The sequence below is a fragment of the Macrotis lagotis genome, chromosome 3 (assembly GCF_037893015.1).
Source record: "Macrotis lagotis isolate mMagLag1 chromosome 3, bilby.v1.9.chrom.fasta, whole genome shotgun sequence".
In the NCBI taxonomy this organism is placed as follows: domain Eukaryota; kingdom Metazoa; phylum Chordata; class Mammalia; order Peramelemorphia; family Peramelidae; genus Macrotis; species Macrotis lagotis.
This window is the reverse complement of record NC_133660.1, coordinates 258,891,422-259,029,709: the sequence shown is the minus strand read 5'-3', so window position 1 is coordinate 259,029,709 and position 138,288 is coordinate 258,891,422. Positions and strand designations below refer to the sequence as shown.

General features: G+C 40.0%; 1 protein-coding gene across 5 annotated transcripts; it reads right to left on the bottom strand.

The window, feature by feature from the left end:
• Positions 1-25,983: 25,983 nt before the first annotated feature.
• On the bottom strand, positions 25,984-87,442 carry EHF (ETS homologous factor). Of its 5 annotated transcripts, XM_074230463.1 has the most exons (11): positions 87,271-87,441; positions 85,576-85,738; positions 52,496-52,630; positions 46,405-46,524; positions 44,645-44,890; positions 40,833-40,895; positions 38,254-38,322; positions 38,088-38,156; positions 29,027-29,086; positions 27,098-27,293; positions 25,984-26,554 (listed from the first exon to the last, which is right to left on the bottom strand). In XM_074230463.1, exons 3-11 carry the CDS (start codon positions 52,590-52,592, stop codon positions 26,455-26,457), a joined length of 1,020 nt encoding a protein of 339 aa, XP_074086564.1. In that variant the 5' UTR covers positions 52,593-52,630; positions 85,576-85,738; positions 87,271-87,441; the 3' UTR covers positions 25,984-26,454. The 5 variants fall into 5 exon arrangements, with proteins under 5 accessions (XP_074086564.1, XP_074086565.1, XP_074086563.1 ...); XM_074230464.1 differs by lacking the exon at positions 85,576-85,738 and having other exon boundaries at positions 52,496-52,595; positions 87,271-87,442; XM_074230462.1 differs by lacking the exon at positions 85,576-85,738 and having other exon boundaries at positions 52,496-52,633.
• Between the last annotated feature and the right edge of the window lie 50,846 nt (positions 87,443-138,288).

Here is a 138,288-nt window from a genome sequence, read left to right as displayed (position 1 = left end):
ACAGATAGAGGTGAAGTGCCTTGCCCAAAGTTATACAACTAGTGTTAGAGGCAGTGTTGAACTTAACACTTCCTTAATCAAAGCCTAGCACTAACAATGCTCTTGATAGCCTCCAACTCAATGGTCTTATGATTTACAGGGCACTCTAAATATCTAAACTCATTAAACTTAGAGGAGATCCATAATTAGAAGGCTGGAATTATCAGGTAAAAATTATGGCCACCTTAGTGATGTGCATACTAAGGCATGGAAAGGTTGCAATCTGCCCACCCTGGATCTTCAAGGGTTTGAAATAACCCTTGAGATAGATAACTATCACAGATCTTCATTTCCCATAACATGTGTAGACACAGTCTTATCCGCAGTGGTTTCTAGGGTTTGGACATAACCCAGTTTCCAGCTCTTCTACCATGCCAACTGAACCAAGAGGCCCTCTCTTTTTCACCTTATTCCCCTGGGGACAGACCCAATAGACATCCTCCCATCCTTTATCTACCAGAGAAGCCCTGCCCAGATAGACAATTATGTCTGAAACTAACCACACCAGCAACTTTGCATGAAACTGTGAATCATCTCTATTGGTATGGATAACTGAGAGCCCCAAGAATACCTCTTGGGATCAGCCTCCACAGTCCTCCACCCATCAATTCTCCCCTACTTCTGAGAGAGTTGAGCCTTGTCAACTGAAGTCTGGGTACATGGACAATCAAAGAAATCAAATCAAAGATTTTGAGAGTTCTGTAAGAATAACATACCCCAATTTAATGATATTGAACTTCATGTATTCCTGCATGGGAAGAAGACACTGATAATTCAGATGAAATTTCTCATTTATAAGAAGCAGCACATATAGACAAGACACAGGAGAGAAAGGGAAAGGAGACATAGAATGGGCCAAGATATTTCACATAAAAGAGTCAAAAAAAACTTTTTGGAATGGAGTGGAAGCAGGAAAGGTGAGGGGAAATGAATAAGCCTTCATTCTCATTGGAAATGGCTCAGAGATACATATTCATAGGGTATAGAAATCTATCTTGCCCTTGAGGAAAAATGGGAGGAAAAGCATGGGGAGAAAGGGGACTGGAGTAGGGGGTGGTGTAGGTGATAGAAGAGAGAGGAGATAGTGGAGATACAACACACTTCTGAGGAGGGACAGTGTGATAGGATAGAGAGAAAAGAATAAATGGGAGTGGGGAGAAATAGAATGGAGGGAAATATAATTAACAATAGCAACTGTGGGGAAAAAACTATTGAAGCAACTTCTCTGAGGAACTTAGGATAAAGAATGCAACCCATCCCAGAGATAGAGTAGATGATATGTGAACAGAGTTTGAAGTACATTGTTTTTTTTTCTCTCATCTAATTTTTCATGAGGTTTCTCTATCTTTTGGGGGGAGAGGGCTTTGTATTTACTTTCACAAGATTATTGTATCAATATGAAAATAAACAAATAAATTATTTTTAAAAAAGGATAACATACCCCCAATCCATGGGATCCTTGGTTCTCCCCTATACCCTTCAGTAGAATGGAGAAGAAACCATGGAATCTTATCAGGAAAAATTGCAAGACTTTTGCTTATACTACTTTACCCTGGTGGGATCATAAGATTAGAGAATTAGTGCAAATTAAAGCTTCTCTGAGGTACTACCTCACACTTCTCAGACTGGCCAATATCACCAGAAAGGATAATGATCATTGTTGGAAGGGCTGTGGGAAATCTGGGACACTATTACATTGTTCCTGGAGCTATGAACTCATCCAACCTTTCTGGAGAGAAATTTGGAACTATGCCCAAAGGGCAACAAAAATGTGCATGCCCTTTGATCCAGCAATACCACTACTGGGTCTTTACCCTGAAGAGATGATGAAAAAGGGTAAAAGCATCACCTGTACAAAAATGTTCATAGCAGCTCTGTTTGTGGTGGCAAAGAAATGGAAACTGAGGGAATGTCCTTCATTTGGGGAATGGCTTAGCAAACTGTGGTATATGTATGTCATGAAACACTATTGTTCTATTAGAAACCAAGAGGGTCGGGAATTCAGGGAAGCCTGGAAGGATTTGCATGAACTGATGCTGAGTGAGAGGAACAGAACCAGAAAAACACTGTACACCCTAACAGAAGCATGGGGGTGATGATCAACTTTGATGGACTCACTCATTCCATCAGTGCAACAATCAGGGAAAATTTGGGGCTGTCTGTAATGGAGAATACCATCTAGATCCAGAGAAAGAATTGTGGAGTTTGAACAAAGACTAAGGACTATTACCTTTAATTTAGAAAAAAAAACTGATATCTTATTGTCTGATCTTATTATCTCTTATACTTTATGTTTCTTTCTTAAGGATATGATTTCTCATCACATTCAATTTGGATCAATGTACAACATGGAAACAATGTAAAGACTGACAAATTGCCATCTGTGGGGGGCAGGAAGTAAGATCGGGGGGAAAAATTGTAAAACTCAAAAATAAATAAAATCTTTATAAAAAAAAAATAGATTAGGGATTTAGGGTCGAAAGAGACTTTAAAGGGTCTTCCAGTCTAACCCTCTCATTTTACAGATGAGGGAATTATGGGAGTGTGCAGGATCCCCCTGGTACTGACTCTAGAGGGCCATTGGTTAAATGTTCAGTGTGAGTGTTTTCACCTTGGACACCAGCAAATGAGCCAGGCGGAACTTCAATCTTTTGTTTTGTCTGTTGTCTGGAAAGTCATGGAGAAAAAGTTTAAAATGCAGCTTAATGCAGACCAAAACTTCCTATCTTCAATTTTTAAAAGTTGTCTTCTATATTATATGTTTCTCTCTCTCTCTCTCTCTCTCTCTCTCTCTCTCTCTCTCTCTCTCTCTCTCTCGCTAATGTTTTCCTATTTTTATTTGATCCTTCTCTCAAAACATAACTAACATGGATCTATGTTTAGCATGTTTATACATGTACAGACTGTGTTAGATTACTTTCTTCTGGGGGGGAAAGGGAAGGAAGAGAGGTAGAAAAATTAAAACTCAAAACTAAAAATAATTGTTCCATGTAATGGGAAAATAAAAATAAAATAATTTAATTTAATTTTTTAAAATTGCAGATTAAATTAGAAGATGCACCATGCATTTTCAGTTTTATTTGTTAAACATGTTCCGGTACACTCTGCTTCTAGCTCCAAACCCATAGTCCTGTGATCATCTGATTTTCCCCCTACATGAACCAAAGGTCCTTCTCTAGCCTCCATGATGAATGATTCTTCCATCTCTAGAGAGTACCAGATCATGGGAAGAACTCTAAACAGAAATTGATTTCTCGACATCGTTGTGTAGGAGAAACTGGGAAATCAGGAGGGTCTGGGGAGAAGCTCCCCTCCAACATGGATTCCTGGTGTGCCTTTGGGTAAATCACTTCACCTCAGGGTCCTCCTCCAAAAAGAGAATAGTCATATCAGCAGGATTGAGCTCTAATTCCTTATCTCTAAAATGGGAGTGATAATGGAACCCACCTCCCAGGATTAGGGTAAGGACTGAAAGAGAAAATGTTTGTAAAGCTCTTAACAGAGCTATTAGCACAGAGTGGATGCTTAAAAATCAATGATGACTTATTTCTTTCCCCTCTCCCTTCTTTACTTTCTTTTTTTCCTTCCTTTCATCCTTCCTTCCTCCCTCCCTCCCCTTTTTATTACCTTCTCTTCTTTCCTTCATTTGCTTTCCTTCCTTCCTTCTTCCTTCCTTCCTTCCTTCCTTCCTTCCTTCCTTCCTTCCTTCCTTCCCTCCTTCCTTCCCTCCCTTCTTCTTTCCTAAGGGTTTTCTTGTAGGAGGATCAAATACCATAAAACTCCCCATAAACTTTAAATGACATATAAATCCCAGCTATTACAGGTGATCTCTCACGTCCTCTACAACTTCAGATCTATAATCCTTGAAGTTATTAGGGATTCAATGTTGGGGGAGTCACTTGAACTTCCTGAGCTCCAGTGTTCTCCTCTGTAAAATGAGGGGAGTTGGATTAGACTAAGAATTCCTACCCGTTTGTGTGTTCCAGCCACCCTCGGCAAATGGTCTGGTGAAGTCTATTACCCTCTTCCCTGAATAATGCTTTAAATGAATAAAATAAAATATCTAGGATTACAAAAGAAACCTATTAAACTGAAATACAGGAATTAAAAATTGGGTTTTATTCTTTTAAGTTTACAGGTCCAAGTTAAGAACCACTGGCCTAAATAGTCTCTAAGATTCCTTCAAGGGGTAAAAGCTGTGAGCTTGTACTAGGAAACCCCAAGACCAAGCCATCATCTACACCACAAGGCTCTTCCCCAACTGAGCTGGGTCTTTCTTAGGGAAAGGGTGAACTCCCTGATGATGCAGCAGGAGGTATGCCGCTGATTAGGCAATGTACTACAGAGCTAATAGCTAACACTTCTATAATGTTTATTATTCACCAAAAATTGGGCTAAGGGCTTTGCAACTGTTAATTCATCTGATCCTCACAACAACCCTAGGAGGTAGGTGCCATTTAAAAATTTTTTTTATTCATTTTGAACTTCAATACAAAATGACACATCCATGCAAAAGCATTTCCATGGACACAGCACAAAGTAAAAAAAAAAGGGATTAAATCATGAATTTCCATTTCACAGTTTACAGTTTTGGAAAACTATGTAATAAATACTACAAATCACTTTCAAAGCTACCCTTCTTTTCTGTGCTTCCTTCTGAGTTTTCTTTTGTTCTCTGCTGTACACTTTTTTCTCCCTCCTTCCCCATCTTGTCCTAGAGAAGGCTACCATTAGAAGATAAACCATTATGTTATATAAATAATATACATACATGGATGTGTATGTATGTTTTCATGTAAGTGCATATATATACATGCATGTGTGTATAAAACCATTATATATATATATTTCTATTTATCAGTTCCTTCTCTAATGTGGATAGCATCTTTCTTCATATGCCCTTTGTAGTTGGTTTAATATTTATGATTCTCAAAATAATGTCATTCAAAACTATTCTTAAAACAATATTTCTATTACTGTATATAATGTTCTCTTGGTTCTGTTCTTCACTGTCCTTTCATGCAAGTCTTTCCATATTTTTTGAAAATCAACCAGTTCGTGGAGGCGGAGCCAAGATGGCAACAAGAACGGATCTTGTCTTAGGCTCTCTCTCATAAAACTCATAAGCTAAGGACTCTAACTAAATTTTTGAGAGACAGAACCCACAAAGGGACCCATTGAGGCAGTTCTCCTACTCAAGGTAACCTGGAAAAGAGTAGAAAGGCTCTGCTCCCCCGGGGTTGGAGGGGCAGCCCACCAGAGGGGTGGCCCAACAGAGCAAAAGAACTTCAGCCTCCCGGAGGCAGCCCCAGGGCACTGGGAAGCCTGGGCTCACAGCAGGGGGGGAGTCTCCTGAGCTGCACCCCGGGGAACACCAACCACAAATTGGAGGAACAGCTGGGGACCTCTGCCAGAGCCAGCACGTGAAGCCCAGACCTCAGGGCACACAGTGAACCAAGATCCAGGAAACAGAAGCAGGGGGAGCTGCTAAGCAGGAGCCCCCAGGGCATGAGCCCATTGAGCTGAGGGAGGGGAGTGAAGAGAGAGAGAGACTGCCGAGCTCTGTCCTCTGCCTCTGGAATAGGACTCTGGGGCTCTGACCACATTCAGATCCCGATCGCAGTCTAGGCCCCCCCATAGAACAGCAGGGACCCCCACCTCAGCCCTGTGGCAGAGGGGGGTGCTTATGGTCATTCACAGACCAGGAGAGAGGACAGAACCACACACACTGAGACCCTTGTGGGAGTGCCCCAAAAGCTCAGGAAGCACCCCAAAACCAGGCTCAGGCTAGGGAAAATGAGCAAGCAGAGAAAAAAGAGGAACACCATTGAGAAATATTTTGCATATGAGCCCAAGAAGGATCAAAATACTCAGTCTGAAGATGAGGAAGCACAAGCTCCTGCATCTAAAGACTCCAAGAAAAACAGAAATTGGGTTCAGGCTATGAGAGAGCTCAAAAAAGACTCTGAAAATCAAATGAGGGAGTTAGAAGAAAAACTGGGAAAAGAAATGAGAGAGATGCAGGAAAAACATGAAAATGAAGTCAGCAGCTTAGTCAAGGAAATCCAAAAAAAATGCTGAAGAAAATAGTATGCTAAAAACCAGCTTAGGTCAAATGGACAAAACAGTTCAAAAAGTTATTGAGGAGAAGAATACTTTAAAAAGCAAAATTGGCCAGATGGAAAAAGAGATAAGAAAACTCTCTGAGGAGAACAAATCCTTCAGACAAAGAATAGAATTCAGGGAGATTGATGAATTTACCAGAAATCAGGAATCAATACTTTAAAACCAAAAAAGTGAAAAATTAGAAGAAAATGTGAAACATCTCATTGAAAAAACAACTGATATGGAAAACAAACTTAGGAAAGACAATTTAAAAATTATTGGAATACCTGAAAGTCATGATCAGGAAAAGAGCCTTGACATCATTTTCAAAGAATTACTACAGGAAAATTGCCCTGATATTCTAGAAGCAGAGGGCAAAATAGAAATGGAGAGAATCCACCGATCCCCCCCAAGAAAGAGATACCAAAAAACCAACCCCTAGGAATATTATAGCCAAGTTCCAGAACTCTCAAGTCAAATATTACAAGCAGCCAGAAGGACACAGTTCAAATATCGTGGAGCCGCAGTCAGGATCACACAGGGCTTAGCAGCAACCACATTGGAAACTCGTAGGGCTTGGAATATTATATACCGGAAGGCAAAAGAACTTAGAATGCAGCCAAGAATCAACTACCCAGCAAGGCTGAATGTCCTCTTCCATGGAAAAAGATGGACTTTCAATGAACCAGGGGAATTTCAAATGTTCCTGTTAGAATGGCCAGAGCTGAACAGAAGGTTTGATCTTCAGATACAGGACTCAGGTGAATCATGGAGACTGGAGGAGAGGGGGGGAAATATGAGGGACTTGATGATGAACTGCATGTATTCCTGCATAGAAAAATGACACTAATAATACTCATATGAACCTTCTCCTTTAATAGAGCAGGTAGAAGGAGCTTTTATAGTTGAAGCACAGAAGAAAGCTGAATTTGAAGATAAAATATGGTGTAAAAATGGAATCAATAGGAAAAAAGGAAATGTAATGGGAGAAAGAAAAAGGAGAGGGGGGAATAGGCCAAGATATTCATATAATAAGATTTTTCTTTATTACAATGAACTATTGCAATGATATGAAAGGGGGAAGGCAAGGGGGAATGAGGGAATCTTTGTTCTCATCAGAGGTGGTTAGGAGAGGAAACAGCAAATATACTCAATGGGGTATAGGCAGTTGGAGTAAGAAGAAAAGGGGGGGACAGGGGGAAGGGGAGGATGTGAGTGATGGAGGAGAGATGGACCATGGGGGGAGAGTGGTCAGATATAACACATTTTCTTTTTTCCTTCTTGCAAGAGGCTGGGATTGGATGGCCTGTCCTGTCCGGGACCATAGGGCCAGGTGGATGCTGGGCCTAAGGAGTGGTATGGGGGCTCGGGGCTTCTTGGCCCCAGGACCAGGGATCTGTCTGCTGCGCCACTCAGCAACCCTACAGCAGAGTCAGAGTGAAAGGAGAGAGAAAATATAGTACATGGTAGTGGAGAAATAAGAAAGGAGGGAGTTGTGATCAGCAATGGCAACAGTGGAAAAATATGGAAGTAACTTTTGTGATGGACTTATCATAAAGACTGTGATCCACCCACGACAGAATTGTTGGTGTTGGAACAAAGACTCAAACACATTTTTTTATTATTATTATTTGGGGGGGGGGTGCAGGGCAAATGGGGCTGGGTGGCCTGCCTTGGGCCGCATAGCAGGGTGTCTGAGGCCGGATTTGGACCCAGGTGCTCTTGACTCAAGGGCCAATGCTCTGTCTGCCACCCAGCCACCCCTACTGTTATTACTATTTTATTTTATTTTGGGTCCTTCTTCTTTTTGGGGGTTTTTTGCAGGGCAGTGGGGTTCGGGGGGCTTGCATGCCACACAGCTGGGTGATTGTTGGGTTTACGGGCCCAATGTGGGCTCCGGTGCTCATGGCTCCAGGGCTGGTGCTTAGTCCATTGCACTACCTGGCCATGCCTACAATTATTACTATTATATTTTTTATTTTAATTTTTTTCTCTCCCCTTTATCACTCAAGCAAGTCTATATTTATGGGGGGTAGGGGGTATTTCATTTACTCTTAAACAAGAATATTTTATTAATGTAAAAAAACATTATTTGTACAAAACAAGAATAAATATTAAATAAAGAAAGTGCCTTGGCAAACATGAAAAAAAAAAAGAAAATCAACCAATTCATTGTTTCTTATACCATAATCATATACCACAATTGTTTAGCTACACCCCAAATGACATGTATCTCCTTATACTTGTTTGCCATCACAGAGAATTGCTGTAAATATTTTAGAATATATAAGTCCTTTTTCTTTTGCCCAAATCACCTTGAGAAACAGACCTAATAGTGGGATTGCTGATCAAAGGGCATATACACAGTTTTTATAACTCTCTAGGCTTAATTCCAGATTGCTCTTTAAAATGGTAGGATTTATGGTTTTATGGTTTATGGTTCACAGTGAATCAGTGTCCTAATTTTTTCACATCCTTTCCTACATTTAGTGCTTTCTTCTTCTATTATTTTTAGCTAATCTGATAAGTTTAAAATGATTTCTCAAAGTTGTTTTAATTTGTAATTCACTAATCAATAGTGATTTGGAGAATTTTTTTCCCTATATATTTCCTATATATGTAATTTTGATTTCTTCATCAAAAAAAACTGTCTATTCATGTCAGAATTATCAATTGGGGAATGACTGATATTTTAAAATTTTGATAAAATGCTTTATATATTTGAGGTATGAGACCTTTATCTGGGAACCTGTCTGTAAAATTTCTCCTAGTTCTCTGTTTTTCTTCTAAACTTGGCTACATTGGTTTTAATTGTACAAAACCTTTTACATTTAACATAATCAAAATTATTCATTTTATACCTTACAATACACTCTATCTTTTATTTATTCATTAAGTATTCTGTCCTTAAACCTGATAGGTATTATATTTCATATTCTAATTTTCTTCTGTCTCCCTTTATATCAAGTTATGTATTGATTTTGGTCTTATCTTCATAAATAATGTAAAATATGGGTCTATGCCAAATTTCTGCCAGACTGCTTTTCAGTTTTTCCAACATTTTTACCCCCCCAAATGAATTCTTATCTCCAAATCTTTACATCTGTTAAACACAAGGTATTGTATATCTACTCTGTCCACTGATCTACATTTCTATTTCTAAGTTTTGATAATTACTGCCTTGTAGTGTCATCTAAGATCTGGTTCTGAGATAAGTGCTATTATTATTATTATTATCTTCATTTTACAAATGAAGAAACAAAGGCAAACAGTGATAAGTGACTTGCCTCTATTTTATGACACTCAAGGCAAAGTCCTGGAAGATTTGATGGCTAAAAGATTGACATATAAAAAGGGAACTCCTGATTGTGGGAAGGAAGCCTAGACTTAGTTTTATGCAAAATTGAGAATTCCAATCTTTTCCTCCTCCCTTCCTTCCCTCCTTCCTTCCCTTCTCCCACCTTTCTTTCTTTCCTTCCACCCATCCCTACTATGAATTCATGAGAGTCAGGACTGAGTGAGGCAACCCTTGAAGGAGATCGTTTACCTTAGGAAACCAAGACCACTGCAAATAACTGGCAGGCGAGTCACAAGGCTGAGTTTCTAGGTTTGTTGAAGGGAGATCACAGCCAGCCTTGCATCTAAGCTCCAGAATTTGGAGCTCTGAAGCATCTCTTTGAATCACCCAAATAGGGATTATCTCAGTTGCAAAAACCTCAACTTCCTGTTTCTAAGAAATTGGGCCCCGGGAAAGGAAGACATTTCAAGAAGTTTGCTCTGACCATAGGAAGTTGGGGGGGAGAGAAGGGGTGGACTTCCTACTCTGCAGTTCTGGAAGTCACTCAGAAAGAAATGGACATATGGGAGGTAGATTTGCATTAGGACCCTACACAAAGTGGGGTACCTTCCCCAAAGCAGGTCATAGTATTTCTATTGGTCTGGATCTCAGGAGGTTTCCTGCCCTGCAGTAGTGTTGCAGAGAGGATACTTGACCTGGAGGTAAGAGAAGTGACTCAAGTTTTAATCCTGACTCTGATGCTTATTTGTGGTATGACCTTGGATAAGTCTCTTACCCGCCATTTATTCATCTGTCAAATGGGAATCACATGCCAACCCTATTGCCCTAGGTTATCTCCTCCCTACAACCACTTCGCTTTGCCTCCCTTGCCCCTCTAAAGACCATTTCTGAACTTAAGCCCTATGGAACCTAGCCTCCTAGAAAAAAGGCCTCCTAGAAAAACAGAACATTCAAAATTGGAGAAAATGGAGACATGGTGACCAATTAGAAATCTATTGCAGTAGTAGGAAGAAAAGAAACAAGCATTTATAAATTGCCTACTGTACACAGGCTCTCTGGAGAAGCAATTTAAAAGTATTATTTCATTTGATCCTCTGAGATAGATATTATCATGATCTCCATTTCAACCCAAATGTTGAAGGAACTGAGGCAGGCCATGTTATGTGACTTGTCCAGGGTCACACAGATTGTATCTGTGGTTAGGTTTGAACTCAGGTTTTCTTGACTACAGTCCTAGTGTTCTGCCCACTGATAATGTTTGTCCTTCATTTTCTTTTTCTTTTTTTTTTTTTTGGTTTTTGCAAGGCAAATGGGGTTAAGTGGCTTGCCCAAGGCCACACAGCTAGGTAATTATTAAGTGTCTGAGACTGGATTTGAACCCAGGTACTCCTGACTCCAAGGCCAGTGCTTTATCCACTACGCCACCTAGCCGCCCCTGTCCTTCATTTTCAAAGAAGACCAAGACATCAGGGAGATGAGGCCATGACAAGCACATGAATTGGATTTGGGGGGATTGTGCTGTGCTAAGTCACCAGCCTCAATTTCTCCTCTAGAACCATCTAAGTCCAGTGGCCAGATATGGATCAGGACAACTGGAGATGCCACTGGATGAGAGGTAACCAGGGTTAAGGCAAGATCACACAGCTAGTAAGAGTCAAGTATCTGAGGTCCGATCTGAACTCCTGTCCTGACTCCAAGGCCGGTGCTCTATCCACTGTGCCACCTCGTTTCATAAATTCAAATATGGGATATAAATGTCAGCAATTAGTATGATTTAACCACCGTGTTTAAAGTTGGATCTAAAGTTTGACAGGAGCTCATAGGTCAGTTGTCTAGTCTAGTTTGCTGTTGCTGTTCAGTCGTGTCTGACTCTTTGTGAGCCCATTTGGGGTTTTCTTGGCAAAGACACTGGAGTGATTTGCCTTTGCTTCTTCAACTCATTTTAACAGATGAGGAAACTGAGGGAAATAGGATTAAGGGACTTGGCTAAGGTCATTCAGTTAGTGTCTGTGGCCAGATTTGTACTCTAGTCTTCCTGACTTCAGCCTTGGAACTCTATCACCAAATCACCTACCTGGCCATGTCTAATTTATTGTTGTCCAACTCAATAGAAACAGATTTCTGGGGCTGCATATCATCTTAGGAAACCACAAACTAACATTATCTATGTTGGATTTTATTTTTATTTAGTTTATGAACTATTTCCTGATACCATTCAACTATTCAACCTTTTAAATCTATTTTAACTATTTCAATCATTTTACAAATGAGGAAACTGAGGATCAGGGAAGTATACTTATCTGAGTCTCAGTTCCTTTATTTTAGAGCAGAGGAAAGGAAGACTTGAAAAAGTGAAGGAATTTACCAGAGTATACCCATTGACAGTGGCACAGCTGGGATTAGAATGGAGGTTTCCTGCCCTTCACTAGCATTGTAGAGAGGATGCTTGACCGGGAGGTAGGAGGAAAGACCCAAGTTTTAATCCTGACTCTGATGCTTATTTGTGGTATGACCTTGGCTAAGTCTCCTTCCCTCCATTCATTCATCTGTCAAATGGGAATCACATGTCAACCCTATTATTACCCCAGAAAAATGTTGTGCAAACCCTAAAATACTCTATGTGATGGCTTGCCTGAAGGAAAATGTGAAAATTGGTAAGTACTGGATAAAGACCTTGTCATGAGGGTATTTCACCTGATGAGTTTAAAGATGAACTACCTGAACAACAACCTTGTTTCACTGAGTAGAGCTATCAGCACAATGATGAAAGCGTTTTCTCTAGTCCCATTGGGTGTAAGAGGAGATATGCTAGGAGTAAGAGTGAGGGCAAGCAATTAAACTGAGATATTTGAAATAAGAATACTGAAGACTGAACAAAAGAATGAGAGAAACTTGGATTTGTCCACTAAAATGAACATTCTCTTAGGTATTTCTCTACCGGTCAAGGTTGGATCCAGACATAGATATTTATCAAAGCCTAAAAGCTCATTGTTAATTACAATTTTATTTCCTGCAGTAAATAAAAAATCTTCAATTATACAAAGTTTGAAAAAAGGAGGAAATTCTTCTTATAGTAATGAAAAATTTTCAGATGTTTCCTCATAAGTATATTTGTTTAGCAAAAAACTTCTGCAGGGTATTTTTGCACTCATGACTAATTTCTATAACTTCTGGTTCAGAATGTGTTGCTATTTTCAGACACCATTGGTTTTTTTTTTTGTTTGTTTTGCAAGGCAATGGGGTTAAGTGGCTTGCCCAAGGCCACACAGTTAGGTAATTATTAAACATCTGAATCTGGATTTGAACTCAGGTCCTCCTGACTCCAGGGATGGTGCTCTATCCACTGTGCCACCTAGCCACCCCTTTTTTCAGACACCATTGGAAAGTGGATATTTTGCTCAGGATGAGCAATGGTTGTCTCCTTTTGCAAATACTGTTTATAGACATTGTGTTATTTGTCAGATATGTAAAACACATTTAAAGGGTTGGATGACCCAGATCTGAGCCTCTAAATAATGACTTTAGAGCATCATGGATTCTAAATTCATTTTTCATTAATTCTGGAAGCTATTTAGCTTACTTCCTTTTTCTTCTGTAACCTTCAAGATCATAATGATCAAATAATATTAAGTCCTATGAAGTTATAAACTTGACTATTTATTGAGCCATATGAAAATTAGTCATTTTAAACCTGCCTTTGATTTGTTTGATTTAAAATTAATCTTGAGAGTTTTATAGACTTGATGAAATTAATACTTTTATACTTTTATAAAGAGTCCAGATAAAATGTTTTGTAGTATCTAATTCTATATCTAATATTTACAATGAAACAAACTTAATTTCTGTTAAAAAAAACAGTACTCTACTGAGCAATATGAATTTCTTACTGACAAATAAGAAATTATTCCTGTTTCTTTTTTCCCACATAAATATCACTTCAGAGGATGGTCCAAGTTGGCTCTGAGCTTTCTTCCTTCCCCAGTCAGTTAGGGGTGGGGTTGAGTCAAAGTAGACCCAAAATTTTCATCAAGTTCATGACTTTTGAATGGGATCAATACACTCTCCCTAGTATGAATACATTGTTTATTTTCCTTTCTTTTCTGTCTTTAATATTTACAGTCGGAAAGACTTTGCTTACTGAGCGACTTAACCAAATAGTAAAGGAGAGAATAGTTGTGTGTTATTTAACTTCCCTGTAAATGTTACCTGTCTTTTCCATCATAGGTGATTCCAAAGGTGACGTGGGGGGCTGGTAGGGCCCCCCACAACCCCCAGGCCTTTCTTTGGCTCTCTGTTCTTCTATAGCCTACAAATGCATAGATTTTTTTTAATTGTAGGGCAAAGGAAAGGTGAGGAGGGAGGCAAGGGAAAAGGGGAAAAAGCAGGAGGATCAGACCAGAAAAGAAAAGGAGAGAAGCAGGAATGGAGATTGAGAAAGAGAAGCAAATACTAGCTGCATTTGAGACACTGTGCTACTCATCATTTTCATTCATGTCCAACTCTTCAGGACCCTATTTGGGGTTTTCTTGGCAAAGATACTATAATGGTTTGTCATTTCCTTCTCTAATTCATTATACAGATGAGGAAACTGAGGCAAATAGGGCTAAGTGACCTGCCTAGGGTCACACAGGTAGTCAACATCTGGGGCCAGATTTCTAAGGACCAGGATATAAAGATGAAAATCTGACTTTGTCCTCAAAGTTCTCACATTTTACTGAATCAGGGGTAGAGTATAATATGAAGCTAACCATGAGTTTGAGAAAGAAGAGAGTCCTATCAACTAAGGGCACCAAGAAAGGTTTTCCAAAAGTGGTATATGAGCTGAGAAAGAAAGAGACAGAGATGACTAGGGGGGAAATGGAGGGAGGATAGGGAATGCTACTTTTGGGGAACAACAGTTAGGCCAGTAGCCTAGAATCAGATGTGAAGAGTTTTAATTGCTCAACTGAGATCATTTGCTTTTGTGCTGAAAGGCAATGGAGAAAAGGTGATTATAGTAGGTTCAATAGTCCCTCAGATGCTCACTAGATGGGTGACCCAGGGGTAGTTCACTTAACCTTGGTTTCTCCATCTGTAAGATAAGTGGGTTGAATTAAAGGCCTGTAGGATCCCTTCCATCACTAAAGCTATGATCCTATGATCTCTATGATTCTTTTCAGCTCCACATCTAGGAATCTTTGCTCCAATAGGAAATGACAAGGGGAAGTTCTGAAACAGGGAAATGTCTTGTACATTTGGAAGATCGTTTTGGCAACTGTGTGGAGAAGGAATGAAAGATGAGTTAGATGGAGGATATTGTCATCATCTAGATAAGAAATAAAGAGGACCTGATATAGAGTAGACTCTAGAGACTATGTACATAGAGATAGATTTGAGAGATGCTATGATGGGACAATGTGGGAGCATATGGAAGAGAAAGAGAGAAGAGGCAAAAAAGAGGCTAAGGATGTTAATTTGGGTGACCAGAAAGATGGTGGTATCCTCCATCAAAAATGAGGAAGTTGGAGGAGAGGACTTGAGCTCCTCTAAGGGCATGGGAAGACAATAAACAATGAATTTGTGGGTTTTATTATAGATTCTGGCCTATTATCTATACCTCACACAGAGACAGGAAGGGGAAGTATTGCCTGCTACCCTCATTTGACATATGGATGGGTCTGCTATGCCAACTGATCCCCTTCATTTCCCAAACAGCAATCTGAGCTTCCCATCTGACCTTGCTCTAATTTCTCAGTAGTGCTGATGTCCGTGGTAGTGTTTCTTTCTAGATATCACTGGGACTAGAGTAGAACAGACTGTTATTGAGCATCTTGGGAATTAATATTCTGTTGAACACATCATACAATCTCCAACATGGTACCCATTCGATTGCAAGAACCTAGATTATCTATAGTTCTGCTAGGTTGTGCTGTGAATGGAGCCTGGAGGCAGGAAGATCTGAGTTTGAATTTCACTTGTTGAGTACATTGAGGCCAGAATTCCTGCTTCAACAAGAAGCTGGAAATTTTTATGATTTTGAACTCTTTGGGACTCTTGGGTTTCTTCATGGGTAAAATGAAAGATTCACATTAAAGATTCACTTTAAAACTCTCAAATGGTTCATCAATTTGTTCCACAGAAGCTCAGAGAATGAGGTTCTAGTTCTAAATTGTTCTAAGTCCAGAGGACTGGTTTGGGAAGGTTTAATAGAAGAGAGACCTTTAAAGATGTGTCAGATCAAGATTAGCAGAGGGCTAAGAAGAAGAGAGTAAATACCTATCAAGTTCCTATACTATAGGCACATACAGATTTTACCTTACATGATTCCCACAAGAACCCTGAGAGGTAAATGCTATTATGATCTTTATTTAACAGTTGAGGAAACTGAGGCAGCAGAGGTTAAGTGACTTGCCATAACTAATAATTATCTGAGACTGAATTTGAATTCAGATCTTCCTGACTCCAAATTGGGTGCTCTATCCACTTGATCACCTAAGGCACAAAGGAAGAATTGACAATAGAAAATTCACGGGATGAGGAAGACTTCTGTCTAGGGAGAGTACCTGATCAGGCAGGCATGGGAGATAAAACTAGACATGGGTGACAAGATCAAAAAATTGTTGTTTTGTCAATTAGTTATATCTGACTCTTTGTAAACCCATCTGAAGCTTTCTTGGTCAAGACACTGGAGAAGTTTGCCATTTCTTTTTCAAGCTCTTTTTATAGATGAGGAAGCTGAAGCAACCTAGGTTAAATGACTTGCTCAGGGTCACATAGCTAGGATGTGCCAAGGTCAGATTTGAACTCAAGTTTTCTTGACTCCAGGTCTGACACACTATCCACTATACCAGAATATGCTCAACTAGCCTAGACCAGATTATGATACCAGGTCAAGGTGTTTTGATAGACGTAGGAAACAGAGAGTCCTTAGCTGGGGAATGGCTGACTTGAGAACAGGCTTAAGAAAGACTAGTCTGATGATGATCTGTGAAGCACAAATTAGAATAGGAAGTATGGAACCATAGCCATCTAGAGCTCAGGACTCATCTGATCCAAAACAAGAACAATCCCTAGATCCCTTTAGTATCTCTTGCTTGACAATAGCAAATTCCTGGGATAAGAAAGAGTTCCATCTGGGAAGACATGGCAAGGCAGGCAGGGATGGGGAGATAAAGCTAAACATGGGTGACAAGACCAGAATATCATTGTTTTGTTCATTAGTTGCCTTGAAGACTTCTAGAGAAGAAGAGAGCCCACCACCTCTTTAGGCAATTCTTTTCACCTTTGAATAGTTTATTCTTAGAAAGTTTTACCTTTTATCAAGTCTAAATTTGTTTGTTTTTGTAACTTCTATTCATAGTTCTGCCCTTTATGATCAAATGGCGCGATTCTACTCCCTGTTCCCCTTGATAGTCAATGGCAGATATTTAAAGACAGCCATCATGTCATGTCCCCCTTCATTCTCCTCCTCCAGCCTTTTCCTTTTCAGATTAAATATTCCTAGTTTTGACATCTGATCATATTATGACAAAGATCTAAGGCTCTTCACCATCCTGGCTGCCCTCCTTTAGTTGTCCTGTGAGCTATTAATGTCCCTACTAGTCTCTCTTTTTGACAGATGACTCTATGGTCTCACATACCAGAGATGGGACCTTAGGTATAAGTGTCTGGCTGGTAAGAATGAAAAGGGAGATTTAACTATCCAAGATGTTTTTCAAAGATTGGATATTCCCCTGACTGGATATCAGGGAAGAAGGGAGAGAGAATTAAAGATATTTCTCTGGTTTTAAGCCTGAGGGTTTAGGCGAGTAATGGTACCATTGATAGGGAAACTTGGGAAGGAAAGTCAGTTCTGAGGAGAAGATGAATCAGATGGTATGTTAAATGCCACTCAGTGAACATTTAATAAATGAACCCCTGGGTTCAAGTCACTGTGTTATTATATTAGGGTTACTGAATTTGAAATCATGGTGGGGGCAGCCAGGTGTCGAGGTGATTAGAGCATTGGTCCTGGAATCAGGAAGACCTGAGTTCAAATGCAGCCTCAGAAACTTTAAAATTACCTAGCTATGTGAGCTTAGGCAAGTCACTTAATCCCACTGCCTTGCAAAAAAAAAAAAAAAACCAACAAACTAAAAGAGAACATGGCAAATTAGTCAAGTGAAAATATTCAGTAGAGAGTTGGAGATAAGGAACTACTGGTGCTTAGCACAGAAATAAGACCTGAAATTTTTCTGAGAACAAAGGTCATATGATCAGACTTCTGAAAACCATTAAAACTGAGAAGATAGATAAGCTCTGAAAGGAAGGGACTGAAGACTGAGTCTTGGGGAAGTCTCCCAGTTAAGGAGGAGGAAAAGGAAAAAAGAGTCAACAAAAGAAACAAAAAAAAAAACCTCTGAGAGAAGGGAAATGAAAAATGTTATAAAAGCTAAAGGGGGAAAGGATGTGAAGATAGAAGAGGCAGTCAGCAGTGTCAAACACAGGGAGGAGGCTAAGGAGAGGGAAGATGGTGGAAAGATCATTAGATTTGGTCACAAGAAGAACTTTTGTGATTTTTCAAAGGATATTTCCAGTAAATTGTTGGGAATGGAAGTCAGATAGGACAAGACTATTTCATGATTTTTGAATGGTTTGGATTAAAGACACAGATAGCCTTCAAATTTACAGGTTCCACAAAGCTTGAAGGAATCACTAACATAATGAATGAAGAATCACAAAGACTGGGACAGTATAGTTCAAGGAGTGAAGAGTGAAGACATGGGCTAGACCAGTAGTTTTGTTGCTAGGGAGAACTCCTGGGTGAGGAAATTCCTTGCATTAATTTAAGTCAGCTACCTCTCTGCAATGTGTAGTCTTAGAAAGTAGCCTAGAACCCTGAGAGATTCAGTAATTTATAATGAAGCTACATAGTCTGTATGGGTCAGGGTGAAGACTGGAACCCAAGTTTTCCTAGATCCTATAGATCGCTTCTATTCTGCTGTCACATTGGACCTTGAATCAACTGAGTATGAAATTTAATAGAGATAGAGGGAAAGGCTTAAATTGGGATTTTAGAAAATCAAGTGCGAAAGCACAGGGCAAAGGAACATATGACTACAGAGAGGCCTTTAAGATCTATCCAGGAGTTGTGTAGATGGCAAGATCAAATTGGATCAATATGGCAGCCAAAAAGCCAATGAGGTCTTGGGCTACTCAGATATTAGAACCAAGTTGGTATCCAGCCAAGAAGGTGAGAGTCCCAAGATATTCTACTTTGATCAAATTTCATCTGGGACATTGTATTAAATTCCAGGCACTACGTTTTAGGTAGAACATTGGTAAGAAGAGGATAATCGTCATGATGAAGCGGGGGCCCATTTCATGATCTGTAAGAATTAGTACAGGAATCAGAGATGCTTAGCCTGGGAGAAGAGAGGCCTCAGGGAGGGCATGATAGGTGTTTTCAAGAATTAAGGGAACATTACAATGAAGATATATTAGACTTGGTCTGCTTGACCCCCAAAGAGACCTAGAAGCAAATGAGTTCGTAAATGTCAAAAAAGAGGCAAATTTAGTCTTGATGTAAAAAGGAAAAAACCTAACTGAGATGGACTGATTTGAGAACAAGGTCTTTAAGCAAATAGATGACTACTTGTTGGGTGTGTAGCAAAGGGGATTTTGAGTCTGGCATGGTTAGATAAGACCCTTCCCTCTGATTTTGTGGGTAAAGGAATATATGGTCAATAAAGAAATGTAGGCAACAAGGGTTGTTCCTTTGTGGGAATGTTAAAAAGAACTAAGACAATAGTCAGGGGGTGGAGATCAGGGTCAGATGCTCAGTAGACAAATGGCCAGGGAAGAGAGTGGGACTGGCTGTACTCAGTCAAGGGAACTTTCCTGGAAAAAAATTTACAGTCATGCCCAAGTCCATTTCCTTATCTGTCAAAAGAAACAGTTGAAATGGATGACTGCTAAAAATCCCTTCCAATTTTCTATCCAGGATCTTAAGAATCCTAAATTCAAGGCATCCGGTTTTATGGTAGACAATGGAGCAAACTAAAGGACTCAAGTCAGATTCATTTCCCTTTTGGGGAAAAAAAATGGCCACATCTTCTCACCTTTCTGGCCTCATTGATTTCTGTCATTGAGATCTAGAGGAAGGCATTTGTGCTTGCTGCAGAAGGTCAGAAAACTGTGCCAAGCTGTGAGTTGTGCTTATTAAGTAAGGTAGGTAGGGTGAGGCTAGAATGTGGAGTGCCTTAACTGTAACACAAACAATTTGATTTCCTCAGATCAATACCCTTATGTCAAAGAGTGGAATTCTCAATTATGTTAGATAAACGCTTTTAATTTCTTTAGCTCTGCAACTCATCCCTCCTGTGTTCAAAGATAGCTTTCCTGCCTACCCTCCCAGTCTCTGGCTCCATCTCAAACTAGATAGCCTTAGACTTTGGACATGGAACTAAAAGTAACCCATTTGATAGCCTCCCATCACAGATTCAGATTTGTGTTTGCAGGTTCTGTCACTATTCCAAGAAACACAGATAAATTTCCTTTGAATCCTAAAGGTCAAAGGGGTGTTGATCTTTTGTCATTTTTCTTCCAAGGTCACCTTTGATATCAATGTCTTGAGGATCTTTCTTTCATTATCAATTGTTGGAATTTTTTCTCATTTCATTTCATTTCTACATTTCTGTCAACTCCTGTCTCTCCCTCTACACACACACACACACACACACACACACACACACACACACACACCCCCTTCAAAGCAGGTGTTAGAGAATCAAGATTCAGAAACACATTAAAAGGAGGAGGTCTGCATAAGTTGGTAAAATGCTAGCTTTGGAGTCCGAGAACATGGGTTTGAATCCTACCTTTGCCACTGACTACTTTGTAACCTTTGACTATATAAAAGGGAGATGAGATGAAGAGAATGAAGGGGTATGGGGGGATGGCTGGGATGGTTGAGTATTAAAGATAAGGGAGCCATGAGTAGGTCACAGGGAATCAACCAGTGGATAGAAAGGTTGAAGATAAAAAAGGGAAGGGGGAAAGACTGGGGCAGTGGTCTGCTGTAGTAGATGGGAAAATATAGGAACAAAGGTTCATTCAGAGTGTGGTGGGGACCTCAGGACACAAAACAGCAGAGATGGAAAGAACCTGAAGAAATTCATAATTAAGACTAGAAGGGACTGGAAAGATCACCTAAATAAATCAAATCTCAATATCCCTTTCAGAAACATTGGAACCAAGTCGCCTGAGATGTAGGAACAGGACAACTTGTGTCAGTCCGGTTAGAGTGGCAGACCTTGGCCTTTTAGATGTGGGTCCTTTCCAAAATGCAAGGTCCTATACCACCTTGCTTCTTAAGTAGAAGGATATATTAAGTCTCAGGGCCAAAAGGGACTTTGGAGACCATCTAGTCCAATCTCCTATTTTTACAGAAACGGAGACCCAGAAAAGTGGCCAAATTTGCCAAGATCAAACCATAAATTGGCAAAATTAAGGCTAAAATGTGATTCCTTGGGAACACTAATATGGTACAGAATTGTTCAATTGAAATGCTTCATTTCTAGACCACCGGTCTTTTGATTATACTACAAATTACATTCCAATAGAATATAAACTTCTCAAGGGCCAGATACTATCTAATTTTTATCTTTGGACCCCCAGAATCTAGCACTGGACCTGATTCATGTAGATAATTCATAAACGTTTGCTTGGTTGACTGATTACTAATAATGATATTGATCTTTTGGCTGTGGGACTTGAAGGAGAGGTTCCAGAACTTATTTGAAGTTAGTTGATCCCATGATTTTGACTTTGACCTTAGCAATAGTTCGGCTAACCAGGCCTGGGAGCAAGGATATGAAGGGAGGACAGTGATGACTAGAATCTAATTGTTGCCCTGAAACAATTTTTTTCAACTAGATATTCACTTACTGAGACAGTGTGGCATAGTAGGGACCTAGTCTTTAGGTTATGTAGAATCTGGGTTCAAGACCTACCTCAAACTCATACCAACTGTAATACCTTGGGGATGTCACTCTCTCAGTCCCCCAAGGAAATTCTTTTGGACTGCATTTTGTAAAGATACTAATCTTCATTGGTAAATGAAATTCTTCACCAGGAGCTGCCTACCTCATGAAATCACAGATCTCATAAAAATAAAAAAAGATTTACTATTCAATAGAGGGAGAGGTCTCTCCCATCCGCCTTTGCCTGGCCCTCCCAGATAATGGATACCCAGCAATGACAGCACCTGGCTCCATTTCAATTTATTGAGTAAACTTCCTTTCTCTCTGCCTCTGCAAAGGTTCAAGCAAATTTCAAATCACCAGTCCAAGAGTTACACACATTTCTTGATTATTTCCCAGGTTTGTTTGCTTATTTTTTTAATTAAGGCATTTATGGCAACTGTAAAAATAAGACACTGTGCTGAGAAATACAACTCTTTGGAGGTAGCAGATTTTTTTTTTTACAATTTTAACAGATTCTATTTAAAGAGCAAGATCCCTGATGAAACAGTGGCCATGGGGCTCTTCCCCCACCCCACATTGGCAGAAACCAGAGAGGAAGGCAAGGATTGTCCAATTTCCCAAAGAAAGATATAAAAGCTTGAACATTTCATCACCCAATGGGGAGGGGGACCATATTAAGGGGTTGATTTTGATTTATCTGCTCTAGTCCATGTCAAAGAAAATGTTTCTGATAAAAGCAAGTCACTTCCAACATTGTCCATTCAGCAAGTATTTATTCAATGCCTACTATATGCATAGGACAGGATTCACTAGATAAGAGTCTATACGTTATGCATATAGTAAGTGCTGGATAAACCCTTATTCAGTTTCTTAAGGATAATAGAACAACAGTATTCATCACTTAGCATTTTACATGTATTATACATTTGAAAGACCACACTCTTGCAAAACCAGTCTACACATCCATGCTAAAAGTTCCATTGCTAACCCTAAAAAAATTTATTCAACATTAAAAAAAATACTAAGAGCTTAGAAATGCTTTACATTTAAATAGCAATTTACATCATATAAACACATTCATCTCTTCATTGGTTAAAACTGGTCAAAGGTTCATTGCTGCTTTGCCTACCAGGTTAAGAATCACAGTTTTAAATAAGGTAGTAAAATTTGTGTTCAACATGCATCTTCCTCGTTGACAAGGTGTCTGCTTTCCTGTAAGACCACGTAAGAATTTAAATGCTGAAATCCCACAATGGCACACTCACAAGTTGGTGTATTTTTTTTGGAAAAAAAAAATCATCCCACTCGGCCTCTGTCCCAAAGGTGAAACAATTTACATTGGATGCTTCCTAAATTGGAGCCCTTCCAACTCAGCCCCCAAAGGCAGTATCTTTCAAGAGATGAGTCTATGCTCAAGGGATATCCGCCATGATGCTACCTGCTTAGGCTACTCTTACAAGAAATCAGAGGTTCCCTATATCAGAGAGAGCCCTTTGTATGCTTGTTTGGGTTTAGGTACTTTCAGATTCAACCAGTAATGTCTTAGAAAATCTGAACTGGCCAAGAGTATTCACTGATTCAGGAGGAAAAAAAGACAAGAGCAAGTATTTGAAATGGCATTTCTCTTTCAGCTTTTGTGAGGGCATCCAGGGCATCAACAGGAAGCTTCAGAGGATTAGGAGTGACTGAAGAAGACAAGAAACATGCAGGGATGAACCATTCTCAGCCCCATTCAGTTCAAAGACCTTTCAAGAGTGCAGGCTTGGGGCGGCTAGGTGGTGCAGTGGAGAGAGCACCGGCCCTGGAGTCAGGAGTCCCCGAGTTCAAATCTGGCATCAGACAGTTAATAATTACCTAGATGTGTGGCCTTGGGCAAGCCACTTAACCTCATTGCCTGGTGAAAACCTAAAGAGTGCTGGCTCTGTTGGTGGAGGTGCTGGGTTTAAATCCCACCTGTGTGACCAATCATTCTTCTCTGACTTCAATGTCCTCATGTGTAAAACAAGGAGGCTGGTCCTCTGGGATCCTTCCTACTTCTAAATCTAGAGGTTTAGGAAGCTGTAAGTCAGAAGCCAATTCTTCAAGGAGAACAGAGATCTGATACAACCCTAGGACATTCCCCCTCCCTCTCCCCTTTTGGCACTGAGGCTCATTCTCAGCACTCAAATTGGCATGGCTGCCTACCTTGGGTTTTCCAGGTCATGAACAGGCAGCCCAGATAAAATGTACAAAATCCGAATGGAGTCAATTGAGAAACTGAGAACTTAAACTCCCAACCTATTCAAATAGGAACTCAATGCCAAGTAAGAGAGTGCTACCAACGAGTAGCAATCTTTTTACTTTGGGATGGGTTGGCATACTTCAACTCCACTTAACACCTGTAGAGTGAATGTTGTTGCTCAGAGCAATTAGCTGAGGCAATAGGGGCCCACCTCAGAAAAAGTCAGAAAGTCTCAAGTATGAGGAAATCAGAGCTAGGTACTCAAGTAAGAGGATGATAAGGAAGAAGTCCAAAGAAAGGTCAAAGAGGAGCATTGGGCCAGTCTTCCATGGAAGATATTGAATTCATTAAGCATTTATTAAGCACCTGATATATATACCAAGTCCTGTGCTAGGTCTTGGGAATACAAAGAACAGTCCCTGCCCTCAAGGAGCTTCTAGTCTACATATTTTCAACACCTTCCCCTATACACATTATGCCCATTTTTGGTATCCAGAAAAAAAAAGTGATATGTACTTTCTGTTAAGACTTAGAGAACGGAAGACAGGCTCCCTCAGAGCTCTTTCCCTTGCTTAGAATGCAAGATATGCCTTTATATGTCAAAGAGAAGGAAATGAATTATAGTGTGGAGGATAAGAGTTCTGACCCTGGAGTCAGGGGAGCTGAATTCTAGTCCTGACTCAGCTAAATCCTCCACTGGACCCATTGGCAAGTCCCTACATCTCTCCCAAGCGCCAGCCATAAAATGAGGTTAATAATAAAAGTTGCATAACTCCCAACTCACCAGGCAATTGTGAGGATCAAATAATAAAATGTAGGCAAAGACCTTTGTTAAGTCTTAAAGAGCTATTTAATGTCAGCTATTATCTTTATGGATGTCCTCAGTAGAGCCACACCGACTTTGTTATTTTCTTGCCTCTTTCTTCAGTCACCTAGTAATCATCAACGGAAAAACGACAGACCACAAAGCTACAGGATCAAGGCCAGACTGTGGGTGCCATCAGACAAAAATAAAATTCAGCTGGTCCAGGTTCCAGCTCCAAGGTCACCACTCTTCCTCTCAAGGCACCCTCTTCGCAAATATGCATCAATTATTACTTACTAAGTGCCTACTGCATGTCGGGGAATTTAAGAGAATTAAGGTCCTTATAATTTTGGTAGCAGCACATCCCTGGTCCTCTTGCAGATCAGGAAAATGGGACAGAAAAGCTAGGGAAAGATCAAGTGCATGGGGCAAGTCAAAAACCAGAACAGAAAGACTTGGGATAGCCTGGCTCCACCTTCAGAGTTCTTATCACTGAATTGTTTTCCCCGGCCTCCAAACTAATGCTTAGCCTTCTAGTTTACAACTAGGGGTGACCTTGGCAGCATGTCACAATAAAAAACAAAGTCACAGGATCACAAAATGAGACCTGCCACAAATGTTAGAGAACATCTAGGCTAAATCTCTCATTTTACAGATGAGGCAACTGAAGCCCAGACAGGGAAGCGACTGACCCAGGGTCTCTCTTGACTCTAGCATTAGCATCCTTTCCACTATGTCATATTGTCCATTCTGTTAGTGTTATTTCCTGAATCAAAGTCATCTAAGCTAGAACAAGGAGAAATGAACCCAGAAGAGCTTAGCCAAGAGGGAAAGAACAAGGAGAAATTTTCATTTTCAAAAATTATTCTCATTACCTCATATCCTCACACCCTCAACTCTCACACACACTTATTCCCTCCAATAATTGTGACTCCTTTGAAACTCCACTGCTCTTCTGCCCACATGACTTTGTTTCTCTTACACATTTTTATCTGAGGTTTTGAAAGTTGGTCTTTTTTTCATTCTCCCTAAGAGACAATTTTTGGAGCCCCCTCCCTCATTTTGGTTGAGCTAAAAGGGCACCTCTCAGCTCTACTTCCCAAGTTAGGGTGCAAACAAACCCATCAATTACTCCCTCAACATAGTGTTCACTCCCCCTCTGGCTGCTCCCTATAAAAACTAGAATAAGCACAATAAAGGACGGACCTGAGAAAAAAAGATAAGACACAGGATTCTCACCTATCAGCCAGGAAAAAGGAAAGTCTCTGCAGTAAGTGATCCAGGTCAGAATCCCTGATTCAATTGTTCTCTTAACCTTTCTCTCCTCATTACACTCTATCAGCTACAGTTGTGAGGGGACCACAGTGGAGCTGGCATCATCTCCAGCCTCTAATTACCGATCACCTAGAGACCAAATCCAATCTCCCTACATCCTTCAGGCTCATCATTGTTGATCCAGTGGGTTCCCAGCATATCAGAGCTATGTCATTGGAGTACAGTCAAGCTGTTGTATCCATCTCTCCTAAGAAGGACACTTGGGAGTCCTCATGCACAGAGAACACATCACCTCTTTCTAAATTATCTCATATTTTAATAAACAACATTTAATGCCCTCTGATTTCTTTTTTGTTTGGTTTTTTTTCCTCATCCTCTAGGCAGGTAGCAAAAGGTTGAGAATCATATTATTCTTGCAACAGAAATGAACTTCACGACAAGAGGCAAATATTGATCATAACCACATTCAGCATCATATTTCACAGAAAACTGTGTACGTTTTTTCCCCATACAGGACATACTTCAAAGTAACAAAATAATTTTAACAACTGTAGTGTTCCTTCTTCCCATCAGACGTAGATTGTTTCTTCCCTTATGGTATATAAATAGGAGAAAAGTAGTCTTTGAAATATTTACGCCCAGAGGTTCTTGGCTTGTTGTTGTTGTGTGTGTGTGTGTTTGTGTGTGTGTGCACTTGTATGTATCTGTGAGTGGTTTTGTGTGTGTGTGTGTGTGTGTGTGTGCTTTGATCTGTCTTCCGACAGCCCTAATTTTCATTTTCTCTCCATCCTCGGGCATTCTTCCCAAATTTATATACCAGTCTCCGTCCATCCACACGTTCTAGGATTTCTCGTTTGTAATAGTATCTGTAGAGGAAAATATATGACACTGGTTAGTTCTGACTTGTTGGAACATTTGAAGATGGAAGACAGAAATATAAATAAGGTGTCAGTGCTCTCTCTCAAAGCACCAAAATTAGAAGGAGCTGAAATTACTTTCAAGCAAATAATAGAATGTAGCACCTTAGTTGGGGAGAATCATTCTTCCACCCCTCCCTCCAAGCACTACATAGGAGAGGGTTTCCCAAGGTTGGTCTCTCTCTCTCTCTCTCTCTCTCTCTCTCTCTCTCTCTAGGCCCCTCCCCCAGCTGAGAGGGTTCTTGTCAACATTACAGGATCACCAATTTAGGACTTTCAGGGACCTTAGGGTCATCTAGCCCAACTGCCTCATTTAACATAAAAAAACTAAAGGAAGGGGATGGGGCTTTCAGAAGCTTAGATCAGTGAGAATGTCCCTCCAGGATGGGTAGGGATTTCAATCAACTCTCTTCCCTCTCCCCTGACTGGTTATGGCTCATAACCAGTGGTCATTCAGTTTTGAGGGTATTTTAGACTTCTGGAATAGTTTACCTCATAGCTCGGCTGAGCTTTTCGTAGGTCATGCTGCTATTATTCTTTTTCTTGCCCCAGAGCTGAGCCACTGCCTCCGATTTCAAGAACCTGAAGATGCCCTCAGACCGGTCTTCCCACTTTATTAACCCTGGGTTCTTATCCGGATTCAGCAGAATATCTCGGATAAACTCCCACAAGTGAGTCCCTCGAGGGTCTAACCAAGAAAACAAAGACAATACATGACCAGGGAATGAGGAAAGATTGACATGAGTTCCAGTCACTCAGTGGTTACTCCTATAGAATGTAAGTACCGTGAGGGCAGGGACTATGACTCTATTGTTATTGATATTTTATTTTTAGACTATCTGGCACATTGTAGGTATTTAATCATTGCTTGTAGAATTGAAGTGAATTGGACTCTCAGTTGGCACCAATCTAACGCCTTCCTTTGGGTCTCCCCTTCTGTTGGTTCCCTTTCAGGTTTTCTGTTACCTTATTAGAATTTAAGCTCCTTGAAGGTAAGCACCTTCTTTCTGCTTCTATTTGAACCCAAAGTGTCTGGCATCCATTAAATGCCTAATAAATGTTTGTTGAATGATTTTTATTCAGCTAAAGATTAAACTTGATGACATCTGAGGTGCCTTTCAGCTCTGAAATTAGTTGAGTCAATTCAATAAGCCATCATTAAGCTCCTACGATGTGCGTGACTGTTTATGTTTGTAGAGGACTGAAGGGGGAAATGGAACCCTTCTGCTAAATTCATCAAGTCATTTCTACATTCCAGTTTGTGCTTCTATTGACACTCCCCTCATCTGCTGGTCCCCAGCTCCACGTCCATGACCTCATCCATCTGTCAACACATCAGACAATCTGAGGAGCACCTGCTCCATCTTGTATCTTGGAAAACAAGCAGCTCTTTCCTGGAGGTACAAGGGTTTTCAGGGAAGGGGGGGTGGGGAAGGAGAGAGTCAGAGAGAAAGACAGAGACAGAAGAAAGAAAGAAAGAAAGAAAGAAAGAAAGAAAGAAAGAAAGAAAGAAAGAAAGAAAGGAAGGAAGGAAGGAAGGAAGGAAGGAAGAAAAGAAAGAAAGAAAGAAAAAGAAAGGAAGAAAGAAAGAAAGAAAGAAAGAAAGAAAGAAAGAAAGAAAGAAAGAAAGAAAGAAAGAAAGAAAGGAGGGAGCTGGAGGGAGGGAAGGAAGGAGGGGAAAAGGGAGGAAAGGAATGAAAGAGTGAAGGAAGGAAGCAAAGAGGAGGGAAGGAGGGAGAGAGAGAGAGAGAGAGAGAGAGAGAGAGAGAGAGAGAGAGAGATACTATTTATCCCCAAATCTCTCTTCAAACCCTCCTCTTGTATTTTCCAGGAAAGAACCCAAGTTCTTCAAAATGTAAATTCCTTTATGGAAGGGACAATTTTGACATTTCTTTGCACCCCCCAGTACCTAGCCCTGTGCCTTAGCTCTGTGCTTAATCAATGTTTGTTAATTGACAGTAAATATTTAATAAATGACTTGTTGACTGGGTGTTGAGAAAGTCTCACTTGCTGAACAACTCCTTTAAACACTATATGGCCAGGAGTCAGTATTGAGTAGCTAAGGGAAATGACCAGAAAGAGAAGAAGCAGTTGGCCCCAAAATGGCATCTTACAAAAGGTGGGAAACTTTCACCTTTCCTGATATGGGATTTGGTTTTGTGATTTTTTATTTTTAAGTGAGGGTAGCCAGAACAACTAGGTGGTGCGCAAACCCTGGAGAAAGGAGGACCTGAGTTCAAATATGACCTCAGACACTACCTAGTCTACTAAGGGAATAGAATATGAGCCAGTTGGATAAGGACATGTTACACATCAATCTATAAAGAGAGAAAGGACTAGAGAGGTCAGTCTGTAGAGGGTCTTAAATACTAGTCACGGGTACCTGTCCTTGGCTCCATGGTCACAAGGGGTAACACTTACTGTGTTTTTTGGTGTGAGATTTGGTCGGGTGCTCCTGCTCCTTTTTCAGATCGGGTGAATCTGCTCAGGACAAACAGAGAAGACATTCAGGTTACGTACTCTCCACTGTTCTATTTCATTTTAATAATACAAAAATGCAAATGCCTGTTATAAAGAGAGACACCTTTCAAACTGGGACCGACCCTTTTTTTTTCTTGTGCATGCAAAGTTATATTTTAATCAGTCTGACAAAGAAACCATTGATGGAGTTTGGGTGACTACAGAAACATAGAGATTAGTTTAACAAAGGAATGACTCACTGTGGGCCTTGTGCCTGTCACCAACGGGGAAAAAACGACGGAGGCACAGCTGAAATAAAGTTAAAACTGTAAAATTGAGAAGCCAAATTGGAGGTATCGTATAATATAGACTGTGGGACTTATGGGGATATTGAGGGAGACTGTACAAAGAACGAGTATAATAACTACCTCAATGCTGGGCTCCACCCCCTCCCAACCCATTTTCGTAGAGCATTGCCTCAAATAAAAAATAATCCCCAAGCCGGCCATATCAAGAAAAGTGGCACAGAGGAATGACTTGTCGAGAACTGGAGGCAGAGCAGCTGGGACTGCATTTTGAGTTTGCCATTTAAGAGCTGTATGACCTTGGCCAAGTCTCTAGAACTCAGTTAAATGAGGGGCTTTAGAGATCTCTTCTCCTTTAAAATGGTTATTGTTTGATGCTTGAGCATCAAGACTTGAGCAACAAGATTCCCTTTTCTTCTAGAGTCTCTCAAAGGACAGGTCAATGATGATCAGTGGCTACTTGTCAGAATTTATTTCCCTGAAACCAAGGGTCCATCTTTATCCCCAATAAGGGACTGTTGGGTGATGGGCTTCAGACACAAAACAAACACTCTAAGCTACCGCTCAGAGTTGGACCACTCTACCTGACTGGGCTTTTTTCTAGTTCCTACAAGGGCCCTGTGCAAACGACCTCAGTCAGATGGAAAGGAGTGAACATTTGTCAAGATAGGAGATTTATTGCTCCTATTTACATACCTCGTTAGCTATATCATCTCATTTGCTCCTCACATCAACCATGAGAGGACAACACTATTACTGATCCTATTTTTAACAGGTACAGAAACTGAGGTTCATTAAGATTTATTATTCTCCTAGCTAATAAAAGTCTAACGAGTCCAAATTGTACTGTTCCTGTTCTGCCTTTCTGCGGAACCCTCCACTTCCAGAAGTCTCTTCAAAGCCTTGAGATGATGTGGACTCTGTGAAGGTTGTGCCAGTCTGAAGGAGCACAAACTCAAATTCAAGTGGGTCCTGATGCAATGCGTCCATCATCAAGGACCAGTCAAATTAAGATTGAGAGAGTCAGCCAGCTGCAAAATAACTTTTTGAATCATAGCCATTTAAAAGAGCCATGATCTGGGCCACTAAGGCAGTGATGGGGCCTCCATGGGGCCTCACAAGACACCCCATCTCCAGACTCTGGACATTTTCACTGGCTGTTCCCCATGCTTGGAATGCTCTCCCCACTCCTCTTAGCCTCTTGATTTCCTTGGCTTTATAATAGTCCGGGTAAAAAAATTCCACCTTCTACCAGAAACCTTTTTCCACTCCCCTCCCTTAATGTTAAGATCTTCCCTGTCTGCTGTTTAATTCAGTCTTTTCGGTATGTATCTTGTTTGCACATAGTTGTCTTCTCCCATTAGACTGTAAGTTCCTTAAAGTTTATTTGATTTGATTTTTTTACTCAACTGTTTTGTATCTCTATTACAATCTAATTCTATAATCTATTACAAAAATCTCATTCTTTTGAAATATAAGCAAAAGTTCAACAGATTTAGAGCTTTTAGATCCTCAGAGACCATCTATTTACTCCAATTCTCTCATATTAAGGGAGATGGAATAAATACTTGGTCATGGGGGAAAAAAATCTTTAATTTATACATTTTTGCACATTTTTGCCCTGGAGTCAGGAGGACCTGAGTTCAAATCCAGCCTTAGATACTTAATAATTGCCTAGCTTTATGACCTTGGACAAGTCACTTAACCCCACTGCCTTAAATAAATAAAAAAAATTAAAATTAAATTTAAATACACACATTCTTGTAGATGAGCAATAGAGAATTTTGTCTTTTCATTGAAAAAAGTAATAATTTTTTAAAACGCCTAATTTTTATAAATGGGCAACATGAAAATTCACCTTCCTTGATAATCTAACTTTATTATAGGTATTTTATTTTCTTTTCCAAGGGGTAGAGAGAGAAAAAATAAGTATTTGATAAATGAAAAAAGTAAAATGTAATAAAGCTAGGTGGTTCAATGGTTAGAGCACTGGCCCTGGAGTCAGGAAGATCCGAATTCAAATTGTGTGATCCTCAGCAAGTCACTTAACCCTTATTTGCCTCAGTTCCTCATCTGTAAAATAGGAACACACCGGAGAAAGAAATAACAAACTACACCAGTATTTTTTCCAAGAAAACCCCATGAACAAAAAACTCATGGAGTCATGCAGAGTGAACATGATTGAACAACAACCAAATGGGATCATAAAACCACCAACTCCCAGGTGAAATGAGATAACATATGGAAAGTAGGGTTTAAACCTATGTCCTCTGACTGTAAACTCTCTCTTCCTCACCATACTGGTAATAACACCATCTATTTACTATGACAGGACCAACCCAATGAGCTCCACAACTGCCTCCTCCCCTTCCCCCCATGATCACTTCTCTTAAGGATGCAGGGAGTCCTTCCATCTCCCTCTCTGCTGGGCGAGGGAGATTGCGACATCTCCCGCAGCAGGATGTGACAGTGTCGCAACTGCCCTGGCACTGCCCCATTGACACAGTCATACATCATGGTGACAGGTCAATGCTGCTCCCAGACAAAGAGACGTGGTTACCCAGAGCAGTGTGTGGCAACAGGCACTCTCTAATGGCACCCCAGAGAGATGCACAGAAGGTGATTCAAAGTTTGGGTTCCTGGTTTCTACATAAAGGCTATAAGGTTTAGGGGTTTGCCAGAGTCAGGAAGAGCTGGGTTCAAATCCAGTCTCTGATGCTTCCTCACAGGTACCAGTCCTCTTTAAAATTCAGTTCTTTCATCGGTAAAAGGAGGGGAAATGATCAATAGTATCTGCCAATAGTATCTGAGAACATCGAAATAAATTGCTTAAAAAGCATTATATACATGCCAGTTATTGCTTAAGTAATGGGCAAAGCTTCTTCTGGCTATATCAACCCTTGCTAATTTTTTACTAAGGCTTAATTTTCACAGGACCCATGTTCAAATCCCTACTCTGATGCTTAGTACATGGATAAGTGACTTGTGCCTCAGTTTCCTCATCTGTCAAAAGAAAAGACTGACAGACCAAAGAAAGAGGAACAGGATTCCTAGGTACAAAATGACAGCTCTTTTTGAGGTATCAAAGAACGAAGAGGGAAGGGATGTTGCTCATCAGTTGAGGAATGTCTGAACAAATTATAATATATAAAGGTGATAGAACACTATTATCCTGTAAGAAATGATGAAAGAGATCATTTCAGAGAAAGCAACAGATGTGTATGAACAGATGCAGAGTGGAGCAGAACTACAGCACAATTTATATAATAATAACAATATGCTAAAGATTAACAACTTTGAAAGATAAGAACTCTAATCAACACAGCGACCAACCCAAATGCCAGTGGGACCATGATGAAGCATACTACCCACCTCCGGACAGAGAGGATGGACTCAGTGTATAAGAAATGACTTTTTTCCCCCTTTGACACTGCCCCTGTATAAATGTTACAAAGCTTTTATTTTTCTTCCCCTTTCTGACAATTTTGTCTTGGAGGGGATGGAAAGAAATGGATTTTTGTTCATTAAAAAAAAAAATTTATTTTTAAAATTAATTTTTTAAAAAACAAAACAAACCGAGGAGTTGAACCAGATGGCATGCCAGATTCCTTCCGGTTCTAGATGGCTGATCCCGTGGCCACCGTACCTCTGATTTTGTCCCCCCATCTCCCTAACACAGGGGCCCCCTCAGTACCTAGAGGCCCTACAACCCTGGCGAGGTTTTACAATGCAAGTGTTAGAACATGACTTCAACCCTACTGCCTTGCTCACAGCAGAGATTAGGGGTATTTGCATATGATTCAACTGTGAGCAATTTCTTTACGGGATATACAAATTTCAGTGTTATAAGAGGCTGCAACGCCCTAGCTTTAGGCCCAACAAGCCAGTGGATAAACACATCAAGCCAGAGTTGGCATGACAGGGCTCCAGGACTATCAAGCTCATCAAGAATACTGGCAAGGCTTTTATGAAAATGGGCAGATGTCAGAGAAATAAAAACAAACTCAACTTCCCCCACCTCCATTATCAGAGAGGGCATCAGTTTAAGCCAGGCTCCACCTCAGCTGGTTAATTGTCCTCAAACATAGAAAGATACTCAATCATAGGACTTTTTATGAAGTCTTGAGATTCAATAATGGAACCCACCAATAATGGCAGATTGGTGGGACGGCTCTGGTCCAGTCTCGCTGTGCTTAGAGTCCGCTCCCATCTGAGCCCCCATTGGTCCTTTGGGGAAGGGGGCAACCTGACTACTGCCCCTTGGAGTCAAGTAAACAGACCCTGGTTAAAATCCTACCTCACTTATTTTTTTTTTAGATTTTTTTTTTCAAGGCAAAGGGGTTAAGTGGCTTGCCCAAGGCCACACGGCTAGGTAATTATTAAGTGTCTGAGGTTGGATTTGAACCCAGGTACTCCTGACTCCAAGGCCAGTGCTCTATTCACTGTGCCACCTAGCCGCCCCCCCACCTCACATATTAGCTCAACAAGACTGATTTTTTCATCTATAAAATGAATGGGTTGGTTTTGTTAACTTCTGAGGGCTCTTCTAACTCTTAAATTCCAAATTAAATAAGACCATCCAGACTCATCACCTCTACTATTTGCTTCTTACTTATCTTAAATATAGATTGTCACAAGTGAACATGTACAGGAGGGGGATGAGAAGGGAGGGTGGTAGAAAAATGTGTAACTAATAAATATGCAAGTGGTGGAATATTGAAAATTTTTTCAGAACAGAATTGGAAAAATAAAAGAAAATATCAATTAAAAAAAAAATATAGCTTGTTTGTTAGAGCGTGAGCTCCTTGAGGGCAAGGACTATTAGCTTTCTTTGCATTCCCAGAGGTGAATAGAGTGCTTGGCACAAAGATATTTCCTATTTGTGGACTGACTGACTGATCTTTAGCTGTACTGAACAGATGTAGACTGGAATTGCTAACAAGTTTCTTCCCCTAGACACCTCCACTAAGACCACTAGTTGATAGTATCTGTATAAAGTTTTAGGGTTTGTAAAGATAAGATTTTAAAATATCATCCCACTTGATCCTCACAACAACCCTGGGAGGAAGGTTCTATTATTATAATACTCATTTTAGAGATGAGGAAACCGAGGCAGTCAGAAGTGAAATGACTTGCCCAGAATCACACAGCTAGGAGGTGTGTGAACCCAGGTGTGTTTGAGTTCTATCTATTCCCTTCACCCAAAGCAGGCAGGGAGAGTCAAGATTTCCTATCCCTGTTTTTTGGCTTGAGTAAAACCCAGACTAAGCTAAGACGAGTTCCCCAAGCGTAGGGTATCAGGCCTGAGCCCTCAGCTCCAACCAAGCCAAATCATCTCTAATGCCTAGATCCAGTCTAGGGGTGATGGACCAGAACCAACATCTTAGTTCCAGAGCACTGTTCTTTTACTTCATCCATCCTGGTCAGTAAATTCCAGGCTCTTTAAGTCTCTATTCATTCACTTGGGAACCACTGACTGACTGATCACCCCAACAAGGTACCAGTGGGCTAAACAGATGATTAAATCATGGAGCCTGCCCTCAATTCCAGAAATATTAACTTGGTTCCCATTCCTGATTCATGTTTATGCCACGCTAACCCCCTTCCCACATTCTACAAGCCTTCCTGCTGCTCTTCACATACAACACGCTACTCTCTATACCTTTTTCATTTCTTCCGATCCCAGAATTCCAGTTGCCTTCGAAACTCTACTCAAACTGTGTTTGTCCTTCATCTTCAAAGAAGAGCATGATGTCAGGGAGGCGATACCATGCGTGTCAAGCACATGAATTGGATTTGAGTGAGGGGGTAACTATGCTAAGTCATCAGCCTCACTTTCTCCTCTGGAGCCATCTGAATCCAGTGACCAGATGACTGGAGACGACCCTGGATGGGAGGCAGTCAGGGTTAAGTGACTTGCCCAAGGTCACACAGCTAGCAAGCGGCAAGTGTCTGAAGCCAGTGTGCTATCCACTGAGCCACCTAAGCTCTATCTTCTGCACTACGCCTTTTCTTGGTTCTGAGCTCCAGCGTCTCCTCCCCCACAAAATTACCTTGTATTTATTTTGTAAATATTTATGCACACGTTATCTTCCCTGATTAAAAAAAATCAGTTCCTTGGGGGCAGGGATTGCTTCACTTTTGTCTTGGTAGCCCTCCACAATCTGATCTCAACCCCCCATCAAGGCTGATTTTATTGTGCATCTTCTTCCCATAGCCTACTATTGGGTCAGACCGTACCCTGGTCTTCGTATTGACTGACCCCGTGTCTGAAATATCCTCTTTCCTGACCTCCGCCTCATGGAATCTCCAGCTTCCTTGACTAAGAATAACAATAATTATATCAACAGCAACAGTAAGCATTTTAAAACTTACAAAGTCCTTAACCTAGATTGTCTCAGTTGATCCTCTCAACAAACCTGTGAGGTAGGTGCTGGTATGGTGAGGAAACTGAGGCCGAGGACAACTGACTACAACGTCACGATGTTTGTCCTTCATTCTCGAAGACCCCAGCATCAGGGAGGTGATATCAAGACAAGCGCATGAATTGGATTTGAGTGGGGGGGGACGGTGCAGCCTCACTTCTCCTGCAGAGTCCTCATCCAGTGGCCACAGGATGACTGGTTATGGCCCCGGATGGGAGGCAGTCAAGGTTGTGACTTGCTCAAGGTCACACAGCTAGCAAGTGGCAAGTGTCTGAGTCTGGATTCGAACCCCCAGCCTCCTGAACCCAAGGCCAGTGCTCTATCTACTGCACTACCTAGCTGCCCCAACTACAGCATCACACAGTAAGCAAATATCGGAAGGAAAATTTGATCCCAACTCTTCCAGTGTCAAATCCCACTGCCTCCCAAGGCTTAGCTTCTATAGGAAAGGAGACCCTTTCTGGTCCCCCATGTTGCTAAGTCCCTTCTATTCTTAAGGTTATCCTCTATCTATTCTATATGTATATAGAGGAGAAGAAGGAGGCTGGTAACTTAGCATAGCCCCACTCATTCAAATCTAATGCACGTGCTTGTCATGGCATCACCTCTCTGATGTCATGGTCATTCTAAACATCATCATTCTAAAACATTTTTTTTTTTTGGCTTTTGCAAGGCAATGGAGTTATAAGTGACTTGCCCAAGGCCACACAGCTAGGTAATTATTAAATGTCTGAGGCTGGATTTAAACTCTGGTACTCCTGACTCCACTGCATTGGGTCTGTAAAGTCTGTTCTCATTCCTTAACCTGAGCGAACCTTGGGCCTCTGAGAGCAAACAGACAAGTTAGAGCACGGATTAAAGGACTAAGATCAGGTCATCTGTTTATCTCTCTAATTTGCCTGGACAAAGACCTATAAATACTGCAGCAGTATTGGATGGCATCCCCAGGAGGGCAAGGAGAACTGGCAGATACCCTAAAACCTATCCCATGAAGATCAGGAGGGAGGAGTTGAGAGATGGGGAACTGACAGAGGTTTGGATTTTATGTTGATCTTGCTGTGTAGTCATTTGTCCAGGATCCCACAGCTAGTAAGAGTCTAAAAATAAGATTTCTATGCAGGAGTAATTCAGACTAAATGACCTTGGAAATGCCTTTGAATTCTGAAATTCTAGGATTCTGGGGCAGGTTCTAGAAGTTCATGCACATTCATGGGGAGGTGGGCTAAGAGCACCCCCTCCTCCCCACTACCAAGAATGTTTTTCATTTGGTACCCACATAACTGATAGGTCCAGGGTCTTATGGACCGTATGGGGCAGCTAGTAGTGCAGTGACTAGGAGTAAAGAAGATGTGAGTTCAAATCAGACTTCAGACTCTTACTAGCTAAGAACAGTGACTGGATAAGTCACTGAAATCTGTTTATCTCTGTTCCCTTACCTGTAAAATGAAAGTAAGAATACAAATCCCTCCAAGGATTCTTTTAGGGATACATAAGATAATCACTGTAACACCGTGCCTAGTAAATAGTGAGCACTATATAAATGCAAACTATAAATATCAGAAACACCCTGTGATCAGCACTAAAACATAAGAAGCACCTTTGGTAATGAAATAAGGCGTCAGGGCTGGCTTGAAAAGTAGCAGAGTTGGCAGCTGCTCCCGTTGGGGTGGTTCCAAGAGTTTATACAAGATGATCATGCCCCTCACCTACATTACAAATATCTTGCAACTTGAAATTCAATCCTTTGGTTTAAGGCATTTCAATATTATTCCAGAAATTCAAAGAATATTAAGCCTGAAAGGGTCTTTGGGGGGTCATTTAGATAGATAGAGGCTGGGGGAGGTGAATTGAGGACCCACAGGTTAAGCTGTAAAACCCAAGTCCCAGTATTCATTCCACTATAGCAAGAGCCTTCCCTACTCTCTTGTTGTCTCCTGAAACGTTGAGATAAGCACATGGTTGCCCTAATTTATACTTTAGTAGGAATGCTTTAATGAAATTCTTTGCTAAAACCAGATTTTGCTCAAGATGAATATGGAGAGATGGATGAGAGCATAAAGACAATGGGGACCAGATAGTCTAGGGAGAAAGACAAAGAAGAGAGGGGTCAACTCAAAAGACTAAGAAATTCATTTAGAATTAATTTGCTTTGAATATTAAGAGATCTGGGAAATAACTACCCTTCTCCAGTTCATGGGAGAGTTATTGCATAAGGAATAATTCTATCAAAAGGGGGACCTGGCATGCCAGCTAATCTTAAGAAGTAGTCTGAGATATAATTGATTATCTTACCAATTGGGAGATGACCAGCGGTTGTCATAGAGATTTGAGCTCGGCAGAAAGTTTTGCTGTCCATCATTTCTAAATCAAAGAAAGACAAGGGATGTTTAGAAGCTACTCCTTTTCAAAATGACCTTGAGTATTGGGAAATTGTCTCAAATGATAAGAAGGTAGTTACCTACTGTGCTACCATAGTTTGTGTCATATAAATAATTATCTTCTTTCCAAGTGGTCATGATGGAAGGATCTCAAAGGAAAAAGAAGAAAAGAGAAATTCAGGGGACAAGAAAAAACTTTTGTGAAGTCACCAGCTTTATGACTTTTGAGATCATAATGCCTTTCCCTGGCCACCAATCCTCTCTATGTTTTATCTCCACCATTAGAGCATCCTTGAGGACAGGACTGTTTAGCACTTAACACAGTACATAATACATAAAGACAGGTGATTTCATTGATTATAATGAGAGAACTGGCCTTTGTTAAGGCCAACTGGCACCATTTCGGAAATATATCATCTTAGAGAGTGGTCTAGAAGTCAGAGAGTAAGTAACTTGGCCAGTCACATTAGCCTTTGGTGTAAAAAAAGCACTACCCGAACCCAGGTCGACTTGTTTCCAGGACCAGATTTCTATGCACATCATAATGACTAAATAAATGTTTTTTTCTTCATTTCATTTATTTCCTTGAGGACCCCCTAATCATCTTCTCAGTATACCACCCTTTATCCTCTTCTGACCATAAATAATCATCACTTATATTTTCATATAGGGGTGGGGCAAGGGTATAGGGGTAACTTTTTCAGGACAAAATTGTATCATTACTGAGTAGTGGTCTTTATAAAACAACTTCTTATAATTGTTGAGTCCATCATGAGTGTATTCATCTGTCCAAATCCACTGGCTCCACTGTTGACACCCTCTGAGTGTCTCCAATTAGGATTTTTTTTTTCAAAATGAAACTAATTTAATCCCATTTAATTAAAAAAAAATAATCCTACACCATATAGCAGTTTGCAAAAGCAAATAAAAATGCTGGGGGCCAGGTGTACAAGTCCTAGAAAGAGCACTGGGATGTCCTTCTTTGAACAGTAGGTTTTGGGTCTGAGAGTATATCTCTTCTCAGCCTAGAATATTCCTTTAAATTTCTAAATTAAAAAGAAATTTCTCCCCACCCCTACTCCCAATGAAGCCTAACTCCAAAGTATCCCCCAACTCTTGGCTGGCCTCCAAAAAGAAACTTTGCCTCCCAACTGTTAGAGCTCCACTAATACCAGCAACTATTTAGGATGATATCTTAATGTGTTTTTCTCCTAAGTCGGAAATATGAAAATGCATCCCCACTACCCCAACTTAAAGAATCTTTATTCTCAAATGGAAAGCCTAAACCTGGCAGAAGAGTTAGCCTGGTGAAGTGGGGAGAGAACTGAGTTTGGATTCAGATGACCTGGATTTGAATTCTACCTGACTGTTCATGTGACCTTGGTCCTTCATTACCCCCCCCGTTTGAACTCAGTTTCCCCATTTGTAAAATGAGGTACCTTCCTGCCTCTAAGTCTACAATCTTCTGAGATCTTCATTTGTTTTTACTGCATAAATTGTATGAAATCTGACTCATTGCTTAAGTCCTATTTACGACACAGGGATTTAGCTGGTATCCTAACTAATAGCTACAAGTTGGGGCACCCCAAGCTCTAGCTCCTTGAGTTACGCCCTCTCCTTGTTTGGTCACCTCATACGTCTGCTGTTTTAGAAAGCAATGCTGGCCCAGGAAGTTTTGGGGGGATGCCTCCTTGAGGGACCTTCTTCTCTCTTCCCCCCCTCCAAAGATGGAACAGCCTCTCCATCCTTTAACTCAACTCTCCTGAACTGGTACCATAAGAGAGTTAGGGTACTCAGGAAGGAAGAAAGAATAGGACTTGGGGATTTCCCCTGAAACACCACCCCTGGTCCTTAAGGAGAATGTTGATGGTGTCACTGAAGGGAGGGGATTAAATTCCTGGAGAGTCCCGTGCTTAACCAAACTAAAAAGTAGGCTCAGAAACTAGAGGCAAAGATCCAGTCCCAAGTATGGAAGGGCTATGGACCCATACAAAGGGATGCCCAGCAAAACCTAATTAATGTGCTTGGCTGATCTTGGTTTTCCCTAATAAAGGGAGAGTAGAAAGTAACTATGTACACTGGACTGGTTTCTGCCATCTACGACAGAATTTTGGCCTGGGGTATCTGGAACAAAAATACTATTCAAGCCAGTGACCAGAGTCTCCCCTGGTCCCCAACTGGTCTGGAATACCAAGGTTCAGAATCAGAGGACCTGATGATTGCAACCCAGATGACTCCATAGGTGAACATGAGGTTGGTGAGTCAGCAAAGCGCCCCCCACTCAATTCCAATTCACTTGCATGATGTCATGGTCTTCTTCCAGAATGGAGAAAACATCAATCAAGTCATATGATCTTGGTTAAGTCACTGACTTTCTCCAAGTCTCAGTTTCCTCACCTGTAAAATGAGGTTGCTAATCTAGAATCTTTGCCAAGAAAACCTCCAATAGGGTCACAGAGAGTTAGGACTAAAACAATTTAGCAACACTAATAACGCTATAAATCCTGTTTTTCATGAGGCTCAAGTGAGATGATTTCTGGAAAGTACTTTGCCAATTTTGCACCACGATGTAAATGTCAGCTCTTTTTTTAAGTCTTTTCTCACGAACTCATCACACTCTGCAGGGATCTCTCTATCAGCAAAGTCAGTTACTGCTCACCTGTCTGTTCTGTCTTCACGATGACATTGTGGGTGGACTGGAATGGGTCGCTGCCACACTGGCCTGTGGAGGATGGTTTGAAAAAGTTAATGATGTGAGATCCAGGAGAGAAAGTCAAGATTCTGATCCTGCACTAACTCATGGTGACACCTGCATGGGGTCAGGGTCAAGGTTTCAGATTCTTGACCTCAGACTTCCTGCCTGGATCCTCCCTGTGTTGATTCAGGGGGCTTCCCCGGCTCCTACTAATACAGGCAAACCCTTTCTGAAGACTCTAGTTCCTCACTTTGACTCATCTCTTCACATCATTTCTCAATAATCTTCCAGTAGAATGGAAACTTTTGAAAGCAACACAATATCATGGAAAGAAACACTGAATTTAATAAGAGGACCAGAATTGGAACCGCAGCTCTGTAAATTGCTACCTGGGTGAACTCAGGAAAATTGCTTAACCTCTCTGGGTCTCAGTTACTTCTCCTAAAAATGAGGGAGTTAGATTCAATCATTCTGAATCTTAGTTTCCTTATTTGCAAAATAAAGAAGTTAAGCGAGGTGCCCTACAAGGTTCCTTCCGGCTTTAAATTTGTGATTTTATGGTCCTATATTGGATACCCCTACATTCTGGGGAGAGGAAGGAACAGCAGGTAGAGGGATAAGCTGAGGGAAACACTTCATGGCCAATTGGTCAACTTCATATTCATCTGGTGTTTTTTTGTCTTGTCTCCTCAAATCTGATACACAGTCCTCCCATACTATGGGAGATCTCTTTTACAGGAATACAATCTCTCCAATGAAAGATCAGCACCTTGCCTTCTTTCTATCCTGGGCAACTCTTGTTCAAGTCCTCATGGAGTCTACCTAATATATCAGTAGGTTTGTTCTCCTGATATCCAGAGAATACTAATGCGTAGAATGTTTCATAAATGTTTGTCAAATGAAAAAGCAAAGTATTTTATAAATTCTTTCCTTTTTCATCTTTTCCTTGGTTCTTCCCCTTCTTTTCTCCCCCTCCCTTTTCTCTTTCCTTCCTTCTCTCCTTTCCTTAACTTCTTCCTTCCTCACTCTCTCGTTTTCTTTCTTTCCTTAGCCCTTCCTTTGGAATTGAAGTGCTCTGTTGGATCTAAGTAGCCTGGATTTCCCAAGCTTGCACAATCCTTAGAAGAGATCACTTCGGCCATGTACTCAGAATGTAAGCCCCTGTAGAAGCCCCTTGAGGGCAGGGACTAAAGTTTCATTTTTGTCTTTGTATCCCTAGTACTGGATTGGGGTTGCAGTTGGAGGCACTAAGACATCCTTGTTGCTTGATCAATTGATACCCAACTAACTCTTTACAACAGTGATTCTTCATTTATATAAGGATAAAATAGGTATTAATTATGACGAAAGTAATGTTGATAACTAAAATCTATACAGCACTTTAAGGTTTGTAAAATGCCTTACATACACTGCTTTATTTAGCCTTAAAACCACATGGTGAGTTTATTATAGGTATTCTTTTTTTGGGGGGGGGAATAAATTACATTTTTTTTTGCAAGGCAATGGGGCTAAGTGATTTGCCCAAGGTCACACAGCTAGGTAATTATTTAAGTGTCTGAGGTCAAATTTGAACTCAGGTCCTCTTGACTCCAGGGCTGGTGCTCTAGTCACCACACCACTAGCTGCCCCTATTATAGATATTCTTAATGCTCATTTTACATTTTGAGAAACTGAGGCTCAGATAGGTTAGATGATTTGCTTAGGATCGGGTCTTCCTGAGTCCAAATCCAAAACACAATCCACTAAACTAAGCTGCTATTATTGAGAAAAGAAAAATTGGGATTAGTGAGAAGAGATGGCACACAGAAGGAACTTAGTGTTCCTCTTTTTCTGAATTCCATCAAATCTGTGTAGACACAGTCTCTGAGGTATACCTGGATCATTGCCTTGCTTTGAATTCTAACTAGACATAGAATCAAGGTCTGATATGTTGTCTTAGATGGAGCTGTGATAGAACATTGGGAGTCAGGTCATGGATTCCAATTCAGATTTTGTTCTTTGACCTTGAGTAGTCACTTAACCTTTTAAGGACTCAGTTACCTCTTCCATAAATGAAGAAGTTGGATCAAGGTACCCCTTCTAACTTGAAGACAATGAAATTAGGAAACTTGTTTTCTAATCCTGTATGTGTTGTGCCTCAGGGGCAGCTACAATGGAAGTTTGTATCTGCATCCTCTTCTTTCTCTTCCCACGGCGCTTAAGCACAAGTGATTGTATAATAAATTTAGATTTGTCGTAAGGGATCAAAAGCAAAAGCCAATACGAAGTATGTCCATTAAAAGGAACCTTTGTCATCTCCAAGGCAGCAACCACGTTGGGATCACAAATTGGTCAAGGCTAGGCAGGCAGCAGGAAAAGTCCAGCTCTATATTTGGAGTTTGAGGATTTGAGTTCAAATTGCAGCTGCGCCACTCTCTGTGTGACTGACCCTGGACACATTCTTGAATATACTGGCCTCATTTCCTTCATTTATAAATGATGACTATGACACAATGACACATCCCCTGGTTCAGTCAGGCCAAGACTTGAAAAAGTGGATTTGAATTGGGAGAAGGGGAAAAGAAGGAAGGCTATTTATTTCATCTGCCATCGTCGAGCACTCAAGTTTATTTTTAGTGTTTTGCTTGGTTTGGTTCTAGTAAAAAAAAAACAAATGAAATGAGCAACCACCGTGAGCTAGGTGCAAATGGAATGAGTGACAGACAGATGAGCTCATCCAAAATGGTGGTGGGGCTGTGGCAGGGTGGAATGTTCCTGAACTGACATCAACATTCCCTTCCAGCTCTCAAGTTCCTTTGGGTTAAGATGGCAGCTGTCAAGTCAGAATATCGTTCCGATCTGCTTCCAAAGCCCAGTTCAGCAGGCCAAACAAAGGGCCCATTAACAAGGAATCAATTCCCTTCCCTTTGGAGCAAGGTCTTTCCCCATATGCTTGGTGAGCCTATTTAGAGAATGTTGCTTGAGAGTCCTTTGCTTTTTATGTTGGATGATTTTACACTGGTGTGTCCCAATATTATTCCTTCTTTCTTTGAATGTCACCTAAATAAATATACTACGGGTTTTAAGTCCCATAAAATGTAAGCACTTTGAGGGTGGAACTGGTTTTTGTTTATTTTCATTCGTGTACCTCCCCCCAACTAGAAGTATCTTACAGGCAATCAATATTTGCTAGGTGGAAATACTATGACCCCAGCTTCTTGCAGAAATGGAGGAGGGGTAGGGTATGGATATGACATCCAAATTTCTTGCCAGTTCTCTGAGACTCTGTTGATTGCAGTTCAACTGATGTTTATCCATGTCTGAAACACTAAAGATTTTTTTTTAAAGCATAAATAGATATAGCTTCTGAAGAGGGGCTTCATAATGACAATTGAGACGAGCTTTCAAATTATCAACAAATCTCAGTCATCCTCAATTTTAACCTGATTTTGAATGAGCTGGTGAGGTGTTCACTTTATCTGGGTTCACTTTAGAACTAAAAAAAGAATTAAGTTGCCTAAAGAAAACTGTAACTCAGTAGATGGCTAACTGGCTACTAATTTCATGAAAATTGGGCACTCAGAAGGGATTAGGAAAGGGACCACCCCTTGATAGTTATTACACCTCCCATTCTGCTTCTTGCCATTTCTTTTCCTAGAAAAACTGTACTAAAAGCAATCTTGGTCCTCTTTACTAAAGAACCCTTTCTCCTCCCTTCCTCCCCTTCCCCCTTCCCAATGAATCTAACAGAGAAAGTCCTGCCCACAGAAGATGGGGGTGGAGAGGAGTGTATTCACCATTCCACTTAAGATGCTGCAGGTTGTTATAGAGGATCTGACCAACTGCCCCTGCTGCCCGCGTAAATTCTTGCAAGGTCATGCTACACAAATGTTCCCCATTGATGTCAAATTCTTGGAAGGGGATGCAGTTGGCATCAAGCTGGTTGGTATCCAAGAGGTGCTGGAGCCATTCCCACACCTGATACTTGGTCCAGTACTGGGGATGGATCTCATGCCACTGGCCTCCAAAAAACCCGCTGGAAACTGAAAAAGACAAAAGAAAAAAGAAGAGATTCAATGAGTGACCTGGAATGATAAATACAGGACTATTTTTGTACTGAGTTGATAGACTAACAGAGAACACAACCAAAATTAATAGGATAAGGGGCGGCTAGGTGGCATAGTGGATAGAGCACCGGCCTTGGAGTCAGAAGTACCTGGGTTCAAATCCAGTCTCAGACAATAATTACCTATCGGTGTGGCCTTGGGCTAGTCACCTTACCCCATTGCCTTGCAAAAACCTTAAAAAAATTAATAGGATAAAAGGGGGGCATGGGGCAACATGTTTGGGAGAGGGGAGGAGTTGGCCCGTGACACACCTGGACAAACAGGCATAAATAAAAGTAATAATAAATCAGTAAACAATAATAATAACAAATAACTTTGTTAAATAAATGGCTTCTTAGAGTTTTCAAAGTGCTTTGTCCATAATGAAACAACATTTTTTGGACATGGCCAATGTTAGTATTAGTTTTATTTTTGTTTTTGTTTTTTGTTTTTAGGTTTTTTGCAAGGCAAATGGGCTTAAGTGGCTTGCCCAAGGCCACACAGCTAGGTCATTATTAAGTGTCTGAGACCGGATTTGAACCCAGGTACTCCTGACTCCAGGGTGGTGCTCTATCCACTGCACCACCCAGCCGCCCCCTAGTATTAGTTTTAAAACACATATTTGTTTAAAACATTTCATTTTTTTCTTTTTGGAAGAAAGAGGTGGTGGGGGGGAGAGGAAAGTAGGCTAACTGGAGGGAAATCATTCAATAATGTGTTCTGTATAAGCATTTCATTTGATCCTCATGGCAAGTCTATGAGGTAGATTCTGCAAGTATTTTTATTCCCATTTTACAGATGAGGAAATTGAGACTCAGGGGTTAATGGATTTGCCTATAGTCACACAGTATCAGGGGCAGGAATCAGAACATCCAGCTTAGCCCTCCATCTGTTCCAACACATCAAGTGTGGGAAAACTAAAAGCAGTTGAGTTAGAGTTGAGTTTTCTGGAAAGACTAGGTCAAAATCATCTCCTTTCTGTGCCTCAACTTCCTTCCCAATAAAATGAATCTAATAATACTTTCCCACCTCTGTCGTTCCCAGGGAACTTTATGAGGGAGGACAAGAGGCATGATACCTTCTAAGTGTTAAGAGCACCTTAGAAGAAAGCTAAGTAGAGGGCATTATTGTATTTTTAGCAGTTAATTAGGCACAGACCCAGTAATTAGCACCCTCACATGCATACATGCACACACACACACACACACACACACACACACACACACACACATCCCTACTTTATCCCATTTTCCACCAAGCCATGTTGGAATTTGAATGTAAGTTCCTTGAGGGTAGGGGCAGGCTCTTTCCCCAGAACCTAGTAATAGTAAACACTTCCTGAAGACTACCTTCCTCGCTTTTCCCAAACACAGCTCTTGGCTCTCCCTCCCACTTATTTTGGTAGGAAAGACATCACTGGCCACTGAAGAAGAGGCATTGCTGCCATTTACCTGGAGGGCACACATTGCCACCTAATCTTCTCGCTGTGCCTAAGTGGGTAGCAGTCAGAGCTTCTGCAATGTAAGGCTGGTAGCAGCTGTATCCAGTTTTCTGGGACTCAGTATCCACATCTGTAAAATGAGGAGGTTGGCCTCTGAGGTCCCTTCCAGTCCAAGGTCTAAAACTCTAGAAACCCATAATCTACTTTGAATATGACTTAAATACTTGGTCAGCATTAGGATTCCCTTCCCCAGTGTTGACTGCAACTCCTCCATAACTCAGTAACAGCCTTTGAGGGCTATTGTGGAGGAATTGTTCATTACCCAGTAGGATCCAGTTCTCCCTAGTCCAAGGACACAGACACGTAGCCTCCACGTTAAGACTTAACTCTGCCCTCCGGATACCATCGTCCTCACCATTACCAAACTCATACCCTTTCCTTACCCCAAGAAGGAGACCCATTTGCACTCCCAAAAATATTTGGGATTTTGGCCCCTTCAGAATCGGACTCCCTCCTACCTCCCCATCCAGACTGTTTTTCCTTCCTACTTCCGACATTCTAACCAGACTGGCTTCTGGTGCTATTATAGTCCTTGGACCCCATTACACACCCTCCTCACCTCTGCCTCTTAGAAACCAAAGTTTTCTTCAAAACTGAACTCAAGGGGCGGCTAGGTGGCACAGTGGATAGAGCACTGGCCCTGGAACCAGGAGCACCTGAGTTCAAATCCAGCCTCAGACACTTAATAATTACCTAGTTGTATGACCTTAAGCAAATCACTTAACCCCATTGTCTTACAAAAACCTTAAAAAAAAACAACTCAAGAAACACCTCTCATAGGAGGCAATTTCTTAGTCCTCAGCTGCTAGGACCACACGCTCTCCCCAAATCATCCTGTATTTACTATGCATATCATGTGCAAATGTGAAGAATTACATACATAAACACACATACAGGCAGATATAGGAAGAGGAATGGGGAAAGAATAAAGATGGAGATAGGAATTTGTTGTTGTTCAGTTATGTCCAACCCTTCCTGATCCTTCTCTGGGGTTTGCTTGGCAAAAGTATTGGAATGGTTTGCCATTTACTTTTCCAAGAAATAGAAATAGGGATAGGGATAAGCATAATAAGTCTTGAGATTTTAATGGCAAAGAAAATTCCTGGATGAAGAAATACCCTCCCTCGATGCGGGTCAACACCTTCTGAAATTTTATAGTCTTAAAGAATTTAGGTAAGCACCAGAATATTAGAGGGACTTCTTCAGGGTCTCACAGCCAGTGAATCAAAATTGGGACATGAATATGTGAGTATAATAGTCATCGGATTTTGTATTCACTTAAGTCTATGTAAGTGAATTCTCTGGGAGGATGTAAGCTTCTGGAGATTTTGGGATTCCCAGCCCCTGACACAGTATCTGACACAAGACACGTGATTAATTAATACTGATCTGGCTTCTGAGAGTCTAGGGTCCTTTCCAAACCCAGAGGACATGTAGCAGATTCACTGGAGCCTTAAACTTAGAATTGTATCCTAGCTGTGTCCCTTCTCCCTTACCTTTACTAAAAAGGAATAATTAGTGGCAACTGAATGCTCTAAATGAGAGATGATTTAGATGATTTTCATTGTCAGTTTTAAATCTCTAATTATGATGCTACGTCATATTTGTTTACCAAAAAGTCTAATTCACAAACATTTCATTGTGGGAAAGCCAACTTCCTTTCCACAGGAAAACTGGTTGAGATGAATGAATTTATTAGTTGTGTGTTGGGGCAGCAAGGTCTCAGTGGACAGAGCTCTGGCCCTGGAATCAGAAAGATCCAAGTTCAAATCTGCCCTCAGATACTTTCTAACTTTGTAACCCTGGGCAAGTCACTTGACTCTATCTCAGTTTTCTCATCTATAAAATGGGCTAGAGAAGGAAACAGCAAACTGACCCAGTATGTTTGCCAAGAAAATCCCAAATAGAGTCAGGAAGAGTTGGAAACAGTTGAAGATGCCTGAACAAAGTAGATGCTGAGCCCAAATCCATTTCAAATATAATAATGAGTCCGTCTCTACAAACAAACCCATTTTCTCTTTGTGCATTGGGGCTACTTTGTTGGAGAAAGAAGTGGAGAGATCCCTCTTAGGAGTATTAAGTTAAAAAATTCAGCCTTTCTCATGACAAGGAGCAGTCAATGGATCACTTTCTCTTATATACAGATTAAGGAGACCCATTTGCACTCCCAAAAATAGAGGAAGGAAGCTAAATAACCAACCCCAGTTGGGAAAGAAAATTACAATGGGAAATTATTTCCCAAGGAGCAATATTTTTCTCCCAAGCCCAAACCAGAAGACAAGGTTTCTGGGGAAGATATTGAACAACTACCCAAGACCTTGTAGTCCCATCCAGTTGCTCTGTTTGTGATTCTGAAGAGTAAAGGTCCAGGCTACATTATTTCCAACACTACTTGTGACATGGCTCTGTAGGCCCCAAGGCAATGGCCAACGTGAGTTTCTTTAGGATTCCACATACATCTCTATATCCTCCAGTGCTTGCACAAAACAAGGAATAAAATTGATTGAATAATTTCAAGTCCATTGCTTTGATCTCAGAAACCTTGGGAGGATGGATATCAGAATGATTAAGAGAATAAAAGATGCTGGGAGTTCCACTCAATTGCAAGTTACCCTGTTCCTTTCCAAAGTGAAATTAGCTCCAAATATCTTGTTTTTGAAATGGAATCCAGCTTCCAAAATTCAGTTTTACAGACATGGGTCAGGCACTGTTCTTGTATTAGAGACACGCAAAGATAAGAAGGAGGAAGACAACTGGACACACACGTGATCTGTGATATGCTGGGAGCCATGGAGGCTAAGGGGTAGAGATCAGGAGGGAGACCAGGAAAGGGGATGGGGACAAGGAACAGCTGGCAGGCCAGTTTAGAAAGGGAAACAGTCCTGAATGCCAATCGAAAGAGGAAGATTTCATGACATCAAACAATAAAGTAGGAAAAATTCTAATCCTAGAATTAGAATTCTAGAATTAGATTCTAGAATCCCATAAAATTACAGCACCTAGATAATGGCCTCCATTTCAGAAGACAGTTTTCACCCATCTCTCTAGGGTCATGAAAACATGGCATCCGGGGATGAGTCCTATTTCTTGGCGTGCTTCCAAAACTGGTTTTTCAGTTTGAGCTTTTATTTTATATTTAGAGATAGTATGGCGAGGTAGAGAGAGAGAATAATGAACTTGACAACAGGGAGACCTGGGTTCAAATCCTACCTCAAGTACTTGTTAACTAACTGGGTGATACCAGGCAAGCCATTTCATTTTAACTTTTCTGTACCTCAGTTCCCCATGTAGAAGATGAAGGAATCAGAAATGATGACCACTCAGGTCCCTTTCAGCTTTAAATTTATAATATACTCAGCTGTATGACCCTAGTCAAGTCCAATGACTGAGGCAACTTCCAATGCCTATAGGTTGGGAAGAAGTTATTGATGTATATTAAGTGAATAGACTTATTCACTCCAAAAGTCAAATTTCCCTAGTCTTAGAGTCAGAGCCCTAGACCTGGACTCAGGAGTTTCAAATCCAGCTCAGATACTTAAAAGCTGTGTGACCCTGGGCAAGTCACTTAATTCTGTCTGCCTCAGTTTCTTCAACTGTAACACAGAAATAATAACAGCAACTACTTCATAGGGTTGTTATGAGGATCAGATGAAGGTGCTTAGTCCATAGTAAACACTATAGAAATGTTAGCAATTAATATTTTAATTTAATAGTTAATTAATAATTTAATGAGGATTTATTTGACTTGATAGAGACAGGCAATTTCTTTAGATTCTCCAAAGAAAGTCCCTCCCATTATGTCCCAAGTGTCTGTACAGGCCAGTCTTGGGGGAGCAGGGAAGAAATGCTAGAATCATGCCGTGTCACTCATCCTATCCCTCTTACTATCATTCATAGCCAAGAACCCCTGCATCCTTGGGATCCTCAGACACTGAGAAAGAGCAGACACGATTAAGAAAATGCAAACTCCTTGAGGGAAGGAACTCTCTGGAGTCTAGAGCAGTGCTGGCATATCATAAGCACTGAATAAACATTTCCTGAGCCCAAGAAGCTAGCACCATCCCCTAAGACTTCCTTCTACCAAATTTGCTTTTATCTAACTTGTCCCTGATTATTTACATGGTGTCTTCTGTTAGAATGGATACTCCTTGAGGGCAGAGATGGTGTTTTTGCCTTTCTCTGTGGCAGCACAGAGGTAATAATGGAAGTAAATGCTTACTGACTGGAATTGAATTAGATTGAATTGAACTGAATTCATGGAGATGCTCATATTGCGGTTCTGCTTTATCGACTGAACTGGATGAATTGAATTGCATTGAGACCTTCAGATAGGTTTTCCTTTATGTTAGAGGGAATTATAGACACTTGCTAAGGATTGCTAACTGAGTATATCTCTCTACCCTATCTGTTCCTTTTGTTCTAACCACAGAATTTGGATCTAGAAGTGATGTTACATGATTGAGCTCAACTTTCTCATTTCATAAATGATTTTTCCAGTCTATGAATAACAACAGAAATGTAGGGCTGATTCACATTCTATTCTGCAGCAACCCTAGGGGAATTTTGATCCCCCATCCTGGTCCCCAAAATAGTCACAATTGAGTTTGAAAGGGGACAGAGTCATTTCTGCCTTCCCCCATCCTAGAACTTCTCACATCTGGGGTGGTGATAAGAACAGAAATACATATATATAGGTGTCATACTGCTCTCTCCAATGAGTGATAAAAGGAAAACCTCTACCTCAAATATTAGGAACTCTTTGGTGGGACCATGATTATAAATCTCAAGTTTGCATTCTGGTTCTCCAGAGCCTCCTCCTCTACTTAGGAAAATTTGAACCCAAGTTCCATATCAAATTTATTCATGCTGGGGAGCCTCATAATAGTGGAAAGAACATTGGTTTAGGAGTCAAAAGGAATAGCTGCTTTGGGAGTAAATTCAATGGGAAGAGAGGGGTACAGTTATGCCAGGAGTAGGGCTATGTGACCCTTGCCTCTTCCCAGTAAGGGGGGGGATTGGGTTGGACCCAAATGCAGAAGAAGCCTGAAAATGGTAGAATAGGGGAAGTTGTAACATATACAAATAGAAAGAGATTGAAAGATGGGATATCACTAGCTGGTGAACATGGTGGGCATTGTGGAAACTTTGGAAGGAAAGGCAAATCCCTACCCATCAGGTGCTAGTTATGGTGGTGTGGAAATTCAGAAGTGGGTTCAACATCTCATTCTGGCTCTTACCACATGAGTGACTGTAGGTAAGTCATTTAACTTTCCCAGGCCTCAGTTTATTCAAAGGTAAAATAAAGGGACTAGATGACCTCAACTGTACCTTGAACAAGTTACTACTTGTTAAGACATTGGCCATATCATTTAATCTCTCTAAGACTCTTTTTCTTAATCTATAAAAATTGGGTTGGAGGATCCTAGATGATCTCTAAGGTCCTTCCTGTTCTAAACACTATGATTTTTTTTAAGGGAAAGGAAGAAAAAAGAAACCAGTAGGGAAGAGAAATAAGCTAGGAGTTCAAATTGCCAACAAGTGTTCCTAAGTCCCTCCTACCTTCCTCCCCTCATCCCCTAAAAGTGGTTTAGAAGGAATACTGACTATTCTACTTTAGCTTAGTACAGGATTAAATAGATTCTTAAAGAGCATTTGTAAGCTGTCCTCACCCCCCACCACCAACCTTGTCCTCTTCTGGTCTCATTGAGAAAGAAGGATGAAAGCTCGAAACATGAATGTCTCCTTCAGGTACTACCTGGCCCAACGACCTCTCTCTCAACCGATCCCACTCAGGCACCATCCTCCAGGACTAGAAGAAGGGAACTGGAGAAAATCGCCAAATGGAATCAATGGGGGGTAGATCATCTTCCACAAGGGAATTCATCCTTATGAAAGTTCTACCTTCCCACCTTGACCTAAAAGTCAATGTTTTGGGGGGTTTTCCCAGGACACTGTCACCTAAGGTGAGAAGAATGGACTCACTTGAGTATGGGGTAAATAGTAGCAGGCACTTATCCCCACCCAAGCCAAAGTCCTCCTACCATTGCACGTGGGGTAACTGTCTGTCCAGGTCGGCTGTTGGTGGAGAAGATGGTTGCTGGAATTGAGATTCATCACACCACTTCCTTCCAAAATCATGATCTGTAAGGGGATCCAACAGTCCGCTCAGTTAATGCCTTCTTGACAAATCCCATTTGGAAAGCGCCAGCAATGAAATTGAAAGAAGAGGAGGAAAAAAAAGAGGAAAAAAAAAAAGAGTCAGTTCTTCAATACCAGCCCCAAAAACATGTTGCCACAGCCCTTGTGGGTAAAGGCAGAACTCTCTTGCAATTAAAATTTTCATGTCCAATATTCATATGTATGAGACAAGTTTTTACAGCCACCCATTCATAAATGAATAATCTCCAATCAGAATGAGACAGAATGAAGGGCAATACCTCTCCCCAAGAGATGCTGGCCAGTCTCCAAGTTTATAAAAGTGAAAACACCAGAGGGTGTTTTTTTTTCCCCTTAAAGTAGAATTCCAATCAATTAAACCTTGTAGTCAAAAAGATGGGCTTTCCAGTGAGATTCTGTCCTAAAATGATCTACCTAGTAATCCCAGGGCACCCGGGATACCCCCAAACCCAGACCTCCCATTGAATTACATAGGGATGGGTCATGGACCTGACCCAGAGAGTGGGGTCTTGGCTGGACTCCCTGGCCACTGGAACCTGTTTCTACTTGGGTAATATGGGAGCTTGCACAACTTTGGTTTTGCTTCTGAGAAACTCCACTCACCTGCCCACCCCCTCCCAAATATAAATGACAAATGGCCCTTCCTCCCTCTGGTATACTAAGAGATAGAAGAGAACATGGTCTCGGGAATGAAACTGGAACATAGTGTGATAAGAATGTTGGTTTTGGAATCAGGGGTTTTGGTGCCGAGTTGTTTCAGTCACATCTCTACTCTTTATGACCCCATTTGAGGTTTTCTTGGCAAAGATACTGATTTGATTCATCACTTCCTTCTCTAACTCATTTTATAGATGAGCAAACTGAGGCATACAGGTTAAGTGACTTGCCCAGGGTCACATAGCCTTTAAGTGTCTGAGGCTGGATTTGAACTCGGGAAAATCTATCCACGGCTACATCTAGTTACCCCTCGGGATTAGAGCATCTAGATTGAAATGCTGGCTTTGCCACTTATTAAGCTCCATGACTGGATTAAGTCACCTTATTTCTCAAGAGTCTCTACGTTCTCATCAGCAAAACAGGGGCATTCAACTAACTTCTAGGGTCCCTTTCAACTCCAATCGTATGTGTTGTGCACTCCTTTGTAAAATAAAGGGGGCAAGACAGCCTCTGAGGTTTGTTCCACTTCAAAAATGTATGGTCTTATAATTTTAATATCAGTATGGGGGAAATGGAGTGGGGAGCGCCCATGTGACTTTGGGCCAACCATCTGCTCTCTGTAGGGCCCATTTTTCTTACTGGTAAAATGGGGGCTAGCTTATGATGCCAACGTTTTTTCACTTGTAAGATATTCTTTGAGAAGCCTAAGTTGTCCTACTTTCTCAACAGCTGGAGGGGTGAGAAGGGCAGGAAGAGGTGTGGAAGAGAGAATCGCCTTCCCTCGGAGTTCTGTTTACCCAAGGCCTGGGCTCCCAAGAGAGCCCATGCTGGCCCTTACTACCAACATACTTAGGGAAGTTATTGTTTAACATTTGAAGGTCTGAAGATCATAGCCCAACCGGTTTGCACAAAAAAGATTGACTAGGCAGGTTTCCACTTCATGGAAGACTGGGGCTGGAGGGTGGGGGGAGACAGAGAAGGACCAGGCCAGTGGTTTCCTTTAAATTCTTCCATCCTGTTAGGCAGGCTGCGGTTGTGTCACACAGAAGGAGGCAGGCAGGTAAAGGCAAGAGGGTGATATGGCCATCTCTGGGGCAGGAGGGTGGGCAAAGGAGATATAAGGCCCACATTTGCATTTCCCAAGCAGCTTTCAGACATGACTCCTCCTAAAGACCTCCTCAAAATAGGAGGTCACAGGCTCAGATTTAGATTTAGAACTGGAGAGTCCCTCAAGGCACCTGGCCAGTCCCCCTTCATTTTTATAGAGAAGGAAAATGAGAAGTGTTTAAAATCATACAGATAATTCCCTTGAGACCTCGGGTCAAGTTGACATCCACCAATATACATCTTTGCATCTGCCTGGCCATCAGACCATTTTAAATTCCATCTGCTTTAGCCCCCCAAAGGGTATGTGATCAAGGGGAGGAAGGGTAGAAAGGTGGATTAAATCCCACCCTCCGTACCATAGCTAATCATGGATTTTGTATCCCACACAACCACACCTACCATCATAACCCAGTCCTTTTTTCTACATCTGGGCAAGGTCCCAGTCTCCCCCCCTTTAGAGTTGAACATCAACCCACCTAGGTCTTTATAACTTAATCCCAACCTCAGAAACTGCACTGGTGCCATTAGGCACCAACCCTAACATGCCCAACTTCCTATAGAAGTAGTAAATGTCTCAGAATAATGTGACCAGACTATCATCCCCATCTTTCCCACAAAAATAACATGTTACTTTAGCAATCATCTTACTAAAATCAATGAAACAATCCACAAAGGTGTCAAAAGAGGAAAAAAGAAAGAAAGCGTCTCCCCCATCACAATCAGGATCCTGGTAGCTATAAAAAAATAATAATGATGATAATGATGCTGTTTCTCCTTCCTTTTTTCAAAGAAGACCACATCCAGGAGGTGAGGCCATGACAAGCATGTGAATTGGATTTGAGTGAGGGGATGCTGTGCTAAATTTGTGGGGTAGTTTCAACATAAAGCATTAGGACTGGAGTCAAAAAGACCTAAGTTCAAATCCAGTCTCAGATACTTTATTGGCTGGACAAATCACTTAGTCTCTTCTTCAGTTTCCTCAGCTGTAAAACTATACTCAGTAGAAACTTAGTAAATACTTGTTGATTGGCTTCCAGAAGCTTCCAGTTTTATCAAGGGAGACAATGTGCATAGGGCTAAGTATGGACAAGAGAGATACAAGAAAAATCTGAGGTTAGGGCTACTTACATCTACAATTTTAACCTAATCTATGAGGAGGATAAGTATTGAAAAGAAAGTCATTTGGTTTAAGAAAGAGGTGGAACTAGACTGTTTCAGGTAGATTAAGACTGGGAGCCAGACTCTAATAAAGGGGCAGGACGCAAGTGGGGAATGTCATCACGGAGACATCCGTTGCTACTCCCCAACTTACTCCTCACTCCCAGTCCCAAATCTCCAACAGTTCTGTTGCACTGATTTTAGTAGAAGCAGCAAAATGATCGGAGCCCTGATCCTGGAGTCTAGGGTGGTCTGGGGCTCTAATGATTAGGTCACATCCACCTTGGAAAAGTATCGGAGAAGTGCTCTCTGCCGTTTTCTAACTGTTGTGACCTGGAGCCTCAGTTTCCTCATCTGTAAAAGGGGAAGGTTGAATTAGAAAACCTCTAGGGCACCTTCCAGTTCTAAATCTAGATTTCCCAGATCCATCCCAGATTTAAGTTGTAGATGTGAAACACTTATCAAGGTGAGTTTCTATTCAGTCTCAGATGTGCTAACCCTCATAGCCCAGGAGGTGGTCATGGAGCAACAGGCATCATTATGGTTCAACCACAGTGTCCCCCTTTTAAGAGAAAGCTGTTAGAGTGGTGAGCTGCCCATTTAAAGAGTATATAAAATGGTTCCTACTTGTAAAAGAGTTTATATGACAAGCCCTGGTTAGTCAGAGTTCATCTGAGCCCACGTGAGCATCTTATTGTAGGCCTGTTGGGTTCTGTTGAGTAACCAGCTTACCCACACCTAAGAGAGCTGACACAGGGCCTCTAGGAGGGATGATTATGAGATCTTTTTCATTTCCCAGGCTAGAGAGATAGTCTCCTAGGCAGAAAGATCTGGGTTCAAGTTCTACCCTGCCTCCAAAAGCACTGGATATAGAATTAGGAAAACTTAAGGTACAGAGGCTACAGAAGAGGAGACTGAGGTTTAGAGAGATAAAGTCTCTTATCCCAGTTCCCCCAGGTAACCCAAGTTTGAGGGAGAATTCCAGGTTTTTATATCATTCTTTCTCCCTCTATTCTATTATCAACTTTACTGCTAAGATTAAGATTCATTTCATGTTTTGGTACTGATATTTCCAAAGTCTAACACAATATCTTGCCCATCATAGACATTTAATAAATGCCTGTCTATAAACTAAAGGAACAGTAAAGAGGAGATTTGATACCATCAACTGCAAAGCCAGGATCTTTTTCATTTGTACTACACTACCCATTGGGGGACCATTGCTCCGGTGAAAGAGGTGAAGACAGTCCCCGTTCTGAGTCATTCCAATTCTCAGTTGTTCAAGAGGGGCTTCTGGAAGTTCCTTCATTGTCCTTCCCAGTACTGACCACCTTCCCTCATTGTTGAGTTGGTGTCTGATACAGGAATGCAAAATTAAATCATTCGTGTTGAGCCATGAAAAAAAAGTCCTAATTAGGCTAATAGGAAAGCTTCTGCTGTTAAAATAATTCATTGGATCCACTTCAAAGGTGAGAGGGAAAGCAGGGGGGGTGGGAGTTCAGTTATATGTGCCATGGCTACCTTCATGAAGCAGGAAAGACGGGCAGTGACTGGGGCTGACGTGGTGCCCTTCTCGATTGCTCAGGTTGCACAACCCTGAGAGAGTTGTTAATGCAAAAGGAAGACAGTTTGTTAGACTGACAGTTCTGGAGACAGAAGTCTGCCCCTGAAGTTGACAAGCAGGAACTCCATAGCATCCGTGGCGTCCATGGCCTGGCAGACAGTTACCAACTCAGTTCTTCAGCCTGAGTGGTTCTCAACCCAGTCTTTTTCAATCATGGGAATGCTTTCTTGGAGAATTCAGATCATTTCTCTATAGCAGCTTCCTCATCTACAATGGAATATGAATCTAGTTGTGATCAAGAAAGAACACCTGGGCAGCTAGTTGGTGCAGTGGATAGAGCACCGACCCTGGAGTCAGGAGTACCTGGGTTCAAATCGGGTCTCAAACACTTAATAAGCTGTGTGGCCTTGGGCAAGCCACTTTAACCCCATTTGCCTTGCAAAAACCTTAAAAAAAAAAGAAAAGAGAGAGAGAGAGAGAGAGAGAATACCCTGGGAAGCCACATAAAATGAAATCATAGAAGTGATGGGCGAGCCCCCATAGAACACACTGGCTCACTGAGTTCAGTACAGTTGGCAGATTCAGGCCATTTCTTCCCACTCACCCGCATCTCCACTTGTATTTCTCTCCATTTACCACCACCCAGTCCACTAGCAGATGCCTCATTACCCTCCAAGGGGATCCAACCTTGACCATGAGCACCCTGCACACCTCTATTTTTAGTTTTAGAGGGAGGAGAGCATTCAGGCCACAGGTCCATGGATGAGTACCAACTTGGGATCAGCCTCTAGGGAGCAAACTGCAGGTTAGAAAATGAAGAGAACTTTCAAAGGAACCTCACCACCAGGTAACTAACCGATAAGTGATGATTCCAAAGAAAATAAAATTAATTATTATCTTTCTCTTTTCCACAGACCAAAAATGGTGTATACATTGCTAAACAAAGTCACTATATTTCTTCCTCTATTACAAGGGTTCAATTTAGTGGGGGTTATGAACACTTCCTAAAATAACTGTGCTGTAAAAACAAGACTCATCAAGAAAACTAATAATAAAATTAATTGAGGGACATAATCCATTTCAATCAAACTCTGAAATGAAACCATGCAGCACAGTAGAAAGATCTCTGGTTCTGGAGTGGGAGTAGTAGACTTCAAATCCCTCTTAGAATATTTACTACCTCTGTGACCTTGGTCAAGTCATTGGATTTTTAGTTTCTTTATTTATCAAATGAGAGGCAGTTAAGTGGTGCAGCAGAATAGAGCACCAGGCTTAAATTGGGAAGATTTGAGTTCAAATTCAGCCTCAGACACTTTGCAACTGTGTGACCCTGGGCAAGTCATTTGTCTCAGCTTTCTTATCTATAAAATTGACTGGAGAAGGAAATGGCACACCTCTCCATTATCTTAGCCAAGAAAACCTCAACAACTCAGGAACAATCAAATCCATCTGTAAAATGGGGACACACCAGACAAGGAAATGGCAAACCATTCTACTATCTTTGCCAAAAAAAAACCAAACCCATGACTCCAATACCAATGTTGAGGAAGCTCTAGATAGCAAAGTAGACAGAATTTTGCACAAGAAATAAGGATGACTCGAATATAAATGAGAAATTTAGTAGTTGAAAAAGTTGACTTCTATCTGCCTCAGGTATCTCATCTGTAAAATGGAGACGAATAATAGTATCTACTTCTCAGACTTCTTGCTATGAGGATAAAATGAGAAAATATTTGTAAAAGTTCTTTACTAATCTTAAAATACTGATCCCATATTAATGTGACAATACCCATTAAGTATGGGCAGTATGACTGAACTGTGGAGTCCATGAAGGGAAGCAATATATAATATATATATATATATATATATATGGCCATAAACAAAAGAAGCTTGAAATGCCAGAATTTCTATCAGAAGAATAGGGAACATCTGGATTTTATTCAGTGGGGGGGGTGAGGTGACAAGAGCAGATCTAAAGTTATTCCAATTCCTGGCCACTTTTGTTCACTCCCACCCTGCAAGGAGTGCCAGAAGATAGTTCCATTCACAGAATTAATGTCAAATTCTTCAGGCTAGGGTCCAGTAGGTTGTGAAATGTCCACCTTCTCCAAAGTCCACTCTCTCATTAATCCATTGCCTCCAGTCAACTCAAGCCTGCCTCAGTTTGCTCATCTATAAAATGAGATGATAATAGGATCATCAGCATCAGATAATACTGATAAAGAACTCAGCTTTGTGCCTGGAAGACAGTAGATTCTTAATAAATGTTTATTCTTTTCCCCTCCCTCTTTCTCCATTCTTATACTAAGGTGGGTTAGAGTTGGTTTAGAACCAATTCTTCCTGGGCCAGGCCTCAACTAACACAGTGATTGGGTAGAGAATGGGAAGAAAACAGGATAAAATAGAAATCATGGGATGGATGAGTCATAAATCCAGAGCTAGAAGAATGGATGACTCAAATTCCTTTATTTACAGACAAGCAGACTGAGAGGGAAGCCCCTCAGACTTGCCCACATGTCATAGAGGTAAGAGTAGAAGCCAGAATTTAAACCCAAGTCTGAATGCCCAGATCTGGCATTCTTTTCCCTGGTTTCCTAGCTGAAGAAGATCTAAAATTCCCATAAGGGACTGGCTGGTCTCACTGGTCACCAAGACCCCTTCCCAATCTGGTTCTTTGATCCCATGATTGATTCTCAAGGGAAGCAGTGCAAAGACTCAATTGTTTTTTAATTGAAATGTAGGTTGGACACAGATGATGAAGGCCTCCCCAAACCCGAAGGGTGGAGCTGGAAGGAACAGAAAGCCTTGGCGTGGCTGAGGGGGCGAAGTTGGGGCCAACCTCTGCCCAGAGACCTGGGAGGGTGTGTCAAGTCTCAGGGCGGGGGCCACCACCAGCTGTCTGGTAGTCTTCTGGTCTTGCTCAGTGGAGAAAGGAGGCAAGCTCAAGTCACAAAGACAAAAACTGCTGAACTACGGATTTTCTGAGGCAGAATGTGGGGGAACCAACCTTCCAACTGAGCACAACTTGGATGAGCTGTTCCAGTGGAAGGTTTGGTTTTTAGCCATGCATGTGGGAGACCTAGGGAGCTTTGGACCCTCCACCAAGAAATCCCTACCTCGAAGAAGTAGAAATTCTTCTAAATTGTCTAGTAAGTGCAAAGCTGACTGAGATAAAAAAAGATAATTAAGACCCTGCCCTCAGGGAGTTTCAAATCTAATGAAAGAGACTCACTACCCTAGAGACAGAAAGGACCTTAGACAACCTTCTCCCCACTTTACAGATAAGAAAAAGCCCTGGAAGGTTTTTTTTCTTGTATTGAATTAGGGGTAGGGGTGGGGGTGGGGGTGGGGGTAGGGATAAATATTTATTAATTGAAAAAATTTAAGAGATTACTTCAGGTTCCTGGACTTACTCATTACCCAAAGCTTTGTGGGGAAAGGAGAAAGACTGTATCAACAGCAACAATAAGAACATTTCTTGAGCAAACCAATGGGAACCATCATAATTGGCAGCTATTCCACCCCTGAGGGTAGTCCAAACCATAGACTAACCAACGTTACCCCATTCACACCATCACATTTCTACTAATGAATGAGTGACAAAATTGGAAGGGATTAGAAGGCATCTAATCCAACCAGTCCTCAAACAGGACTGCACTCTCAGTCCACCACAACCCTGATGCATGATCAATCATCCAACCACCACCTGAAGAACCCCAGCAAATGGGGACCCATCATTCACCAAGGAGCCCCTTTCCCCTTTGACTCAGTTGTCTTCCTACCATCCAGTCAGAATCTCCCTCTATAGAAGGTAAGACTCCCTACAATCATGAATAATACTTTACAGCATTCTAAATTATTTCTACATTCACCTTATTTGGCCAGATCTCTACAGAGAAAAGGTTCTTAATTTTTTTTTCTTTGTCAGCAATTCTATCCCTGATGAAACTTGGAGATCCCTTCTCAGAAAAATCACTGCAGCAAATAAATTACAAAGGAAACCAAATATATTGAAATACAGCAACCATTTTAAAAACAACCAAGCTCATGAATGAATCCCTGATTAAATCCTTTCTAAAGTTCTTTGCCACAATAAAACTTTCCTGTCTTTTCAAATCTACCTAGAGATATTTGATTTCATATTATTCCCATTTTAATGGGGGCAAAGAGGAGAAAAAGCAAGACTGAATGAAGTTCTAAGAATTACTAAGCATCATAGTATAATATAAACTCAGGTCAAACCTTCAGGTCTTGGGTCTTCCAACTTGCAGTCTTTGGGTGGAGTAACTGAGGGCCAGAGATCACCACCCCAGCACAGAATTAGGATCTGGTTGGAGATTCCTCCTTAGGTTCATAAATCATAGGATCAGGAATCTAGATATGTAAAGAACCTTCAAACCTTTTCAATTCTTACCTAGCCTTAATCTCTGAATAGGTTTTGCCTTAGTCAAATTTAGACCTACCTGTTAAAGACCTTAGCTTAAAAAGGGTAAGGTCTCCCACTGCACTCAATGCCATCTCCAATTGTCCTGATTCATATCTAGCCACTGGACCCTGATTGGCTTCCCAAGGTGGCTTAGCACAGCACCCCCCCCATTCAAATCCAATTCACTTGCATATAATGGCATCACCTCCCTGATGATTCATAGTCTTTTTCAAGAATGAAGGACAAGGGGCAATTAGGTGGTGAGTGGATGGAACACCAGCCCTGGAGTCAGGAGTACCTGAGTTCCAATCCGGCCTCAGACAATAATTACCTAGCCGTGTGGCCTTGGGCAAGCCACTTAACCCCATTGCCTTGCAAAAACTAAAAAAGAATGAAGGACAAACATCATCTTCATCATCATAGCCAGGTAATAGATATATAAAAAAGGGCAAAAAATAATTCCTTCAAGGAGCTCACCATCTAATAGGGAGACAACAGGCAAATACATATAAGCAAAGCAAGCTAGATTCAGGATAAATTGGAAATAGTTTAACAGAGGGGAAGACCTGAAATTAAGAGAGTCTGGGAAAGGCTTCTAGTACAGATGGGATTTTCTCTGAGATTTAAAGGAAAAGTAGGTAAGCCCCATGGAGAATGGAGAGTATTCCAGGCATGAGAAATAGCCAGAGAAAATTCCTAGGAGAGTCTTCTTCATTCATGGAGTGGTAAAGATGTCAGTGTCTCTGGGCCAAAGGAGTCATGTTGAGGAATAATGTGTAAGAAGCCTATATAAAAGGAGTATGGAGTTTTACAAACCTTTCAGAGCCCAGTCTGTTCTTAGCTAATGAGCAAAATAGTTGATACACTGATAAGCAAAAGGTGGAAGGTGAATTTTCACCCTTTGAAATAAAAATCCTAAGTATAAAAAAGTTTAAAATAAAGATGCTAGGAGCAGCTAGGTGGGGCAGTGGATAGAGCACCAATCCTAGAGTCAGGAGGACCTGAGTTCAAATCCAGCCTCAGACACTTAATAATTACCTAGTTGTGTGACCTTGGGCAAGTCACTTTACCCTGTTACCTTGCCAAAAATTAAAAAAAAAATAAAGATGCTAAATAAAGTAGTCTTCCTGTTTCAATGTAACTCTAAGATTGGGAAAGTCAATCCCTAAGCATCCTTCACCCTCCACCCCTGAATAAAAGTGTTAGAAACATACACCCTGATCTATTTAATATGATACTGATTTTGAAAATACTAAATTTTCCCCACTTTCACCAATGAACTGAAGTCTAGGGATTATGTCACCCATAAATCCATATTCACAGACCTAGGTTAGGAGAGAACTATTCCCTACTGTCAGAGCTATTGATTATTCTAGCATAGAGGTTTCAAGAGTGTTCATGGCTGTTTGGGCTCTTTCCAGAACCCAGATCTAGAACATTTTTGTGGATTTCCTCTACTATTTGTGAGCAATTTGTAAATACACACATTTCTGTGATCCTTATCACTCCTGGTGCCAGTCTCAGACAAGGAGGCAGATATTGCAAGGGACTGAGGCACCAAAATAAAGCTGATCAAAAGACAAGCTCACCCTGTGTGACCCTCGGAGACACTGCCAAGAAACTAGCCAGGAGTCTTGAAGATAAAGCTAATGAGATCATTAGGAGGACAGGTTGGCCTTTCTCTCTCTTCCCCCTTGGTGAAATGGAATTTAAGACATGAGGCTGCAGTCTTGCTTTGGGGAAGGGGTGGGAAGAGCAAGGATTAAATAGTTATATAGACCCTTATCATTTGAAAAAAACCAGAAGACACCAAAATTCTGATTTCCAGTAAGATAACCCTGAGACTCTTGACAAGAAGAAAAAGAGAATGAACAGCCGGGGAACAGCTACCCCATAGCAGGTGGCCAGGAAGGAAATCAACAGCTGGCTAACAGCTGCCCAATAGGAATCATGTTCTCTAACTTCACTTAGGATCCCATCTTTCTTTGCCTGGAAGGCTAAAATAACACTCCTCCCCATTCTCTGGTCCACCTGGCCTTGGTCAATCTGAGACAGGCTCTAAAAACCTGCCTAGGTTGCTTTCATCTCTGTCCTTCTGGCATGGAGAGACCACCTGCTCTAGGTCCCAACTTCTTCACCAATGATTGCTTTCATTGATCATTGCCCTCATACAACTTCCCAAGGAATAAATACAGTGATTATGGTCCTTGCCCTCTTAGAGAAGGTTCCATTCTCCATTCCTTCTTTTTCTGTCTTCCCTCACTTTGTTCACACTCTCAATTTCTCCTAAAAAAAAAAAAAATCCATGGAGAAAAAGCCCTGACTGGAAGGGTGTCCATGGGTACTGTATAAAGTTGGAAAAATATCCTATGAGTCTCAATTTACTTCTAAATTTGGCAGGAACAAATTATTGAGAAGGTGGAGGAAGCTGTGGCTAGCTAGAAAAGAGCGAATTTCAAGAGAGAGGCTTCATTCAAGTCATTAGACCATATATAGGCATCTCAAGACTTTGTGGTTTAGTGAAAAGACAGGACCTATGTTCAAATCTTGACTTGTCATTTATACTCCATGTTCAGTTCAACCATTTTTAGTGTTTGATTTTGTGGTCCCATTTAGAGTTTATTTACAAAGATATTGGAGTAGCTTGCTAATTTCTTCTCCAGATCATTTTACAGTGGAGGAAACTGAGGCAGAAGGTATTAAGTGACTTATCCAAGGTCACATTGCTAGGGAAGTGTCTGAAGTTGGATTTGAATTCAGGAAAATGAGTCTTCCTGACTCCAGTTCTGACAAACTTTTCACTGTATCATCTAGCTGCCAAACCTATGTTCACCCAATCAAAGCTGATTGAAAGATAACCTCATCCTTTGTGTGACCTTCAGAGACACTACCAGCAAACTAGCCAGGAGTCCATGATTTTACTGTGGACAAATCATTTGACCTCTTTAGTTATAGAAATGAGGACTAGATTTATATTTTTTCGTGTCACAGACAAACTTCTTTGGAAATCTAGGGAGGACCTGAGATAATAATTGTTTAAACATTTAATACTGCATCTAGTAGCTCCTTCCTTATCAGAATGCTTTGCATACATAAAATAAAATATATAAAATTACCAAGGAAACTAATCATGCTGAAATATAGTTATCAAAATATCTTTATAAACAAGTTCACAGACACTAGGTTTAAAAACTCTCATAATTTGTAATATTGTACTGTGAGAAATGACAAGCAGGATGATTTCAGAAAAATTTGGAAAAATTTATATGAACTAATGCAAAGTGAAGTGATCAGAACCAGGAGAATACTATAGCAATATTGTTCAATGAAGAACTGCTATTCTCAGCAATACAATGATCCAAGATCATCACAAAGGACTAATGATGAAGCATACTATTTGCCTCCAGAAAAGTTCAACAATATGTTGCTTACAAGTTACATTTAAAAATGAGATAGACAACAGATTAAGAACGACTGAGAGAATGTTATTTTGTCTATCATAAATATCCAGATTAACTGTAAAGGTCATTTGAAGAAATTCCCAAGGATAGATGCAGAGATTAATTTTATATATCTAATAAATTTATATCTATATATCTATGTATCTGTATCTATATCTATATATATCTATATATACCTATTTGTAACTAATGATAGCTATCTCTAGGGTAGGAAGAAGGGAAAGGGAAGAAAAAAGAAAAATTAACATGATAATTTTGTTGCACTTTTAAAAGGAATAAAAAATGCATAAGATTTGCAGTTTCATGTACTTTTTATTGCAGTGTTATGGAAATTTGTTTATTCCATAATTTTATAAGAGATGGACCTTTAAGAACTTTTCTAGGCCTAAATACCTATGCTTTTTTAAAAGCCACTCTTTTCAGGTCTCAGACACCAAATGCAGCCTTAGACACTTAATAATTACCTAGCCATATGGCCTTGGGCAAGCTACTTAACCCCATTGCCTTAGAAAATCTTAAAAAAAAAAAGCCACTCTTTTTCATTATCCCATGAGTAAAAGAATGACAGGGATGGTTTGCATTTTATCTCTTTTCCCCTGGCTCTTAACATTCAGTTCCTTGTGCTGATTAGGCATTAAATAGATACATGTTGGAAGCAACTGGGTAGGACAGTGGATAGAGAGCTAGCCCTGGAGTCAGGAGGACCTGAGTGCAAATCCAGCATCATACACTTAATTACCTAGTTGTGTGACCTTGGGCAAGTCACTTAATCCCATCGCCTTAAATAAATACAAAAAAAATTTCTTAATAGATACATGTTGAAATGTAGAAGTTTGAATTGAAGAGAAGTACTGGAATGAAGCCTGTGTCCCTACTTTATTTAAGACTCTTGTAAGACTGTAAAACCTAAGTCTTAGGTAAAGCAATCAGGAATTTTGAACATACCCTTCACACTTCCAACACTAGATCATTACAGAAGAAATGGACCTTGAAGGAAATTGTATATACATGTATATCAAAGAACATTGAGAAGATGAGAGCTGTGAATTAGACAAATGCAAATCTACTAGCAATAACTATATTGCTAACATGGAATTGAAAGGCTCACCAGACACATTTAATAGACTTGGTCTATTATTTAAACATGATAGACTAATTGGCCATCAAGAATAGGAAAAGGCCGGCAGAATAATCATCTATGACAAGATTTCTTTAACTTGAAAGTTTCTGGAGGAGTGTGGATCTTTGATCTGACAGGGTCACCTTCTACCAGGATCTTTTAAAGCATCAACAGACCTTGGAACTCAGACTTTAAACTCAAGGGAGGATCTCACATTAGTTTTCCAAAACATTTAAACACTCCACCAAGAGAAATACATATCTAGTATCCCAAACCCTTCCAATTGGCTTCTAAACAATTGTTACTCCTTTATAAATGTGTTCTAGTCCATTCAATGAATCCAATCAAGTGTAGAAGAGTGGGGGAAACCACTAAGTGAAAGGATCATTGGTAAAGAGAGCCAAGACAATCTGTCCTGGGATCCGGAAACAACCAACCAACCAAACAAACAAGATGGGAAGGATTCTATTAAAAAAAAAAAAAGAGTAAGACTTCATTTCTCTTTCTGGATAATTTTACCTCCTCTGCTCTCCCCATACCACCCCAACTTGTGCCCCTGTCTTTGCCCTTGCTGGAGAAGACTCAGGAAAAAAAAAACAAACAAAGACCTTCCTTCCTAAGCTCTTAAATTGGCAGAGAGGATTAGGGTCCAGATTTCTCCAAAGCAGCCCAGGCCAGAAAAGTGCTCCAGTCAGGGTAGAATAAAGCAGTTGGCTGTCTGGGCTGGTGGCTGTCTCTCCCCAGACAATGAGGTGTTTATATGTCAGAGGGTTAGGAGCAGGTTGTTAAGGTAGAAAACCCACCGTAAATAGAGCTGTTAATTCAGTTGTTGGCATGAGCTCCTGTTATCTTCTGAATACCTCCCAGAGGGGATAAGCCCTACCTTTTCGTTTGAGTTGGCAGCCCAGGTATTTTTTTGCACCTGTTGCTCTGCTCCGATAACAACGCAGTTAAGCATTGATTTGTTGGAAAATAAACAGAAAAAGCAAAGAAAGGCATCTGCCCGAACAGCCTGAGCTGGTTTGACTGAATGACTGTGCCAATTTGTTTTTCTTATAAAACCAGAATAAAAAAAAAGCTCTAAACACACATACAACAGACACACAATTGTGTGTTTTGTGTCTAAACGCTCCTTTGGCATATAATAAGGTATCAGTGGTCCTTGAGGACCCTTTCCCAAAGGACTATCCATCCATCAGTCTATTCAAAGAAGATACAGGTAGAGGTGTCTTGAGTTCTGTTGGATGACAACTGAACAAACACTACTTTAGAGGGTGAGAAGAAATATGTTTTAATTTCCTTCTTGTCATAAAAACAAATCAAAAACACACATTAACCAGGGCAACCAAGAAACCTATCTTTTACCCCAACAAATGTGTTGCTTCCAAGCAAGAACTGATGAAATCGATAACTGTCTAGGGATGTAGGTATGGTCCACAAAGTAAGAAAGGAATATGACCCTTAATATTCTGACCCCTGGGGCGTTCTTCTATCAAATTAAGGTGGCTGGATAAAATGACCTCTGGGATCCCACTCAGTTCTGAATCTAGGATTCCATGATCCTCATAATCCTATGACTCCAGATACCCGAGAGGCTCTGGGAGATTATTTTTTCTCCCAATTCAGATGACTTCCTAATGCATTTCTGAGTCAATGCCTAAATTTTAGCCCCCTCTTCCCCTTCACTAGGCTATAGCCTCCCCAGTCCAAAGTAAGGGATGCCTACCTCTAAGGCTGGACATGCAGGTTCATTCATGTCCTGCCAAATGATGTGAGATCTTCAGCGCAAAAGGATTGGGGAAGGGCAAGGTGTGATTTCTGCCTTAATCCAAGGCCCAATTTTGTTATCCACATGCCCTCATTTCAATATCATGTGATGGGATGAGACCTGGCCCCAAGAGGTCAGTCACAAAGGACTGGAGAAACCACTCAAACTTAAGTCATGGCAGCACTAATTAATAGGAAGCATCATCATCCAGCCCTCAACACCTCCCTGGCGATTAACAAGAAACTTCTTAATGATTTTCTTTCAAATTAGGGAAGAAGACTCGGGAAGTGTGCTCAGCTCCCCCCCCCCAAAGTATTCCTGATCACCCTGCTTCTTCCTTGCACCTTGGGTCCTCACAGCCCCTGCCCCATAGGACTAGACTAGAAGCCTTAGCAGTGGGCCAAGAAAGCCGCAGCCTTGCCCATCAAGAAGCATTAAGGACAGGATGTTCTGACAAGGGAGGGACATGGCTGGCTGAGCATTCCCAAGCATTCTTGTTTTGAGAAGGCCAGGGAGGGTAGCTCATCGGAACCAAATCGGGCAGCCAGAGAAGTCAAAAGATTTAACAACACCCTCAGTTGACTGAAAAATAAATAAGAGCTGCCATGTTGGAATGTACAGTAGGGTGGAGGGAAGAGATGGGTGGAGAGGACAGGGAGGGAGGGGTTGGGATCAGAGGCACTGTCTCCTTTGCCAGCAAAGTGGGTTCTCATGGAAGGGTACTGGGTGCCTCTGGGGCCACTCGGGCACAGGCCCAGGGGTCTGGAAAGTGGCCCTCTCGCTTTTCTACCTTACAAGTTAGACAAGGATGGAGCAGTGAGCAAGGGCCATGTCAGGAAACTAAGGCTTGGTACCTCATGGGAATACATTCAAGCCTATTTTGCATGACCCAAATAAAAAACCCACTCTCACAGGAAGGTCTTTTGGGTGATTTTCTTGTTTTGTTGTTGTTTTTAGCATTTCAGGTTGGATTTATGGTCTCGGGGAGGAAAACATAAAGGACCCGAGAACTTCATTTCTAAGAGAAAATGGCAGCTGTCAGCTCAGGTGATTAATAAATGCTTGTTCCCTGACTCTTTGGCTAAAGGGATGGTAAGAGGGCTAGATTTGAGTTGAGATCCCAACTCCAGAGTTTGCTATCTGAACAAGATTCTCACTTCTTCTGAGCCTCAGTTTTCAAATCTATAAAATGGGGAGAATAAGTTAATCAAAGAACAAAAGGAAGGGGAAATCTTTATAAAGCTTCTATCATGTGTCAGGCATTATACTAATCATTTTTCAAAGATAATCAAAGGGACAGCCTCTCTGAGACTTAGCTTCCAAATATAGAATGGGGATTAGTCCATCAAGGAATAAGAACCTTAACCTTCCTATGTCTCAGTTTCCAGATTCGCATCAATCTTAAAGCATGTAAATTGATTAGTCTGTTAACTGGCATTGTGATACACAGCGGGGAATGTCTGCCTTCAATAGGTTTACATTGCATTGGGGGACACTATATCATGAGAGGCAGCCGGTTGTAGTGAGTAGAAAGTCACCCCTCAAGGGCAATGAGAGAATGTATAAAAATACTACAAAAACTTCAAAGAAGCCTAAGAAATAGCCAGCAGTGGCACAACCTTCAGCATCAGCATCACCCCTTCTCTGGGCAATTGATACAGCAGCCCCCACCTTCTTCTAACCCTGTGCGTAGATCGCAGTATCTCTAACCTGAAAATTGGGCTGCCACTCCCCAAAAGCATTTTTACATTCAATGAGTGCAGGAGGCACCCCCAAATAACTCACAATGCACCAAGATGAAAGTCTCCCTTTTACAGAAACACTCCTTCATGGGCCAGGCAAACCCATCCATCAAAACCCAGGTTAGACTTCCTGTTTAAAGCAGAGGATTGACTCAGTGAACTGGCCAGGCTGGCCTGGGTGACACCTCAGCCTTATTAACGATAATGACAAGAACAACAAAGTGAATAACAAAACTGTTTTAAAAAAATCTTAAAGAGAAAATGGAAGGAAAATTAGACCTATATTTGAAGAGCATCTCATGGCTGAGCCTTTATGACAGACCTGTTTATTCAGACATACCACAAATTACAAAAAATGATAGTCATCTTCTAAATACAGATAATTTCATTATTAAGACCATTAAAATCTAGAAAGATTTTTTTTTCCCCTCCTTATTCATATCACAATCATCTTTGGGCTTATTCTTTTAAATGGATAAATATAATAATGACCATTATTCTAACACTCGGTTCTTGGGACTTATTAGGCTACCTTGGAAAGACACGGATTATTCTTTTATAAACTATAACTCACTCCTTAGCAAACAAAACAAGCCATCTCATTATATGGAAAGTTGACCTAGCATGGTGAATAGACTTGGAGTCAGGAAGCTGCTCGGGGCACCACTCCAGTTGGGCTACTGACCCTAGGACTAACTCAATGGTATAGTGAATAGAACTCCAGGCCTGAACTTAAGAAGACCTGAGTTCAAATTCAGCCTCAGACACTTCATTCCGAGTGACTGTGGGCAAATCACTTAGTCCTCTTTGTTTCAGTTTTCTCATCTGTAAAATAAGTTGGAAAAGGAAATGGCAAACCACTTTGCCAAGAAAAACCCCACATGAAGAGTCTTACACGACTAAGACGACTAAGCAACATCTAGTGACCCTAGGTAAGTCGTTGGCTTTGTCTGCTTTGTTAGATCATGGGATCATAGTGTTCAAGTTAGGAGCAACTTTACAGGTCATCTAGTCCAGCTCCCTGGATTTAAATGACTTTCTCGAAGTCACAGAGATGGTAAATTAACCTTCCATCCCCCTTTGCCTTATCTATAGGGAAAGGAGCATTATAATTCTTAAAACACTTAAAACAAAGGAAGATGACTTGGTCAACCTTAAAGTGATGGAATTACAATAATCAGCATGGGGATAGGTCTGCCTCAGTAACCAGTAACAAGAGGAAAAGAATGCTACAGAATCTCCATTTGATGTTTTATCCCTTTCAAAGTCTTTAGTCTCTCCATGACATTGTCCCCTAGGAAGAAGTCAAAATGCCTGGAATCATCTGGGTGGGTAAAAGCTACCTCCTGAGAGTCATATTGCTAGATATGTCGTGATTCGTTGTGGCCAGGGGAATCCCACAATCTTAGATTTGGATAACTTTTTAACAAAATGGTGCCTCCAACATATTTGGTCATGGGCAAGCCACGAAGGCCCTATCATCTAGCTGACCTTCTTTTATAGATCAAGAAACTGAGGCTCAGATTGTTTTAAGTGATTTAGGATCTAGTTTTGGAATGCTGTAGTCCAACTCTCATTTTATAGAAAAGGAAAATGAGACCCAGGGAGTGACTTGTCTATGACCATATAGGCAGTAAACCCCAGAGACAGGATTTGAACCTAAGCCTGCTAACTTCAGAGCCTGTATTCTTTCCAATATATCTTCATCTATTGAGTTTCCTACATAACTATTTTTTTTTTTACTTTAGGGTTTGTTTTTTTGGCAAGGCAATGGAGTTAAGTGACTTGCCCAAGGCCACAGGGCTAGGTAAATTATTAAGTGTCTGAGGTCAAATTTGAACTCAAATCCTCCTGACTCCAGGTTTGGTGCTCCATCCACTGAGCCACTTAGAGAGCAAATGATCTTTGCACTGCTCACCTAAACAAGGTGATTATGAGGAATGTATTTTGTAAATCTTAAAACCTATGGAAATGTGCATTTTATTACAAGATGGGGAACCAGTTTCTCTGTGGCTACCATAGCCTTCCCAACCACTCCCAACCTTTATTCTCCTGAAGGCAGTAGGGTGAAGGTTGGCCCATAATATTTCAGCAGGTATCTGGGAATTTTTTCCAAGGGTCTAGAGGAAAGACCAGATTTTTCCTTCAGGCTATATTTTCACCCTACCAGTCCCCAGATGCCACCATGAAAAAGCCATAGTTTCCAGAAGTAGAAATTCAACCTAACTTCTTTCCCCCAAAAGTCCCACCTCCCCAGGCATTCTCAGTTCAATGCCTTGACATCATCCAAATTTCCCAGCTTGATGGGACCTTTGTTGATACTTGTTCCAAGATGCCAATAACTTTTTATTCCAAGGACCTATGATTTCATTGCCCCCACTTTGAAAAGCACTACCAGTTTACAGCAAAAAATACTTGGCCTTGCAATCCTAAATTCAATCTTATAGGAAAGGAAATGGATTTTTAATGCATGGGGTAACATAGTAAGGGGAATAAGTATTTATATACTAGGTCATGGGTCATCAAACACTTTTACAAATATTATTTCATCGTGGGATAGAGGACTTTCAAGTATTTCTGATGAAAAGACCAAAACTGAGTAAGAAGTTTTAAAGGCAAACACAAAAATCAAAAGAAACCTAGAAAGGTAAATTTATTTAAGCAATTTGAAGAGGCTTAGATGATGATAGAGTGCTAACATTTTAATGTGTGTCCTCTCAGAATTTTAATGTGTTAAAAGGGTATAAAGGAAGTTATTTAAGAAAAACAGAGGAACTGGGATTGGGGCGGATTCAGTTCTGAAGGTTTTAAGAGAAGAAGGGAAGGTTAAAAAGACTGGATGAGAGTTCAAAGGTTGAAGGAAGGGGTAGAATCTCAGAATTTTGAGTTTCCGAATATATAAATATGGAGAAAGAAATAGGGGGAACACCAAACATCTTCTGAAAGGTCTTTCATACACAAACACACATACATTTTGGTGCAGAAATATATCAAATTCTCAGAAATATTATCATCATATAGAGAAAAGACTATGGAGTCTGAATGTGGACCAAAGCAGACTATTTTCAATTTTTAAAATTTGTTATATGGTCTATAGGTTATCCCCTTCTTTTATTCTAATTTTTCTTTCATAACATGACTAATATGGAAATGTTTAACATGGTTATTATACTCACAGTTAAGGGGAGGGAAGGAAGAAAAATGTGGAAATCAAAATCTTACAAAAAATTGAAAGCTTTGCATGTAAGTGGAAAAATAAATAAATTTTTAAAAATACAGCAAACTCAACAAGGGAACAAGTTAGGAATGGGAAGATAAAAGGGGGGGGTAATATGAGAAACCAATAGCCACAAGCAAAATAAAGTTCTTGATCTTGGGGGGAGGGAGTACTAAAAGGAAAAGGGAAAAAACTAAAATCTGAGGAGTGTCTATGATTTAGGGAATGGCTTTAACTAGTGACATAAGAAGAAAAACAGAATATCATCACCCAGTAGGAAATGATGAAAGGGACAGTTCCAGAGACTCCTGGGATTAGTATGAATGAATGCAGAATAAACTAAGCAGAAAGAGGAAAACAATTGCCACAAGAACAACAAAATCATGGTTAAAAAAACAATTTGGAAAGCCTTAAGGAACCTTCTAAAAGCTAAGACCAACCACATCTCCAGGGGACCTATGAAAAAGGTGAGAGCCACCTCCCATCAGAAAAGGGTGGGACTCAACTATAGTAAGGTATATATATATATTCAAGCAATTGAAGAGGCGTATATGATGATAGAGTGCTAACATTCTAATTGTGTCCTTTCAGAATTTTAATGTGTTAAAAGAATATAGAGGAAGTTATTTAAGAAAAACAGAGAGGGGCAGTTGGATGACACAGTGGCTAGAGCATGGATCCTAGAGTCAAGAGGACTTGAGTTCAAATCCTGCCTCAGACACTTAATAATTACCTAGCCTTGGGCAAGCCACTTAACCCCACTGCCTTGCAAAAAAACAAAAAAAAAGAGGAATTGGGTTTGGGGCAGATCCAGTTCTGAAGGTTTTAAGAGAAGGGAAGGTAAAAAGACTAGATCAGAGTTCAAAGGAGGGAAGAAGAGGTAGAAAATATATATATATTTATGTTTATGTATACATATATATATAATATATATATGTGTATAGTTTTTAAATTTTTTTTTCAGGTGATCAGGGTTTAAGTGATTTGCCCAGGATCAAACAACTTGAATGTGTCTGAGGCTACATTTGAACTCAAGTCCTTCTGACTCTAGGATCCATGCTCTATCTAGCTATATTTTTCAACTCCGCTCACTGGATGGATTCATGTTTGACCATGCTGATTTGTTACAAGGTCGGGATGTTCTTTCATTCCCTTGATTTTTAATTCATCATGGGGGGAGATGGGGTAAGTCGTATTGCCAAAAATGAGAAGAACTGTAACTTTTTTTTAATACACAGAAGGAAGTTCAGAAGATTTTTATAAATAGAAGTCAGACAATGTGGACAAGCAAAGCAGTTGTGAAAGTTACATGTGGAAAAAATATATATTGACCCTACCTTTTTATAAAGTCATATGAAATGAAGATTCACAATTGTGTAACCCTCTTTCCCTCTTTTTGAATTCTGCTGCACATATCAAAATGTTCAGATGTGTATTGTTAAGTTCAGAATTTTTAAAACCAGGATCACCTCCAATCAATCAATAAGCTTCTATTTACTGACTACTGTGTACAGGTCACTATGCTAGATGAGGAGAATGAAAAGACAATGAGGCATCATTATCTCATCTTATTATCTCAGAGAGAATAGCTAACATTTATTTAGTGTTTACTATGTGATAGCCATTGTGCTAAGCACATTACAATTATTTCATTTGATCTTTGTAATAATCATGTGAGGTAGAAGCTGTTAATAATAGTTTAATAATAATAAGAGATGAGAAAATTAAGGTAAACAGAGGTTTTGACTTGTCCAGGTTCACATAGGTTCTATAGCTGGATTTTGAACTTGGGGTCTTCCTAAGTCCAGGCCTGGTACTCTATCCATGGTGACATTTAACTGACCCTAGAGAAAGGCACTAGGGTCCTATTACTTCACTAGCATATGGAAACCTCCTATTTCAGTTGGTAGAAATTGAAACGCTGTCCTCTATGCAAAATCATGCATGCACCATAATAAAAATTATATATTTCTAAGATGCCATTAAGGTTTTATAAATTGATTTCTTCATAATCACTGGGAAAATGTAATTATTATTCTGTTTTTACAGTTGAGTCAATTGAGGCTTGTAGAGTCAAAGGGGGAGCAATGATTATCATTGGGAAAGGAGAGTTCCTAGAATATAATAATAATAATAATAATAATAATAATAATAATAATAATAATAATAACAATAGTAATGAGATCCCCATTTTACAGATGAGGGAACCAAGACTAGAAAAAAAGGCTAAGTGACTTGCAAAGGGTTTTTGAGCAAAACCTTATTACCCAAGCCAAGATTGTAACCCAGGGCTTCTGACTCCAGATACAAGTGTACCTGCCACTTGCTTACCATCACTTAATAAGTCCCAGATACTGTATTAAAAACTGAGAACATAAAGGTGAAAAACAGTCTCTGCCCTCAAAGAGATCCCTCTGTAATAGGGGAGAGACAACATGCCCACGGCTCTGCTCAAACAAGATATATGCAGGATAGAATGAAGACAATAATTGAGGAAGGCATGACTATTAAGGGGAATTGAAACTTTTAAGAAGCTAAGGAGGCTGAGACGAAAGTGGAGAGAGATTCAGGCATGGGAGAACTAGGGAAAAGTCAATAAAAGTGACAATTAGTTGGAGACAGAGTGGGAAGAACAGCAAGAAGACCAGTATCCCAGAAAGACAGAGCACATGGGAGAAAGAATTAGGAAGACTGAATAATAAGTAAGAGTCTGGTTAAAAGCCAAACAGACATTAGATTTGACCCTGAAAGTAATAAGAGAACCACTGAAGTATATTGAGGCTGTGGGTGGAGAACAGGGAAGGGTAACAAGGTCAGACCAACCAACCAGCGGGGAGACGAATCAACAGTCTATTGCAATAATAAGAGTAAACACATAATAAATTCTTGTTTACTTGACTTCAGTGCTACATGAATATGGAAAGACATCAAAGAATAGTGGCCAGGAAGTCCTGGGTTCAAAGTCTCACTGCTGATACAATATTGACAGCGATCACTTATTGACAGTGCTTGTCTTTGATAAAGGAAGTCTTCTAGGGTAATAATAATAATAATAATAATAGCCTCCCCATTTTACAAATGAGGAAACTGAGGCTAGAAAAAAAGGTTAAGTGATTGGCCTAAGGTGACACGGTTACTAAGAGTCTGAGACAAGATTCAATTTGGTCTTTGTGACTCCAAGTCCAACCCCCCACCTACCTTGTTACTTAGCATAGGTCCACTCCCTATGATTATTGTTCTTCTTATCATCATCCCTTGTGCCGAGTTCCACTATGACCCAATGAACTGAGATCACCTTTAAGTAAAACTTTTATGCTTGATAGTAACTTCAGGCTAGGCCACAGCAAAATAAATTCTTTCTTCTCTTACAGTCAACGACAAATAGCCCAGAAAGAAGAGAAAAAGATGGCTTACTTTCAAGTATTCAATCTATTGGTTTTTCCAAATGTCACAACCTGAAAGCCCAAATTCCAGGGTGCTCCTTAAATTGGTTCAGAGACAATGGGATTGGCAAATCCCAGGATTTTCTAGTATCTTTTCTGATCCTGGAACTCCTCTCCTCCTCCTCCTCCTCCTCCTCCTCCTATGGCCCTTTATCCAAGGGCTCAGAGAAAGATAGGCTGGTCTATTAGGTGAGTACCAAACAAAGCTTCACACCATTATAGTATTAGTACAAGGGTGTGACTCACTTATGGAGGGTGTGGACAAACCTATTTTAACTACACAAAGAAAATGGATCTCAAGAGAAGCAAGACCCCTTATAATGCAATTCAATCAATTCCAACTCAACAAAAGCTCATTAAGCACCTTTTTGTTTACAAAATATAATGAAGATTATATAATGACAGAAGAGTCCAGAATCTTTCCCACTTGTGGTTCCTCAGTTTGGCAGGTCATTTATTACATTTTTACTATAAGAATCTGGGGATTCAAACAAAGGTAAATGTAGATTCCTGCCCTCTAATGGTGGAGTCAACCTGCAAACTCTGTACAACCAGGATAGATACACCACCCTACAATTTATGGTGACTGCTTCTGGGTGGAATCATTCAGAAAGCAAATCTCTTGGCACTGTACAGAAAGAACCCATATATTCATCCCCGGGCCTCTTAAATCACCGTAAGTAGCCTTCAAAGCTCAATCCAGGACTGGTTCCCACAAAACACTTTCCAGATCCCCCACAATGTCAATGCATCCTCTTCTGAAATTATAGACTGTGTATTTAGTTATAGTCAGCCAATCAGCAGGCACATAGTAAATTCTCAATAAATGTTTGTTGAATTACATTCTGAATAGTATACATACTGGAAGCACTAAGGCATAATGAATAATGGAGTGCCGGGCTGGAAGCCAAGAAACTGGATTCAGATTCCATCTCTAATACCTATTGGCTGGTGACCACTTAATTTCAGGGAATTCTCTGAGACTCTACCTTATTAACCAGCTGCTGTAATAAGTTCCAAACCTCCCAATTCAATCATAGATCCTTGACTATAGAGCTAAACTTGGCCCCAAACTGACTTGTCCTCGTTTTCCTAACTTGTCCAGAAGCCAGTGCGCTAAATAAATGCCTACCAGTTTATTGAATCAAGGTTGAGATCCAAGAGGATCTCATGAGCCAAAGTAACCTGCAATCAGCCCATAATCATTCATTATTATATAATATAATTATAATATTATTATCAACCCTGCACAAGGAAAAGAAAGAAACTTTTATAAATTACCTACTATGTACTAAGCACCAGGCTAAGGTTATACAAATTAAGATAAAATACAAACAGCTGTTCTCTTGCCTCGAGGAGCTCACATTCTTTTGAAGGAGATAACATGTAAGTAATTATGTACATACAAGATATAGTGCCTGCCATGACTTCCTTTAAATCTCTTCGGCATGAAACCTTTCCCAGGTCTCTTTAGTACCGCCCCGTGATACTATCTCCAATATAGTCTGTATATATCTTGTTCAGTCCTTTCAGTTGTTTCTGACTCTCCCTGAGTCCAGTTCGGGGTCTTCTTGGAAAAGATCCTAGAGTGTTTTGTCATTTTCTTCTTCAACTCCTTTTACAGATGAGGAAACTGAAGCAGATATGGTGAAGTGACTTGTCCAGGGTCACACAGTTAAAAAGCATCTGAGGTCAAATTTGAATTCAGTTCTTCCTGACTCCAGTTTGGGAGCTCTATCCACTATGCCATATATATATATATATACACACACACACACACACACACACATAGAGATATAGATATAGATATAGATATAGATATAGACAGATAGATGGATGTATGGATATGGATATAAACATATATATTTATACATATGGAAATATACATTTATAAAATCTATTTATGCACATTTTCCTGTATCCCATCTGTATCATTAGACTGTGAACTCTTCAAGAGAAGATACAATGTTTTTGTCTTTCTTTGTATTCCCAGCCCTGAGCCTAACATCTGGTTCTAGGTCTTCATACATTCCAGCTGACTATATAAATGAAGTACATTACCAAATCAAGAATTTTCTAAGAAATCCCGAGAGTGATCACAAAAGAATTCTTGAAACTCATGAGATCAGATTGAGAAGCTGGAACAGCCCCCATTTTCTCCTAATACCCATGCAATGCCAAGAGAACTAGAGGAAGGTTCCCCAATTTGTGAGGGGACTCTACTGAACAGGGACGAATAGAATAGGGTGATAAGGAATAGATGGAGTCCTTTCTGCACAGTGTGCCAGTGTGCACGAGAAATGTGGGAGAGGGGATATTTGTCTTCATTGGGATGATAGTTGTTTGGGCGACATTTTTGCTACAAGAGCCAACAGAAGGACTTTGAGGTCAGAGTGAGCCCTGGTTGAAGCAGTTGTGGATGGTTATTGTGAAGAAGAGATTTATGGGAAGCAGAATAGCTGTCTACAGGGATATAAAAGTTGTTCAGAGGAAGGGGGAGCAGACTTCTGTTTGGCCCCAGATGGCAGAAATAGAAGCAGAAGGAAGTTGCAGAAAGGCAAATTGAATTTAGTATATGTCAGGGAAAACTTTCTACCAATCAGAAGGCAGATTCCCAAAGCGGAATGGGCTCCCTCAGAAGATCTTATATGTATCTGTCTGTCTCTCTATCACACACACACACACACAAAATAATGGTAGGAAGAAAGAAGGGCTTCAAGCCCTTTTTTCCCCTAAGCTTATTCAAAGGAGGTCTTTATTGAAGGCCCATTTGGACGTCAATGAGGCCAAGAGACCTTCAAAACTCGAATCCAATAGCTCTTTGATTATGTAGATAAGGCCCTGCTACTCCCTAGGCTCAAGTGGAATCACAAATTTATTTCCATAGCCTGAATCTTTTTACACTTGGATTTGCATGAAGACTATAGGGCAAGTTTCAGGCAGGGAGTTCCTAATTCTGCCCCCGAGGAGTTTGCTATGGTCACTCCCTCCCCTCAGAGATGCTAGGTAGCCATTCCAATCAAAAATTCAATTTTCAATAAGAATTTATTAAGCACTCAATATGGCTAACTTAAGGCAGTTAGAGAGCATGGAACCCTGGATATAGAATCAGAGGCATCTTCCCGAGTTCAAGTCTGACCTCAGACACTTACTCACTGTGTGACCTTGGCCAAGTTATTTATTTATCTTTCCAGTATCTTTGCCAAGAAAACCCCAAATAAATTACAAAGTGTGGGACAAAACTAAAATGACAAAAAAGATTCTTTGGTTAGACCACTAGATGGTAAATCAGATACAGCACTGAAGTCAAAGTTGGCCTCAGATGCTGCGACTCAGGAACAACTCAGCTTCCTCACCTATAAAATGTACATTTTGACCTTCCTCAAAGCTGTTGTGAGGCTCAAATGAAATATTATTTGAAAAGCAACTATATCAATCTTAAATCACTATATAAATGTTAACAATTATTGCGGTTGTTTAGTCAAATCTGACTCCCCATTACCCCCTTTGGGGTTTTCTCTGCAGAGATAGTAGAGTGGTTTGCCATTTCCTTTTCCAGCTTGTTTTATGGATTAGGAAACTGGGAGGGAAGAGGGCTTAAGAGGCTTGTCCAGGGTCATACAACTACAAGTGTCTGAAGCTGGATTTGAACTCAGATTTTCCTGACTCCAGGTCAGGCATTCTATCCACTAAGTCACTTACCTGCTGGGTTCAAATGCCATCTCAGATGATTGCTAGCTGTGTGACCCTGGGCAAGTCACTCAACCACTCTCAGCCCCTCAGTTTTCCTCATATATAAAATGGTAGTTAATAATAACACCACTTCACAATGTTGTTGTGAGGGATTGAATGAAATTATGGATATAATGCATGAAATAATATACACAAAGAGTTTTGCAAACTTTAAAGCATTATATAAATTGTGTGTATTGTTGTGTGGCAGGCACTAGGCCAGGTGCTGGTGAGTCAAAGGGGCAAGGGAATTGGTTCCTGCCCTCAGGGGGGTCTATGGGCTGAGCCAGCAAGTCCAGGTCTATACAAGACACCTGCAAAGTAATGAATGTGGTAGCTGAGCCCTGGAAGCTGAGGAAGGTGGAAAAAAGATCAACATCTCGAAGTAAGCAGATCCTTAATTGACCTGGGAAGGGATTTTAACAGGTGGAGGTGACAGATAGCCCTTGCAAATACACTGAGGTGGGAAATGAGAGTCACCCCTCTGGATTGGTGGTGGGGGGTAGGATTTGACACATTTGTTGTCTCTTGGAACCCATTGATCTTCCCTAAAAATGAGTACTTTTTCCCACCCTTAGCATCCCCCTTCACATTAAACTAATGGCCTCAGCTAGGGCATCAAGGGACAGGAAAGTCAAGAAATGCAGCCTATATCAATCACTCCAAATATTCCAAGCTATAAGCCATTGGCTTTGGTTTGCTGCCAGTGAAATGAAATGTCTAATTGGGGTGGGGGAAGAGGAGCTGGGGTCCTTTTGCAACATATAGTGCCCTATACCTTGAATTCAAATACTAATGAAAATCCTTGGAGAAACTGGAAGTCTGGGTTCTGGAGGCCAAAAAAACAAACAAACAAATTAAAAACCCTCACAGGCCTCACATGTCCAGTCAGCCAATACAAGAGCCTGGGACCCTATAAAACCACCACCAGCAAAAATAGAATTGTGGTTAGGTGTTAGTGAAATCCATTTCAAAGGAGCTATTTTACAGGCTGTCTCATTTAAAATGAGGCCAATTAAAAAGCTGGGGGCCTCTTTAAATGGGCCACCCTACACGTTCCTGATGATAGGGTCTCCTTGTGCCAGTGGGCATCTGAGGTATCATTCCAAGTCTGTTGGTAAGAAGGTTTGTTTGCACACCCTATGATGTACCTCCTCTCTTGTCTGCCCAGCCTTCCTTCACTTTCTTTAGGGACCTAAACTCTCTGACCCACCTAATAAGATGGCAGCAACATTGTGAAGCCAAAGACTGTGATTGAACCTGCAGGCTTAACCATAGTAAGGAAGCGTTAATTAAATTCTTATGTATTTCAGACATTGTGCTAAGACTGAAGTTACAAAAACAAGAGAACAACCACATCAGGGTTGACTTTTCACTTTTTTAGCTTATTGACTTAAGTCTTATGGTAAAAATAATCAGAGGGATCGATTATAAAGAAAACAAAAGATTCCAAAAGCCTCCCAGTAAGTAGGGCCAAAAGTACGTTGACTCCAGCCCTCTCTTCCATTTCATTCTCAGGCAAACCTCCATAGAGTCGATCCCCTGGGTGACCCAGTGGATAGAGCATCGGCCCTGGAGTCAGGAGAACCTGAGTTCAAATACCGCCTTAGCCATTTAATAATTGCCTAGCTGTGTGGCCTTGGGCAAGCCACTTAACCCCACTGCCTTCCAAAAAAAAAAATTAAAACCTACATAGAGTCGAATTTGGTTGGTAAAGGGAATAAAGAGAGGGGTTGGAAGGGACACAGGAGCACCTTAGTCTAACCTGGACCTGAACAAAAATAACACAAGAGCCCCCCAGTCTAACTTGGGCCTGAACAAATATTCCCTCTCCAATATGCCTAATCCAGGAGTCATCAAGTCTTTCCTTGAAGATCTCCAATGGGAAGCCAGTCATCACACCGGGACTGCTCCCCAAGTGAAGTTAGTTTGTTTAATTTCAGACTTCAAACCTAAATTAGTTCTCGATTTTCATTTCTTTCTCCCATGTCTGCTCATATTTTTGCCTAGATTCTCACATCTAAGATACTAGGCATTAGAAAGGCATGGGACTAATTCAATGAATCTTAACTAGGAAACCAAAAAGCTTTAGTTTGGTTATGTATTTAGTGGTCAATTTATGTATGTTAAAGTTTCACTGATGACTTTTTTTTTGCAAGGCAATGGGGTTAAGTGGTTTGCCCAAGGCCACACAGCTAGGTAATTATTAAGTGTTCAAGACTGGATTTGAACCCAGGTACTCCTGACTCCAGGGCTGGTGCTCTTCTATCCACTGTGCTACCTAGCTGCCCCACTGATGACTTTTTAAAAAAATTTCTGTTAATACATTTTGCTTTTATATCACATTTGTTTCTGAATGTATCCCTTCCCCCTCCCGCCCAGTAAGTAAAAAATTTTAAAAGGGAAAAAAAAAAAAAATCAACAAAAGTATGTATATTTCTAATGTCGTACTCTTTTCTGAATATACCCATTCCCCATTCCCCTCTAATAGGTTAAACAGAAAAATTATTATATAAAATAAAATAATATAGCTACGAGATCTGACAACTTATACAGCATTCCACACCCATTGGGATGGGGGCAGAGTGGTGGAGAGGGTCATCTCTGGGCCTAATAGCTAAATAGAATAAAACTCTTAAATTTACCCACTTCCCCTCAATCCCATTAAATACCAATGAAAAAGATAGTTAAGACTACTAGCCTCATAGCATCTCGAAGAGGCATCGCCCACCTTAGTTTCAGTCTGGAGACATCAAATGAAAACCAAAAGGTCAATGCACCACAAGATCTCATCCACCGAACTGCCCACCCTTACCCCAACCCAATCATGGAACCAGAAAGCTCCAGGGACCATAGAAATCTGCAACCGCAGAAGCATCACTTGGCTCAGGGGTGAGTGAGGTAGTCTCCAGATAGTAAGATGTTCATTCAACATAGCAGAGAATAAGTTTCAATGAAACCTGATTCCAAGGTTTCAGTAGGTAGGTCAATGGCTTTGGAATCAAGAAAAGCTGCCATACTAATAGCTACTAAGAAAGACAAGCTTGGGACCCTGGGCAACTCAAGCTCTCTCCCCTTCAGTGTCACCATTTGAATTTCTTTTCCACCCCTCACCATTGGCCTAGTAACATGCATAGTGCTTTGTAAATCTTAAAACACCATGTAAATGTGAACTATTCTTATTATTTATTCATTATTTTTTACTTATCCTGAACACAAAACAATATGACTTTAATACAAATTATATTGTAGAAGCCCCTTCCTTAGCAAGTTGGCTGTTCCTTTCCCTCTATTCCTAGTCTTGCCACTATTCAAGTCCTGGATGCCTTGAATTTCCAATCAGATCTAGTCTCCCTCCCTCCTCATTTTACAGATAAGGAAACTGAGACCCACATTAAAAACAGGATTTGAATTCACATTCCTGGATTCCAAGTACAATGCTTCTTCCATGGCCCAAGAGCTCCCTCTACCCACCCCCCACCCTGCCACCTGCCACCATGAGAAGCACTTTATATTTGCCTCATCAATGATTCTCTTTTTTTTTAAAGCCAAGAAGGAAAACTTTCATTTGGCTTGCTTGCCCAGACCACAGAGCCCCACAATGGCAAAGCCTGGAAAACAAGAGAACTTAGCAATGAACTATCTTATAACCAATGAATGCACAGAATAATCCTAGCCAAAGAGGCAGGAGAGAGTATTTAGGTCTGAACAAAGATTGCATCTGACCCTTAAAAACCATAACTGATCTGTATTTTTCCAGATCCCAAAGGAAGTTTTGAAGAAAAAAAAAATCACACCTTCTTGAAAGGACTTGACCAAACACTGATGTCTAAGGGAAAAAGGGTGGACTAAATGAGCTCACCCTGCCCCTTCCAATCCAACCTTTCTGTTCTTCATTCTGCAACTAAATTGAACCCTGAATTAAGGGACCAGTTTCCAGAGAAAACAGTGGAGTGGATAGGTTGCTATAACTAGGTAGGATCCAGAGTTTATTTGGCTTTCTTTGTGCCCTCACAATTCTGACCTGACCTGATCCCACTTTCTAATTCACCACTGTTTACCTACAACTTGCCGGACAACCTTTTTTCATCTATAAAACTTGAACTGGACTAGACTAAGATCCCCTCGAGCTCTATCATCCTATGATCCCGTGACCTTGGAGGATTACTTTAATCTCCCTGTATCTTTATTTTGTTCTCCACAGTCCACAGTATAAATACTGTCCCAACCCCTCCAAAGCTTACAAGGTGATTTTGAAGATGGATTAGATAAAGTCTGGAAATTAATGGGAGCTCCTTGCAATGTACCACTAAAAATACGAGATTGAGTGATTAGGCTTGCTCCAGCCAAATGGCAAGTCAAGATAACTTACAGAACACCCTGTCCTGCAAAGATATTCACAGTTCTTTCAAATCACTGAATCTCAGAAGGAACTTCAGAAGACCATCTCAACCAGCCTGCGCCCCAATAGAAATCTCTCTATCATTCTCAACAAATGTTCAGAGGCCTTAACTCAAAGACCTCCCAGCAAGGAGAGCCCATTCCACTTTGTGATGACTTTAGTTTTTAGAATCTTTTTCCTTATGTGACTGGGGTTTCTTTTTTCCCCCCTTATGTGGCTAGGTTTGATTATTTTTTCCCTTATGTAGCTGGGGTTTTATTTTTTTCCTATATGTTAATCTCCTTGCAACCCAGTCCCTTGTTCTGGAATCTGGGACCTTCAAATATAACCCCATAACAACTGTTTGTTCCTCTCTTCAATACAGTAAGCAAAGTGAGAGTTAAGCCCTGGCTCACATTTATGAACTAAAAGAACCCCAATGGGGTCTGGGGACCATTCTCCATTAACCTCGTTCCAGTCCAGTTCATCTTTGAAATTTATCCCACCACACACACACACACACACACACACATAGACAATCTTGCAAGTACACATACAACCTACTCAGTTGTTAATCCATCAACAAACATTTAAGAGCCTACTGTGTACTAGCTAAGGCGATCTACCTCAAATTACTTTATATTTAGTGATCTGTAGACATATCATATCCATTGCTGCCCCTACTTAGTAGAATATAAACTCCTTGAGGACAGAGTTTGTTTGTCTTAATGTTTTGACCTGCATTCTTGGATTGAATGTAATTGAATTGTTTTCCTAGGAGATTTTATAATCTTACATAATGAAATATTCCAAAATCTCAGAGCCTTCCTAATCAGGAAAATTCTTTTTTAGAGCTTTTCTGCTGTAGATTAAACCCAGCCTTGATAGTTCAAACCCTTGCTTTCCCAGTTCATTTCATCTTTCACCCAATACAATAGAAGTGAAAAGCCCCTCCAGGGCCCCACAATAATCTTTCACGGTTTAAAGGCTATTCTCACTCCACCAGTAACACAATCACAAATAAACCTTTCTTTCTCACATCCATCCTTAAGGGATCTAGCTCCTGTATTCGATTTTTTCTCAACAGACTCTAAGACATCTCCCCTCTCCTCCCAAATCTGCCCACTGTCAATTCACAGATTCCAAACTAGAAGACCTAATGAGTTACCTTGTCTAGCCCCTCCTTTTACGGATGGGGAAACCAAGGCCAGGGGCATTAAATGACTTGCTCAAAGTCATACAGGTAGTATTCAAACTCAAGGCATCTGTCTTCAAATCCTGAACGTTCTTTCCGTAGCACCAACATTGTTCTCTGAAGGCAGAGACAGCAACTGGATAAATTACAATTGAACTAAATTCAGACTCTTTAGGCCACCTGCACCATCTTGAACACACAATTCCAAAGAGGTTACTGTATGGAGAATTTATCACTTAGTAGATGATAAATAAAAAACTTAATGAATGCTTGGAAACTTACTAACCAAATCTCCTGTGGTTTAAATCTTGTGGAGACCTTCCCGGAGGACTCTTACTCCCTACAAGTGACTGGCTCTAAATGCCCTACTATCCTGGGATGAAACTTGACCATAAATTATCCATACTTGGGATACCTTGGGAAGACCTCTAAGTCACTTCTGCTTGCCTATCATAACTGTCCTTTTATATGGTAAACAAAAGACTAGCCAGTCTAACCTCCTGCAATATGTTGAGATTCTTTGCCTTCAACAGCTCCCCTCCCACCCCCACCCCCGACCCCAACAGAAATATTTCTTACGATGCCTCTTTCCCCACTCCTGTTTCCTCTAGCAATCCAACCTCATCTCCGACATAAAGTAAAAAAAGGTTTGGATCATTTAAGGTCTCTGCCCCCTCCCTTTTCTCTCTCTCTCTCCACTCCCCATTTTCAGGTATTTCCTACCATTAAGTCACCCCAAGGCTCTACTGACTGCTGCCTTCCTACAGAAATGGTCCCAAGTCAGGAAAATTACAAACAGGAGGCGTCTCTAGGAAACAGGACTATAAGCAGGGCAGCTGCTTAGTAAGCCACTAGGTAGCTCTACCTGTCAGTTTATTTCCTAACCTAGGGAGCCGGCTGCATTAGAAGGTCAAAGGCAGAAACTTTGGGAGATTACAATGTCTCTCTTGGGGGACCCATGAGCAGGCCAGCAGACTCCCACATGTTCACTCCATGAACTCCTCAGAAAAGTGAATAAAATAAAATGAAGGGGTTCTAGGTTCCTGGGCAATTCAGTACAGTCTATGAACTCAAAAAAATAAATAAAATAAAATGAAGGGGTTCTAAGCTCCTGGGCAGTCCAGTACAGTCTATGAACTCAGAAAAATGAATGAAATGAAGGGGTTCTAGGCTCCTGATCAGTCCACTACAGTCTATGGACTCAGAAAAATGAATAAAATGAAGGGGGTTCTAAGCTCCTGGGCAGTTCACTACAGTCTATGAACTCAGAAAAATGAGTAAAATGAAGGGGGGTTCTAAGCTCCTGGGCAGTTCAGTACAGTCTATAAATACCTTCCTAGAAAAATGAATAAAATAAAAAAAGAAAGGAAACCAATGATATTGAACTGAGGTTAAAAAAAAGTTCCTGAAGTCCAAGTTAAGAAACCCTATTCTAGGGAGAAATCACACTGAGGGAGAACCAGGGAGGCAGCCAACCAAAGGTAAACTGGCTTTCATTTTCTGACCAACCGACATCAGGGAGGGAGTGAAGAGTCAAAGATCTCAGTTTCCCAACTCTCTGGCAAGCTATCTGGGCCAGAAGGTATAGGCTTCTTTTCTTGCTCGAGTAGTAGCATTTCAGCATTTTAAAAAGAGAAAGAGACAGAGAAAAAAAACAACTCAACTTACCTCATTTAACTAAAGATTTGGTTAGGAAATCCAATAGCAGGGTCTAGTGAGGAGGCTGGCCACAGGGAAACAGACAGCCTAGCTCCTAGAGGTGATGACCAGCCTTAGTGGGGTGTTAGCTATCACTTCCCAGCTCTCCTAAGAGTGAAGATGAATGCATAGGACATTAATTTTAAATCATTTTGTAGGATGTTAAGCAATAGGCCACCAACCGGGAATTCCCTAAGTCACTTCCCCCTCTCCTGATTGGCTGCTGAGGCCTTAATACATTAAAATAAAGGATTGCAAACATGGGCTCATTTGCATGTGTAGCTCACACTTTAGTATTCAACCAAAACAGGTCTAACCAGGTTATGACTGTCTCAGGGAAAGAGAAGCAACCTGTTAATGGATGAAGAATTGATCTGGCAGTTACAGTTCTTTCCAGCCTGGAGGCTTACTTGAAGGAGCAGAATGCCAGAGCTTGGGTTGGTTGGAAAGGACTCACAGAGAAAGGCCAGCTAGCCCAACCCGGACCTAGTCTGGAATCCCCTACAACATTTCCAAGAAAGGGATTTTTTTTATTTTTGCATGTGAGAAAGGATAATAGATTGAGAGCTGAGAAGGATCTTAGGGGTCAATTTGTCCAATCTCTTTTTTTTTTCAGATGAGAGCCATGAAGTTTCTGATGGGGACCACAGATACCACAAATTTGAAGCAGATGTCCATAATTGTTTTCACTTTATACAGTTAAAAACATTATTCTGAGAAGGCTTCACCAGACTGCCAAAGGGATCCATGATACCGCCCCCCCAAGAAAAGAATAAGAATCTCTGATTTGGAGCTAAATGGGGCCAAAGAAATAATCTGATCCAAAGACCTCATTTGACGGATGAGGCAATGAGGGAGAGAAGGTAAGTGACTTTAGCTAGGGCAAGCCAGCATATGACTGTGGGTCTTTACGATGCCAAGTCCAACATCCTAACCCACTCTGTTCATTCTATCTAATGTTCATTAAGAAGTTTCCCTTTCCATTCCCCTATGGGTGTGATTGTCCAGCATCCAACATCACCCTCTTCTAGATATGTTATAGCTTATCCTGATCTTTTGATGTAACTGCCAGAACTGGCTAGTATTCTTCAGAAGTCATCAAATCCAGGTAGAGTTCAGAGGGCATCATATGGATAGATTGATAGATAGCTTAATCAATAGATAGATAGATAGATAGATAGATAGATAGATAGATAGATAGATATGGTTGGTTGGTTCTTGTCCTTTGTTTTCAAAGAAGACCAAAATGACATCATTATGTTTGAGACAAATTACAGTGTGTGTGACTGTGGCTGATCAGACCTAGACATATATATATGTGTGTGTGTGTTATATAATATATATGATACTATATGATATGATGTTTGTTCTCAGAGGACCCCATCATCTGGGAGGTAATGCCATGGACATGCACCTGAATTGGATTGTAGGGAGATGGGGCTGTGCTAACTCACCAGATTCACTTTCCCCTCTGGAGTCATCTGGGTCCAGTGGCCAGATATGGATCTGGAGGACTCCCTCCAGCTACACTTCTCAATGCAGCTTAAGATCACTTAACTACTATCAACTACTATCATTTAACTATTAGGTCACCCTACTCATGCATAGGGTTTGAGTTTGCAGTTTACTAAGACCCTCAGATCTTTAAGTATATATATATAAATATATATAAAATATAAAAAAATTATGTGTGTGTGTATATATATATATATATATATATATATATATATATATATACATATATATTTACTGTGGTCTTAGATGATTTAGGTTAAATGAAAGGGAAAACTTTCCCAAGAGCTAACTTCCCCTGTCTTACACCTCTGGAAGACTTGACATTTTGTTTCAATTTAAGAAAAACAGCAACCAGAATTTCCTCCTTTCTCTCAAAAAAAGGCAGGGGAAGATCAAGGAAATAATCTATTAGAGTGGCCATTATGAATGCAGAAAATGAAAATAAGGCAAATGAAGAGAGAGATGCTCTCTGCATCCAGGGAAAGAACTGAGAAACCGAAGTATGTATAGGATAATTTTACATACATATATATAGACCTATTTGTGTCTAATAGCCATCTCTGGAGCCCAGTGAAAGGGAAGGAATTCAAAAAGGGGGGGGGAAGAAATTTACATGATCATTTTATTTTATAGTTAGAGGGAACAGTGAGTTGCACATAGATTTGCAGGTTTTTTTGAACTGTTATGGAAATGCTTGCTTTGTTCGCTGAATTGACCTTTTTTTGAATGAAAAAATCAATTCAGGAAAGTCTTAATAAAATACTAGTGTTTTTTTACACGAAACCTTTCCTGATTTGCCCAGCTCCCAACTTATTAGCATCCTCCCTTCCAAACTCCTTTGTACAAACTATTTCCTATACACATGGATTTATTCTTCTTATATTTATTCTGGATATTCTCTATACTTGTTATCTCTTGAATTTGAAGACAAGCTCCCTGAGGGCAGGGATTGTTCCATTTCATATTTGCATCCCAAGCACCTATTATCCTGCTAGAGCCCAAGGGACACTTGGGACTCTGGGTGGACTCTTTATTGCTTAAGGGAGTTCCTGGCAGTCTCTCTTCTGACCTTCCATCTCTCACTCCCAAGGGTAGGTAGATTGCTCTTGAGGACCCCTTAAGTGTCCTCTTGGGATCTTTTTCCCAGAACATCCTACAGATGAAGAAACTGAGGCCCTGGAGAGATTTCATGGACAGGTCACTTTAGTAAGTATCAAAGTCAGGATTCAAAACTCCAGCCCTATGACCCTGCTCCCATTGCTGCTTCCATTTTGCTATTCCATAATGAAATTGCTTTTCTCCTTATAATTTAAGTACTAACCCTCTTGGGCACTGCTCCACAGCCTTCTTAATGAAAAAGCCAAGTGCAGATTTGCTCTAATGAAAGTTTCTTTCAGGTCTGGAATCACTCCCTTCAGGTTCAAGAGTTACCAAGTAGGTGGAGGAGAGGGGAATATGGGAGGGAATCACCCATTACCTTTAGTTAATAAGGAACTGTCAACACTCAACTATGCAGAAGCTGATTATCCAGTTTGTGAATTCTCCAAATCTCCAGTTTCCTCTTTCTATTACTTTTTATTGATACCTCCCGCCAGGAAATGTCTAGGAGATAGATTTCCTTTCCAAGAGGAATCTCAGCTTTAGGTGAGTAGAATCATAACTAGAAGATGTGGTCAGGAAGGAAATGACCAAATAAGATCTAGGGAAATGATGGTTTTAGATATCAGTATGGTTATATACACTGGATTTCTTCATAAGCTATTTGAGAGTAGGGATTATATCACTCTATATTTGTGTAGGGAAGCTCACAGATGGAGCACCAGCTCTGAAGTCAGGAGGATTTGAGTGCAAATGTGATCTCAGATTATTACCTTTACTAACTTGTGACCTTGGGCAAGTCATTTCACCCTGACTGCCTCATATCCAGGGCCATCTCCAGTCATCCGGATTCATATCTGGTCACTGGACCCAGATATCTCCTGAAGAGAAAGGGAGCATTTCACCCCCTCACTCAAATCCAATTCACCTCCCTGATGTCATAATCTGCTTTGAGAATAAAGGACAAACATCATCATCATCATCATTTTCATTCTCATCTTCCTTTTCATCATTATTTGGTTGTTGTTGGGGTTTATTGTTTTGTTTTGTTTTGTTTTTTTGCTAGGCAATGGGGCTAAGTGACTTGCCCAAGGCCACACAGCTAAGTAATTATTAAGTGTCTGAGGCTGGATTTGAACTCAGGTACTCCTGACTCCAGGGCTGGTGCTCTGTCCACTGTGCCACCTAGCTGCCCCAAATCATCATTTGTGTAGCAAATGCTCTGAGGTTCTTATTTCAGTCTCCACTTGACCCTTTCAGTTCCCAGAGTTCCTAAATCTTCTCAGAGCTCTAAGATTAGCCTTGAAGAATTGGAAGGTTCCTTCTAGTGCTGAGTCATGAGCCCCCACCAGACTACTTCCTATTATCAGCTGAGAATCACATTAAATAATCATGCTGATGTAGTTTTTAGGGAAAAAAAATATTTTCTAAGGTATCACAATAATTACAGTTGGTACAAAGCCTTCCCTCAAATATTTGTGACATAGCCTTTCAAAACATTTTGTGTAAAAGGATATCCTTCCACTCTTGTATTTAAGATATCCTTGCACACTTACAGAGTGCAAGCAGAATGGGCTCGGCCTTAACGATATGGTGATATTAGGTTGTTCTGGAAGAGGCCCATAACATCGGGGAGATGATGCCATGACACATGAATTGGATCTGAGTGAGGGGGTGCTGTGCTAAGTCACCTTCCTCATTTTCTCTTCTGGAGCCATCTAAGTCCAGGGTCCAGATGTGGCTCAGGGCCACTGGAAATAGCCCTAGATAGGGGATAATCAGGTTCAGTGACTTCCCCAAGATCACATAGTTAATAAGCATCTGAGGACTGGATTTGAACTCAAGTTCTCCTGCCATCAGGACTGGCATTCTCCCTACTGTGCCATTCAGCAGCCCTAATCTTAGAGAATACATATGATAAAGGGAGAAGTTTTTACTACTGGTTACTGAAAGTCCGTCCCTCCACTGCCCCCACTCCCCATCCCCATTGCCTCCATTGGATTCTCAAGTTCTTAGACATGAAAACCTTTCTTCTGAGCATTTTGAAGGGCTAGGTGTTACCAATCAATCTATTCTTGGCTCCTAATGCAGAAGCAGCCAACAACTCTTTTAGGGATGCAGCTTAGATGCCAGTGGGAAATGACTACTCCAGTTCATCTAAGGGCATAATGTAGTTGATTAATTGATTGATTGGGTGACTGAGACTTTTTCTCATCTTGTTAAAGAAGCTGAGCATCTCTTACCACTTACCACTTAATCCTAGAGCCCTGATGGTCATTTAGGAGCTCTTGGAACCCAAAGGGCAAGTAGAGATTGGGATAAGAACCTCAGAGTATTGCTAAACAAAAATAAAGAATGATACAATCTCCATTCTCAAGGAGTTTATGGAGAAATCCAAGAGAATGTTCAGTATAGCTGAAATCCATATTTTCCCTAGACTTTACTTGGCCACCTTCTTCTTGGTCAGATCTCCTAGGTACCCCTAACCTAAAACTGAGATTCCTCTTGGAAAGAAAACAGGCTATTTTCTGTCTCCTGGACACCCCTTGAGGAGGGTGTAAATAAAACAGTAATAGGGTCGGGTAGATGGCAGGAGGAAACCAGACTTGGATGATACACAAACTTGAGGTGATTCATTTATTTGTTGCCCGAGAACTTAACACATAGTGGGAACTTAATAAATGCTTGCTGATTGGTTCTTCATTACCAAGGGTTAGTGGAGAATTAATTTTATCTATTTCATTAGTCTTCACGTCTCTAGGGTCTAGTCTTTCCCATCTACCTTGTACACATCTACAAAAATAATCTCCCTAGGGCACAATACTATCCATTTCACTTCCTCAAAAATTTTCGATATCTACCCATTGCCCATAAATTAAAATATAGACAAACATTTTGGGTTCTCCACAACCTAACCTGCCATTTTAACTTGATTTCCCTTCATATATTCTCTTATTCCGGGTACAATGGATGACTAGCTATTCCTGCCTCCATCTATTTGCACAGGCTGCCTCTGGTGCCTAGAAAACACTTAGCCCCCTTTCTCTAAACTCTTATTGGCTTTGAAGGATCAGCTCCATGAAGTTTTCCCTGATTCCAGAGACAAGATCAGCAGGGTCTAATGAGAAAAGTCCTAGATTTGGAATTGAAAGACCCAGCTTCAAAGGCTGGTACTGCTACTTCTAATCTGTGTGACCTTAGTAGAGTCATTTCCTCCTTCTTTGGGGATCTCAATTACCTCTTCTGAAAAATGAGCTGATTGTCTCAAGCTAAGACCCACCCAAAATTTCAGAGCTCATTTTGTCCCATTCTCTTCTCTTCTTCCTTCTCATCACTTCCTACCTACTTCCTGTTTTTGTTTATCTAGATACCTGTTGAAAATCTTTCAGGAGGCAACAAATTCTGTGACAGCTGAGATTTATCATTGTTTTCTCCCTAGTCCTAACACAATGCCGCACATTTTGGGAGTAGAGAGAAGGGAACCTGTTGATTTTTATTGACAGAGAAAATCTGAGTGGAGAAATTCCCTCTGCCCAGAGAGATTTAACAGGGTTTCTGTTAAAAAAGAACACCTGGGGAAACTGAGGAATTGAGTGATTTGCCTCAGGGTTCAACATGCATCAGAAGAGAGACCTGAACCTGGTTCTTCCTGTCTCCAGGTCTGTTCTCTATCTTTGCACAGTGAGTGCTTAATAAATATTGACCAGAACCATAAATCCCTCCCTCCACCCAGGGGTCTGCTCAAGTCAGCTCTAACCAGCTTAGAGAGCCATGGTATTTATTTGTGGCAAAATCTGACCTATCTGAACTTCACAGTGGACCTCCCAATCAGTCAAGAGACATTTATTAAATGCCTACTGTGGGGGGTTCTTTTCTAAGTAAGCACAAAGTAAGGACAAAATAGAATCTCAGGACAGGGCCCTAAGCAGGGAAGCAGAAAGAGACCTAGAACTGGTGGGGGGGGTACTGCTAGAGAGGACATGAATAAGTTGGAGGAAAGAATACGATGATGTTGGTTCTTTGTTCTTGAAGAAGACCATGACATTAGGGAGGTGATACCATGATAAGCACATGAATTGGATTTGAGTCAGGGGGGGCTGTGCTAAGTCACCAGCCTCACTATCTCCTCCAGAGCCATCTGGACCCAGTGGCCAGATATGAATCAGGACAACTAGAGATGGCCCTGGATGAGAGGTAATCAGGGTTAAATGACTTGCCCAAGGTCACACAGCTGGTATCTGAGACCAAATTCAAACTTCCTGCCATCTGACTCCAGGGCTGGTGCTTTATCCACCTAGCTGGGGGAAAGGACATGAGAGGCCATTGTGGAAAGATGGATGAAAGTAGGAAAGGGATCAAAAATGAAAAAATGCATTGGCTTACACATGGTTTACTTGAGCTTAGTCTACTTCAATGGGAAGACGAGCAACTCTTGGTCAGAAGATCTCATCTCTGAACTGATCTGCTCTATGATGGTGGACGAGTCACTTCATCTCCCTCTGTCTCAGTTTCCTCATCTGTAAATTGGGGATAAGAATAGCATCTAACTCTCAGGGTTGTTGTGCAGAACAGATGAGATAATATTTATAAAGTGCTTTGCAAATCACCACATGAACACTAGTAATTATTAAAGGCTATAGGTTATATAATAATAATAATGCCTAACATTTATACAGTGCCTATGTACCAGGTCCTATGTTCAATATTCCCCTAGATCCCAAATCCACCATCTCTTCCCTTCCCCAAATCCAAACTTACCACCGCCCTTTGACGAACATCTCCTTGTGCCAGAAATTTTCCTTTTCATCCACCTGAACAGAATGACCATTGACCCCCTTGCCCTTAGCCAAGCAGATTCAATTTGATTCAATTAAAATTCAGCAAACATTTATTAAAGGCCTATTAAATCCAAGAGCAGAACTAGAGTCAGGAAGACTCATCTTCCTAAATTCAAATCTGACCTCAGAACCTTTCTAGCTGTGTGACCCTTAATCCTGTTGCCTTGGTTTCCTCATCTGGAGAAAGAACTGGAGAAAGAAATGATCAATCACTCTAGTATCTCTGCCCCAAAAAATCCAAATGGTGCCACAAAGAATCAGACACAACTGAAAACAACTCAACCATAACAAAAATTAAATCCAAGCCCACATGGGAGTCCAAGAAGACCTGGATTAGATTCAGATTCATCTTGGTTGGGTGACTCTAGCCAAGTCATATAAATTTCTCAATGACCCCAGGCAAATTTATAAATGGTAGAATAAGTGAAGATGCATATTTCTAGAGAAAACTTATCACTGGGAGTTCTCTCACTGAAATCATAGGTTCTTCATCCTCCCTGTGACCACCTCTTCTGGCTGACAAATCTCCACCTGAGTCTCCTGAGGTGCCTGGCCCTAGCTCACTTCACCCAGGGCTCCAACTCCTCACTCCCAACTTTTCTTCTTGCTCTCCAAGATGCCTTGTCCTCCAGGCACCTTTCCTTCCATGTCCTCCAGGTCCCTTTTATCGATGTTGTTCCCACATTTGAATGTAAGCTCCTTAGGGTAGGGATTGGTGATACAGAATTATTAAATCTGTCATTAATCTACATATGTAAACTCATGTTTGGGTCACATTTGGGGTCAACGAGGAAAGTTAACAAATATTTATTATTATTTATTGGCTTATTTATTAACCTAGCTAAGCCCTAGGAATACAATTAGAGAAAGACCCTGCCCTCTAGAAGCTTGTACTCTGAAAGGGGAAGACGACATTTACAGGAAGCTGAAAAATCTCAGTGAAGAGAAAGGGAGAAGGCCAAAGAGTCACGTAGAACATATGGAAAGAATCCTTTATGGCCAGGGAAATGAAACCAAAACACACACATACATATACACACATATACCACACATGCCATGCACACACCCCTTCCATTCTTGCTGCAACCTCCCTAGAGAACATTCCCAACCTCCTCTGGGTCAGGACAGGCACTTTCTCCTTAATTTAACCCCCCCAGCACTAGCCGAGGGAGTTGTCTCCTTCTGTCTCTCATTCAAGGAGAATGTCAATCCTAAAATCCTTCCTTGTTCTCAAGATCCTTTGTGGGTTGGATGATGGGTAAAGGTTGATTACTCCCATTTTACAGATGAGGCAATAAAAGAGCAGAGAAACATCACATCTTGTCCAGGTCACTGAGCCAGCCCAGATGACATTGAGAATAGAGGCAGGTAAATGATTGACTCAAGTTTTGGGAAAGAGGGAGAGATTGAGGGAAAAAAGATGGGCAGAGGAAAGGGGTGATACCTATGGCATTCTGCCCTTTCTTAGATCATCCTCGGGACCATGGGAAGCCCAAATCAAGTTGCTAACCTGGAAGACACTACAGCTTAAGACCGAAAAAAACTCTAACCACCTTTATTCTCTTGTCCCTGCCAAAACAAAGCAGTCATAGGAGCCAAGTATCAAGCCCTGGGGGGAGCAGAGACCTAACCTTGTGGCTTCAAGAAAGGACAGTGGGGGTGATGGAACCCTGCAAGAAGGAAGGTGATAACTTCTTTTCCCCAGTCTTTTTTTCAGAAGCCTTTTGGATTTTTCTGTATGTTCACAGCTATCTTGCCCCATGGCAGAAGGAGCCCTCCTTAGGGAAAATCATCAATGGCAAGCGCTTCAGTAACAAGCTGAGAGCACCCTTCCCCAGGTGCTCAGGGCCAGACAGGAACAAGAACCCCAGGTCCTGTTTAACTAGGGGAATTAAAGAGGGAAGAGAATTATTATTAATTGCCCAGACTAAAGTCAGGCCAGGACACCCAGTTAATAAGCATCATCCTGCCAAAAATACAAAAAAAAAAACCACCCACCCTGGGCACCAGCTCATTAGAAACCACAGGGGTCATAGCTTTTCAGGTGTGGGGCTGCTTCTTCAGCTCCAGAGAAGGTGTTAACTTAAAAGCTCCCTAGGGGCTCTCCCAGAACTACCTGGAGAGAGTCAGCCAAAGGGAGGGCTTAAACTTTGTTGACAGGTGTGGGTGGAGCCACCAACAGCTGACACTGGCTTCTGGGGCCTATTGAGGTTGGCAAAGAGTTTTAAGCATATGATCTCCTTGGAGCAGATTCTGCAGGGTAGGGTTGAATGATGAATCAACTATGAATCAACAAACATTTATTAAATACCTACTACTTACAAAGGACTGGGCTAGGTTCTTAAGAAACCAATTGAAAGAATTTTTCTAAAAAAGACTCATACCGTTTATATTCTAATGGAGGGATAACAAGGAAATATGAATACAGACAGCAAAAGTACAAGCTGAATATTTTGTTGTTGAGTTGTTTCTGATTTGGGGTTTTCTTGGCAGAGGTACTGGGACGGTTTGCCATTTCTTTCTCTAGCTCATTTTTCAGGTGAGGAAGCAGAGGCGAACAGAGTGAAGTGACTTGCCCAGGATCACCCAGGGAGTCAAGCATCTGAGGCCAGATTTGAGCTCACACAGGTCAGGCACTATAGCACCCAGCTGCTCCAGAATAAATATAAACGTATAATGTGATTGCTTCACCTTTGTTCTTGAAGAAGACCATGACATCAGGGAGGTGATGCCATGACAAGCAAGTGAATTGGATTTGAGTAAAGGGGGGGCTGTGCTAAGTCATCAGCCTCACTTTCTCCTCCCGAACCATCTGGGACCAGTGGCCAGATATGGATCAGGTCAACTGGAGATGGCCCTGGATGCAGGACAATCAGAGTTAAGTGACTTGCCTAAGGTCACACAGCTAGGAAATGTCAAGTGTCTGAGGCTGGATTCAAATATCTGTCTGAGGGGTGACTAGGTGGCGCAGTGAATAGAGCACGGGCCTTGGAGTCAGGAGTACCTGGGTTTAAATCCAACCTCAGACACTTGCCTTGGGCAAGCCACTTAACCCCATTGCCTTGAAAAATCTAAAAAAAACTGTCTGAAAAATTTTACAAGTATCTGTTAAAGATCTCATTTCTCAAGTATATGGAGAACTGAATCAAATTTATAAGGACACAAGCTGGTAGCAGCTAGGTGGTGCCGTGGATAGAGTACCAGCCCTGGAGCCAGGAGTACCTGAGTTCAAATCTGACCTCAGACACTTAATAATTACCTAGCTGTGTGGCCTTGGGCAAGCCACTTAACCCCATTGTCTTGCAAAAACCTAAAAAAAAAAAAATTGAGAGGTAAGTGACTTGTCCAGGGTCCCAACCAAGGAAGATTTTAATTCAGAAATTCCTCATTTCAAGGTCATTCTTCATCTCCTATGTTCCTCCCCTGGGGCCCCACGGACCACTTTGGGTCTATGGCTAGATTCCAAAAGGTCTGTGAACTTGGATGGGAAAAAAGTTACATTTTTATTTCAATATGTCATCCTCTATATTTTACTTTATATATTTATGGAACAGTTAGGTGGGGAGTTAGGAGGACCTGAATTCATATCTGGTCTCTTAACATTTGACACCTGCTAGCTATGTGACCTTGGGCCAGTCTTCAATTGGTCTCTTAAGGACCTAGCCCAGTACTTTGTAAGTAGTAGGTATTTAATAAATGTTTGTTGATTGCCTTGAATCCAAAGTCCTCTCCATTCATTCTGATTCTTATCTGGACACTGGACCCAGATGGACCCAGAGGAGGAAGTGAGGCTGGTAACAGTGCAGCAGACCCTCACTCAAAATTAATTCACTTGCTTGTCATGGTGGTCACCTCCCTGATGACATGATTTTCTTCAAGAATGAAGGTCAAATATTATCATCATCATCCCTTTTCTGATAAGGGATCTATCTATAGGCCTCTCCAGACTGTTTAAGGGTCTCTCTCTCTCTCTCTCTCTCTCTCTCTCTCTCTCACACACACACACACACACACACACACACACACACACACACACGCAAACACACACAGAGACAGTGTTAAGAACCCTTCTATGCCATATTGCCTTTAATTTCAAAGAGAAGTATTTTTTTAAAAGATCACAAATGGCATTTTTACTACAAAAGAATAATTCAGAAGACATCAACAACTATATCATTTCTCCAAAATTTTTGAGAATGGACTGTAAATGTATCAATGGTATTTTTGCTCAGAGACAGAAAAAAAGAGAAAGACAGGAGAGAAAGACAGCAACAGAAAGGAGAGACAGAAGAGAAACAGACAGAAAGAAGAGAGAGACAGAGACACAGAGAGACAGACAAAAGTCAGGCAAACAGAGAGGCAATGGCAGACTTAAAAAGAGTTAGGAATAAATAATGGGTGTGCAGGTAAATATTTAATAACTAGTTCTGCAGGACACATTCTTTAATCCTCATTATTAAAATTTTCTCCAACACATTCTTAAGTTTAAATAATCAACAAAATGATAAATCAAGTCCTCCTAAATTATAGTTTTGCTAACTTCCAGGGTGGAAAATGTTCACACTGAAAATTTATCAATCCCAACCTTTTGGAGCTGGCTCCAGCACGCCCCTGGTTACAGAGTACATAAGGTCCCACTATATATATTACTTGCTATTTTTTTCTTTTTTTCTTTTGATACCTTTACTCCTTTCTATGGAGAATGGGTACAAATCATTGTATGTTTTGTCAGACATTGTAGATATGTTGATCAGTTTTGAAAATGAGGGCATTATAAAATATGCAGATAGACTGAATCTGGGATTTCTTTGGTCTAGATCTCTCTAGGGATGAGGAACTATTTCTATCAATTCAGATCAGAAACATCTCTGCAACTTATTTTATTTTATTTTTTTTTTGTTTTTTACAAGGCAAATGGGGTTAAGTGGCTTGCCCAAGGCCACACAGCTAGGTCATTACTAAGTGTCTGAGACCGGATTTGAACCCAGGTACTCCTGACTCCAGGGCCAGTGCTTTATCCACTACGCCACCTGGCCACCCCCCTGCAACTTATTTTAGAAAGGATCTTAGAACCCCATAAGGTGTTGTTATTTCTCCAGGGTCACATGAGTATTGTTTATCTACTAGAAGACTTGAAACCAGGTCTTTTTAGTTGCAAGGTCAGTTCTCTATCCATTGAGTTGCCCTGCCTCTCAGAAAAATAAAAATAAATGATATCAAAAAATTAATAAAACATTCTAAGGGGTGGCCAGGTGGAGCAGTGGATAAGAGCACCGGCCCTGGAGTCAGGAGTTCAAATCCCACCTCAGACACTTAATAATTTCTTAGCTGTGTGGCCTTGGGCAAGCCACTTCACCCCATTGCCTTGCAAAAACTAAAAAAAAAAAAAAAAATTAAAAAGCATTTGACTTGATGGAATAAGATCTATCTTTAAGGACTCCTCTCTGAGATATTTTATATACATACACATTTATGTGTTTATCTATGCATGTATGTAGAGGGTTTTGTGTATTTATGCACACAATATCAACATATAATTACATATATACATGTACATGTGTATTATACATGCACACACAACATGTGTGTATATGGGGAAATACACACCTGTATATGCCTATAGACACATCAGTACAAACATATATGTGCATGTGTATTTATCAGGTGAATCCTATATCATGTGTGTGTTGTGTATCATGTCCCTGTGTTTCACATTTAATATATTACAGATCTTAATTGAATAGAATATCTCTCACATGTATATCCTATGTCTCATATGTGTATATTATATTTCATACATCTCATATATCATATCTCCTATATCTTGTATGCCTATCATATATCTCATATGATGTTGCATATCTCAAATATTTCATATTATATAAATTATATATATATATGATTTTTCTATGATGAATGTAACCATGAAAATAACTTTGTGATCTGCTGATGACCTACCTTAAGCAAGGAGTAAACTAGACCCCTGCACACAAGACATACCTCAGTGTCCTTGATGTCACCTTCCCAGCATATCTTTTGTGACACCAAGGGATGGTTTAGGTATATAAATCTGTCAATTCTATGCTTTGCTTAACGTCGGTCCCCAGATAACTGAACAAAGTTATCTCCATGGCCATGCTGACAGTGAAGATGTCCAGGTAATTTGGATCAAGGATTGTGATGTTCTGTTTGCATCAAATCCTAGAACATTATGGAGGTCTTCTGAATGATATTCATATCACTTCCAAAGAGACTGACATTGCCATCCATATGGAACAAAAGAGTGAATTTTAAGAACTGACCCAGTAGATTAAAACAGGCATTTGGTCAAGTGGTCCATTGAGCCAGTCCATCAGTATGGTCCTCTAAAAGGGGAGGGGGTGGGGAAAAGTATTTTTAAAGTGATTATTATTTTCCAGCACTAATCTAAAGTGTTTAACAAATATCTCATTTGATCATCAAAGCAATCCTGTGTGGTAGATGCTATTATTATCTTCATTTTATAGTTGAGGAAACTGAGTTTAAGTGACCTGCTCAGAATGACACAGCTAGTAAGTGTCTGAAGTGAGAACTCAGGTCTTTTGACTCTAAGTCCAGAGACTACAGGAGTGAGAAGAAGCTATGGGGTCAGGCTGACTTGGAAAACCATAGGGTTCTAGCAATAACTCCAAGCTGCTCCTGTTGCAAAATCCGTCGTTTTAGATGCCAATATTCTCCCAGTATTGCTATGTAGCTAAGAACCATGAAAATCAACCAGCAAGCATTTATTAATCACCTACTATGTGTCAGCCTTTAGGTGTTGGGGCTACAAAGACAAAATTGAAATGGACCCTGCCCTCAGGGAGCTTACATTCTATGATATAACAGAATTTCAGAAGAAGCAATATCACAAGTGTGGAGTATATAAACAGGCTGTAGTTTATTTCATTATAGTTTAACTATCCTGAGGTGAAAGAATCTTTGCACCAGGCCACCATCACCCTGGGTAAATACCTTGCTGCTGAGTCTCCATCACTCACTTTATCGACCTCTTGTAGTCTTATAATACTGACCCCAGGTCCTTAAGTCAGGTGCACTTGAACCAGCTGGGCAGCTAATGATATAGAGATAGAGCCCTAGGTCTGTAGTCAGGAAGCTCTGAGTTCAAATCTGCCCTCAGCTATGTGACTCTGGGCAAGTCACTTAAGTCTGCCTCAGTTTCCTCAGCTGTAGCAAGTGGTTGTGAGGATCAAATGAAATATTTGGAAAGCCCTTAGCATAGCTCCTGACAATAGAAAGTACTTAATACTTTCCACTAAACCAACCTGTGATCTAATTTATTTAACAGATGAGGGATTGAGGTTCAGAGAAATGAACTAATTTACTCATTGTCACCACACAGCTAATAAACATAAGAGGAAGGTTGTGAATCCAAGGCTTCCATCTCCAGATCCACTCCACCACCTACTCTTGGAGTCAATGATTCACCTCTCTGTAGCTCAGTTTCCCCATTCAGGTCTTCATGTCTCCTCCCTCTCCATCTAATCAATTGCTGGTATTTTCTTTATGGAAGAGGGAAGAAGAACAAATAATAGTTCAGGGAGTGTGAGAAATCATGGCAAGGATTGGCCACCCCTTTGACATAAGCCTCTTGAGGTAAGGAACTGTCTTGCTTCCTTGTATTCATATGCTCAGTACTTAGCAAAGTTTCTTGAACATAGTAAATGCTTACCAGATATTCCATCCATCTATCTCCTTTCTATTTACCTACCTACCTATCTTTCTTTCTCCATCTATCCATCCACACATCTATTTATCTATCATCTATTTTTCTATCTATCCATCTACCTATCTGAATATTAGTCTGTCTTTCTATCTCCATCTATACATCCACATATCTATCTATCCATCAGCATCTATCTATCTATCTATCTATCTATCTATCTATCTATCTATCTATCTTTTTTGGTTTGTTTTTTGCAAGGCAATGGGGTTAAAGCAACTTGCCCAAGGTCCCACAGTGAGGTAATTAATTCTGAGGCTGGATTTGAACTCAGGTCCTGCTGACTCCAGGACTGGTGCTCTATCCACTACACCACCTAGCCACCCCACTCTATCTATCTAGATATCTCTCTATCTATCTATCCACACATCTATCTAGTCAGTTAACTAGTTGTCTTATCTATCCATCCATTCATCTATCTATCCATATAGCCATCCATTCACAAGCTATCATTTATCCATATTTAGCTATTTATCTATCATCTCTCTTTGATCTGTCACCTAACTAATCCTCTTTTCATATCTATGCATCACTCTATCAATTTTTCTATCATCTTATCCTCCTGTCCTCTGTCTATATGTCTAGCAGTTATCATTATATCTTTTATATACCCATCGATTGTCTATGGTTCTATCAATCATCATCTTTCCCAACTTTTCTTTGCTAACAAAAACAAAAAAAAAGACAAATGTTTTCCAACTACCAACTTTGGAAAGGTTGAACAAAAAACTTTTTGAGAGTATTGGGCTAAATCAACAATAGAAACAACTTTAAATCATACATTTATCTACTATGTGCTCCCACAATTTTCTCAGTACTGGAGAGAACTCTGAAGACATAGTTCCTGCCTTCCCAGAGAACAACCTGGCAAAAACAGTGCACAAAAATGAGGTGCAAATGGACTTTGGAATTCAGACCTTTTTCTTCAGAATTTCTGCCTAAACAAATCTCCCATTTTATTTCACTTCTTCATTTTATGATCTGCCCAACAGGCAGCACAGAACTGACACAGTGCTAAATTCCAGAGAAATTCTATAGATATTTAAATATAACACCTGGAAAAGGGAGGGAATAATTTGGCAAAAGCATCTTACACCATATACCAAGATAAGATCAAAATGGGTACAGGATTTAAACATAAAGGGTGTCATCTTAAGTAAATTAGGGGACCATGGAAAAATTTCCCTGTCAAATCATTAGATAAGAGAAGAGTTTATGACCAAATAAGAGATAGAGAGGATCACGAGAGGTAACATGATAATTTTTATTACCTGAAATTTAAAAAGTTTTTGTACTAACAAAACCAAATGTAATCGAGATTTAAAAGGAATGCAAGAAGCTGGGGAAATAATTTTTTTACACTGTTTCTCTGATAAAGAACTTATTTCTCAAATATGCAGGATACTGACCAAATTTATAAAAATAAGAGCCATTCCCCACTGATAAAAGGTAAAAAGATATAAACAAGCAGTTTTCAGAAGAACTCAAAGTTAACTATAATTATATGAAAAAAACCTCATATATATTAGATTGACAGCACAGAATTAGGAACTAAGAGATTGTCCATTTCTTGGAGAACAGCTAAACAAATTGTGGTATGTGAACATGATGGAATAATTTTGTGCTATTAGAAATAATGAGCAGGATGGTTTTAGAAAAATCTGGGAAGGTTTTATGGACTGATACATAGTGAAGAGAATAGAACCAGGATCACTTTGTACTCATTAATAGCAATATTGTAACAGTGAGCAGCTGTGAAAGACTTAATTACCCTGATCAATACAATGATCCAAAAAAATTCCAAAGAACTCATGATGAAAAATTGCTATCCTCCTCCAGAAAGAGAACTGATGAACTCTGAGATTAAAACACATTTTCTTTCACTTTACATTTCTTGCTTTATTTTTTTTTTGGCTACATGGCTAATATAGAAATGTTTTGCATGACTTCACATGTACAATGCGTATCCTATTACTTGGCTTCTCAATGGGTAAGGAAGGGACTGGAGAGAAAGAGAGAGAGAATTTGGAACTGAAAAAAAATATTTAATGAATGCTAAAAGACAAAAAAAGGGGGGGAGGGAAGGGCAGGGCAGAGAAAAGCATGACAGTAGGAACATGAATTATGAGCACAGAGTGGGTGGTTCAGAAGAAAACCCTGGAAGGAAAAGAGACACTGAGCAAAGAGAACTTTGTCTGCAAACCTCCTAGACTTCAATCAGTCAACAAGCAGTTTTTAAATGTTCCAGTAGTATGTGTCAAACATTCCATGAGATTTGGTGATTGTTGCTATTCAGCCATTTCAGTTGCGTCCACCTCTTCAATGGCTCCATTTTGGAATTTTCTTGGCAAAGACACTGGAGTGGTTTGGCCATTTCCTCCTCCATCTCATTTTGCAGATGAGGAAAGTGAGACAAACAAAGTGAAATGACCTGTCCAGGTCATACAACTAGTGAGTGCCTGAGACCAGATTTGAAATCAGAAAGACAAATCTTCCTGATTCTTAACCCAGTGCTTTATCCACCCCATCACCTAACTGTCCTGGTGTTGGCTGTTCCAAGACAAAAAAGAAACAGATCCTGCCTTCAAGGAACTTTTCTACAATCTATAAATGGGGAAAACAAGTACAGAAGCTTATACAAAAATTAATCAATCAATGTATTCAGTATTTACAAGATAGTAGGAACTGTGCTAAGTCCTAGGGGCATAAACAAGAATGTGCTGAAGTGAGTTGTTACCTAGCTGTTGTTAAAATTTCAGTAGAGTCTAGGAAATCTGTAAATGCTACAATTCAAAGCTTGATTGCCTAGGCTTAAGAAAGTAATAAAGAAGGTGTTAATGATGAAATATTACTGAGGTTGTAAGAAGTGATGAGTGGAGTGATTTTAGGAAAACTTGAGAAGACTTGCATGAACTATGGAGAGAGACCCAAGAGAATGTTATATAAAGTAAAAGCAAGGCTGTTTGAAGAACAATTGAGAAGGATTCAGTTATTTTGAGGACTCTAAATACTCAAATCAATTACAAGGGTCTTATGTATGAAGATGTTATCTACCTCCAGAGAAAAAACTGATAAATAGACATATGTGTAATATGGCTTTACAGATATATGCATACACCATTAACTAGATAAATAGATAAAAAGATACAGACAGAACTGATATGTACATATGTTTGTATACATACATATATTTATACCAGATAAATGAACAAAAAGACACAGTACTAATAACACACATATTATAATATAGTTTTACATCTATACATATAGATAAAGAAAGGAAGAGAAAGAACAAAAGAAAGAGAAGAAAGGGAAGGAAGGAAGAAAGGAAGAAAGGAGGGAGGGAAGGAAGAGAGAAAGAAAGAAAGAAAGAAAAGGAAGGAAGAAAGAAAGAAAAGGAAGGAAGGAAGGAAATTGATGATCTGTGTCAAATGGTGAAATGGTGGCTTTCTCTAATGCAGGTGGTAAAAAAAGGAGAAAAATAAAAATAAATAATGCACAAAAGTGGATAAAAGAAAATAAGAAGGAAGCACAGAAAAGCAGAGTAGTATTAAAAATAATGTATAGTATTTTTCAAAAATAAGCAAACAGTATGAAATAGATTTATAACTTCATATAGAATCCTCTGTGTTGTGCTGTGTATATGGAAACATGTAAGTTTTCCTTTTCTATTTCTATTTCTACTTAAGTTCAAAAATGAATAAAACATTTTAAAACATGATTTATGCATGTTTAACCTAAAAATGTTTCTGGGTACAATTTTTATAGGGATGGACTATTAAACATTTACCAGAATATAAGTACAAAGAATGCAAAAACTAATTGCAATGAGCTTACATTCTAATGGGGGGAAAACCAGTGCAAATAAAAATATAGACTGCGTAAATAGACAGTGAGAAAGGACAAAAATATGGGAAAAGTCTCATAAGTCTTATTGGAGATTTGAAGAATCCAAGAGTCGTAAGAAGTGGAAATAAGGAGAGAGTTCATTACCTGTTCCAAGATGTTTTTCAAAGGCAAGAGATGGAATGCTCTGTGTGAGGAACAAGAGGATCAGTCAATTTGGTCAGACAAAACTAGAATTGTATAAAAAAGATGGAAACTGAGACCTGATAATTGACAAGTACAAGTTTCAGGATATGCAAAGCACCTTTTTGCATAGATAAATTACTCATTCAAGTCATTCAAAAGCGAGGCACATGTATATTGTGGGAATGTCAAAAAATAAAAATTTCCAAAAAACTTAGAATATATTTGCTTATGACTAGTGATAAAGGTTGAGGTCAGAACCAACTTGGGTGGGGGGGAGGAATTCCAGTATCTGAGTTCCAGCACTTTTCTTTTAGAAAAGATTAGGAAATTTAGGTTTAGGTTTGCTTTGGCTTCTAAGCCTGTGATAGGAGTCCCATAGTCTGACCCAGTTAATCCGACAATGATCTGGGAAAGTTTTGCTTCAGTGGTGATAGGTTACTGTAAGATAAATGACTAATTGCACAGAGATTCTGGGAAGCTCAGATATTGTGTGGGCAGGAGTACAGTAAAACTAATCGAATGCACTTTCCTGGAGCACATTCTATTAAATTTCTGCTTCAGACCACATGTAGGTGCAAGTCTGTGTAGGAAGGCTATCCTCTGAATAGTAAGTAGTCCCTAGAGTCTGCCACACTAAGGAGCGATGTCCAACTCGGGAGTGGGGGAGAAGGAAGAAGAAGGGACACATTCTATGCTTTGAGGACAAATGAAATAAAAAGACAAGATGGGGGTGGGCTCTGTGGGTCAGAGATGCAAAGGTGAGAGGTCACCTAGTCCAATTACAGATGAAAAAATTCAGACCCAGAGGGAGATTTAAATGACTCTTACCTTATATCACACAAGGAGAGAGAAGGATTTTACATCCAGTCCTCTTTCCTTGGAACATGCTTGCCTCAGGACCAAACATGTAACTCCCATGAAACATAGCAGCCCACAATACAAGACCCAACATCCAAGAACTATGATGACCATTTGGGGGTGTTTATGATGAAGAAAGTAAAAGTTATGAAGATTCTGCCCAGCAATCAGCTCAGTGATAAATATTACATAGATTATCTAGGTAGGATTATGAGTTTTTAATCTTTTTTGATATGGACTGGTAGCTTAGTAAATCCTGCAGACCCCCTTCCCAGAATCCTGTTTTCATATGCACCAAATAAAATAGATAGGATTGCAAAGGTAACCAGTTATATTAAAATAGAAGTCTAGATTGATTTTTCTCCATTAAATTTCGTAGACCTTTCCCTGAAATCTATCTATGGACTTTGGTGGTCCATGTACACTAGAATAAGAACCTCTCATTTCAAGGAAGGATTATTCCTTCCTTGTAATCCCCAGGTCTATGATTTTATCCATGTAGGGAATTCCCAGAGAGGAAATTTCCTCTACTAATTCAAGCAGGTAACTTCTGTAATTTATAATCTTAAGAGAATTGCCTAGGACATTTAAGATTAAACAATTGTCCAGGGATGGCTAGGTGGTGCAGTGGATAGAGCATGGTCCTGGAGTCAGGAGCAACTGAGTTCAAATCTGGCCTCAGACACTTAATAATTACCTAGCTGTGTGGCCTTAGGCAAGCCACTTAACCCCATTGCCTTGCAAAAAACCTAAAGGAAAAAAAAGAAATTTTGGCCTTAAAAGACTGTCCAGAGTCATACATGTGTGGCAAAGTGGCACAGTGGATAGAGCCTGGACCTGGAGTCAAGAGGACTCATCTTTCTGAGTTCAAATCTAACCTCAAATACTTAGTAGCTATATGACACTGGGCAAATCACTTTACCTTGTTTGCTTCAGTTTTCTCATCTATAAAATGAGCTGGTGAAAGAAGTGTCAAACTACTTCAGTATTTTTGCCAAAGAAACCCCAAATGGGTTTGGACACAACAGAAGAACAACAATCAGGGTCTTGAATTGAGACCTTCAACTCCCCACTCTGCCCCATCATCTCCTTCCACCCCAGTTGCCTGGTCTCTAATACAGAATAGGTGCTTAATAAACACTTGCTAGATTCCACAGATGTTATGTTGAATTTATTTAATTGAAATGGATTAAGTTAAATTGTTCTCTCAAGAAGAAAGGAAAACTACAGAGTGACATCTGTTGGAAACATACCATACAAGTCCGACAGGGCTAAATACAGAGGAAACAATAAATCCATTCAAGCATGAGGCAGAGAAGGTATAGAACCTGGGCAGGCATTGTCCTGAGTCTTCACTGAACTCTACCAATGACCACATTGTTCTGACCTTGATGACATATGATAGATTGCTTTGAGTGTAGGTTGAGACACAACCTGGTATCATGGAGAAAGCCCTGCCAGGGACTCAGAGTACTCAACTTCTGGTTGCCCCTCTAACAGTGACCAAGGGTCATTTCTTTACCTCTTTGCACCCCAGTTTCTTAAACTATAAAATGACTGGTTTGGTCTAGATGGCCTCTATTGTCCAATTTTTTTTTTTTATTTTCTTATCTCCTTCCTTAAGGTGTAAAAAAGAGGAAACTAGGCAGGGAAGTGAATAGGGACACATCTTCTTGGGTTCAAATCTGGTCTCAGATATTTATAAGCTAGGTGACCATGGACAAGTCACTTCACCCTGTTTGCCTCAGTTTCCTCATCTGTAGCATGAGCTGGAGAAGGAAATGGAAAACCACTCCATTATCTTTGCCAAGAAAATTCCAAATGGGGTTAGTGAAGAGTCCAACACCAACTGATTCAAAAACAATCAAAAAAATGTAGTAAAAGGATCATCCTTAAAGGGAGAGAGAATTTTCTTCTTTTATCTCCTGGACAAGATGTGAAAAATCCCTTGACAAGGGTTAACTCTTTTTATTTATTTATTTATTTTAGGTTTTTGCAAAGCAAATGGGGTTAAGTGGCTTGCCCAAGGCCACACAGCTAGGTAATTATGAAGTGTCTGAGACCGGATTTGAACCCAGGTACTCCTAACTCCAGGGCTGGTGTTCTATCCACTGAGGCACCTAGCCGCCCCAAGGGTAACTCTTAAAAAGGTATACACAGATGATTCAACCTTTCTAAAGAGCAATTTGAAATTATACTCAAAGGAGAAGAAAACTGTGCATCTGAACCAGCAATACCACTACTATATCCCAAAGAGATCACATAAAAGGAGAAAAAACCCATGTACAAAAATAACAACTCCTCTCATAGTGGCAAAGAATTGGAAAATGAGGGGATGTCCATTAATTGAGGAAAGGATGAACAAATTGTAGTATATGAATGTAATGGAACACTATTGTCTACAAGAAATCATGAGAGGTCGGACTTCAGAAAAGCTTGTAAAAACTTACCCTGAACAGATGTTGAGTGAAGTTAGCAGAACCAGAAGAACACTGAACACATTAACAACAACAGCATCATACAACTATGATGGACTTGCTCATCACATCAATATAATAATCAAAGACAATTCTAAAAGTCTTGAGATGGAAAATACCATCCACATCCAGAGAAGGAACTATAGAGTTTACATGAAGACCAAAGCTTACTCGCTTCAATTTTTAAAAGTTGTCATATTTTTTTTCTCTCTGATGGTTTTCCCTTTTCAATTTGATTCTTCTTGCACAACATGATTAATATAGATCTATATTTAGCATGGTTATACATATATGATCTATATTAGATTGCTTGCTATCAGGGGAGGAGAGAAGGGAAAGGAGGGAGGGAGAAAATATGGGAAACTAAAAAGGTGTGCACTTCCCTTGGCCAAGACTCCTTTCACTTAATGTCATTTAATGTTGATTATTGATCTTAACCTTTTAATAGCCTGGGTTCCATTTCTGGATGCATCCTTAGATGTGACCTTTAAAGGGGAGAAAACAGTCATAAAAGACCTAGAGAAAAGAACTGAATGGGAAATCAGACAGCAGGATTCCATACAGGGAAGGCCCTCTAGAGAACCAAGCACTGGAGTGAATCATGAAACCTTGGAAAAGACAGTAAGATGGGAAAGGAGGTAAAAAATATATTTCCCCATATATAAGATGAACCTTAATTTTGGGACCTGAAATTTGAAAAAAAAAATGTTTTTTCTTCCTATGGTCAGTCTCAGATTGTTTTCTCAGTTGGAGGAGGACCAAATTGATGTTCAGCAGCACAATTTCCCATTCACTTTGACAAACTAGATCACTTTGAAGTTCAATTCAGCATTGGATGAAAATCTTTGTGGAGCCATTTCTGGGAAGACCAGGGCAAGACATCACCCTATATACCAGTAACAAATGTGAAACAATGAGCACTAAGACAACAAGTGTGAAAAAAGAGGGAAATGTAAGTACAAAAAGTCTACAATGATTGTATAAGATGCTCCCAGTTTTTAGACCACAAATTTTTCGAAAAAATAAAGTGTGCCATCTTCATGAGATTCAGTCCAAAAGGTCTGTCCATCCTGCTTTCATTTGGTTGCCATATCTTTTAATGTGTTCTAAGGCACTATATACAAACTGGGGGGAAAATATCCTTCCCTCAAGAAGTTTACATTCTAATGAGGAAGAATAATAAATAAAAAGAATTGAAGGAGGGAGAGGTTTGGAGGGCACCCTATGGAGTCATGGCAGAGAAGTAAAAAGAATTAGGAGTGGAGTTAGGCTGGAATGAAGAAGACATGATTAGCTTCAAAACGGAGTTACTAGAAGGGATCCACCAATCAGAGGAAAGGGTCTTGGGGTAGAGTAAGTTTCCAAGGTAAGAAGGCTGTAGTGACCTGATGGTGGGAGACCTTCAAAGCTGTCAGATTGACTTCTCATCTCTGTCCACCTCTCATCTCTGGTTGTCTCTGTGATTCATCTCTTGGAAAAAGTCAAATCCAAAAGGGTAACCCAGATGGTTCAGTCAATCAGACTACTAATTGATCTATTGGTAAAGAGCAAAACCTATTCAAACAAAGGAGAACTGCTATCTTTATCAACGTCTCAAGAGCTTTTCATACCTTATTAAAGAAAAGTGTCAATGCCAACACCAACCTTGCTTGAAAAGGTAAGCATTTTCACCACCTATGTGGAGATGTCAGCTGTTGGGGAGAGGGGGAGATGGGGAGCCAGTACAGGACTTGGGATCAATCAGTGTTTATTAAGGACTTACTTTGACCAGGGAACTGGGTCAGGTTCTGGGATTAGAGGTCAATCTGTACAAGAGAGGAACTTACTACAGATAGAAACAGCACACACTGTTTACTGAGTTTATATTCACTTATTTGTGAATTATTTTCTCCCCTTCTCTATCTTCCTCTCTTTCTTCCTTTTTCTCTCTCTTCCCTCTTTCTTTCCCCCCTTAATCTCTCTCTCTCTCTCTCTCTCTCTCTCATTCTTCTACCTCTCTCCTCTCTCTTCTCCCCTCTCCTCTCTGTCATTCTTCTCTCTCACCTCTCTTTCAATCTCAATTTCTCTCTTTCTCCTCTCTCTCTCTCTTCTCCCCCTCTTCTCTGTTAATCTCTTTTCTCACTTCTCTTTCTTTTTCTCTCTTCTTTCTCTCCCAATATCAATTTCTCTCTGTCTCTCTCTCTCTATCTCTGTGTCTCTGTGTCTGTGTCTGTCTGTCTGTCTGTCTCTCAATTTTTCTCTTCTTCTCTCTCTCTCTCTCTCTCTCTCTCTCACACACACACACACACACACACACACACACACACACACACACACACACACAAACACCCTTAGGATGTAAAGTCTTTTGAGGAAAAAAACTGCTTTGTCTTGGGAACGTTATTATGGCCATTATGTGCAAGATGGATTAGAGAAGCAAGAGACTGGTGGCAGTCAGGAGACCCAAGTAAGAAGTCACTGCAATAATTCAGAAGAGAAACAAAGTCCTGAATTAGAATGTTGGCCCTTTTCAGGGCTGCTCATCCATCTTTGGTGTTGTGATGTATAAAAAATTCGAGAAATATAATTTCTGGATAATTAATTCTGACTGGTGAATAATGGAAGGATGGTCACTTGGTCATCTCTCTTACATGCCCTTGGAAGAGTGTTTCCTAACAGGTTGAAATCAACTCTAATTAGTTAGCAACTAATAAGAAGAAATAATAATATAATGAGAGGCGGGCCTATTCTACTGAGGGGCTGGGGAATGGGAGGGCTTACAATCCTTTGATTTTTGTCACTTTTATTCCTAGACCACCCCAGTCAAGACAGTCTAAAGCCTAGGCAAAGAATCTCCCTTCCACCTAAACCTGAATAGAATCCCATGGGCTTCTAGACCTGAGTGAAGTCTGAACAAGATTAAGGAGAATGTTAACCCAATCTCATTATCAGAAATGTCCTTCTGACTGAACAAGCTATAAGGGAGTGATTTCTTCATGAGGAAATAGAAATGAGAAAAATCTTAGTCCTACTTCAATAATTGGTTACTAATATAAGAGAGACATAGTCATTTATAATCATTAGAATGTAGCTTGAGTGGATAGTAAAGATGAAGGAAGAATCTCAGGGATCCTTAGACCTGTCTGTAGGAAGCAAGGAAATATCAGTAGATAAAGAAAGACCAAGGTTGAGTTTGGGATGATTCAAAGAATAAACTACCAAGAAGATGAGAGGGGAGAAAATAAAGAACACCGAGTGAGTGGTCATAGTAGAAAGGAGAGGGGCGTATCAACATAAGAGACATCAATCGATCAACCAAACTTGATCGTCAAGTAAAGACGGAGAGAATGTAAAGATCAACAATTCAGTTGTGTTCAACAAATATTTATTAAGTGACTAATCATTTGTCAGACTCTGTGCTGGTACTGGGGCTCATATACAAAACAAATTCAAAAGCCCTCAAGGATCTTCCATTCTACTGGGATAATAAAGATCCTAGCTTTAAAGATATCATAGGCTCGAGTGTCCTTGGAGGAGCCAAGTTTCCAAAAAATTAAGATGGAAGAGATGTATAAAGAGATAGAAGATGAAGTTTTCAATCTTTGTTGCCAACATATTTTTTATCTCACCTACATTTCTCTATATAACCTTCCTCTCTCTGCTTCCCAAGAATTGTTTCTTAAAATAAAGAAAGAATGTTTACCAGATTGCTCCCTGCCATGGGGAGTGAGGGAGAGAAGGGAGGGTGGTTAAAAAATATGAAGTTCATTAATGTCCAATTGGATGAATGCTGAAAAGTAACATTGCATTTAACTGGAAAAATAAAATAAAATTTCAATTAAAACAAAAATAAAATATTGAGAGAGAAATTCCTGCAAAACTAATTAAAGCATTAAAAATCTATTATAACAGATAATATGCTGCATCCAAAGTCACACTACTTATGCAAAAAAGGTGGAGGAGATGTGTTTTCTTAGAAGTGTTCTTTGGGGTTCTCTTTTTCGTTATAATTTACAGAATTTTGTTTCAATTGCTTCACTTTGTTGGTAATTATTCTTTCCCTTTTAATTGTTATAGTCATTGTAACAGTTGTTTTCCATGACCTTCTTTCTTCACTTTGCTTTTATTATTTCCCATGCTTCTCTGTATTCACTGTGGTCACCATTTCTTACAGCACAATATTCCATGGCATTCAGGTTACCACAATTGGTCTGATCACCCCCCCCACTTTCTTTATATTCTTTGCTTCCACAGAAAGTGCTGCTATATTTTGGTGTTTTAGAGAAAAGATGAACTTGGTAACAGAGCTAAGGGTTCCAGAGGACACAATGACGAGGGGAAACCAGAAGAAAGGGAAAAAAACTGTAGAGACACAGAGTTGAGCTGGATGGGATGTGAGAATAGGGAGAATTAGCAGGGAAGTGAGGTTTGGCTTCAGAACAAAACAACTGAATCACAGAAATTGGGAGACATAAATTGGTAAGGATTTGTCAAGATACAGGATTGAGGAAATATCAATTGATTGGGGCTCCACTGTCAGCGATCCTGGAATGATGGAGGGTAGAAATGACCTGAATATAGAGAGAATGGATAATTCAGGTCAGAAGGTGGGGTTCCTACCCCCACCCTTCTCTGAATTCACCCAAGATGACAGCTTTGTAGTTCTATCCTTAGATTAGGCATTTGATATTTTATGATAAATACCACCAAGGCAAGCTTGGGATTTAGCAAGAGGAAAGGGGGAGGGCAGGGAGATGCTTAGCAATTAGTAAAAAATATAAATTACAAGCCCTGAATGAGTGGTTCCTAAAGATGGGCACACCCAGTAGATACCCCACAGGGACCATGTGGTGATCTCTAGTCAGTTCTGCCATTTGATATCCTTATCTTTCTAATATTTGTCTGAGAGAGAGAGAGAGAGAGAGAGAGAGAGAGAGAGAGAGAGAGAAGGAGACATGGAAAGAAATGATCCCCAGGGAATTCATCTTTAAGTCTTGACATTGAGACCCTGATGCTTCTTAGAATGAATCATCAAACAACAAAGGGTGTGTGTATGCATGGAAGAGATAGGTTTGCTTTTTGTAAATATTTGGCTTCTGTCAACCTCCAACTTGGCAGGTCACTCTAACTTGGAGTATGAATGTCCTGATGAAAAGAGAACAACAGGCTCTTGGAAAAAGGTTGACCAGGGACTGTACACACCTGAGACGGTGGCTGAGGGCCCAGTGGGGGGTGACTGGCTTTTAGCAAACCCAGTCATGGAATCTTGGAAAGCCTCAGACATCCTGGGTAGGGCAGGAGCGGTTGGCCATCAGACATATTTGGCATCTGGAGCAATACAAGTTGTTTGGGATTTAACAACCCTCAATCCATCACCCAGTTCCATTGTCCAGTTCCTAGGCCTATTTCCCCAGGGTTTGAGTGGCTGACCTAAGGTGGCAATTCACCATCACAGCAGAGGCAATAGAGGGTTGAGCATGTTCCCCTGATCATCTAGGGGATATGAATTCATAGTCCTTGTATCTCCCCACCTAAAGAGGTAAGAAAAATATTAGACACTAAGTGAAAGGAATGGAAACAGAAAGGAGGAATGACTGAAGAACTGGAATGCCAGAACATGTTGGGGAAACTGAGGCAAGGGTTGAGGAAGGAGCATAGGATCATAAAATTGAGAGAAAGAGTAAGGGTATACCAGATCCAAAGATGTCCTTGGAGTAAAGGCAGCCAACCTATGATGAAAGCAGCTAACCATGCATCGGTTTCTTCCATTAGTTATGAAGGTTTGGCATCTTTTTAAAGTATTGTTCCTAACGTTTTCTAGGGTGATCGTAAATGATTGTTATATTTATTTAATACTGTGGTTCTAGTTATTTGTTGATTTTTTCAAGCATATATTAAGGTTTATATTTTTGGTAAGAGGATTTGTCATTTGGTAATTTACGGAGACAAGTAAGAATCTGGTTTGTAAATATGGTCACTTGCTCTTTGTAGGTATTCAGTTGATGCTAAAAAGTTTTATACCACAGTAAGATTTTCTAGTTCCTGCCATTTTCTTGCCAAGGCTACATCAATCAACAAATCCAGGTTCTTGGAGAATGAACATTCTAAAATGGATTTAGAAGGAGAAGAAACATCAAAGGCTGTCTAGTCCAGTCCATTTGTTTTATAGGTCACCAACCCTTCTGTGTCTGTAAACAAACACACTTGACTCAAACATTTGTTAGCTGCTTCTTGTCGCCATTTTGTTGGTTGAGTTCATGTGGAATGTTGTCTCTGAAGGGCCTTTGGATTCTACTCTTGGATCTTAGTCAATTCATAGGTACCGTCCAGTGGCAAACTGATATCTGTTAGGATCCAGAGTTTCATGTTTACTGCCATCCTTGATCTGCAGAGTCGTGTCTAATTTTGTTTAGGAAATATTTTTATACATTTTTATTCTGTTTGTCACATAGTTTAAGACAGCCATCATTGTTGTTATCATTATTATTTGAGTCACCATTTGGCAAGAATTCACAAGCTTCTTAGTCCCTCCCTTTTAGTCATCAATATAAGCGTTTACAGCCAGAGTCAGTTAATTGAGAGACATTTCTTGGGAAAACTTGATCTAAGAAGTCAACAGTTCAAATCACAGAATTTCTAACTCCTAAGAATTAAATGATTTATAATTCAGCTTGAAATACAACCCACAAATTCAATTTAGCAATTATTAATTATCTTTGTGCAAAGCATGGGGAAAATAGAAAGGTAAATGAAGATACATCCTCATAAAGCTTATACTCTCATAGTAGTATAAAACACAAATACCAAGGATAATAGTGAAGGAAAATAAAGTAAAATCAAATTGAAAAATGACAAAGTAAAATGAAATACAATTAAAAAATAAAATAATCTTTTAAAAAATAAAATGAATCAGAGAGGAGAAATCAAGAACTAATCAAGACCTGAGTTTTCCATTCAGCATTTAAATATCTACCATGTGCAAGACACTGGAGATACAAAGAGAAAAATCTAAATATTCCCTGCAAAGATCCTGGCATGGTTTGCCATTTCCTTCTCCAGATCATTTTACAGATGAAGAAACTGAGGTAAACAGGGTGAAGTGAATTGCCCAGGGTCACAAAAGTAGTAAATATCTAAGACCAGATTTGAACTTGGGAAGATGTGTTTGTTCTCTCTCTCTCTCTCTCTCTCTCTCTCTCTCTCTCTCTCTCTCTCTCCCCCTCTCTCTGACTCCCTTCTCTTCAGGTCTCTGTCTCTTCCTATCTCTCTGTCTCAGTCTCTCCCCTTTTCTTCTCCCTACCTTCTTAGTAAGTGAAGCACCATCAGGAATCTGCTGCTATTGCCATTACAGAATGGGCTTCAGACAAAAGAGAATGAAAAGACTTTGACCTAGGAAGTAGTTAGAGCCTAGAATTTAGAATTAGAAGCCATTTTTGAGATCATTTATTCCAACTCCCTTAATTCCCAGATCAGAAAACTGAAGACCCAAGTAATTGAGGAGAATGAAAACTCTGGGTGGGCAGGTGAGAGAAATAATTATTAATAACCAATGAATGGGGAGATCGAGAGTTCCCCCTTTGTCTAAAGTTCTCATTTCTAAACTCAGTCTGATGAACAGAACTGAATGATAGCAGATAGGATTAATATCCCCCTTAATCTTGATATTGTTACCCCACCCAAGTTTACAAGAAAGTTTAATCTAAGGTGAAATTCCTTTCCCATTATTTTCTGCTGAGACATGGGTAGGAGATTCTTTGTCTAGATTTCTCTGAGACTGGGAATAAATAGCAATCTAAGTCACATCCCTCCTTAGAATAGGTCTTCTCAGTGTAATATTCATTCTTTCTCATTCATCATTAAGTAATCAGAATTGATTACCACTCTTAGGAACCTCCCTCTTACAAGGGCATATAACTTGTGAGCCCACTGCCATGATTGGCTATTGGCATTCAAGAGTGTCACTGACCCTTTTATTAGTAAACTGCTAGCATTACTAATAAAATGATTAATTACACAGAAAGTCTGTCTCTCCAACTTTTTACATGTCACCCAGGAACTCATTTCATTTTTATATCTGCCTCTCAACCTTCACCCCCATTACAATCAATGACTGGTCCATAGTCAATGCTTAATTAATGTTTACTGAATTACATTCAGGGTCTTGCCAACTAATTTCTCATCTATTTGGGTAAACTATGGTAAAGATTCCCTGACCATGATGAAAATGAGCTGCACATACTGAGAACAAGAGGGTCTCTGTTGCTTATGAAATATCTACTAACTCTCCCACTCTTCCACTCCCACCCCGCCAAATTAAAAATAAATGGAACTCATAATGGTTTTTTTTTTTAGATTTTTGCAAGGCAAATGGGGTTCAGTGGCTTGTCCAAGGCCACACAGCTAGGTCATTATTAAGTGTCTGAGGCCAGATTTAAACTCAGGTCCTCCTGACTCCAGGGCCGGTGCCCTATCCATTGCACAACCTAGCCACCCCAGAACTTATAATGTTCTAAAAGAACTTTTTGGTTTTTTGTGCAAATTGATCAACCTTGAAAATGAGGGCAGAGGGCAAGAGAATATTTGTTTGTTTAGAGAGGGTCTCTCCTTTTCTCTGTAACCTCTCCAGTTGCCTAGAACCCTGGATAAATATTTATTTAATCCAATAACTTTTTTCTCAGTGCTTCACAGGGGTGGGGGTAGAGATGGAACTGGATAATCAATTGGAGAGAGACTTGGCTCAGATTCTCAGTCCCATCAGCCCTGGTTGGGCTTAGTCCCAGGGCCTACCCTACTTGGCTCTTGGGTTTTCAGCCAAGGATTAATCTCCAAGTCTCTGCAGGTAGGGGCTCCTTGTCCAACACCTCCTCCTGGACTCCTCCTCCTGATAACTGCCCAAGCCTATGCACCCCAATGGTGACTCATAGATTCAATGGAAAGAGCCACTGAACCAAGCCAGCAGTGTGCAGCTGGGGTAATTATAGGCTGGGGAGGCCACATGAAGACCAGGTCCAGATATTTTATGGGAAGAATGAGTCAGGACTTGAAAGACTTCACTGAGGTCCCAGGGCCCCTGAACCCACCCTCAGCTCTGCCATTCAGAATCTAGAAGGAATAACAAACACAATGTCACCTTGAGCTGACTGAGGAGTGGGGAGATGGGGGAGATACAGAGGGGGTAGGAGTCTCCTTTTTCCTCTCAGTCTTTCTTGTTTCAATTCAACACACATTTTTACTTTAAATTTTATCTTTTCCAAAAGAACAAAAACTCCCACCTCCCAATTTAAAAAGAAGAAAAGAAATATAAAACCCTTATAATATGGGGGGGTGGGTAGCTAGGTGGTGGAGTAAATGAAACCCTGAAGTCAGGAAGATCTGAGTTCAAATCCAGCTCAGACACGTGATACTTGTGTGACCTTGAACAAGTCACTTAACCTGACTGCCTTGCATCCAGGGCCATCTCCAGTTGTCCTGATTCATATCTGACCACTGGACCAGATGGCTCCTGAGGACAAAGTAAGGCTGGTGACTTAGCACAGCCCCCACCTTAAATCCAATTCAAGTGCTTGTCTTGGCATCAACTCCCTGATGAATGAAGGACAAATATCATCATTGCCTCACAAAAGACAGAAAACCACAACAGCAATAAAACCTTCATAACAAATATACATAGAAAAGAAAAAGAAATTCCTGCATAGGCTATGTCTAAAAACGTAGGTTTCATTCAACATCAGGTGTCCTTTCCATTGGGAGATAGCAATCATGATGCTGCATCCTCTGAAATCAAAACTAGTCATTCAAATCTGATCTCAAACACTAGTTGTATGTCCTTGGGCAAGTCACTTAACCCCACTGCTTTGGGGTTGGTGGGGGGGAGATTAGTCATGCCACTAACCACAGTTCTTCAGTTTTTCAGTTTCAACAAACATGTATTAAATCTTTACTCTGGGGTCTGGCTTTGGCAATATAAAAACAAAAAGCTCTCCTTCCAGGAATTTACATTTGACTAGAGGGATACAACATGGATGCAGATAAATTTTCAAGAGGGAGAGAATGCCAAACCCTGAGGTGGGTAATCAGGAAGGGTCTCAGCTGGTGGCACCTGAGTTGCTACCTTAAAGGAGACTGGGGATTCCACCAAGCAGAGATGGAGAGGAAGAATGTTCCAGATGTAAGTGACTACCTGTACAAAAGTATCTCCCATTCTTCTCTTCACTCTCATCCTCTTGCATGATGATGTCTTCTATCCAGAACTACTAACTTTTTACCAGAGAGGCAGTTCAGCAATGACGGATGGAGGAATTCAGAAGATTGGTTGTGGAATTCAGAAGATCCAGTGTCCAATCCGCTCCAACATAAGTACCAGATCTATGAGGCTGAGCTTAATGCCTCTAAACAAACACGAGAGGGGTAAGGGGCACTTCATGGGGTTGTGAGGATAAAGTAAGATAATATATATAAAGCACATTACCTACTTTAAACCTCTTAAATACAAGGGGCAACATGATATAGAGAAGTTCTCAAAGAATGAGAAGTTTCTCAAAGAGAGGTCCCAGAATCCTGGGGATCCCCAAGATTTTTTCAGGCATATGTGAAGTCAAAACTATTTTCTTAATGATACGTTTTAATGTCTAATATATTAAATATCAATAAATGTATTCCACATCAACAAAAAGGTATTTGAGAACTTCAATAATCTTTAAGATATAAGGGGGAGGGGGCAGCTAGGTGGCACAGTGGATAAAGCACTGGCCTTGGAGTCAGGAGTACCTGGGTTCAAATTCGACCTCAGACACTTAATCATTACCTAGCTGTGTGGCCTCAGGCAAGCCACTTAACCCTATTTGCCTTGCAAAAAACAAAAACAAAAACAAAAAGATATAAGGGGGCAACTAGGTGGCACAATGGATAGAACACTGGCCCTGGAGCTAGAAGACCTGAATTCTCTTTATTTATTTATTTATCTATTCAACTATTTATATGTTTGTTTGCTTGTTTGTTTGTTTGTTTTCATCCATCTATACATGCATATCTCCAAGTTACAAAATTTTCCTCCCCCTCCCCTCAGCAGGTTAGCATTTTACATACATATTTTGTTAAACATATTTACCAATTGGTAATTTTTAGCATGAGGAATTAGGATTAAGGGAAAGAGATACATAAGAGATAATTTTTATAAAGTGTTCAGATTCTGAAAGGTTATTGCTTTTTTTCTCTGTGTTTTGTTTTGTTTTGTCTTTCTTCCTCTGGTTGGAGATAGTATATCCATAACCAGTCAAATATGGTTGTCCTAGCTCTCTGGATTGCCGAGGGGGGCTGCTTCCATTAAGGTTGTTCATCTCATAATGTTGTCAATGGGTACATCATTCTCTTGGCTCTACTCCCTTTGCTCAGCATCAGATCCCATAAGTCATTCCATGCTTCTCTAGAGTCTGACTATTCATGATTTCTTATGGAACAATGATATTCCATAGTATTCACGTGCTATAACTTGTTTAGCTATTCCCCAAATGATGGGCATCCCTTCAATTTCCAATTCTTTGCCACTGCAAAAAGAGCTGCTATGACTATTTTTGAACATGCTTTTCCCATTTTTTACAATTTCTTCTGGATATAGTCCTAGAATTGGAATTGCGGAGTCAAAGGGTATGATCAGTTTTATTGCTCTTTGGGCATAGTTCCATATTGCTCTCCAGAAAGATTGGATCTGTTCACAATTCCACCAGCAATGCATTAATATCCTAGTCCTCCCATAACCTCTACAAAAACAATTCTGTTCTTCCCTCCCTAGGACTCTTACAATGTCATGCTCTGCATTTCAGGACACATGTTTCTAAAAGTCTTTTATATCCTTTCTGGACTATACCCTCCTTGAGGGCAAAGATTTCCTTCTGCCCAGAATAAGCCTTTGCTGAGGTAAGATCTCCATTATACACACAGAATGTATTATTATTTTTTTTACTTATTTTTTTTTAGGTTTTTGCAAGGCAGATGAGGTTAAGTGGCTTGCCCAAGGCCACACAGCTAGGTCATTATTAAGTGTCTGAGATGGGATTTGAAGCCAGGTACTCCTGACTCCAGGGCTGGTGCTTTATCCACTGTGCCACCTAGCTGCCCCCACAGAATGCATTATTAAATATAGTTTGGGCTCTTGTTCTACACAGTCTCCATTGTCGTCCCTGATATAGGGCAGGGAAAGGTAAAGTCCCTTTTTCTCATCTGGGCTACTCTGAGATGATACTTCATTGTTGTTTTGATTTGCATTTCTCTAATCAATAGTGATTTGGAGTATTTTTTTCATATGATTATATATGGCTTTAATTTCTTCATTTGAAAACTGTCTATTCATATCCTTTGATCATTTATCAATTGGGGAATGTCATATGTGATCTTATAAATTTGATGCAATTCTCTATATATCTTAGATATGAGGCCTTTATCAGAACTCCAGGTTGTGAAGATTGTCTCTCAGCTTTCTGCTCTTCTTCTAATTTTGGCAGCCTTGATTTTATTAGTGCAAAACCTTTTTAATTTAATATAGTCAAAATCATTCATTTTGCAGTTTATAATGTGCTCTAATTGTTGTTTGGTCATAAATTTATACTTTTTCCAGAAATCAGATAGAGTATTTTTTGGTCTATCTATAGTATTGCTCTTTATGTCTAAATCCTGTACGCATTTTAACCTCATAGGGTGAGAGATGTGGATCCATGCCTAGTTTTTGCCATACTATTTTCCAGTTTTCCCAACAATTCTTGTCAAATAGTTCTTATCCTAGAGACTGATGTCTTTGGGTTTGTCAAACAATAGATTGCTGTAGTCACTTACTGCAGTTTCTTTTGAACCTCTCCTAATCCACTGATCCATTATTCTATTTCTTAACCAGTACCAGGCAGTTTCGATCATTGCTGCTTTTTAGTATAGTTTTAGATCTGGTAGAGCTAAGCCACCTTCCTTTACATTTCTTTTTCATCAGTTCCCTTGCTATTCTTGCCCTTTTGTTGCTCCAGATGAATTTTGTTCCTATTTTTTTCTAGCTTGGTAAAGTAGTTATTTGGTAGTTTGGTTGATATGGCACAGAATAAATAATTTCATTTGGGTAGAATTGGTTTTTTTTGTTTTTTACAAGACAATGGGGTTAAGTGACTTGCCCAAGGTCACACAGCTAGATAATTATTATGTGTCTGAGGCTGGATTTGAACTTAGGTCCTCCTGACTCCACTACACCACCTAGCTGCCCCCTAGAATTGTTATTTTTTATTATATTAGCTCAACCTAACCATGAGCATTTTATATTTTTACAATTATTTAGATCTGACTTTATTTGGGTGAAGAGAGTTTTATAACTGTATTCACATTGTTTCTGGGTCTGTCTTGGGAGGTAGATTCCCAAGTACTTAATGTTGTCTACAGTTATTTTAAATGGAATATCTCTTTCTATCTCTAAATTCAAATCCAATATCAGACACTTCCTAGTTGTGTGATCCTAGGCAAGTCACTTAGGCTCTATTTGCCTCAGTTTCTCATCTATAAAATGGGAATAATAATACCTCCCCAGGTTGTTGTGAAAAGCAAATAAGATAACATTTGCAAAATGTGGCTGGTTGATTGATTGATTGATGGTTGTCCTTCATTTTCAAAGAAGACCATGACATCAAGGGAGGTGATACCTTGACAAGCACATGAATAGGATTTGAGTAAGAGGGGGCTGTACTAAGTCACCAGCCTCACTTTCTCTGGAGTCATCAGTGGTCAGATATGAATCAGGACAACTGGAAATGACCCTGGATGTGTGGCTTGCCCAGGGTCACACAGCTTGTAAGAGTCAAGTGTCTGAAGCTGGATTCAAACTCTGGTCCTCCTGACTCCAGTACTGCTACTCTATCTACTCTACCACCTAGCTCCCTAGAATATAGTAAGGACATGCATTTGTTGCTATTGTTCACTTCTTTCAGTTGTGACCCCATTTGGGGTTTTCTTGGCAAAGATACTGAAGTGGTTTGCCATTTCCTTCTCTGCTCATTTTACAGATGAGGAAACTGAGGCAAACGGGTAGCTTCCCCAGGGTCATACAGCTGGGAAGTATCTGAGGCTGGATTTGAAATGAGGTTCTCTTCTGACTCCAGGCTCAGTGTTCTATCCACTGCTCCATCTAACTGTCTAAGTGTTACAGAAATGTGTATTATTTTTTTAATTTAAATTTATTTTTATTAAAGATATAATTTGAGTTTTACATTTTCCCCCAATCTTGCTTCCCTCCCTCCTCCCCGCCTCAGAGAGCACTTTGTCAGTCTTTACTTTGTTTCCATGTTGTACCTTGATCCAAATTGGGTGTGATGAGAGAGAAATCATATCCTTAAAGAGAAGAGAAGTTTAAGAGGTAACAAGATCAGACAATAAGCTATCTATTTTTTTTTTCTAAATTAAAGGGAATAGTCCTTGCACTTTGTTCAAACTCCACAGCTCCTTATCTGGATACAGATAGTATTCTCCTTTGCAGACAGCCCAAAATTGTTCCCACTTGTTGCCCTGATGGAATGAGCGAGTCCTTCAAGGTTGATCATCACCCCCATGTTGCTGTTAGGATGTACGGTGTTTTTCTGGTTCTGTTCATCTCACTCAGCATCAGTTCATGCAAATCCCTCCAGGTTTCCCTGAAATCCCGTCCCTCCTGGTTTCTAATAGAACAATAGTGTTCCATGACATACATATACCCCAGTTTGCTAAGCCATTCCCCAATTGAAGGACATTTACTGGATTTCCAATTCTTTGCCACCACAAACAGGGCTGCTATAAATATTTTTGTACAAGTAATCTTTTTACCCTTTTCCTCATCTCTTCAGGGTACAGACCCAGTAGTGGTATTGCTGGGTCAAAGGGTATGCACATTTTTGTTGCCTTTTGGGCATAGTTCTAAATAGCTCTCCAGAAGGGTTGGATGAGTTCACAGCTCCACCAACAGTGTAATAGTGTCCCAGATTTCCCACATCCCTTCCAACAATGATCATTATCCTTCCTGGTCATACTGGCCAATCTGAGAGGTGTGAGGTGGTACCTCAGAGAAGCTTTAATTTGCAAGAAATGTGTATTATTGTAGGTTTTGCTTCCTTGGGTAAGTCACAACCTCTCTGTGCTTCATTTTTCTCAGACATATAAATAGGGGGTTAGATTAGATGGTCTTTAAGATCTTTTCCAGCTCTAATTTATTAATTCTCCAATAAATGACAATTGATCAATGAGTAGATACAGAGTCCTTATAATGTGCCAGGTCCTGAGATGGCACTGGAAACCTTCCTCAATTCTTTACCCTATCTGGTGCCAACATTTCTCCTCAAACCTTGAACAGAATTCTGTTCTTCCCTTCCTAGGATTCTCACAACATCATGCTCTGCATTTCAGGACACGTGTCTCTAAAAGTCTCATATCCTTTCTGGACTATAACCTCCTTGAGGGCAAAGATTTCCTTCTGCCCAGAATAAGCCTCCACTGAGCTAAGATCTCCACTATACACACAGAATGTATTATTAAATATAGTTTGGGCTCTTGTTCTACATGGTCTCCATTGTTGGCCTTGATATAGGGCAGGGAAAGGTAAAGTCCAGTTGGAAGACCTGTGAAATCATTGGGTCTGATGCTGCCAAGACAATCACAGGCAGGTCTCAAAATGCGATAAATCTAAAAAATAAAGCTTTTTTAGGAGTGAATTGACTGAATGTTTGACCAAATATAGCAGGTTAATTTTTAAATTTGACAGAAAAAATATTCCCCACTCCTGATATAGGGAAAAATAGATTAAGAATTGGAGAATTCCCAAACCAATCTGACTGTCCAGGTCACTCCAACATAGGCTACCAAAGATTTCCATATCTTAGAACTTTCCATTGCTGTTTTTGGTTTAGTTATGGCTTCCTACCACTTTGCAAAAAGCCTGCTCTTCCCAGCTCTTCAGTCATCCCATCAGATTCCCATCTTTCCATGGAAAGAATATTTGGTTACCTGGTATTTTGCATTTTTATCATTAAGAGGCTAAAACATGATGGAAATAGAACCTCAAGCCACAGTTCAACAATGTAGGGAAAGATACAGGCTTCACAATAAACAATGGTTTCTTTAAATAATCCCCCTCCTCATCTTCTCCCCAACAGAAAGTTTCTTTAAATTTTTGAATTATGCAAGTACTTTGGTCAGATCTAGACCTTAGAGAGATTAAAGATCCTTCCATTATGAGACTGAACAATTCTGGAAAGAATTCCTTCCTGGACTAACCAGCATTAAATCCATGGTACACATTCTTATCCTGCCAAATTAAATTATGGAGTCAGAGTAGATAAGGTAGGAAAGAACTAAATTGGATCTGAGATTTCATTAATCAACTAATTGATCCTCACATATTTATTAAACAGTTTCTATTTTTCCAGAATTGCACATAATCCCCCATAAGGCTGTGAACTTTTTGGCCTTTCTTCCTATCTCTATTTCTTAGCAAGGTGTAGGCATATGGTAGGTTTAATAAATTATTAAGTATAAAAATCGCGACTCTTGTCCATATTATCCCACAAATGGTCCACAGGGAGTACATTCCACATGTCGGAGGTCTTTCAAAACATCTGCTGGTATTACATCAATACCAATGACATACATGGGCTCTCATTGTGTTACCAATCCACTTGACTTTTTTGACTGTGCACCAGCTTTTCTTACATGACTCTTTACTGGTGATATGTTCTAGTCTAACTTACTCCTACCATGAGCTTCTCCATTGCCCTCTGGGTGACCCAAAATTTTAATTCCTTGGAATCTCACAATATACCACCATTGGAAGAATACACATCAGTGTTCAAGAATTGAGCCCTACACTAACATGTGACTGTAGAGCTAAGAACTTCAACCATTCTAGAATGGGAATGATGTGAGGAAAGTCACTAAAATGCTTTTATAATCTTTGACCCGGGGCGGCTAGGTGGTGTAGTGGATAAAGCACTGACCCTGGAGTACCTGGATTCAAATCCAGTCTCAGAAACTTAATAATTACCTAGCTGTGTGGCCTTGGGCAAGCCACTTAATCCCATTTGCCTTGCTAAAACCTAAAAAAAAAAAAAAAATCTTTGACCCATGGGAATATCCTATGGGAAGAACACTCATTATTAAATGTAATCAATCAACTCCTTTGTTTCCTTCTCAAAGGAGAACTCATGAACCATCTCTTCATTTACTTATGTCTTCTCATTTCATTTCGAATAAGATGACAAGTGTACCTACTTGTCAGGAGGACCTGAGTTAAAATCTGACCTCAGATACTGACCAGCTGAGTGACCTTGGGCAAGTCACTTCAGTTTTCTCATCTATAAAATGAGTTGGAGAGAGAAACAGTAAATTACTCCAGTATATTTGCCAAGAAAATTCCAAATGGGATCACACAACCTCAAACATGACTGAAAAAATGACTCAACAACAACAAAAAGAGGCCAAGACAGTCCCTGTTCTCAATCTAATGGGGGAAGCTATCATTCAAAGATATACAAAGCATGTTATAGACAGGATAAAAAGGAACTAATTAGGGGAGGGAAGGCCCTGGAATTAGGAGGTGTAGGCAAGACTTCCTGGAGAAGGTGAGATTTTAGTTGAGGCTTGAGGGAAACCAGGGAAATCAGAGGGGAGGAGGGAGAATATTCCAGGGATGAGGAACACCCAAAGAAAATACCTGGAGCCTCGAGATGGATAGTCTTGTTCATGAAACAGCCAGGAACTCAATGTCACTGGATCCAAGAGTATTTGTTGGGCAATAAGGTATAAGAAAACAGAAAAGGTACAAGGGGTTCTAAGTTATGAGTCACTGTATTTATTGAGTGTGGGGTTGGGGTTGGTGACATGATCAGATCTGCATTTTAGGAAAAATCATTTTTTATTTAATATTTCATGTATTTGTTTTTCTAACTATATGCAGTGATAGTTTTTAATCAATTACTTTTTTGCAAAGTTTTGAGTTTTGCATTTTCCTCCCTCTCTTCCTCCCATCTCTCCCCCCTCTCTCTGACAGAAAGCAATTGATGAAGGCTCTACATTTATTACCATGCTAAACATAGATCCATATTGATCACATTGTGAGAGAAGAATCAAATCCAAATAGAAGAAAGAAAACATTAGAGAGAGAAAAAAAATGACATAATACATAAATAAGACAACTTTTAAACATTGAAGATAATAACCTTTGGCCTTCATTTAAACTCCACAATTCCTTCTCTGGATTTGGATGGTATTTTCCATTATAAGTCTTTTAGAATTATCTTTGATTCTTGGACTGCTGAAATGAACACATCCATCATAGCTGATCATCACCCATATTGGTGTGTATAATGTTCTTCTGATTTTGCTCATTTCACTCAGCATCAATTCATGCAAGTCCAGGAAAATCACTTTAGTGTAAAAGATAGATTAGTTTGGAAGAGACTTGAGGCAGGCAGTTATCAAGCTGTGATGGTAGACAGAGACAGAGACAGAGACAGACAGACAGAGAGAGAGAGAGAGAGAGAGAGAGAGAGAGAGAGAGAGAGAAGATACTTATATATACAGAACTTTAATAAGTGTTTACTACATGTCACTCACTGCTCTCAAGAAACACTCTGGGTAGGGAAGTTACATGATGGTGCATCAAGGTTTGAAGAAGTGTTTATTTTGGGCAAGATATGCTCCTCATGGAATGATGATCTTACCATTGGAGGGACTCACCAATCATGAAAGCAAACCCCAGGGTGGAGGCATCTTCAAGATTGGTAAGGTAGCTTGAGAAGAGGTGGAAGTCTGTCAAAGAATGAAGAACAGAACAGATAGATAGGGACAGGGGGTGGTAACGTAGGGATGTGAAGACAAAGAAAACTCAGGTAAGTCAATAGCCCTTCCTTTATGGTGACTAGAACTTAAATTCTAACTTAGAGGTTAGCCTTGATTTGGATCCATTGCTGGTAATCTATCATAAACTTTAGCACTAGCAGCAAAGTAAAATGATTAAAGTATTAGATCAAGAAGTCTGGGATCCCAGACTTCCTAGCTAAACGTCCTTGGGTAAGTCACTCAAATTCTCTCAGCCTCAATTTCTTTCCTTGTCGAATGAGAATAATAATAAGCATCTATCTTTCAGGGTTGTTGCAAGACTGAGTATTTTGAGCACTTTGTGAATCTTAAAATCCTATATAAATGGTATCTACATTAATAGTAGTAATAGTGTTGGTATTCTTGTCATCCTAAACTGGGCATTGCTCCATAAGGTCTTAATGGATATGAAATGAACCCTCTTGAATAAATGAATGAACTGAGGAATAAATGCATAAATGAGGAATAAAATGCTTATGAAATACTTAATGTGTGTCAAGACCATTCTTGGAATGGGGATACTTCTACAAGAAAATGGAATATTCTATCAAAGAGCTTGCATTTCCAATAGGAGAAGATAAAGGAAATAGAAAAATAAAAGTTGAAAATTGGGGAGAGAATTGATGGGAGAGGCAGCATGATTTATGCCTAGAAAATGAAATGAAAGTCTGACTCTGGTCAAAATAAGATGAAAGATCACCTCTGCAAGCACAGAAGAGTTCCAGGGACAGAGTCCAAGACTGCAGGGGAATGGGAATGGGGAAGATGAGAATGATGGTTCAAGTGATAAGCTTTGGAAATAGTGGCAAAGTTTTCTTGTACTCATTGATATGGTACAACGGGTCAAGAATTGGGCTTCCACAAAGGGTAAAATGGAAATTGAAAGACTGATCACCTCCTGAAAGAAATCTCAAAATGAAAACTGCCAGAAATATTATAGCCAAATTTCAGAATCCCAAGTCAAGGAAAAAGTATTGCAAGCAGTCAGAAAGAAACAATTCAAATATCATGGAGCTACAGTCAGGATAACACAAGATCTAGTAGTTTCAACATTAAGGGATCACAAGGTTTGGAAGGCAAAAGAACTTGGAATGCAACCAAGAATCAATTACCCAACAAAACTAGACATACTCATTCAGGGGAAAAGATGGACATTCAATGAAATAGGGGACTTTCAAACTTTCCTGATGAAATGACCAGAGCTGAACAGAAAGTTTGATCTTCAAGTACTACTTATGTTTTGTCCTTCATTTTTTCAGAAGACCATGACTCAGGTGAAATGTAGAGAAGAGAAGGTGGATGGGAAGGGCAAATCATGAGGGACTTAATGATGTTGAACTACTTGTATTCCTGCAGGGAAAGATGATACTGATAACTCATGAACCTTCTCATTTATTAGAGCAGGTAGAAGGAGCATCTATAGACAAGGCACAGGAAGGAGCTGAATATGAAGGTATAATATATTATAAAGATAGAATTAATGGGGAGAGAAAACAATATACTGGGAGAAAGGGAAAGGAGTTGTTTTTACATAAAAGTTGTTTTACATAAAAGAGGCAAGAAAAAGCTTTTGCAATGGAGTGAAAGGGGAGGAAGGGGAGGGGGAATGAAGGAGGCTTCACTCTTATTGGAAGCGACTCAGAGAGGAAATGACATACACACTTGCGTAAAGACATCTACCTTATCCTAGAAGAAAATAAGAGAGGAAAGATTTGGGAAAAGGGTAGGGACTGGGTGGGTGGTGGAAGGTGTAGGTCATATAAGGGAGAGAAGATAATCTGATGTAACACACTTTTGAGGAGGGACAGGGCGAAAGGAGAGAGAGAATAGGATAAATGGGGCTAGGGGATTAGGATGGAGGTAAATATAACTATCAATGTTGACTGTAGGAAAAGTATTGAAATGTGTTTCTTAGATAAAGACCTAATTTCTCAAACATAGAAGGAAAAAAGTATGTAATCAATAAGTCTAATAAATATTTAATGAGAATATTCTAAAAAGGGGGGGGGGTTCCAGACAGAATGTAAGCTCCCTGGGGGCAGGGTCTATTTCATTTCTGGCATTGTGTCTCTAAAATCTAATATAGTGCCTGATATTTCTCTTAATAAATATTTACTAATTGACTGAATTAGAGTCAAAACCAACTGGATTCATGTCCTTCCTCTGGCCTTTACTAGCTTTTTGACCCTGAATGGATCACTAATCCTTCCTGAGTTTTTTTTCCCCATCTGACAAATGGGGATAGTCCTATTATCATTATTATATGAAGAGGCACCTACCCCTTGGGGTTCAAATGAAATGTGGCATGGCAAGTGCTCTGCAAAAAGTGAGACAGGCTCACTCTGTCATTTCCACCAAGAAATCAAAAGCCTGGCATTAATGACAGGGCATGTTGTGGGTTAAAGGAGATACCCAAAATATGTTGTGAGACATCTCTGGCACAGCTTAACCATAACATCTCTGAAAAATTAAAATAACCTGAGATTTATACAACAAGAAACAGAGGGCTAGAAGCAGGCTTAGGAGGGCATCTGTTCCCTCCCCCTGCCTCCAGGTAAGATTCAATCTACCCTAGATAACTGAGTGTCTCCTCCTGGTATTATTACTAGTAATATTATTAGTAGACTAATGATGATACTAATAACAAATACTTAGAAGGATTATTTGCATTGTTCAACAGCAATCCATTTCAAAGTTCAGGTTTCAAAACACTAGATTGGCAGGATTACCAGTTGCCAGCTTTTAGACTATCTTAAGTCCCTCAATTTCTAGAGAGCAACTTTCCAATGAAAGAAGACAAGGCTACCTTTATGGAATGAGTGTTAGGGTATGGTAGGAACAGTGGGCTTTGGAATCAAAGGATTCCTTTGGTGGGTCTCAATTTCCTCATCCTTAAAATGAAAGGAATGAACTGAAGCACAGAGAAGGGAGAAGATTCAGGAAGCCAATTTATACAATGATCAATGTAATGATCTGAGATTGAAGCAGAGTCAGTATTCTGATCAATGCAGTAATTCCAGAATGTTCAAGAGAAAGGATGTTTTCCATTTCTTGTCAGAGAAGCAATAGACCAGATGGAAAGAAGTTCATTTTGGGGCACAGTCAATGGGTGGGCTTGTTTAATTTGAATTTACTTGCTTGTTACAAGATGGGGAAGGTTCTATTGAGGGGCAGTAATAAAAAAGTGGAAAAGAGAGAAAAGACTCAATGAATCATTTCAGGAAAAAACAGGAGGATGTTTAGAAGACACAAATGTGTCCATTTTATTACTATTTTACCTATATATGCCTAAATACCTAATGTATTTATTATGTACTAATGATGTGTTAAGTACTGTGTTCAGTAACTTACAAATATTTTCTAATTTTAAACCCAATTTTGTCAGGGCATAAAGGTAGATGTTATTATGTCTCCATTTTACAGTTGAGGAAACTGGGGCAAATAGATTAAATGACATGTACAGATGAATTACTTTGAACCTAAAACAGTCAAGCAAAACTGACCAACACAGGAATCACATCTAAGAAAGTATGCCACATTCAGCAACAGTAGTTACCCACCTTCCCACCAAGAAGATAAAAATTCTTTTCATCATATATTCTCTTTTGCTTTTCTTTTTCCCATTGATATTGTTTTGTTTTTTTTAGATTTTTCAAGGCAATGGGGTTAAGTGGCTTGCCCAAGACCACACGGCTAGGTAATCATTAAGTGTCTGAGGCCAGATTTGAACCCAGGTACTCCTGACTCCAAGGCCGGTGCTCTATCCACTGCACCACCTAGCTGCCCCTGTACTTTGTTTTTTCAATTACATGTTATGAAAGTTTCTCAACATCCATCCATATGCATACGCATGTTTTTAAGTTACACAATTTCCTTCTACCCTTCCTTCCCACCCCCCCTCCCCTCAGCAGCAAATAGTCTGATGAATTCACTATATATTCTCAAGGAGCGTGATTGATCTAACCGTTAAATCTGACATCAATTGCTTGTTAGTATTTTTCCTTTGTCTGATTAGGATCACTTTACAGAAGAGAAAGTTGTTGGGAAGCCAAGTGGCTTATCCAAAGTCACTTGGACAGTGTCCGAGGTATAATCTGAACCCAATCCCTGGACTCCAGGAGTCTTCCCAAAGATTTTTCCTAAATTCCTGATAGTCTTTCTTTCTTATCTAGCAATGATATCCCCATGTATTCTTATAGCACAATTTACTCATTTCCCATTTCCCATCAAAGTATTTTGAGGTTATTTCTACTCTCTTGTTATCACAAAAAAAGGCCACAGGAAATCCTGAAGATCATCTATTGAGTCACGGAGGTCTTAGGATCTGTGGTAAGGCAAGAGTATCCTCAGCAAAGAAAAGAATCACAGATTCTTCCAGGACTGAGGCTTTGTTATTGTTCTCCAGACTTATAATTTCTTCCAATAGAGTATAAATCCCTGGAGGACAGGAATTGTTCCCTTTTTACCATTTGATCTTTAATAAGTGATTATTGAATAAATAAACAAAGGAATGGACAAATGAAGGGACAAATGAATGAGTGACTCCCAACTCCCACAGGCATCCCAAAGATTTTCCCTGTGTTCAATCCTCCCACAAACAAAATTAGATAAAATTAATCCGACATCTACATTGTTACAAGGAGTTCAACCCCTCCCTCTGCCAGCTGTCTCCCAGTAGGGTAAAGGTTGATCATCTTAGGGCGAAAAGAGAGGACAGCTGGCGCGCACACACACATGTGCGTGTGCGTGTGTGTGTGTGTGTGTATGTGTGTGTGTGCATGGCTGGAAGCTGTTACTGAACAAATGTTTGACCCTGTGAGCAACACCAGCGAGCAAATAGGGACATAGATTTTGAATGAGAAGATGCCTCATTCTACCAACATTCTACCAACATTCTACCAACAACTTCTCCAAGGTCACCTAAGCAGAAGTAGCAGCATTAGAAAGCAATGGGGGGAAAAAGACTTTTCTTTCTCCCCCATGCGTCTTGGCCAGTTACCCAGTTTGTCACGGCATAAACACTATGAGACTGGTGTATAAAAGGGCTCTTGGGAGCATCAGAATCCAAGCTCAAATAGCCTGAGGTGACTCCTTTGGACAGCTCCTTCGGACACACTCTTCGCCAGGTGGACAGGTGGACGGACGGGGGGAGCAGATTGAGAGCACCTTCTGAAGTAGGAGGAAGGGTATCACCACCTTTTGACCCAGGCTGCTAATTAGCTGCCTTATCAAACACTTTCTCTTCAGCTTCCAAGAGTTCTAAACAGACAGAAGGGGAGTATCCCAACTTCCTTAATTTTCATTGTGCTGGTCCAAAGGTGTCACCCTGAACGTTGAGAAAAAAAAATGACTTTTTGGGGGGGGGGATCCTCAACTAAGATCCAGGAAAGACATTAGGAAAATGATCTACAATTATCTACACAGAACTATTAACTGTTCCTTAAACACAAGTTTGAAGATATCACCCAGACATTAAAAATATTCAATGACTGCTTTTAGATTGAAATACAAACTCTCTGGGGCGGCTAGGTGGTGTAGTGGATAAAGCACCAGCCTTGGAGTCAGGAGTACCTGGGTTCAAATCCGGTCTCAGACACTTAATAATGACCTAGCTGTGTGGCCTTAGGCAAGCCACTTAACCCCATTTGCCTTGCAAAAACCTAAAAAAAAAAAAAATACAAACTCTCTAGACTTGCAAACTTGGGAATTGGGTAGGAAGTGAGACATAGGAAGGGTCTTGAAGTAGGAAAAGAAAGGCAATGAATGGTTTATCCGGGTTAAAGGAGGAAACCAAGACTATTTGATTACTCCCTAAGGCTTTAAAATATAGATTCCACCTTTGAACCATGATCTGAGGATAGAGATTCAATGAACTGATTCAATACACATTTGTTGGGTGTATCTTTTATACTAAGAAACTAATTTCTGGGGATAAAAAAAAATCAAAACAAACTTTAAAAATGAAATAGTCTCTGCCCTCAGGAGGCTTACATTCTTTCTTCTAGGGAAATTCACCAAGTACACTATGAATTAGATCCAAAGTAGATTCAAAGTCATACAAAAGACTTTCCCTTAAGAGAGGTGCTAAATGAGAAAAGAGAAAAAAATGCCAAAGACTCATGAGCAAAAAAGAGAGGATTCAATATGAAACAATGCATTTCCATTTCAGGAAGATCTAAATAACAACGACTACCCTTTATTTTTAAAGCTATCCAGTTTTTCTTTGCTTCCTTGTAGGTTTTGGGGCAGATCAGGAAAGATCTTAAGAAGGAGAGCTGTGGTTCTGTGGAGGAAGCCAAGTATATTAAAAGAGAGAAATGAAACATTAAAGAAATGGAGTCTGTTTGTGAAAAGGAAAATAGGAGATAAAGTCAAAAGAAAATGATCATAAGCATTTACATTTCATTTATTTTTAAGGAAAATATTTCTACTCTATTTTAAAGAACATTTTTATTCACCAAACTAAAGAAAAAAAAGCCTAACTAAAACTAATTGTTTTTTTTTAATTTAAGGCAATGGGGTTAAGTGACTTGCCCAAGGTCACACAGTTAGGCAATTATTAAGTGTCTGAGGTTGCCTTTGAACTCAGGTCATCCTGACTCCAGGGCCAGTACCACCTAACTACCCAAGCCTAATTGTTTTTAATTCACAGCTAAACTTTTCTTTAAAACATAAAATTTTTAAAAAATATTTATTTATTCTCATTTTGTACAAATAATGTTTTTTATACATTAATAAAATATTCTTATTTAACAGTAAACAAAATACCCCCTCCCCCCAAAAAAATAAACTCACTTGAGCGATAAAGTAAGGGGAAGAGAAAAAAATTAAAATAAAAAAATAATAGTAATAATTGTAGGTATGGCCAGGTGGCACAGTGGACGGAGCACCAGCCCTGGAGCCAGGAGTACCCAAGCCCATATCTGCCCCCGTACATCCAGCAATCACCCAGCCATGTGACATGCAAGTCATCCCAACCCCACTGCCCTGCAAAAACCAATAAAAAGAAAAAAAAGACCCAAAATAAAATAAAAATAGTAATAATAGTAGGGGTGGCTGGGTGGCAGACAGAGCATTGGCCCTTGAGCCAGGAGCACCTGAGTCCAAATCCGGCCCCAGACACCCAAAGATCACCTGCTATGCGGCACCAGGCAGGCCACCCAGCCCCATTTGCCCTGCACCCCCCCAAAAATAATAATAATAAAAAAATGTGTTTGAGTCTTCGTTACAACACCAACAACTCTGTCATGGGTGGATCACAGTCTTTATGGTAAGTCCATGGCAAAAGTTACTTCCATATTTTTCTACTGTTGCCATTGCTGATCGCAACTCCCTCCTTTCGTATTTCTCCACTACCATGTACTATATTTTCTCTCTCCTTTCACTCTGACTCTGCTGTAGGGTCGCTGAGTGGCACAGCAGACAGATCCCCAGCTCTGGGGCCAAGAGGTCCCGAGCCCCCATACCACCCCTTAGGCCCAGCATCTACCTGGCCCTATGGTCCCGGACAGGCCATCCAATCCCAGCCCCTGTGCAAGAAGGAAAAAAGAAAATGTGTTATATCTGACCACTCTCCCCCCATGATCCATCCTCTCCTCCATCACTCACATCCCTCCTTCCCCCATCCTCCCCCTCTCCTTCTTACTCCAGATGCCTATACCCCATTGAGTATATATGCTGTTTCCTCTCCTAGCCACTTCTGATGAGAGTGAAGATTCCTTCATTCCCCCTTGCCTCCCCCCTTCCATATCATTGCAATAGCTTATTGTGATAAAGAAAAATCTTATTATATGAAATATCTTGGCCTATTCCCCCTCTCCTTTTTCTTTCTCCCATTACATTTCCCTTTTTTTTCATTTCTCTTTTTTCTATCGACTCCATTTTTACACCATATTTTATCTTCAAATTCAGTTTTCTCCTGTGCTTCATCTATAAAAGCTCCTTCTACCTCCTCTGTTAATTGAGAAGGTTCATATGAAAACATAAAACTTTTAAAACAAGATGCAAAATACTAACTTTTTTTAAAATGTTAGAATTCACCTGGACACAACCATTATTTCCTTATAGGAACCAAATCAGTTTAATTTTCTATATATTATTTTTCAAAATCTCAAATATTTGAGTCTTGATTTATTTAGTTTTAATTTAAAAAACTTAAACATTTATTTTATTTTTTTGTAACTTTTAAAATAGTTTTTAAACTTGAATATAAAATGAGAAAAGAGAAAAAATGCCAAGGACACATCAGAACAAAGAGGATTTAATATATAGGTCTTCCATTTCAGGAAGACCTATATTTTTCTCTCCTCCCTTCCCACACTCTTCTCCTAAAGAAGGCTACAATTAATTATAGATTTAGCTATGAGCATACACATATATACACATATACACTCATCCACATATACACAAGACCGAATTACATTTATTCCCACTAATCATCTGTTTCTCTGAAGGTGAATAGCATCTTCTTTCAGAATTTCAAATCTTACCATATTTTTCTAAATCAACCCGTTCATAATTTCCTACTCCACAGCAAAATGACAATGTAATCACAATCTATCTGAAAGATTTTCTACATTCTTTCTAATGTTGACTATAATGTTTTTATTTATGAGATTTAACATTTAATTTTAATTTAAAATAATGTCATTTAAAATAATCACTTTATAATATAGTTTAAGATCTGATACAACTTTATCTACTTTCTTTATATCTTTTTCCCCTGGTTTCTTTGAAATTCCTGATCTTCTAGCCTTTCAAATGAATTTTGTTATTCTTTTTTCTAACTTAGTAAGATAATTTTTAGTAATTTAATTGGGATAGCATTGAATAATTAATTAAATAAAATTGACTTTTTTATAATGGCTTAACTACTCAAGGACAAATAATTGTTCACTTATTTAGATCTAACTTTATTTGTATAAAAATGTTCTATATTTATGTTCACATAGTACCTGTTTGCGTTTTGGCAAGTACACTCAAGGTATTTTATACCACTGATTTGTTTTAAATAGTCTAAACAATATTGAATAATATTGCTGACACAAAGTGTAGTTTCTCTGTTTTTCTCTTTTGATTAAATCTAGTTTAGCTTTAACATTGAGTTCATAATTGTTATCTCAGTTTTTTTTTAACATAACAAATCCTACTTGGTTTTATTTTTGTGTGTATCTCTCATGTTTAAGCATTTCTAAAAGCTACCTATATTGTTGAATTCAAAATTTTAATTTGCTATCCATTTCTGTGTGATAAATTCATTCCATTCATATTCTAAGCTATAATACTTATTATGTATTTTCCTCCTTCCTATTTTTCCTTAGTATTTCTCTCACCCTGTTTACCTTATTCCTCTTTACTCCTCTAATTTACTTTTTTTTCCTTAGGTTTTTGCAAGGCAAATGGGGTTAAGTAGCTTGCCCAAGGCCACACAGCTAGGTAATTATTAAGTGTCTGAGACCAAATTTGAACCCAGGTACTCCTGACTCCTGGGCCAGTGCTTTATTCACTGCACCACCTAGTAGCCGCCCCTCTAATTTAGTTTTACCTGCTATCTTGCCCTCCTATT

What these genes read in the sequence shown, in the direction of transcription:
- EHF (XM_074230464.1), bottom strand. Translation starts at nt 52,592, where the DNA reads ATGATTTTGGAAGGAAGTGGTGTGATGAATCTCAATTCCAGCAACCAT. An exon ending in TGGCAATGTGTGCCCTCCAG is followed by an intron (nt 44,891 to 46,404) that starts GTAAATGGCAGC and finishes TGTCTTTTTCAG; the next exon opens with TTTCCAGCGGGTTTTTTGGA. An exon ending in AAACTATGGTAGCACAGTAG is followed by an intron (nt 38,157 to 38,253) that starts GTAACTACCTTC and finishes TCTTTGATTTAG; the next exon opens with AAATGATGGACAGCAAAACT.